This window comes from Schistocerca gregaria, chromosome 1 (genome assembly GCF_023897955.1).
Source record: "Schistocerca gregaria isolate iqSchGreg1 chromosome 1, iqSchGreg1.2, whole genome shotgun sequence".
Classification (NCBI taxonomy): Eukaryota; Metazoa; Arthropoda; class Insecta; order Orthoptera; family Acrididae; genus Schistocerca; species Schistocerca gregaria.
The window spans coordinates 270,747,979-270,880,573 of NC_064920.1; the positions used below are offsets into that span (position 1 = coordinate 270,747,979).

Genomic DNA, 132,595 nt, shown 5'->3' on the forward strand with positions numbered 1-132,595 from the left:
GTACACTAATGACCATTAAAATTGCCACACCAAGAAGAAATGCAGATGATAAACGGGTATTCATTGGACAAATATACTACACTAGAACTGACATGTGATTACATTTTCACGTAATTTGGGTGCATAGATCCTGAAAAATTAGTACCCAGAACAACCACCTCTGGCCGTAATTACCGCCTTGATACGCCTGGGCATTGAGTCAAACAGGGCTTCGATGGCGTGTACAGGTACAGTTGCCCATGCAGCTTTAACACGATACCACAGTTCCTCACCAGTAGTGACTGGTGTATTCTGATAAGCGAGTTGCTCGGCCACCATTGACCAGACGTTTTCAATTGGTGAGAGATCTGGCAAATGTGCTGGCCAGGGCAGCAGTCGATAATTTTCTGTACCCAGAAAGGCCCGAACAGGACCTGCAACATACAGTCGTGAATATCCTGCTGAAATGTAAGGTTTCGCAGGGATCGAATGAAGGGTAGAGCCACGAGTCGTAACACATCTGAAATGTAACGTCCACTGTTCAAAGTGCCGTCAGTGCGAACAAGAGGTAACCGAGAGGTGTAACCTATGGCACCCCATACCATTTCGCCGGGTGATACGGCATTATGGCGGTGACGAATACACGCTTCAAATGTGCGTTCACCGTGATGTCGCCAAACACGGATGCGACCATCATGATGCTGTAAACAGAACCTGGATTCATCCGACAAAATGACGTTTTGCCATTCGTGCACCCAGGTTCGTCGTTGAGTACACCATCGCAGGCGCTCCTGTCTTTGATGCAGCGTCAAGGGTAACCGCAGCCATGGTCTCCGAGCTGATAGTCCATGCTGCTCCAAACGTCGTCGAACTGTTCATGCAGGTGGTTGTTGTCTTGCAAACGTCCCCATCTGTTGACTCAGGGTTCGAGACGTGGCTGCACGATCCGTTACAGCCATGCGGATAAGATGCCTGTCATCTCGACTGCTAGTGATACGAGGCCGTTGGGATCCAGCACCGCGTTCCGTATTACCCTCCTGAACCCACTGATTCCATATTCTGCTAACAGTCATTGGATCTCGACCAACGCGAGCAGCAATGTCGCAATACGATAAACCACAATCGCGATAGGCTACAATCCGACCTTTATCAAAGTCGGAAACGCGATGGTACGCATTTCTCCTCCTTACACGAGGCATCACAACAACGTTTCACCAGGCAACGCCGGTCAACTGCTGTTTGTGTATGAGTAATCGGTTGGAAACTTTCCTCATGTCAGCGCGTTGTAAGTGTTGCCACCGGCGCCAGCCTTGAGTGAATGCTCTGGAAAGTTAATCATTTGCATATCACAGCATCTTCTTCCTGTCGGTTAAATTTCACGTCTGTAGCACGTCATCTTCGTGGTGTAGCAATTTTAATGGTCAGTAGTGTAGTTCTAAGTCTAGGGGACTGATGACCTCAGATGTTAAGTCCCATAGTGCTTAAAGGCATTTGTACCATTTGACAACGACTGCCTTGTTTTCCATGTTTCCCCGATACGCTTTATATACCCTCTGCAGATAGTGCCGTCAGCTGCCGTCTGTGCGTGGTTATTGCAAGCTACCTTCACACTAATGTCACTGGACGGTGTATTACACAATGCTCGTCTTACGTTTCACATGCCTCATCCTTATTGACGCGCATGAATGTTGAATCTGGACAAATTGTAGCATTTCGTCATAGTACGACAAGAAAGTGCTACATACGGAAGCTAGGCGTACCGCAACAGGTTAAATAAAATATCTCAACAAAAAGAGATGTATCAGGCGTTAAAATATATTGCGTTTCAGAAGGTTGCTTGTGTAATAGTACCGTAATTTTGTGGTTAAGTTAACTAATCGCTGAAAAGGAAGATGATTTTTTTTATATTACATCGAACTATGGCGTTCATAGGAAAGGACTATCTCTCTCAAGTATTTCGCATGAATTACACAGTTATTATAATGAGATTAATAGAACATACGAATGATTATACGAAATACAACGAACAGTATTACAGAGAGAGCGATTCGCAATCCAGTGTAAAACCACATATTTCACAGCACGTGTTTTCGGCGACAATATGCGATGGAAGAGTTGAAGACAACTGCGAACGATTGCGCGGATGCAGGTAGGTGTCTCTATTAGACGTCACAGGTCACTAGAACTAATATAACACAAACTGAAAGAGAAGAGGCGGGATGGTTAATGGTGAACATTGTAAAACGTACAGTATTGAACGCCAGCAGCCCCAACAGACTATAGAAAGGAATTATGATCGTGGATGACTGCGAACTTCCCCACCCTCCGCCCACTCTTCCGCTATGGCTAGCAGTATGGATTGGTTACTTTCCAGGAACCGATTAGCATGTCACATTTTGAGCTTGTGTGTGTGTATGTGTGTGTGTGTGGATGTGGGTGTGGGTGTGGGTGTGGGTGTGGGTGGGTAGGTGGGTGGGCGCTGGGTGCGAGCGTGCCTGTGTGTGTTTCTGCTGCTCCATTCACAATGTGAAACAAGCATTTCATATTTCGGCTGATTTAATACAAACACACATTTGTAATACACTGAAGAGGAGACTGTGTCATTGAAGATCCACGTTAATGCAGCGAGATGTGCTGCATGCAATGTGATGTTGCGGTTGGCGTTGCTGGTAGGCATTCTGTGGGTAGCCATTTCAAACACAACCAACTGCAGTTATTTGTTATTTCATATTTATCATTTCTAGAAGGTTCTCGAAATTTCTTACGTTTTTAATGTTTGTATATTGTGGAATATTTTATATTTGTGTAAAGAGCAATGCTCTTCGTCAAGGAGTTTTTGAAATCAAATATACAGGCGTGTAGGTTAAGATCCCGGGTACGGTACCCTGCAACCATTCACTCTGGTGGGCCTTTGTTTGCGAATAATTGAAGAAAAAAATTCAGAATTTTGCATGGTTCTCAATAACATAAAAAGTCGAATTACATAGTCGGGTTGAGTGGTATAATGGATAGGATAGCTTCACGTGGAAGGTGTTGTGCGTTCGAATCTCGTCTGGTACAGCCTTTTTTTTTTAAATCTTTATCAAACTGACTTTGATAATTATTTTTATTCAATTAACTGCTTTAAATGTTCTTTTTTATTCCTCTGTTACATCATTTTAATCACTGTATGAATTTTTGTACTTCTTTCATTTTTCCCTTGATATCATTATTATTCCAATCGGAATTTGAGTGCCACACAAAATACCGAATTTTTTTTTCATCAATTACTCGCAAACAAGGGCCCACCAAGGTGAACGCCTGCAGTGTGTGATATCTGTTTCAAAAATGGCTCTGAGCACTATGGGACTTAACTTCTGAGGTCATCAGTCCCCTAGAACTTAGAACTACTTAAACCTAACTAACCTAAGGACGTCACGCACATCCATGCCCGAGGCAGGATTCGAACCTGCGACCGTAGCGGTCGCGCGGTTTCAGACTGTAGCGCCTAGAACCGCTCGGCCACCCCGGCCGGCTGTGATATCCGGGATCTTAACTTACATAAACGTATAGATTGTTTTAAGAAGTCGATCCCACCGTTGGGAACCTCTCCTTGCAATCAGTGACTACTCTTTTTTCCGATTTTGACTTGTTGACGGACGATATTCCCAGCGGTTTAAATGGACTCACACGAAATATAGCAACATAATTTTTATTTAATTTTATGTCTTTTTCACATATGGAAATCACGTATAAGTCTTTATTATCAAGTAAATGCTCCTGCTGTTCTCTATATACACTGTCCAGTTACATTAATGTTACCACTTGTCAAACGCCTGAAAAACCACCTGTCATGGCGTGGACCGCTGCGAGACGTGTAAGAAGAGAGTGAGTGAGGTTGTGCGAGGTACCGACAGGGGATGTGGAGCCATGCCGACCCCAGTTCCGTGACCAGCTCCACTAGATTGCTCCGTTGAGGACCCGTGGTGCGAACAGCACGATCGAAGTGGTCCAACAGACTGTCGATTGGATTTTAATCTGGAGAGTTTGGTGTCCAGAGGCGTACAGTAAATTCATCCTGACGCTCTTCAAACCACGCACGTACACTGCGAACTGTGTGAAACCTTGGATTCTCTTGCTTGTAGATGCCATTGTGCCCAGGAAACACAAATTGCATGTAGGGTTAGACGCGGTTTCCAAAGATAGCTGCCTACTTGTGTTGATGCCTTCCAGAATGACGAGACTACCGAGGGAAAGCTACGAAAACATTGCCGAGACCACAACGCTCCCTCCTCTGGCCTCGACCGTCTGCTTTCAGGGTTTTATGCTGTACACGCCAAAGACCATCTGTTCAAAAGGTTCAAATGGTGCTGAGCACTATGGGACTTAACTTCTGAGGTCATCAGTCCCACAGAACTACTTAAACCTAACTAACCTAAGGGCATCACACACATCCACGCCCGAGGCAGGATTCGAACCTGCGACCTGAGAGGTCGCGCGGTTCCAGACTGAAGCGCCTAGAACCGCTCGGTCAGTATGGCCGGCACCATCTGTCTGATGGAGAATAAAAGGCGATACATCTCAAAAGGCCACCTGTAGCTCTTCAGTGGATGTCTAGTTCGGTGCTGGAGTGCAAATTGCAGCCTTCGTTGTCAATGACCAGCAGTCAGCATGGGTGCATGAACCAGACGCCTGATGCAAAGGCTCATACACAGCAACGTTCGTGGAACAGTCCTTGACGATACACTGTTGGTAGCCCCTTCGTTGATATGAGTAGTCAGTTGCTACACAGTCACACGTCTATTCGACTGTACACATCTCCACAGCTGTAGATCATCCCTGTCGTCTATGACCCAAGGTGCACTGCTGCTGTCTTGGCGCCTGTTTTGGATATCGCCCTTTTGCCATGCGTAGTATACTTTAACCGGGGCAACCACAAGAAGTTTACAGACTTAGCTGTTACTGACATGCTTCTACCCTTGGGCCGAAAGCCAGTGCTCATGCCCTTTTGGATGTCAGACAAATCGCCCCGTTTCCGCATTACGAAAACGACTGCACTGTTTGTTGCGTCCCCACAGCATGCATTATATACCCTCCACTGCTAGTGCTGCCACCCACCGTATGTGAGTGGTCATCGCACGTTGGTAACGTTACTGTGACTGGATCGTGTATTAAGTTACAGTTATACACTCTAAGACAAAAACAAGAAGCATCATGAAGGAATTATCCGAATGGGTCGGAAATCGGTAGATGTCATGTACATATACAGACAAAAAAAAATTACAGTTTCAGAAAATTTGAATGATTTATTCAAAGGAAAGAGATTCGCATACTGAGCAAGTCAATAACGTATTAGGCCACATCTGGCCTTTATGCCAGCATTTATTTGGCTTGGCATTGATGTGGCTTGGTTCAAATGACTCTGAGCACTATGGGACTTAACTTCTGAGGTCATCAGTCCCCTAGAACTTAGAACTACTTAAACCTAACTAACCTAAGGACATCACAAACATCCATGCCCGAGGCAGGATTCGAAGCTGCGACCGTAGCGGTCGCGTGGTTCTAGACTAAGGCGCCTAGAACCGCCGGCCATCCCGGCTGGCGGCATTGATGTGTTTAAGGTTGCTGATGCCAGTGCCAGTATTTGGCATACAACCCAGTTACGTGAGTCTTGCCATCAGCACATGGTATCAGTGGCGCTCAAGGATGGCCAGAATTGAAACAGTATCCAGATCAGGGGTGATGACAGGAGGCTCTGCGGCGGTGGCAGAAAGTGACTATCATTACTGGGACTCGACCCACTGGCCCCATGGGTTGGTTGATTTGGGTGAAGGAACCAACAGCGAGTTCGTCGGTCCTGTCGGATTAGGGAAGGATGGGAAAGGAAGTCGGCCGTGCTCTTTGAAAGGAACCATCCTGGCATTCGCCTGAAGCGATTTAGGGAAATCACGAAAGACCTAAATCAAGATGGCCGTACGCGGGTTTGAACCGTCGTCCTCCCGAATGAGAGGCCAGTCTGCTAACCACTGCACCACCTCGCTCGGTGGCCCCATGGACAGGAATCAGGCTTGCAGATGGAGTGGGCCTGGGATAGCCCTGTCGCAATGTGACGCCAAATGTGGAAGGTGGACTTAGTGCAGGAGATAGGTACAGTGATGGAGGCTCGAACTCGTGACTGCCACCGGTGGCTCCATGTCAGCCCTTCATCTAGCATAGCCTCAACATCCCAGTAGTACCGATGGGCTCGTAATGGTTCTGCTACAAAATGACAGCAATTTATATAGGATAGCAGCACATCTATTACGTCAACACACCGCTTCCAGTTACATGCTTGACTACTTGCCTGTACTACATGCTTGACTACTTGCCTGTACTACAAGAATGTTGTCTTACCACTCCCTGGGATATTTTGCAAAAGATAAACCACCCTGTTACTGTGACTAGAATGGCAACATCACACACTTGCCAGCTGCCAGTGGTTGCTGCAATACTCTACCACCAAATTTCTATAGATTTTACCACAAAATTGTAGCGACAGAACAGTAGTAACTTGGAAGTAAAACAAACCTCAGTACTTCTTTCAAAATCCAGTCTTCAACAAATTCATTTGATATGGTCTCATCGCTTTGGCCGCCACGGCGGCCGGCCAGTTATGTTTTCGCACAGTTATCTGATTGTAGTCAGCTAATTGCACCATCTGGTTAAATCACTGACAGAGAAGATTTTGTAAAAAGCAAGATACCGCAAGCAGTCTACCAGGTATGGCAATGGATAAACATCTAGTTTTGCACTATATATCCTTCCACTCCACAGGAGAAACGACAAATGTTGCCCTTACAAGAACTTTTACAAGGAGGGGAAAATAAAACTGGCTCGAAAACATTTCACGTGCCTTAAGAAAGGCAACCCAAACCATGTACTTTGTTGGCTGTTCTTACAGCTGGTTCTCAGTACGTTTTGAGCACACAGTGATCCAGTTGTTGATGCATTTGAGCTCTCCCTTTCTATAGCCAAGTGGCGAACTGCGTGTTCTAGCATTGCTTATGTCACTCTTACTGCTCAGACATCATCCTGCAGCCCTATCAGAAACTTATCTAATGCATTTATCCGCCTTTAAACAATTTGAATTGTTTTCACTGAGTTCATACATAAAGCTGTAATTTTTCCAAATACGGTACGAAAAATGTTTTATGGATTCTACATCCAAAATATGTATGCTATGGAGTTAATCCCCTTAAAACTGTGCTGTGATTTGCTCTTATACCTTTGCATAAGTGATTTTTAAAATTCATTGTTATATGACTGCAGGTGGCATCACACATGACGAAGTAGAATGCATCATTTACAACAACACTGCCTAAATGATATTTATCTGAATCACATTGTCCTTTTTCGAAGACATGTGAACAACATCTTAACCGATTGACAATTGCATTGAAGAGAGTTGATACTGATGACCCCGAAAAGCGCAGCTTTGTCGCCCACCTAATGAAAAGCGACAGAATCTATCCCGTTCCAGTGAAAGTGGGAGTAGACACAGCACATTTGTGATTTGAGAAGTTTTCTCGGAATGTGTTCAAACTACTGGCGATTTATAAAGGACTTCTGTACCAAGGCACATCCCTTGCGAGAACTACTACAAGTAGGTGTCAGATTTTCCTCGTATGGGGTGCAAGAAAATCTTTCTTTGTCCTTAAGATGGTGCTAAAACCTTCTCCGCTCCTAGCATCACATAACGATAATGCCGAGATAGAACTTCATACTGATGCTAGCAGTTATGGGATAGGTGAAATACTGATACAATTTCCGGAAAATGTTGAAAAGGTGATTTGCTTATTTATTCTTCCAGACTAATCTCCAAGTCTGAGGTGAGCTACACTACAGCCAAGAAAGAGTGCCTCGCAACAGTTGTGTCTATTAACTGTTATAAATTCCAGTCATGCTGTGTGGCTCTTTAGCGGACACAATAGCTGGGAACAGATGCCGTTCATGAACAGAGAATTCAGATATCAATGTATCTAATATCAAATAGTAAAAACAATACATAATTTTGTTGCTGCAGTTGTATCATCAGTTGCTAACAGTAGATTTGAATGTGGAAATATACACAGATACAAAAGATTTATAAAAGCTGTCATTCTTCAATACAATACCCATTTAGAAGATGGCCACTATGGAAGTATGTAAATGAATTCAATTGGTAAACGCACAAAAAGGGGTCAGTGCATGTACGTTCAAACTGACGTACATCCATCGCTGGAGCTTCGGAGAAAGGATGCTTGTATCTCGTGGGCAGCAGCATAATCGTTAATGGCGGCGACCTCGTGCTGCATTGGCGGCTGTAGAAACCACAACAGTGTAACTGGTGACACGCGTATTTGAAAGCGTGGTCAGCAGGATGGTGTCTGATGCCGCATCAGCAAGCTCTGATTATATTTATTTGGTAAAACATCCACTGTTGTGAAGGATCCATTGATTAGCTGGTGAGATGGGCAAAGGGGGTTCAGAAACACTTGCAATCTGATCGGATTTTCGAATGACGATATTTCACAATGGCTATATTCCTAGGAAATTGTACTTAGTGTGACCAATGAAAAGTGGTCGTCTGCTTCGTATATGCCAAATTGATAGCAGCGGTATCAGAAATCTGGCCTCCCAAGCCTGCTCTTTTTGTGTATCGGCCAAGTAACTGCAGGCATATTATAATAAGCGGAGGCACTGTAACTTTCCCATGAAGTAAGCGAGCCAGCCACTGCCCCAGCACTGAACAGCTATCCTGTGGTGCTCTCACACAATGTTTTCGCTGACACAACCATTGACATGATCCCACTGTTGTTGCTCTGCAATAACTCTCACAAAGTACCATATCATCAATCAAAAGATATGTGACAAATGAGGCGACCTCCTATACATGGAAGGAGTGAGTGACATCTCAAGCCCTACCGAAGGCCGCCCAGTGCCAAAATAGTTACGCCTGCCTGTAATTCAGGCGTCGCAATTTCTGGTGAAACAAACATTGTAACTCTGGTCGTAAATAATGATAGTGCCGTTGTTACAGTCACAGGCTCCATTCAACTTTCTGGTGACGAAACGCAGTCTAAAGAGTGAAGCAGCAAGGACATGTAGAAAGACTCGCTACGTCATTCTCCCGTAAGAATAATATTCACGTCACGCACTCCATAATGACTACATGAAAGGCAACATCAAGAAAGACACATTACATCAGTCAACCGCTAAGAATAACATTCACGACACACAAACTGCAGCACAGAAGGAAGCTGAATAGTGAAACGCTACTCTATTGAGAATGTCACGTCATTTAAGGAGGATACAACTGCTTCGGAATCTACACCCGATGTCTCTACTGCTGCTACAGCAATGAAAGAAGAACCATCCATAATGCCCGAAACATGAACCCTGAGGCCGGATGTTGAGACGGAATATCAGCTCATGATGCAATGCAGCTACAGCCCCCTGATGCAGCGTCAACCTTATAACACCATTGCAATAAATATTAGCCGAATTACTTATGGCCATAACAACCATGCTGTTGGGTTGTATCGGGGAAAAGACAAAACAGCGAGGTCATCGGTCTCATCGGATTAGGGAAGGGTGGGGAAGGAAGTCAGCCGTGTCCTTTCAAAGGAACCATCCTGGAATTTGTCTAGAGTGATTTAGGGAAATCACAGAAAACCTAAATCAGGATAGCCGGACGCGGGATTGAACCGTCGTCCTCCCGAATGCGAGTCCACTGTACTAACCAATACTCCACCTCGCTCGGTACAAGATCCATGCTCTTGCATACTTTCTGTGCAGAACCTTGGTTGATATTGCTCTTCTTCAGAAAGTTACCAATACAGATATTATTGTTGTGTGTCATATTGCCACTTTTGACGTTAGCGAAGCTTCTATTAGCACTGCAGTCATAATGTATGAAGGCATTCCCTTCACTAACGTCCAGCGTCTTCTTAATGATCGAGGCATCTCATGAATGGTCAAGGGGATACAGACAGTAAACATCTACGCTCCATGACATGAGAATTCTGTTTTTTTTTTTTTTTTTTTTCCCAGAAGAGATGCCCAGTTTTATCAGCACCAACAGCAGTTCGATAGTTCGATAATCAATGTTGGAGACTATAACCGCTTCCTCCATCCTAAGGATCAGACGCCATATTTCAAATGTGTCATGAACTGCAATGTCTGATCACTGGTCTTCACTTGGGAACAGCTGCTCTGCCCCATGTCGACTTTACCTGTCTGCCCCAGTGTGCAGCAGGAAGACTGAATAGGAGATGTGTTTCTCCTGCTCTGACATCATATATTGTTAGCAATGCCACAACGCCAGTCAGTTTTTCTGACCACTGTGCCTACTCCTGCTTTAAAAATCTTCAACATCAACTGGTCTCTCGTGGTTTCAGTTATGGGAAGCTGAACATCCTCCAAGCTTAAAAATGAAGAAAAATTCAACTGGGTGCAATTTCTTTTACATAGACACCACCATTCCGATGCTCTGATGTAGTGTATTCGCTGTGCAAAGTCTTGGTTTCAGTCCATAGTGAAATAATATGGCAAGCAGAAACGCTTCTGGCAAAAATCGAGCATATCTGCATCAGGGACCTGTAGCAGAAAACTACTGTCCTAGACGCTGTAACATATACAGAGCTCAAGTAATTTAAAGCTAAAATCACTTACATATGGCGAAAGCGGCTGTCTGGAGTTCCTGTTGAGTCTCCGCCAAAAGACGTAGCTGCTGAAGGAAAAGCACTGCTGTTCCAGGTTTCGCGCCTCACACATCGATGGAAAGCTCAACTAATCACTGAAGTTGTGAGAGACTTCAGCTAGCGAGTGGATACCCAGAGGGGGATTATAGACTGTGCCCACATTTTTCATAGTACCCAGTATGACAAACACGACGTCGACAATCAGGACGCCTCAATAGCTTCAGGGTAAGCATGGCAGATTGATACCTGAAGGGTCTGTGTTCGGTTACTGGCCAGGACAGAGAGCTGCTCTGCTTAGAGACATGGTGTTTTGTTTTCCTTGACTTCGTATCGTTAAAATCGACAGGGACGTCGCTTCAAACACACTGTCATATCATTTTTCACCAACTGAGATGGCTCTATTGGCACAGACCAAAAAGCCAATAAGTTTTAAAAAATCCAACGCTATTGGAACATCCTCAAAGACACCCATCAAGCTGTTGCACATTATGTGCAGCAAGCCGTCACGATACCCAACACTTTGAAGGAAGGGACAGTCGTTCTTCTCCTAAAATCTGCCTGGAGCAGCCACGTCTGCAACTTCCGGCCTATCACACAGCTTAACACTGATTACAAAATGATTACACATATGGCCAAGATTCGCATGGAATCACTCTTGCAGAAAACTTTAGGCAGCTGCCAAAAAAGACACACAAAGTTCCACCACGGTGCCGCACGGTGGTCTCTGAAGCATGTCCAGAGCTTACGGCGACATGGGACTGGTAGCGCTTACCATTCCCCAGCTCAGGAATTTCATATAAGTGATGAAGATAGTGGGATATGGAGATGGTATCACAACAGTCGTCCATGACTTATTATCAAATGCTTCCTCTCCGATTTTAATCAATAGTCACCACACAAATTCACTCCATACTGAACTGTCTGTTCGTCAAGGATGGCCAGTATTGATGCCCTGCATGCCCAAGCCATTAAGATACTACTGCATCTCACTGAAAGCAGAATTAGACAATCAGTGGTCCACAACAAGTAGTTTGCTGCACAGTGTACACAGATGATGTATCTGTTGTTGTGTCTTCCCTAAAATATCTGGCCTCCCTGAAAAACGTAATTAAAATCTACATGAAGGCATCTGATGTTCAGATCAACAGCAGGAAGACGATCATAATTCCTCTGTGGAGACTTTGACCAAACATGTGATGTGACATGGGTCAAGCAACAGGCCTTTCACCATTCTCTGGGCATCTACTGACAGAAAAAAAATCGACCAATTAAAACTACTACCAATTAAAACTACTACAGCGGAGCTAAAAATTTCGGATTTTAGATAAAACATTTAAAAAAACGAATAATGTTTATGTGGATAACTTCGATTGCTTTGAAGTATTGGGTTACTATATAAACAGGGAAAAGAGATCAGTGCCAATTTAATAAAAACCGTTAGAAACTAGCTATAAATATACGACATAAGAATCGGTACAGCATTGCTAAGACAACACTGTAGCTGTTGCCATGTGGCATGGCCTATTAGACCGTATGCGTGAACGTGCAGGGTGTAAGACTTGCCCCCGTCTGGTCTATGCAGTAGTTCTTTGCTGTCATCCTCCAGCATCCGCTGTATCCCAGAATGACACTACCCCTAGTTTGGAAGTATTTTGCGAAGTGCAGCAGCAATGAAGTACAGTGCTTAACAGATTAAAAACGGAAGAAGGCACAATAATCAAATGAGGAGAAAACATCCACCATGGTTCTTGGAAGATAAGATAAATTTGATTGACATGTCTACAAACATGGGATAATAACTGAATCCTTATTTTTGTGGTTGCTTTATGGTGAAAAATTGATACGATCCAAAAACGACGATGCAGGAAAGTCATCGACTTGTGCCCTTTGCTCGCACTGTCACCACAGCTGTCTCCTCCACCTTCGTCATCTTTTCTGCAGACAGTGAGACCTATTTCTGCCACAGCCTCAACCTCATATCTATCAACATCTCCTACTCCTTTCCATAATGCAACACACAATAATGCTATCTTTAAGCAGATCCAGTGTCAGTGCCACACAGCAGTCCTTCGTCATCAGCAGAGGCATTTGTATATCATGATTGCTTCACAGAGAAGGTTGATGCTCTGACTGAACAGATTAGTGAACTGCTGTCTCGTCACAACTCCAGCAGTGACAGGGTCTCCTATCATAGGATATCGTGTGGTTGTACCTCCGTGAACTCCTCGGTAATAAATGATGCAAAGCAGCTGCACTTGTTGGTCTCACAGCGACTTTGGAGACCAGACATGCAAGTGCACTTCACCTTATGCTAACCCAAATGTTAATGGCAGTCAGGTTAGAAGTATCTGACTGCCGACTGCAGTCTCAGATTCTCTTCATCAGCAATCAGAAGACAGTAAAAATATTTCTTGTGAACACTACTTGTGGCACTCAATGTATTGAGTGGGACTTGGGACTGCACTGTGTTTTCACCTGGAATTCCACCATCACTGATGTCGTAAGTCCATAATCAGACCAAACTTCTTGGTGTACTGTCATCTGCTGCTGCATGTGGTGAGTGTAAAATTCATCGACAGCATCAAAGACCTTACAACTGCCAGATACCAAAGCAGCACAGCAATACCTTATGCCAAGCTCACACAGGTGATACGCTGCCAAGGTAACTGAAGTTTCCACCTTTGGTGCAGTCTCTAAGTGGTCAGAGGAAGCTATGTGACAATACCATTCATTAAATTAAGGTGGTTGATGACCCAACAGTTTTGCGGGGAGTTAGATTATTAGCCCCTGACTGTCTCGCTATTGCAAAGGCAGAGTTTGACTCTATGCTCAGAGAAGGTATTATTTGCTCTTCTAGCAATCTGTGGTCATCATCTCTCCACCTAGTACTCAATAAATGTGTCGCATGGTGCCTACTTGGCAGTTCCCATGCCCTTATTGCAATGACAATGCCACACAGATATTCAATACCCCAATTGAGAGATTGAAACTACACTATGTGTGATGCGAGTATGTTTAGTGTGCTAGACTACACAAAGGCCTTCTCACAAATTCACTTGGCAGATGAGGACATCCCAAAAACAAATATCAGCACACCATTCCATTCTCCATGCTGTAAGGACTGTCATTCCATTTTGATTACCTACATAATACCCTCATCTTTACAGTCACTGGAGAACAGCCCTAGCAACACTTAGAAGAAGTTTATAAACCACCTTTGCTCAAATGTTGACATTTCACTTACATTCCAAATGAAATTACTTTGCATTTAACATTTCAGTGAGTTGAATGGTGCGGACAGGTGTCACTTACAACTGTTTCTTGGGCTCCAGGTGTTCACTGTGTTGCCTATTCTACTTGAATGGGCAGCAGGGTTTGGGATGAGGCCAGGAGGTGGGCCACAAGGGCCGTAGAGCAGGGGAGGCGAAGGAGTGCCAAACACATAGAGATTTTTGCATCTTCTGTTGCACTAATATAAAAATATTTTCATGCAAATAGGAGAAACAGTATCTACTGCAAAGGTTAGTACTTTGGTAAAAGTTTTAGTTTCTGCACAAAAATACTGAAAAGAAGAACGTCAGATTCTCAATCTTTATCAAGTGATCTAAATAAATTGGTTCAAAAGTTAGATTCCTTTGCATCTTATAGTATCACATCATAGCTTGCTTTAGTGGTCATAGTTATGGTGTTTTGAAATTAAGAAACCTACAATCACACATTTAAAGAGCTTTCATTGAAAAATGTGCTTGGTACGTTAAGTTTAATGGGCATTGCGACATATGTTACTGTGCAGTGCAGTCATTGTATTGCAATTGGTTTCAAGGGTGTAAGGAAAGTGATAACTCACTACAGTGTGGAGTAAATACAATTTACATATTAGTGGAATGCTGCTGTGTGCCACAGTTGAAGTTGGCCCTGTGCAATATGTTGGACTTATTTAGCCCATGTGTTTTGTGTTTCTGTTTCTTAAGCAGTTTATTAGATCAGTCACAACAGCAATCTAAGTTTGCATTACAGTAACAGTGGATGATAACAAGATTAAATTAAATGAAATTGTCCATGTAACACATTATTGTAAGACTAACACAGTGGACTGGTAATCAAAAGATTTTGAGCTTAAATACAGTACAGAAAAAAACTCTTTTTTAAGCTCATTTGTTATTTTTCGTTAAGAAAACTGTCTTCTAGCAATAATGTGGTCATAAAATTAATGGCTTTCAGTTACTTCTGTATGTTGTGAATTACATGGCAAAAAATATGGCCACAGGGTCCTCAGGCCGCGAACATACAACTGCCACTTCAGGTTTATTGAACTCGTACAGTAAAATAAACATAATATTGAGTGACTCTACAATTCAAAACAATGTGACATGTATAACATGCACAAAGTAAGTTGACATTTGGCACGGTCATTGATGGGAAGTGACTGTAAAAGCATTTCTCATCACTACCGTCAGCCACCGCACAGAATGTCAACTTCATTTGTGTATATAATATAACAGTACACAGGGAGATGAGCTTTTCCAATTAATTGCAAAGTAAAAGAACCCATCAGCAATGAGGTAAGCTCTTTTGTTTCAGTTAACTTGCTGTCAGCTGTGAGGGAGTGCTGAAAAGCAATGCCTACGAATTTCTTGTGAAACCTCTTAAAGCTTTTGAAATAACCCAAACATTATTGAAATCCTATATCTTTATTCTTCATGTGTACATATTTATTTCTCAACATAGTCACCCTAGTGACAAAAATATTCCTCCCAATGAGAAACCAGTTTGTTGATACTCTCAATGTGGAATGACATTTTGTTGACAGAAACACAACCTCACTTCTGCTCTTCTGAAGTCCTCAAAGACATTCTTTAAGTTTGGCAACAAATGAAAATCAGATGGGGCCAAGCTGGAACTGTATGAAGTATGTTTGGTGACAGTGAACACAAAGTGTCAGATTGTCAAAGATGTAACAGTTTTTGTATGATATCTGGCACTGTCATGCTGAAGGAGAGTGTGCTCCATATATGGACAAATTTCTAATTCAAAACTCAATTAGGGCACACTGTTTTTCACCCGCCAACACAGTTATGTTACACTCTGCCTTGTTACACCCTACAAATTGGAGGCCTCTATCTGCAGAGGCATCCAAATATGTAGAAGTGAACAATAAAAATGTAGAATGTTAATAATGTTTGTTTTATTTAAAAAGGTTTTAAGTTTTAACATAAAATTTTTGTATACATTACTTATCAGCTCATCCTTGTATTAATATTATTGGAGTTGTATTACAATTTTATTTACACCACAATTTTACTTCTATGATTCGAAATTACAAACAGCATAGCAGTAAAGACAAATTTTAAAACTGATCGTTTATTTGCTCAGGAACTTTGAGCATTCTCCACTGGGACACTTGTGAAGGAATGCCACAATTTGAAGCAGTTTTTCTGTCTCGTCATACATTCGCATGCCGTATAGAAGACCACAGTGCAGACGCTGAATGACAAGTAATGTAGAGAAGGGAACAATTCATAGCATATTCTTTGTGCCATTATGAAAGTACTGATGTTACTGATACAGCACCATCGGGTACTTTTGTCAAAATAGTGGACATAGTCTGAATATCGGAGAAACAGTTCTGGATTTAATCCCCATGATAGATACATGTACTGGTCAAGAAATATTTTGTGCTGTTGAACATGCTCTTGAGAATACCAATCTGCCCAGATCAAGATGGTTTCTGTCACTACAACTGGAATCCCAAATGTAGCTTGCTGTAATGTGGTATCTGTGGGACATCTAAACACTAAGTTGAATCCTAGACAAAAATTTCACTCAGTGTATTGTGTTTTGTTCTCTATATGCAGTGCAGCGTTCCGTGAATGTTACATAGAACAATAGTTTCTTGCCAGTGATAGACGACGACTGTCAAACTCTTCTCAAGCACTAATGAGTCATAAGTCTTGTTGTTGTAGTTGTGGTCTTCAGTCCTGAGACTGGTTTGATGCAGCTCTCCATGCTACTCTATCCCGTGCAAGCTTCTTCATCTCCCAGTACCTACTGCTACCTACATCCTTCTGAATCTGCTTAGTGTATTCGTCTCTTGGTCTCCATCTACGATTTTTACCCTCCAATGCTTTGTGATCCCTTGATGCCTCAGGACATGTCCTACCAACCGATCCCTTCTTCTAGCCAAGTTGTACCACAAACTTCTCTTCTCCTCAATCCTATTCAATGCCTCCTCATTAGTTATGTGATATACCCACCTAATCTTCAACATTCTTCTGTAGCACCACATTTCAAAAGCTTCTATTCTCTTCTTGTCCAAACTATTTATTGTCCATGCTTCACTTCCATACGTGGCTACACTCCATACAAATACTTTCAGAAAAGACTTCCTGACATTTAAATCTATACTCCATGTTAACAAATTTCTCTTCTTCAGAAACGCTTTCCTTGCCATTGCCAGTCTACATTTTATATCCTCTCTACTTTGACCATCATCAGTTATTTTGCTCCCCAAATAGCAAAACTCCTTTACTACTTTAAGTGTCTCATTTCCTAATCTAATTCCCTCAGCATCACCCGACTTAATTCTAATACATTCCATTATCCTCATTTTGTATTTGTTGATGTTTATCTTATATCCTACTTTCAAGACACTGTCCATTCCATTCAACTGCTCTTCCAAGTCCTTTGCTGTCTCTGACAGAATTACAATGTCATCGGCAAACCTCAAAGTTTTTATTTCTTCTCCATGGATTTTAACACCTACTCCAAATTTTTCTTTTTTTTCCTTTACTGCTTGCTCAATATACAGAATAACATTGGGGAGAGACTAGAGCCCTGTCTCACTCCCTTTCCAACCACTGCTTCCCTTTCATGCCCCTTTACTCTTACAACTGCCATCTGGTTTTTGTACATATTGTAAATAGCTTTTCGCTCCCTGTATTTTACCCCTGCCACCTTTAGAATTTGAAAGAAAGTATTCCAACATTGTCAAAAGCTTTCTCTAAGTCTACAAATGCTAGAAACGTAGGTTTGCCTTTCCTTAATCTTTCTTTTAAGATAAGTCGTAAGGCCAGTATTGCGTCACATGTTCCAACATTTCTACGGAATCCAAACTGATCTTCCCCGAGGTCGGCTTCTAACAGTTTTTCCATTCGTCTGTAAATAATTCGTGTTAGTGTTTTGCAGCTGTGACTTATTAAACTGATAGTTCGGTAATTTTCACTCTTTCAACACCTGCTTTCTTTGGTATTGGAATTATTATATTCTTCTTGAAGTCAGAGGGTATTTCGCCTGTCTTGTACATCTTGCTCACTAGATGGTAGACTGTTGTCACGACTGGCTCTCCCAAGGCCGTCAGAAGTTCTAATGGAATGTTGTCTACTCCCAGGGCCTCGTTTTGACTCAGGTCTTTCAGTGCTCTGAACTCTACACGCAGTATCGTATCTCCCATTTCATCTTCATCTACATCCTCTTCCATTTCAATAATATTGTCCTTAAGTTCATCGTCTTTGTATAGACCCTCTATATACTCCTTCCACCTTTCTGCTTTCCCCTCTTTGTGTAGAACTGGTTTTCCATCTCAGCTCTTGATATTCATACATGGGACTCTCTTTTCTCCAATGGTGTCTTTAATTTTCCTGTAGGCAGTATGTATCTTACCCCTTACATTTGTCCTCTAGCCATGCTTGCTTAGCCATTTTGCACTTCCTGTTGATCTCATTTTTGAGATGTTTGTATTCCTTTATGCCTGTTTCATTTACTACATTTTTATATTTTCTCCTTTCATCAATTAAATTCAATATTTCTTCTGTTACCCAAAGATTTCTACTAGCCCTTTTCTTTTTACTTACTTGATCCTCTGCTGTCTTCAGTACTTCATCCCTCAGAGCAACCCATTCGTCTTCTTTCCCCCATTCCTGTCAATTGTTCCCTTATGCTCTCCCTGAAACTCTGTACAACCTCTGGTTTAGTCAGTTTATCCAGGTCCCATCTCCTTAAAGTCCCACCTTTTTACAATTTCTTCAGTTTTAATCTACAGTTCATAACCAATAGATTGTGGTCAGAGTCCACATCAGCCCCTGGAAATGTCCTATAATTTAAAACCTGGTTCCTAAATCTCTCCCTTACCATTATATAATCTATCTGATACCTTTTAGTATCTCCAGGATTCTTCCATGTATACAACCTTCTTTTATGATTCTTGAACAAAGTGTTAGCTATGATTAAGTTATGTTCTGTGCAAAATTCTAACAGACGGCTTCCTCTTTCATTTCTTAGCCCCAATCCATATTCACCTACTATGTTTCCTTCACTCCCTTTTCCTACTGTCGAATTCCAGTCACCAATGACTATTAAATTTTCGTCTCCCTTCACTACCTGAATAAAATCTTTTATCTCATCATGCATTTCTTCAATTTCTTCATCATCTGCAGAGCTATTTGGCATATAAACTTGTACTACTGTAGCAGGCATGGGTTTCGTGTCTATCTTGGCCACAATAATGCGTTCACTATGCTGTTTGTAGTAGCTACCCGCACTCCTATTTTTTTTATTCATTATTAAACTGACTCCTGAATTACCCCTATTTGATTTTGTATTTATAACCCTGTATTCACCTGACCAGAAGTCTTGTTCCTCCTGTCACCGAACTTCACTAATTCCCACTATATCTAACTTTAACCTATCCATTTCCCTTTTTAAATTTTCTAAGCTACCTGCCCGATTAAGGGATCTGACATTCCACGCTCCGATCCATTGAATGCCAGTTTTCTTTCTCCTGATAACGACGTCCTCTTGAGTAGTCCCCACCCGGAGATCTGAATGGGGGACTACTTTACCTCCAGAATATTTTACCCAAGAGGACGCCATCATCATTTAACCATACAGTAAAGCTGCATGCCATCAGGAAAAATTACGACTGTAGTTTCCCCTTGCTTTCAGCTGTTCGCAGTACCACAACAGCAAGGCCATTTTGGTTAATGTTACAAGGCCAGATCAGTCAATCATCCAGACTGTTGCCCCTGCAACTACTGAAAAGTCTGCTGCCCCTCTTCAGGAACCACACGTTTGTCTGGCCTCTCAACAGATACCCTCCGTTGTGGTTGCACCTACAGTACGGCTATCTGTATCGTTGAGGCACGCAAGCCTTCCCACCAACGGCAAGGTCCATGGTGCATGGGGGGAGGTCATAAGTCTTATCAAGCATCTTTTCTAAGTCTTATCAAGTATCTTTTCTGTGTTTTTTGATTAACAAATGTTTCACAGTTTTTTGTTCACCAGTGTTCATATTCGTATAAGTGGCTGAGTTGCTTGAAATGCACAATTATAGTTGTTTGGATGCCTAACACCTTGTTGTGCGAACAACTGTAAAACTGACATTAGTGACATCCAAGGAAATGTAAGTTATACAGCAACTGCTAAAACCATAGTATTGTCTAACTGCAATCAGCCACAAAATGCTACAACTGACTACATGAAAGGTTTAGTGAACGCATAGGACATCACTTATAAGAAGTGTACGAGAATTCTGTAATTCAAGGGCAAGTGCCCCCTCTTGCCCTTTATGCACACATGAACACAAACTCAAATTGCCTAGAGAAATCCAAGCAACGTTGATGAGGGGGAAAAAATTATATGATCATATCATATGAATGAGTTTTTTAGAGTATCACTGCAGTGGTTTGAGAGAGAAGATGTGGCTACACTCGCTGAAGTGAATGGCTTCAAAAATTCATTTACCAGATGAGTTGCTATGGAAAACCATTGACATTTTGGAACTGATTCTAGCCACACTTGGGTGCTCCTGTGTTTAAATTTCTATTCTTACGTTGTTAATTTATTGTGGCACTTCTTCAAACCACAGTTTTGCATCCAGAAGCAACCAATAGTCATTTAAGCTTTCGCATTTAAAGGAACAGTACAGTGATATTGTTACAAGTATCATCTACCCCTGTTGTTGTCACATGATTGGTGTATCATCACATATTGTGCACAGACAGATTATTTTTATGTATGCAATGTGGCTAATCACCTACACACTACTCATTACTTGGCATACGAGAGTGCTTTTTATATGTATGCCATCAAGTGCAATAGATGGAAGATTAGTAGGGGGCAATCCCCTAAATCGACAGAGAAATGGTGGAAATTTATTATCTTACTATCCATCAGTGGCAGCTGCCTTGTTCGAGCACAAGTGCACGTAAATCCCTAACTTTTGAAACCTTGCAGATTTATTGGTTCTTATTCTTAGAATGCTGTTAAATGTAACACAGCATAACTAGCACACTCCTCAGACATCCCACTTCACTCACTATACAGTAAAATTGGATTGGGCGTCATTACTACGTTACTACAACACTACTACCACTATCATTATTATTATTATTATTATTATTACTAGTACTACTGGCAGTGGCTGCAGTTGTATAAATTTGTTCATAATCATAACTGTTATACAGAAGATGCTATTCCACACTTTCAAGTTTATCAGCATCAAAAAGTTTGTGAACATCCAAAATGTATATTCACGTGCTGCCACTGCTATCCATCAAACATGTAAGTAATGTCTTCGTAGGAGACAGGAGTGTTTGTTGAGGAGTACTTCAGTTTGTGCTCATACATACATTTCTTCCTGTGATACTGTGGTGCAGAGATATGTAGAAATGATATGCTTTGTTCTTATTTGTAGTGCCGTGGATGACTTTTCAGCCTACACTCAGCATTACCATTTTTCTCTGTAGTGATACATTACTGTTTTTCTTTGAAAGTACTTATACACTGGAAAATAAATCTTTCTTTTTCCAAAATGATGTTTTTAGAACCTGGGAGACCTTTCCTATGTAAAAGTTTCATTGTGTGTTTCAAAACAATTAACAATTTGTATGAGTTTTTATTCATTTTAAGAAACTAATATACAAGATGACGTGTACAATAACTTGGAACAATTGTCAGTTGCAGTTACTGACAGAGACAATCAGTCCTTCATTGTTTCTGTTTTCTCACCTTCTTTCTTGATTCAATTACCTAATTGTGTTTGCCATCCATAGGGTAAGGCATTTAAAACTGTCTGTTGAAATATTTGGCAAAATAAATGTAAGATTAAAAAAAGTGGTAATAAGCATTGTTCAACTCAAAGAGGGACATCCATTAACATAATGCTTAACCCCCCTGCACCACCCCTGGAGGCAGGAGGGGGGCTGACTTCGAAATCTTAAATACAAACCCATTTTCTTTATTGCAGATCTGGATTCTCGGTGAAGAAATATGTAACTTTTGTATGAAACATTTCTTTTGTTTCACGATATGTAATTGGCACTCATGAATATGGGGAGACAATTGTTGCAAAACGGTAATGTCTCCCAAAAATACAAATCCAATTATGAAAATCAAAGTACATTATTCGATACTTGAAAAATACTATCATGTGACACCGTCCACCCTCTCGCTATGCATTCTTACTCTACATTTAGCCTTACCCAGAACAACAACGTGGCTGTAGTAGTAATGTGTTCCCTTCAGGGTACTTTCTTTTGGTGACTCCCTTTGCCTCTCTCTATCTCGAGGTGTTTGATTACTGTGAGTTCCCTTGCCACTCACAAGTGTTTCAGCAAATGTTCGAATTGCTGTCAACTATTTCTATTGCACATTGCAACTCTGTGTCTGAATGACAATCCGACATGTATTTGTGTCTCTGTGCCAATTTTTGCACATTCATTGCAAATTCGCTGCCGCATATCTCCAGGGGTTGTTGGTACATTCACGTAAACTGTCTCTTTTTCCCATCCTCACACAAAAAAATTGGCAGAAGTCAAATCAGGTGGAAGTGTGGGCCATGTTTGAGGACCTCTTCATCCAAGCCATCAACCCGGATAGCTTTGATTCAAAACCTCTCGAGCTAGTCATGAATAATGTGCTGGGCACCCATCGTACTGAAACCACATATCCAGTCTCGTTTGAAGTGGAACATTGTCCATTAGTGTGGGTAAAACACTATCCGCAATGTCACTGTACATTTGACCAGTTAGATTACCTTCTATGAAATACAAGCCAACTACCTGCATACCTAAAATACTGCAGCAAACATTGAAACTCCACAGGCATTGATGTTCAACTTGTGTTACCCAATGGGGATTCTCCACTGATCAATAATGCACATTATGTTGATTCACTTGACTACAATTTGTAAAATTTCATTCATCGGAGAAAAGTATCTGCGAAATGAAATTATCCTTGACTGCCAGTTGTTCCTGTATCCAGTTGCAGGATTTCAGGTTATTGTGAAAATCACCACCATGCAGTTCTTGATGCAACAATAAATGAAATGGATACCTCGTGTGGCATGCAGTATGCCTAGAACACTTCTTTGCAAAATTCCTGGACCTTACATAGTTTTCTGAGAACTAGTGTGAGGATTTGCAGCAACCGCAGCTAAAACATTCACTGTGTTATGTATGTTTGTCACAGGCTGCCGTCAGACTCTTTCTCCAGGTTTAACACTTCCCATTTCAGTAAACAGGTGGACAATACTGAAAAACGTCATTGCAGACGGAACATTCCTATTGGGGAACAGAGTAGCATACCTTTGATGAGCTTCGTCAACATTTCTACGAGCCTCAAAGTATATGGCAATGATATCGACTCTCTCTGCACTCATTAACTTCGTGAAACAATTGCAACAAGATGTTTAAGTCCAAATCACTGAAGTAACATGCACAGTTTGACGCAGGCTGAGCACATGATCACGGACTTGCTTCATTCAATTGTGGGAAGTGTCACATGGATAGCATTTTCGAAAATATCAAAAAAGTACTTCGATTGTTTTAATCGGATGTGCATTTGTTTGAGACAGTACCATTTTGCAACAATTGTCACCTCATTTCCATTTTTTCCATTTCCTATAACAGCACCATCTATTATGGAACAAAAGAAATAGGGGTTCCTATTTAAGCCCCCATCCCCCTCCTGCCCTGGGGGTCGAGCGTTATGTTAATGGATGTCCCTCTTCAAGGTAAACAACGTTTATTGCCATTTTTTTTTTAATCGGTGTGTATTTTGCAAATACTCCGACAAACAGTTTTAAATGCCTTACCCTGTATAATCATTCTGCTCTTTTCTCTGTGCTTCTTAATGTAATTATTTATTAGACAGTGTATGGCTTGTGTGTCACCCTTTTTCAATTGTGTCCATATCTCATGCCATCTTTCCTCCATCGATTCTTCTTTGGCTTTTCTACATTTCTGGATTATTTCATTTCCAAGTGACCTACATTTTACCCGTTCATTTTCAATATCATTTTATTAATTCCAGTAGCTTATCTGTTGTACATTGCTGCCTCTTTTCTACCTTCTTTTTCAAACCTGCATCTGGCCACCCAGGTTAAGGTTTTCTGTAATTTCCCTAAACTGCTTCAGGTAAATGGCAGGATGGTTCTTTCATAGGGCACGGCCGACTTGCTTCCCCATCCTTCCTTAATCTGATGGAACTGATGACCTCACTGTTTGGTTGCCTCCCCCCAAATCAACAAACCAACCATACTCTGCGAACCACTACAAAGTGCATGCAGAAGGTACAACCCATTGTACCAGTTATTAGGGTTTCATCACTTTCCAGTTACGTATGGTGCATGGGAAGAATGATCGTATTAATGTTTTTGTGCATATTGTAATTATTATAATCTTGTCTTCATGATCCTTATACGACCAATATGTTGGGATTGTTGCATATTCCCAGAGTTACCATTTAAATCTGGTTCTTGAAACTTTGATAGTAGACTTTCTCAGGATAGTTTATGTCCACGTTCAAAAGTCTGCCAGTTCAGTTTCTTCAGCATCACTGTAACACTCTTCCATTGATCAAACAAAGCTGTCACAATTCGTGGTGCCCTTCTCTGTGTAAGTTTAATATCCCCGGTTATTCGTATTTGGTGTGGGTCCCACACAGTTGAGCAATATTCTAGAACTGGTGGTACAAGTATTTTGTATGCAATCTCCTTTGTAGACTTGATTGCACTACCCAGTATTCTACCAATAAACAGACATCTACCAGCAGCTTTACCCACAACTGGGGTTATCTACCACTCCATTTCATATTCCTACAAAGCGGTTCACTGATAGTATATTCATGGGATACTATGCTTTTTTTTTGTTTGTTTTGTTTTGTGAAGGGCATAGTTTTACATTTTGAATATTGAAAGCATGTTGCCAATCTTTGCATCACTTCGAAATCATATCAAGACAAGAATGAATATTTATGCAGCTTCTTTCAGACAGTACTTCATTATAGATAAGAGCATCATCTGCAATAAGTCTGAGGTTACTATTAATATTGTCTGCAAGATCATTAACATAAAACATGAACAACTAGGGTCCCCTGTGGACACACCCGAAGTTACTTCTACATCTATTTATGACTCCATCAAAGATAACTTTCTGCATCCTTGCTACCAAAAAATCCTCAATTCAGTCACAAATTTTGCTTGATACCCCACACGACTGAACTGTTGACAATAATGTAGGAGTGATACTGAGTCAACTGTTTTTGGAAATCAGGAAAAACTGCATCTACCCGACTGCCTTCACCAAAGGCTTTCAGTATGTCATGTGAAAAAAGTGCGAGTTCCGTTTCACATGACTGATGTTTTCGGAATCCATGCTGGTTGTCATGGAGGAGGCCATTCAGTTCAATACCTTGTTATGTTTAAGCACAGAATACATTCTAGGAATCTACAATAAATCAATGTCAAGGATACTGGACAGCAGTTTTTTGTATCAGTTCTACTTACCCTTCTTGTACAAAGGTGTGACCTGTGCTTTCTTACAACTACTGGGCATGGATTTTTGTTCAAGAGATCTACAATAGATTATAGTTAGAGGAGGGACAACTCAGCCACAAACTCAGTATATAAGCTGACAAGGATTCCATCAAGACCTGGAGTTTTGTTCAGTTTTAACAATTTTAGCTGTTTCTCAACGCTACTGACACTAATACTAATTTCACTTATCTTTTCAGTTGTATGAGAATTAAATTGGGGCAATTCTGCTTGGTTTTGAGTAAAGGGTAGCAGAGCTGTCAATAGAGCAATGTGTGAAGCCTCCAGTGATTACCATAATAGAATACTGACAGATGATCTTTCACAAAACCCAAAGTAATTCTGGTCATACGTAAAGACAGTTAGTGGCACCAAAGTTAGTGTCCAGTCCATAGTGAATGAGGCAGAAAGTGAAATTCTGATGTGGTTGAGAAGAGCGCTATCTGGCACTGACTCAGTGTACCAGTAGCCAAGTTCCTACTTCATCCTTTTACAGAGGAGAGTGTAATCATGTTTCTGGTTATTTGTTTCAGTTGTCAACAGAAGCTGCTTCAATAATACCATGTTGTCCCGATGCTGCTCCAAAACTAGATGCCATTCATTGGGTAGTTGTTCATCCATCACTTCTTGTCAGTAGTGGCAGAAAAATATATGAAGGCTTATTACTCCTGGCCAACCTGGTTTGTATCCAGCCTAAACACCTCTGGTGAACTAAATCAGTGACACAACTTACAGACAACACATCCACCTGTAGTGACTGTGGTGAGGATGGAATGTTACCTCTGAACTTCCTTGTCTTTGGGGATGACAATGTGCAGAACGTGCAGCAAGTGGGTGACCTTTGTCTTCAATTGACTGATTGTTTTACCATTCAACATTTTAGTCAACAACTCTCACTCATACATAGAGATAACACCTTGCACTTAATGTGAGAACGAGTTTTGGTGAGGGATTGTGCACTGTTATTAGACCTGTGTATTCTATTTGACAGTACAACCCGCAGAAAATACTTTTGTGCGACTCATGACGATGTTAGACAGCACAGTGTCACACTGATAGCAATTTCTTTAGTTGTCATGCTTTTTCTACTGAGCTACTTCTCAATTTTCTTTGATATGATACACTTCTCAACATTAATAAAGCATTAAATACAAGCTAGTGCTGCTACCCTTCACTTGTTGGTAGAAGAATGACTCAAAGATTCACTCAATGTATCAAATACAGGAAAAACAAACAAGGAACAATGTTAGAGCTTAATATAAAACCACCTAAATTATTTGGGTTTTGATAGACAATAATGCGACACTCAAATGGGATTCAATAAACAAAATTATTTAGTTATATTAAAAACAAAGATTCCAAGACTTACCAAGCGGGAAAGTGCTGGTAGATAGGCACAATGAATAAAACACACAAACACACACACAGAATTGCGAGCTTTCGCAACCGGCGGCTGCTTAATCAGGAAAGAGGGAAGGAAAAGGAAAGATGAAAGGATGTGGGTTTTAAGGGAGAGGGTAAGGAGTCATTCCAATCCCGGGAGCGGAAAGACTTACCTTAGGGGAAAAAAAGGACAGGTATATACTCGCGCGCGCACACACACACACACATATCCATCCATACATACACAGACACAAGCAGAAATATCAATGTGTGTGTGTGTGTGTGTGTGTGTGTGTGTGTGTGTGTGTGTGTGTGTGTGTGTGTGCGCGAGTACATATCTATCCTTTTTTCCCCCTAAGGTAAGTCCTTCCGCTCCCGAGATTGGAATGACTCCTTACCCTCTCCCTTAAAACCCACATCCTTTCATCTTTCCTTTTCCTTCCCTCTTTCCTGCCGAAGCAGCCGCCGGTTGCGAAAGCTCAAAATTCTGTGTGTGTGTTTGTGTGTTTTATTCATCGTGCCTATCTACCGGCGCTTTCCCACTTGGTAAGTCTTGGAATCTTTGTTTTTAATATATTTTTCCCATGTGAAAGTTTCTATTTTATTTAAATTATTTAGTTAGTATCGATTAACAGAATATTAAAATGTATCAGTAGGTATACATGCCAGCCAGAAATAAATAAATCTGAATAATGACAATTTTTTTTTATCTACAAGAAATTATACACAGTGTAGCATATAAATTAGAATAATCAAAATCCAGGGTCCCAATCTGTTTCTTGAGGTTCCTTGATAACCTCATAACACACTAAATTATCACCTGGCTGAAAGCGAATACTTGGATCAGAAAGACGTAGTCCACATTCTACATCTTTTTTGATACTATCTACCTCATTTTTTACATGTCTCATAGATTCTAGTGAACCTGCAACAAACCACAGAAGAACAATGATCAATTTTTCATTTGTTTCGACAAGTAATGTTGTTGCATCTTTTAACACTAACTTATGTTGGGTTAACTATTATCCTGCCTATAAAATTCACTTTGCAGAAGGAAACTGTTAGTAAAATACTTTAATAAGAGTTTGTCTGAAGATGAGTGATATGCAGGAAGAAATTAAAGCAATGAAAGCAAGCACAAGCTGACAATGATCAAAGATGGAAAAACATCAATTGTGTCTTTTTCATATTTAGTTAAATTATTCCTACACCATCTGCATAATTTCTATTAAACTGATGTGGAACAAGTCAATTTACAGGGTACATATTGCCAAGTACTTGCTGTATCCTTAAAGGGATTGACAACCCTTCAAAACAACGAAGCATCATGGGTTTGGACATGTACAAGGCATCGCCTCCCTGGACTGTGTCAATCACAAGGCCGACAGACAGCAGGACAAGTGGCACCAGAAGTCCTCCATACCAGGGACCTATTTTCTTCGCCATGTCATGTATGTGGAACTAGTTCAGCATAAATTCCTCCACACCCCAGCTACATAGGGTGGCGTTGTCAGTTCACTCCGCTAGAGTTCTGGGCCAATTCATGCACTGGCTTTCAGCAATCCATCAATCACAGCCCAGTCAGAAGCCACAGCAATGGGGCCTATCTTGAGACATACATATCAGCCAACTACACCAGCTGCTTAATCTGGGTTGTAAGGGATTATCAGTGGCCTAATCTTAATGTCCCACTATGTTTATTCCCTGTGTACTCCAGATGTAACACTGTTAGTGTCTGAGAAGTTGTAAATTTTTTTTTTATTGAGATGAATTTTCCTTAGTTATTGAATCTCGCTAACATGTGGTAACATGAAGTTTACTTCATTGACATGTTTTATACCATTTTGTGATGTTCATAAATATATAAACTTGAATTCATCTCTCATGATGAAACTGTTTATGGAGCATTTTCTCTGGTGTTTCAGAAAATATTTGTCATTTCATTTTTGCAGTTTGTAGACAGAGTCAGTCCAAACAAATACTGTTAATCACATGTTACATGACATGCCAACCAATCTCATCAGAAAGCATTTGTTTATTTGCCATTGCAAAGAAAATTATTTTTTTTAGGTGTAGTTTTTCATTCCCACTGGATATGGCAGCCTCAAATTAATGTAGTATGATATTTGGTGTATCAGTACTTATATGAATAGTAAATCTGGAAAAAAAAACTAGTACACAAGAAGTGATTTGGGTGATGCCCTCTCCCATGGTGTCTGCTACTACCATGTCGCAGTATTACTCAGTCACTGCTGGTGAACCAGTTATTTTTCCTGTTTTATTGACAATGTGTGGTTTGTGGAGCACTCCACTGCACGGTCATCAGCACCCATACGAAGTCCCAATTTTGACACAGTCCAATTTTTTGACACAGTCCAATTTTTTCACACAGTCCAATTTTTTCACACAGTCCAATTTTTTCACACAGTCCAATTTTTTCACATAGTCCAATTTTTTCACACAGTCTAACCTAGCCACTGTCAAAAATGCCGATGATGAAATGATGAGGAAAACACAAACACCCAACCCGGTTGGGAATCAAACGCAGGACCTTGTGATGCAGATGCAGCAATGCTAGCCACTAGACCATGAGAGCTTACTCCTGTTTTACTATCCCTGGCAATTCATAATGACGAACCAAATATAACACCAGATTAATTTGGGACCACACTATCAAATGGGAAGATCAGTTTGGATTCCGTACAAATACTTGAACACGTGAGGCAATACTGACCTTATGACTTATCTTAGAAGAAAGATTAAGGACAGGCAAACCTATGTTTCTAGCATTTGTAGACTTAGAAAAAGCTTTTGACAATGTTGGAATACTATCTTTCAAATTCTAAAGGTGGTAGGGGTAAATTACAGGGAGCGAAAGGCTACAGGGTACATTCCGAAAGTAATGCAATTGAATTTCCCGCGCCGCTCCTAGTAGTTGCAGTGGGAGCGGGCCACATGGAGTAGGTGGGGGGGACGCTAAGTTTTGCCGCGAAACCGGTTTCAGTGCTCTCCGAGCTGTGGAAGCGGCAGGACGTCTGTTATTGTAAACCTCAGCGCGCCGACCGTGTCACGGAAAAAATGGGATCGAGCAAAGTTACGCGATTAAGTTTTGTGCTAAACTGAACAAATCTTTTGAGGAGACTAACAAAATGATTCGTGAGGCTTACGGGGACTCTGCTCTGTCCTACTCACAAGTTTCGAGGTGGTTAAAGGCCTTTAAGCCCAAAAAGGCAAGAATGAGCAAATCAAAAGTGAAAACAATGCTCATTGTCTTTTTCGACAGCAAAGGAGTGGTCCATAAGGAGTTTGTTCCTCAAGGACAGACAGTTAACGCTGCCTACTACGTGGATGTGCTGGAAAGACTCTGCAAAAGGGTCGTCAGGACGAGAAAGGACATCTCCGCTACCTGGCAACTCCATCACGACAACGCGCCTTGCCACAACGCGCTACGAGTCCGCGAGTTCCTGGCCAAACACCAGGTGCCAACGCTGCCCCCCCCCCCCCCCCCCTATAGTCCTGACCTCGCCCCAGCTGACTTCTTTTTGTTTCCTAGGATTAAGTCAGCCCTGAAAGGAACCCGTTTTTCGTCCATAGACGAGATCCAATCCGCCGTGATGAAGACCTTGCGAGAGGTCCCAGAAGACGCCTTCCAGGGCGCGTACCGGTCATGGCAGAGTCGCTGGAAAAAATGTGTAGAGGCCCAAGGACAGTACTTTGAAGAATTTTAAGTGTTTGTGCAAATCTGTTCAATAAATTACTTAAAAAAAAAAATAATTGCATTACTTTCGGAACGCACCCTGTATTTACAATTTGTACAGAAACCAGATGGTAGTTATAAGAGTCGAGGGGCATGAAAGGGAAGCAGTGGTTGGAAAGGGAGTGAGACAGGGCTCTAGTCTCTCCCCAATGTTATTCTGTATATTGAGCAAGCAGTAAAGGAAACAAAAGAAAAATTTGGAGTAGGTATTAAAATCCATTGAGAAGAAATAAAAACTTTGAGGTTCGCCGATGACATTGTAATTCTGTCAGAGACAGCAAAGGACTTGGAAGAGCAGTTGAATGGAATGGACAGTGTCTTGAAAGGAGGATATAAGATGAACATCAACAAAAGCAAAACGAGGATAATGGAATGTAGTCGAATTAAGTCGGGTGATGCTGAGGGAATTAGATCAGGAAATGAGACACTTAAAGTAGTAAAGGAGTTTTGCTATTTGGGGAGCAAAATAACTGATGATGGTCAAAGTAGAGAGGATATAAAATGTAGACTGGCAATGGCAAGGAAAGCATTTCTGAAGAAGAGAAATTTGTTAACATGGAGTATAGATTTAAGTGTCAGGAAGTCTTTTCTGAAAGTATTTGTATGGAGTGTAGCCACGTATGGAAGTGAAACATGGACGATAAATCTTTTGTACAAGAAGAGAATAGAAGCTTTCGAAATGTGGTGCTATAGAAGAATGCTGAAGATTAGATGAGTAGATCACATAACTAATGAGGAAGTGTTGAATAGGATTGGGTAGAAGAGAAGTTTGTGGCACAACTTGACCAGAAGAAGGGATCGGTTGGTAGGACATGTTCTGAGGCATCAAGGGCTCACCAGTTTAGTATTGGAGGGCAGTGTGGAGGGTAAAAATCACAGAGGGAGACCAAGAGATGAATACACTAAGCAGATTCAGAAGGATGTGGGTTGCAGTAGGTACTGGGAGATGAAGAAGCTTGCACAGGATAGAGTAGCATGGAGAGCTGCATCAAACCAGTCTCAGGACTGAAACCACAACAACAACAACAACAACAACAACAACTGACAAATGGGCATGTAAAATTACACTTTAAAACCAAAACTTTACTGTTTGGACATATGCAATATTTATTAATCTATCGATTTGTTTGTTTCCAAAGATAGTAATTTTGTGAAGGGCAAAAATTGTTGAGCTACAGATGTTTGAGAAGCTCAATTACATGTTTCTTCCATCTCAAATTTTCATTAACATGTCCACCAAAAATATCTGAGCATACTTCAGAGGGGTCCAGAAAAGTTTAGACACTCTTTGGAAGTAATATCTTTGGAACAAAATGACATATTGTGGCAATTTTGTGCAGTACGGAAGTCCATTGTTTTCTCAAAAGATCTTGGTGCACATTTTCCAGCAGACAACAGTGCATCAATGAATGAAGTAAGATTGTCATTTGCCAAGACCATACTGAAGTGGTACTGGAAGTATGAAAACATGACGAAGGTACAACAGCAATGGTGTAGTGTATACAGAAAAGAGTGACAACATTTACAACAATTTATCATATTAGCGATAAATTTGAAGCTGACAATACTGTTCAGGGTGTGCATAAGGAAAGATCTGGCTGCTGAAAAACATCAACAGGTCCAGCTTCCAGTGCTGCTGTGTTACAACATTTTACAAGGACACCTCATAAATCTGTCAAGCAGACTACAAGCGAAAGTGGGCTAAGCCAACAAAGCGTATGACTAAGACTGCAAAGTGGAAAGTGTATTTCCAATTTCACTGCGCATACGAATGAGTACCGCTAGTAGTCTGAAGGCATGCTTCATGAGGATGAATGGTTTGCAGGGATGTTTATATGGTCTGATGAGGTGCAATTCAAACTGAACAGTATTGTAAACCACCACAACTGTGTGTACTGGGCTCCTGAAAATCCTCACATTCACATGGCCAAAAATGTTAAGCTACCGGATGTTAATGTGTGGTGTCATTTGTCATCGTGATGTTTGATTGACGCATTCTTCTTTGAAGGTTCTGTAACAGGTGAGGTGTATCTTCATATGCTGCAATCATTGATTTCATCTGCTATCCACTGCAAACATCGATTTTACCTGCCATCCAAGACATATTCAAAAATTAAAGACTTTTACCTATAATAAGATGGCACTCCGCCTCACTACCACAGAGGTGTCAGAGCCTACTCGAGTGAAAACTACCTGGACGATGGATACATTGAAGAGGAGCTCTCGTGTACGCACTACTGTCTCCAGACCTTGCACCTCTCAATTTCAACCTGTGGGGGACCTTGAAAAATGGAGTTTATCAACAGAACCCAGCTATACTGAATGAGGTGTCCTGCGCTGCTATCACACCAGCAACACTGACAGCCATAGTTGGGTGAACAGTTCAGCGGCATCAATTTCATTTGGCTGTTAATGGGAGTCACTTGAAACATGTAAAGTAACATTCCCCCTTGCAAGAATTGTAACGGTGTGTCATTCCATTCTGTTAATAGTGGCTCTCAAAGAGTGTCTACACTTTTCTGGACCTCTCTGTAAATAATACTTAGCTCTTACAAATGTTTGCTAATTGCCAGTGGTGTTACATTTCTTATACTGAACTGACTAAACTCTATTTTCCAAAAAATAAGGAAGATTCTACTACATGAGTGGCAAGTGAAAGGTTATTCACTTACTTAAAGTACATAACAAGAACAAAAATTGAAGCCTGAGAGACTTCATTCAAATTTCTTCCCAGAGACTAACTTTTTTCCACTTCAGAAACTACTCACCACCATTTTTAGTATTATTCTTGTTAAATATCATTCTATCCAGTCGATAGGAACACTATTAACTCCACAGAACTTAAGGTTCTCTAAATGAGTGTTATAACCTATGCAAATATGTTAGACAGGTCACAAACAATATCACCTTGTGATATTTTGTTATTTAAGTCTTGTGATAGCTGGTGACTGAATGTGTAAATGGCATTCTCAATTAAGCATTCCTTCTGGAACCCAAACTATGCTTTACTATGTAAATTGTATCTATTTAAGTTTGATAATACCCTTGAATTCATTACTTTCTTGAGTAATTTAGAGAAGGATGTCAAAATAAGGATCAATGATAATTACTTTCATTTTTCTTGTCACCTATTCTAAAAAGAGATTTACAAGGCATAATCTGTGAAAAAATTCCCTGTACGTGTGGTGCATGCATCAGGATGTATACGTGGACGACGAAAAAAAATTTCCGAATTTCCCGGTTAAAAATACACTTTTTCCTGGATGAAAATACATTTTTTCCGTGTTAAGTAACAGTATACTTTTCCTCGAAACAGTAAACTTATCAATCCTTTAAATGATTGTGCTTTTATACGCCAGCATAGAATTTCCCGACACTTTAGAAAATGAAACTCGGGGGAAAAACACATTTTGGAAAGATGCCTGATGTGCAGCAACACGTACACTGCATATTTTCATAGTACAAAAGTATAAATTCGATTTCCACCAAACACCGCATGTTACTTTCCGAAGGATTGAAATCGAGATTGTGATCTGCTTTTGTAAACCAGCTGTAGCTCATGTCAAGCGATCTCGCCGGCCAATGACAGCAGATATTCAGATCATAGGACACTTCATGTAGTCAGCCAATAGCAACATCACTCCAAAGTAGTGCGAACACACAAATATGAAAAAGTAATGGTTTAAATTAATATACGTATATACATAGCGTTGCTACAAGAAAAGAAAAGCTTTTACGTTTAATATTGGTCACTAAGATTAATAAGCTGCAAGAGAAGCTAAGCTTTAACACACACAAGGATCATTTTTGAGCGTGTTACACTTTAAGGATACATCACAAAAATGTGCCAGTAAATTTTTTAACAACAACATAAATGTCTGATCTTCTGGGCTCGAAAATATTCTAATTGGTTGCCCTCAAAGACTTGATTTTTCAATGAGAGTCAAATACTCTGTGATTTAAGAAATTCATCGGACATTCGCGCACACAGAGTTCATCTTGCGTAAAAGGAAATTTACTTTGAAAGTAACGCTTTCCAAACAACCATTCGCAATATTTTCCTGTGACCTGTTAGAAATAGATTCGTTTCAGCAGTTGCCAGAGCGCGCCAAATAACAGGTGTCGCAGCGCTTGCGCAGCTACGATCACGCAGGAAGCCCGTATGTTCGTACGTATAAAACATTAAAAGATCTTACATTTATGTCATAAAATAAACAAGACATTAGAGGACACTCGAAGAGCATGGGAATTTTGCGAACTATACTAAAATGCATCATTCGGCTGAAAGTGCACATTCGTATGTCCAGATTCAGATGTAAATTTTCTTGGAGTACCTGTACTATATTGTCTAATGTTTGGTTCTTTATTAAGGCATAATGCCATACGTGCTAGAAGATGAAAACGTGAACTTGAAATGCAGCGAACAGTTGAAACTAGCCAATAGTGTGGAATTAAACACTTAGTTTCAAATAAATTGACTGCCTCAGCAGAAAATATTAGTAAAAGTAAAATTTCTTTAACAAACAAACAAAATTAACTTCATTGTTCTGCAAGGCAATTAACGCTTGACAGTCAGAAAGGCAGAAACAAAATAAAATCTGAAACTAATTACATATTTTAGCCTTCCGTAATTATGTGAATGCATTTTAATTCACTTGATAGCTCCTGGCCACAGAAATCCGTTTGGTTTCATTTGAAGTGAGAGCAATAAACGAAGAGGAAACAGCAAAATCACTTAAGGTAAACACGGGTCACGTGGAGACTACCACCTCCCACTATAACTCAGACTGCTCTGTGAATCAGGTCCGGACCTAAGATATTTCCGAACCGGGGCGATATTAGATAGTGGCGCTCCCCCCTCCCTTGAGCATTTGAGGTAGGATGCCAAAAATTTAAAAATTGACTTTTCAAAAATATCTTCATTTTGTAGCACACATATTTCTGAAGAGTCTGATACATATATATTCGAGGGAATGTAAGACATGTTATTTGGTCTTAAGTGTGGCAAATCGCAGTGCCACACCTCTCCAAACAGCATTATTCCATCGCAAGTCTCTTGTATTTCGCTGTGTGGAATTCAAAGATGTAATGTTTTGTAATGGAATGGGTGGCATCAAACTATATTCACACCAGTGGAAATTAAAAGTTTGGTGGTGCCTCTCCTGCTCCCAGTTGGCCGGTTTGACATCCTGCTCCTCTTTAAAAAAATCTCGGAATTAATACTGCTTGGAATTATTTGTAACCGGCAGAACAAGAACTCTTCAGAAAATTTGCAGTCTTTACTGGCTATTAGCTTGCTGATTTGTGTGACATAGAATTAAATATAGGATACATAAAACGAGTAAAGACACGAGACAAGTAAGACAGTACACTTTTCTTCAATTGTTAAGTCCCAGCTTCTTTTCTTTCTAATCTTGCCACAGCTTACTTTCCTTTCTGGGAAAGAATCTACTATCTCATCAAAGTTCGTCAACATTTTGCTACATGAAAAAACGAAATGTCGCTGTCTAATACTAGAAAAGCTGTTAACACAAATTGTACCCAAGACTGGAGTGATTTTCTCGATTTGATTACGTGTACTTTGTCACTGCTATATAAAACGAAATAGGCCTGCCCAGTATTGCAGCAGTTGTTACACTAACCAAATAAACGAGACTGTTTTGGCACAAATGGTCATTTTTATAACACGAAGGAACATAATTCATGAAGTACCAATATCAAATGCCTGTTAGGCCTCCTACAAGCAAAGTTTTGTGTTAGGAAGTAGTTTCACATTTCATTCATACACTCTAGCTTCTGAAGCATGAGATCGAAAAGTAGTAGTACTAAATTTTTAAATAAATTTCGAACAGTCATATTCTCCCGTAATTTGTATGAGTCCCCGTTTCTTCTCCTTCCTCGTTCTAACAAACAATCTTATCACTAATTATGTAACTATTCCTACAGTGTCAAAACTTATTCTCCAGTTAATTTCGTCACCGGTTTAGTTATCCAGTTGGGCGTTATTACGTGTTCGTACAACGCGTTTTCCATGCTACTCCCAGAATAGAACTTTAGCGGCTCCTAGGCGGGGACTGTATAACTGGTCCTTAGCAGTGTAGCTGTCTGGCCAAAAAATTTCTGTCAAAATTTCATTTTCTTGGATACACAGAGGAGACAATACGCAATCTTTGTTGCCTGTTATTCCTGTTAGTCGTTTTTTTCCACTCGGGTAGTTTCAATCTATTGAATTCGTTAGTAGTCATATCAACGATGATCATTTGGAAACCCAGTCAACCACATAAACAGCGACTGGTATTCATCCGTTCGGCTTTATTCTGCTCAGCTCGTATAGACCCATCCCCATTTGTCTGCAGGAAAGTTTATTTCTAGATGCGACTGGGATTCCCCTGGCAGAGACATCACGTACACTATGCACACATTCAAAAATCAACTTACGATTCGTTCAGAAATCGACTTAGTATTTGTTCAAAAATGTTCAAAAACCAACAGGGATGCGTTGAAAATCATTTGTAAAATCGATTGACCAACGTGCTGGGTGCTAGGAGCTTTGTGAAACAAGGTCATTTTCCTCAATATGAATTTGCCCCCCCCCCCCCACCCCCACCCACCCCACTAAACTATCGCTCGGAGCAAATAACCCGGTTTGCCCCGGCCCCCTAGTTCTGGGCCTGTTGCACATAGGTGAATCTGGCAGCTTTGGCACCAGTAAAATTTTTCCGGATAGCATCTGCTGCTGCTATTGCTTATACAGCTAACTGCCACACTTCTGTAGCCAGAAGCAGGAGAAAGTACTACTCATACGAGACTCAACTGCACATGCAAATAAACTCGCTCACAACTGCTCAAACGAATCTAACGTAAAGCTGTGACGTCACACCCATTGGAGACAATTTGTTATTATGTCCTGAGACTGGTTTGATGCAGCTCTCCATGCTACTCTATCCCGTGCAAGCTTCTTCATCTCCCAGTACCTACTGCAACCTACATCCTTCTGAATCTGCTTAGTGTATTCATCTCTTGGTCTCCCTCTTCGATTTTTACCCTCCAATGCTAAATTTGTGATCCCTTGATGCCTCAGGACATGTCCTACCAACCGATCCCTTCTTCTAGTCAAGTTGTGCCACAAACTTCTCTTCTTCCCAATCCTATTCAAACCTTCCTCATTAGTTATGTGATCTACCCACCTAATCTTCAGCATTCTTCTGTAGCACCACATTTCAAAAGCTTCTATTCTCTTCTTGTCCAAACTATTTATCATCCACATTTCACTTCCATACATGGCTACACTCCATACAAATACTTTCAGAAACGACTTCCTGACATTTAAATCTATACTCGATGTAAACAAATTTTTCTTCTTCGGAAATGCTTTCCTTGCCATTGTCAGTCTACGTTTTATATCCTCTCTACTTCGACCATCATCAGTTATTTTGCTCCCCAAATAGCAAAACTCCTTTACTACTTTAAGTGTCTCATTTCCTAATCTAATTCCCTCAGCATCACCCGACTTAATTCTACTACATTCCATTATCCTCATTTTGTGTTTGTTGATGTTCATCTTATGCCCTCCTTTCAAGACACTGTCCATTCTGTTCAACTGCTCTTCCAAGTCCTTTGCTGTCTCTGACAGAATTACAATGTCATCGGCGAACCTCAAAGTTTTTATTTCTTCTCCATGGATTTTAATACCTACTCCGAATTTTATTTTGTTTCCTTCACTGCTTGCTCAATATAGAGATTGAATAACATCTAGGAGAGGCTACAACCCTGTCTCACTCCCTTCCCAACCACTTCTTCCCTTTCATACCCCTCGACTCTTATAACTGCCATCTGCTATCTGTACAAATTGTAAATAGCCTTTCGCTCCCTGTATTTTACCCCTGCCACCATTAGAATTTGAAAGAGAGTATTGCAGTCAACATTGTCAAAAGCTTTCTCTATGTCTACAAATGCTAGAAACATAGGTTTGCCTTTCCTTAATCTATCTTCTAAGGTAAGTCGTAGGGTCAGTATTGCCTCACGTGTTCCAGCATTTCTACGGAATCCAAACTGATCGTGTATGCATGGCATACATAATTTAAAATATGATTTCTTAATACAGAACAAGTTCTCAAAATTCTGTCCAAAATTGCACCTACATTCTGTAAGCTTTTGTTTTTGAGAACTTTATAATAATATTAATTTTAGTGACGTGCATTGCATTAACTTAATATTTGATTTTAGTTAATCAGCTATAATTAGAAAAATATTTCAAATGGTTTAAATTACATTGCCAGCTTCATTTGTTTTTGTCATTATGTTCAAACTTCAGGACATTTTCATAACTCTCTTTCATAATTGCAGCAAGTTTTACAGAACAAGAAGTTCTTTATTGTTTCTAAAAAACTATATAAAATTTCCTTCACTTTTACAGGATATTTTAATACTTCTAGTTACCCAATGATTTTATGGCTCTTAGTTCTTTTTCTTTCTTTCTTTCTTTTTGGAAACGTAGTTTCAAATCTGGACACAAATTTATAATGATATACAGTGAATTTTTTAATTTCACATTAGCATATTTTCCATTTATACATTAACCAATTCCACCTCTTTTGAACTTATTCTTAAAACACTGTATCCTGGAATCATTAATTAGCCTCCCTTTTATGTACAGATGTGCCTCACTATTGTATGATGTTAAATTGTTAATCTTAATAAGAACTGTCCCAGTATTAACCTTAAGCGATTCAGGTAAATCATGAGAAACCTGAACAGCACTTCCTTACACACGAGTCTAGTATCCTAACACCGTACCAACTCCCGATTATCATGTAGGACATAGGAAACACATGTGCTCAATGCATTTCTTGTTCTCACCTTCATATAAAATTTCTTCTCCTCTGACAAGCCTATATAATGCATTCTTCTTCAAAATTCCTTTTGTGCATCTGCATCCTGCTACTGGGATCTTCTTCCGGCCCTCGTTAATGATAAATTCCTGAAGGACATTTGCTTCACCTAGAACACACATTGTTATTGTGACTTAACACAAACCTGAAAATGGGTAATAAATTTCATTGCTGTACCATCATATAAAATCTAAGTGAACATATATCTGGAAGCCAGCAACAACCCACATTATATTAAGACTTCCTTACTAATTTTATTATACTTACCGAGTGTTTGTTCAACCTCTTTTTCTGGTAGTTTTGTACTAATTTCTTTCTTTAAATCATCAATAAGTTTATAAATGACATTATGATGACGGATTGAGATCTTCTTGCTGTTAGCCATTTCTTGTGCCTTCTTTAATGTACTCACATTAAAGCCATATATAATTGCTGTAATTTATTAGAAATACAGTTATTTGTGTTCATGATAAGTGTGAATTAAAATGACAAAACAATCATTTATCTTCAATCTGCAGCTTTTAAAACAAGTAATATGAAATTTCACAAATACTTTCCAAAATTTGGTTGATTTTAAGTTTTAAGATCTAGTAAAAATACCTACAATATCATAGAAAGGACTGCTTACTTACATGAAGTAAAAATATTATATGGTTTTCAAAACAAATGTATCAAGCATATTCACATAATGATCCCACTAATACACTTGTAAACAGGCGTATGTATGTTTTGTGTTAAATAAATAATAAAGAGAAGTCTGGCAAGTGACAAAAACCACAGTCTAATATACACAATCATGATACTCAAGGCTGAAAAGTTATCATCATCTCACAGTTGGAACAACACTAGCACCCCTAGTGGCAAGAAAGCCACCTGTGAAATTAATGTTTTTGTAATTATTCTTCTACTTGTTCCAAGCTTTAGTAAATTATTAAGAGACATGAATGTCTATGAAATAATGTGAAAACAGCTGAATCTCAATGATTCAGTAACATGAGCTACAACTTTTCCTGAAGAAAAACTTTCGAATATATGTATAATAGCAACTTACTCTGCTGAAAGCCAAGAAAATGTAGAACCATATTTCATTTATGAGAATCATGTATTTCTGTTGTGTTTTCTTATTATGACAAGCACTTTCCTTGATACCCAATAATTTTGTACAGTGTCTAATGATTTACACTTCAGTCTACTCCCTAATGCATGAATATTTTTTTGTAACTGTAATTATTTTTCTTTCTGTGTTTATGGCTCAAATGTAGTGACAGTTGTGGAATTGGTCTCTTCTGTTCTGGGAAACAGTTTTATTACTTTTGACATTTGATCAATCATAATGTCTGTGTGGTTTTCCATTCGTCTACAGTTGTGGTGGCTTATTTGGTTCATTAAATAACATAGGTACTGCATTCCATACAAGTTTCCTACATTCTTAATTCACTAATTTAACTGTAAATGCAGTTAAGAAAACTCCAAAATGTTGAATAGATACACGTCGCCTTTCTGCAGAAGGTGAGGCTTCTCTTTGTGAACCATTTCTTTGTGTCTTAAATGAAATGATATTCTTCAGCCAGTTTCTGTAGCTTACAAAAGAATCATAAATAAACTGTCTTGTAATACCTCCTTTCGTGCATCACAGGATCCTTAGGGACCTTTAAAGACAAATGTTGTGTCATTTTTAGTTAGTGGCAATTTTTAATGGCACTATTTATGCTCCCTGTTGTAGTAACTACATTACAAATCAATATAAACGATACTATTCACACTCATTTGATATCATACTCAGATGTCCACTTGGAGCACTGCAGTCACGGTGTATAGCAAAATTCAGCAGGAGTTTCTTCACTGTGAGTATTATATTAAGCAAAAACTCCATAAAACTGTGGGAATTACACTTCTTTACTCTTATTTTATAGCTAATATAATAAATTTAGGCTTATGTTAGTGGTTAACGCTCTGTGCTGGCAATTTCTGCATCACTGTGCACACATAATTTGGTAAAGTATTAAGGAATGTACAATTATATACAGATAAGTGGTGTCTCTTTCAAACCAGCTGCTTTGATAAACTGGGGGCTATATGCATTTTCCTTTTTAGAAGAGTTCGATCTGCAAATAGAACCACATCAAATTTAGGTGATATGACATTTTGCTGGCCACAATGAAGAACTGTCAATTTCATACAGATAAAAGTTACATGAGAACTGAGCAACAAGAAAAAAAAATGTCATTTTGAATATCCCATTTCATAAAAGTATTTTTAAGACTATTTGCAAGGTCCAAAAACACAGATTTAACAAATGAACATTCACATTACAAATGCTTGTACTGATTTAAGTTATTTATGACATACAATATGGTACCCGGCAGGTTAGCTGAGAGCGCTAATGCGCTGCTTCCTGGACTCGGGTAGGCGTGCTGGCTCCGGATTGAATCTGCCCAGCGGATTACTGATGAGGGCCGGTATGCCACCCAGTCTTGATGTGGTTTTTAGGCGGTTTTCCACATCCCGCTAGGTGAATACTGGGCTGGTCCCAATGTCCCAGCTCAGTTACAGGACTTGCAGACATCTCAACATGTTCACACTATTACATGGATTAGACCAGCCACAGACAGCTGGGGTACATTAATTCCATACCGGGGGGTCAGGGTGGCGACAGGAAGGGCATCCAGCCACCCTCTGACACTAGCAACACCAAATCAATAGTAACGAGGCCAATCCTGTGTTGAAGTGGGACACAGGCACAAGGAAATGACGACGACTTACAATATGGTGAACATAACGTTAATGCCAGTTTTGTGCCCAATCATTACACAAAAAATAAGATTTTTGTTTGTGCTTAGACCAAGTTAGTTTAATAAATAAAATGAATTTTAACAGGACATTAAGAGCTGTGATCTCTCAGGTCTCCTAGGTGTGTCCAATTACTGGTGTACTACCTGCTGTTCAGCTCATATCAGAGTTGCTATTGCAACCATGCAATCTGGTGGTGGCTCCATAATGGTATGGGCTTTGTTTACATGGAATGGTGGTAGTGACACATACATACACAAGGCAAAAAATGACAGTGCATTGGTGGAGCTGTCAACTGTACTCATGTGATTCATGTGAAAAAGTTCCTCAGTGATTATGGTTGCACAAACGGAATTAACAGACTTTAAAAGCAGAAAATGGCAATTGAAGCATCACATGCAGGACATTCCATTTCAAAAATCATTAGAGAATTCAATTTTTCTGAGACCATAGACCAATGGTGTCAAGTGTGTGCCAGAAACATAATATTTCAGGTATTCCCTCTCACCATGGACAATAAAGTAGTTGCTGGCCTTCACTTCATGACTGAGAGGTGTGCACGACATCACCTACAGTACCTATTCTGGGCTCATGATCATATCAGTTGTACCCTATATGACTGGAAATATGAGTCCAGTTTTTAGGTATTAAAAGCTGATGGTATGGTTAGAGTGTGGCACCGACCCCACGAAGCAATCTGGTGGTGGCTCCATAATGGAATGGGCTTTGTTTACATGTAATGGACTGAGATCTCTGTTCCAACTACACCGATCATTGGCCAGAAAGGTTATGTTCGGCTACTTGGAGACCATCTGCAGCTACTCATGGATTTCATATTCCTAAGCATGTCTCTGGGCCATAATTGTTCACAATTTGTTTGAAAAACATTCTGGGCAGTTTAAACGAATGATTTGGCAATCCAGATCACCCAATATGAATCCCATCATACATTTATGGGACATAATCGAGATGTCAATTCGTACAAAAAATCCTTCACCAGCAACACTTTTGCAGTTATGGGTGTCTGTTGAGGCAGCATGATTCAGTATTTCTCCAGGGACTTCCAACGACTTGCTGAGTCCATATTACGTCATGTTACTGCACTACGCTGGCCAAAAGGAGGTCTGATATGGTATTAGGAGGTATCCGATGAGTTTTGTCACCTCAGTGTACATTGTCCTAACAATAAGTAGGTTAGTGATATTTATCACAACTCACCACCAAAAACTTCAGCCAGTTCTATGTCAGTCTCTGTGACACCACCTACACCATAGTGTACTAAATCAAGTTTGCATTGTGAATTTGAGTGATATGTTTCCAGAACATCAAGGATTGCTTCAACTGACCCATCAACGTCTCCTGAAACACAGATTACTGTAATTAAATTGAAACATTTAAACTATACTACTGAGACTAAAGTAATACACATCAACTTTTACCTTTAATAATGATGCTAACTCTAGGTCCTTCATCCTCACTCTGTATTTCTTTTGGTCTTGGGCCAGACGGTTTTAATCTGAACCTACCCATTAACCTTTTCTTCTCTAGTTGTTCTCTGTAGGCCTGTTCAGAAGAAAGCAATTAAAATAAAATGCCACAAACAAGAAGGTATTCTGTTTTAATTTTTATTTTTCACAATAAGTTTGAAATTATGTTCCTTTTCTTAAGGAATGGGATTAAATTCACAAATATGGGATAAAACTGTACATGCGTTACAACAGAAGCTGCAGTATTGTAGAAAACTATAAAGACTTTTTTAAATTTAATAGTACACATGGTCATGAATTTATAACAGAATGTCACTCTACTGTAATCTTAACCTCCTGTATTTGGCCAGAATTAGAACTAATCAGCATGATAAAATTTGACTCATAACAAAACATTGCTGGATGTAATAACAGTATTGCAAAACATTGTAGGTGATCTGACAAGTGATGAAGATCACTGAACTCTAAATGTGCATTTAGACTTCTCTTGGCGTCAATCAGAGATAGCTTTTCTCGTAATTTTTATGGACAACTCCTGAATTTGGTATAAAGATTGGAAATATTTCAACATATCCACTGATCCTTTATTTGTTATGTGAAGTTTGTAAATTCATATTTTTTGCAATGTTTACTTTGTAGAATTGGAGAGGAAAGACATATATGGAATACACTGACAAGACGAAGGTACAAGATGATAGGACATGTATTAAGGTATATAAGGCATGTGTTCACAATGTAGAAAAAGACAGACTGCTACTTACCGTAAATATTACATGTCAAATTACAGATAGGCACAATTAAAAGGCACTTACATAAAGCTTTCAGCCACAGCTTTCCTCAGTAAAAGAGAGGCACACATCATTCACACACACAAGCAAGCACACCTCTAGCACATGTGACCACAACCCCAGCTGGCTGGAGCTGGTGGTTGTGTGTGTGAGGAGTGTGCTTGCTTGTGTGTCTCTCTCTTTTACTGATGAAGTCTATAGCTGAAAGTGCAACCTGACTTGTCTTCTTTACAGTATGTAGCAATCTGTCTTTACTTGCATTTTTGATATTCCTACCAGGAGTTTCCATTGTTAGACATATATTAAGATATATAAGATAACTTGAGCAGTTGGAAATTCCCTGACTGCTGTCAAACGATTGGCAGCTACTGTGAACTGGTGTGCTGGAAGATCTCCCGAGAGTCGAGTACTTGTGATACCGATACCGGGAGTACCTCAAGCACTGTCCTCTCCTGTGGATCCTGTCTCTTCTGCGGAAAGTACAGAATCTGTCGTTACTTGTCCACTTGCCTGTGAGAGGCACATCAATGGTAGATCTAGTTGTCCTGTACAGGGTGGATGGGGACCAGGGAGGGCTCAGGATGTTATACTGATCCTTCTAATCAATAAGTTCGAGGTGCTGTCCAGCTTGTTTCTGATAAACCTGTTTTGTCCAGCACTAAGAGGAGGCAAACACAAAAGGATGGGGGTCTATTAATCATTTGCAGTTCAAACATACGGTGAATGATGGTACACCTTCAGGAAAGGATGCTAAGTGCACTCAGTGTGTATGCCTGGGCGCCTCATTCAACATGCTGAAGAGGCTATTCCAGCAGCCACTGGGAGAACAGGGTGCAACCAACTGCAGATTGTGGCACACGTTGGGACAAATGGAGCCTGTCGTCTGGGCTCCAAGGTTGTACTTGGACCATTCCAGTGACCGGCAGCCAAGGTTGAGAAGACCAGCTTTGCACATGGAATTCCAATGAAGCTCACTATTTGCAGCATTCCCCAGAACTGATTGTGGACTTCTGGTTCTGAGTCAAGTGGAAGGACTAAACCTGAGACTTCGAAGGTTCTGTGACAAGCTAGGCTGTGACTTCCTGGACTTGTGCCATAGGGTTGAGTACAACAAGGTCCCCTTAAATGGGTCAGGTGTGCACTACACATCATAGGCTGCTATTCAGGTAGCTGACTCTGTGTGAAATGTACACAAGGTTTTTTTAGATTAAGCAACTCTTCATCCAATCTAGATAATGATAACTGTAGAGAAGACAGAAGTATCAGTGTAAGATTGAAAGAAATGCCTCCCACGGGTTAGAGTACTAAAATCTTAATGGTTAACTGCTGAAGTATTCAGAAAAAGTGTCAGACTTTGAAGCACTCCTGAAAAGCAGTGAGCCTCTCATAATACCAGGTACAGAAAGGTGGTTGAAACCTGAAATTAATAGCAATGAGATTTTTGGGGAAAATTTAAGTCTATATAAAAGGATAGGCAAACAGGAAATGGAAGTGGTTTATTTGTCACAGTAGACAAGAAACTCAAATCCAATGAGATAGAAACTGAAGCTGCACTGAGACTGTTTGGTCAAAACATAGTACAGGGGTGAGTATAACATGATAACTGGATCCTTCTATTGCCCATCACAATCATCTCTTGATGTATCCGAAAGCTTTAGAGGAAACCTCAGTTCACTTGAAAGTTCCCCAATCATACTGTAATCATTGATGGAGACTCTAATCAACCAACAATAAATTGGAAACACTGCAGTTTTGTTAGTAGTGGGCACAATAAGACAGTCTGTGAAGCATTATTAAAAGCCTTCTCCGAAAACTACATAGAACAGATAGTTCGGAACCCGACTCATGATGGAAATATATTGGATCTAATGGCAACAAATACACTGATAAGCCAAAACATTACAACCATTGCCCACTGTTATGTTGGGTGCCGCCTGGTAACATTGCCAACATGTGACACAGTAACAAAAACACGTATGTAGAGCAGACACAGACTGGGAATTATCTTAGCAAAGATGTGGGCTGCAAATGGAGAAATCCATTGAGATAAGTGACTTTGACAAAAGGGCAGATTATTATTATTATGCACAGCCTGCGAATGAGTATCTTGAAAATGGTGAAGCTAGTCAGATGTTCACACGCTACTGTCGTGAGCATCTACAGACAGAGGTAGAAGGACGTGACACTACCACTAGGTGCTAAATGGTTGGACGCCAACAACTCTTCAAAGATCACGGGATTTGGAAGCTTATCTGCTCTGTAAAGTAGGGTGAGGGTGATCTGTTGCATCCCTGCCGAAAGAGCAAAACATTGGTGTACGCACACGTGTTTTGGAGCACACTGTTCATCATACATTGTTGAACATGCAGCTCCAAAGCAGACCATCCCTATGTGTTAACACACAGTTACGACAGCAGTGGGCATGAGAAAATCAGGATTTGACAGTTGATCAATGGAAACATGTTGGCTCTTTGGGTGAACCACATTCTTGCTATAACAGCTCGATGGTCATCTCCACAAATGCAATCACTGAGGTGAACGGCAACTCGAAACGTGCAGCGAACCACAGATGCAGGCTGGTGGCAACAGTATCATGCTATGGGAGGCATTCTTCTGTGCTTGCATGGGACCTGTGGCAGTCTATATGGAACTGTGTTCCCTGTACTTGGTTCAATATAGATCAGAGAAGCAATCACTATGGTACAATTTGTTTTGGACCCATCCACTATATTGGAATCTGGCAGTTTGTAATGCATGGCATACCATCTTTTAGCAGTGTTTTGTTTTGACAGACAACAAATGTTGGGGAAAAAGATTCTGAGCTTTTCTTCTCTAATGTTTAATCACATGTTTACCTGAAGATACGGCTTTTAGTGCGTCAAAACTGGTAACAATTCAGTCTTAAAGGACCAAATACAGCCGAAGTGGTTACTAAAACCCAAGATGATTACTCACAGCTGTGATCGCCACACCTACAATGTTGCCTGCAAGATCACAATTACAGAGGCAATCAAACTATCATTCTTCCCACACTCCATACATGAAGGGGATAGGAAGAAACACTAATAACTGGTACAATGTGGCATATCCTCTGCCATGCAATTCATGATGGTTTGCGGAGTATAAGCATAGATATTGATAGCAGGGAATAAGTGGCTTGGTACCTGTTAGAAGGAGCCTGGAATACACACAACAAATAACTGACAATGTTGGTTGCTACTCTGTGATGAAGACGTCAGCAAAAAAATGAAAGTTACACTGGTCTATCAAAACAATAACATGAACAATGGACATACTATGTGTTATATAGAACAGCAAAAGTAATGAGACAGTCACTTTTTTCATTCTATAGTGACATCCTCTATAGTGTTTGACAGGCTGTTTGTGACAACTGTACAATCATGATACATCTGAAAAATATGATTTCTAGACTACATGTTGGTTTGCTGAACAGTATTTTAAGTTTTGCTAACACTGTTAATTTTCACAATCTCACTTAATATGTTGAATATTTGAATGCATCTGTTGCGACACTCTTCTTGTGAAAATATGAGGGTCATCCAAAAAGTAAGTTCCGTTTCTATTTCTATCCGTGGCAGCGCTACGATCGCAGTTCCGAGCACGATCGGCAGTTGCTCTGACTCAAGGAGAAGACATGTATGCCATTTTCAGATCGCTGCTGCCGAAGTGTGCTCTGTAGTGCTTCTTTATAATGTGAGCTGTAATAGAAAATGCCGCCGCGTGCGAAATCACATCTGTGATTTGTTTTCTAAATCCAAATCAAAGGGAATTCATCGACAAATCTGTGACGTTTATGGACAAAATGCTATGAGTGATTCAATGTTTAGAAGATGGGTCAGACTGTTCAATGAAGGACATAATCCAGTGTACGATGAAGAACGAAGTGGATGCCTGTCTGTGGTTACTGATGAACTGGTTCACACAACTGATGAGAAGATTAAGCACCACCATAAGTTTACACTTAGTGCCCTTGCTATGGAAGTTCCACAAATCTCACGATCACTAATTCATAAAATTGTTACTGAAAAACTGAAATTTCAAAAACTTTGCTCACATTGAGTACCCAAAATTCTTACTGAACAACACAAAAAACAACGGATGGGCAGTACACTTCAGTTTTTGACATGCTACAATGAAGGTGGCGATGGTTTTCTATCTCGGATAAACACAGGAGATGAAACTTGGGTATCGTACCACACCCCTGAAACAAAATGGCAATCAATGGAATGGAGGCCACTTCATCCCCAGTGAAGGTTAAGCCTAAGCAAATCTTGACTCCTTGAAAAGTCATGTGCACCATTTTTTGGGACAGAAAAGGCCTTTTGCTGACTGAGTTCCTACCATGAGGCCAAACGTCAATGCACATGGTTACTGTGAGACCATTAAGAAATTGCGCCACGCAATACAGAACAAGCGCCGAGGATTACTGTCAAAAGGTGTTGTTTTTTCTACAATAATGCCCAACCTTATGTGACCAAACAACTCTTAAAGGAATTTCACTGTGACACATTTGATCATCCTCTGTACAGCCAAGACCTCGCTCTTAGTGACTGTCATCTATTCCTACACCTAAAATCTGGACAACGCTTCAACAATGATGACGAGCTGAAAGAACATGTTACCACATGGTTGAATACACAGGCGGCAACTTTCTATGAAGAAGGCATACAAAAGCTTGTGCTACACTATGACAAGTGACTACAAAATTTCGGTAGCTATGTAGAAAAGTAGTTTAACAGCTGTAGATTTTTGTACAACACATATTTTTTTCTGTATCTGAACACATTTGTTTTATATAACCAAGCAGAACTTACTTTGTGGACATACCTCATAATTTAAAGCTAGAAGTGACGTGAACAGTTGTTTTCGAAACAGAAGTGCAATTGTTACAGTTATCAATTCCGTTTATTATTTTTGTTTATATTATTATTTTTTTACTTGCCATCCAGTTACACAAAAGAAGAAGAAAAAACTAATTTAATAGTGTTGCATAATCTTTACAATTCACAGTGATTGGAAAGGATTTCCTTCATATAATAAATGATTCATCACAGTATTTTCAACCTCTCCCCTGTTGTCAGTCACTTAGCACTACAACTGTGACCTATTAAGAGTAACCAAATTTCATGAATACTGTACGAAAAAGCAATGGCACATTTATTTGTAGTCCCTTGGACTTTCATTCTATCATCCGTCTGAGTCCATTGTGACACAGCATGAACATAAGATGAATTTCTCTACTCTTAAGAATTCAAATAAACACAATAATGTTACTTGTAAAGTAAATAAAATTATTGTTGTGTATTTGTTCTAAAAGTTAATAAAAAAGAAATACAAATCAGATGATTAGTATTACCATCGTTTTCACAGCAGCAGACTTAAATTCATCGTGGTTCAGCAAATTGCCATGAAATATTTATAAATTAAATACAAAAACTTTCCTCGTGAATCAGTCTACCCATTAGTCAAAATTGGATCAAAATCCTTACATTAGTTTCTCCGATTAGTCTACCCCCCCCCCCCCTCCCACACACACACCCCTTTCTGGATTTGTGATGGTACACACCATTACCCCACACCAGTCAGAATCATAGTTTTGAAATGTGGTATATACAACACAACTTTTGCTGCAGTTGAAGTGATGGAAAACTATGCACACATGGCTCGAAACTAGACTATAACTGATCTAAACCATATGCAGTGGCAAGCAGTGGGAGATGGCTGTCCCCAGCTGTATGATAATCCCTTTTCCTGCCTGGTCCACAGCTCTGCAGGTGCTCCCCTACTGCGAACTGCTATATATCCCTTCAGTCAGTTCAGAGACAAGAAGCATACAGTGAAAACCTTTCAAAGCTATGTACTGTTTTATAAACCATTAATTAAAACATTTAAATTTCTTCACTTTTTCAACAGCTTATAGTACAAACTTGTATGTGTTCTGCATTATTGTAATTCCTTTTTTGTAACAAATTGTAAACTGAAATATAAACACCATCAATACATAGTGCAATAAAAAGTTGTAGGTGCACGAAGGAGTTTTATTTTTTACCCATATAAATGCTATCATCACACTTTCAAAATGCTCATAAAAGTGTTAAAATAATGTTCTAAGATATCTAAATTTCAGAACCACCCCAAGGAAGGTCATAATATTGGAACCTCTGTTTTTTATTCATCTCCTTAGACTCACCAGGCACATTTTCTCTGGTGTTTTGGCAGATATTTGAAATTTGTCTATTGCATGGTGCAGCTGGAATCAATCCAAACAAATAGAGCTCATCATGAATTTCATGACACCTAATGTCGATGGAAAGATTGGTTTGCTTCCCATTACAACAAAATGGTTTTTAAAGTGGAATTTTATGTGCCCATTTGACAGAGCAGGCCCAGATTAGTCTGTTGCGATATCTGTTTCATTGATATGTATTATTAGGGACAGTGACACCCAAAGAATAACCATCACTACTGCAGCAGTTGCAGCACAATCATGGTCTGCACTGACAGCTACTGCCAAACATGCAGCACTAAATAAGCCACTGCTGGACTGCTGTTTATTGCCTGCATTTTACTGCCCCTGTTAATACATATTGATAAAACAAATATCGGACTAGATTAATTTGAGAGCACTCTGTTGAATGGGCACATAAGAGCAGTAATTATTTAGCCTGACTCCACCTACACAATGCAAAAAAGGAACTGCAAATATCAGCTGAAACAGCAGAGTAAATGCCCCTGACAAGAGACATGACTACAACTAGCAGAGTGGCAGAGAGAGAGAAAGAGAGAGAGAGAGAGAGAGAGAGAGAGAGAGAGAGAGAGAGAGAGAATGAAGCCAGGAACAATTATAAGACACCTATTTTCTATTTTAGTGATGCCTTTGAATGGGAATAAAACTTGTTTTCTTTAGAAAGCAGAAAAATGTGAAATCAATGCCGCATTTCACTAATTTATGTTTCCTAAGATGGTCTGATGCAATAAAACATGATGAAGTTCTTTGTACAATATATGAGTCAGTCCCTGTGTATCTAACAAATCATTGGCTCCTTTGTTCTTCGGGTGCAGAGCATTAACAAAAAAATAAAAATAAAAAATAAAAAAAAGACTTTAGATTCTAACTATGAGAAATAAGTATATATTTTCATGTAACAAACAATAACCATTGAAGCTGAAACGAAGGCCTATGGCCAAAAGCTTTAATAGTGAGAGTCTATTTGTTATGCCTATCTACAAATTTGTTTAATTTTGCAAAAGTTTATTGTAAGTCTATTTTTTTATACTGTTGACACTGACCGTATAGCAGAGATGCTGAGTCATAGATAGGCATAATAAAAAGACTCACTATTAAAGCTTTTGGCCATAGGCCTTCGTCAACAATACACACACATTCTCATGCGCGTACGTGCGCCACACACACACACACACACACACACACACACACACACACACACACACACACACACACACACACACAACGTCTCACACGACTGCAGTCTCAGGCAATCTCAGGCAACTGAAACATTCCATCCTGGATCTTCCATTGTTTGATTTTATGCTGTTGAGATAAAAAAAAATAATGTTTTGTATTGGACTATAATGATTTTCAACAAGATATGTCACTAACAATTACACAATATTTTTAATTCTACAACTTTCACATTTTGTGTTTTGTGTGCCATGCAGTCAGGCCCAAGTTATCAGAATATGTATCTGAGGAGTACAGAACAACATGCTATATATGAGTATGACACCATTAAAGGCTTCAAGACTGTTTATGGCTTCTGATTTATGGCCTTAGTGAGCACACAGACACTAACAAAGAAGTGTAGGACTATTTGTGATATGAGAAATTTTATTAAGAGGTACCGATAAGCCTGATGGTTTCATATCTCACCTGCTATAAAACTAATAATATTTTTGGCATGAAAGGTTTATTGTTCAGTATATCTGTCAGCTAAATTTTATGACCAGAGCACCATTAATTTTTCTTAATGATCAGCACAACCTCCCTGCATGGCCTTTCCATTCTTTCTTTTTACATCCGGGTTTGATGTTTTACTCCTGTTCTTTCTCCTTTGAATTTGTGTACACTGGCATGAACTTTCTTATGATCAGTCATTCTAATACAGAGCAATTTTCTACCTATTTTCTATTTAACAATGCTTTGTTTGTTGTCAATTATAGACCTTAATCCAGCTTACTATTCATTTCCATTTCTTCTGTCTATTTTATATTCTATTACATCTTTTTGTATTGTCTGAATCTCATATCTGACTCTATGCCATGCTCAACAATTTTTATTCCTATGAAAGCATGTCTTCATCCTCACTGAGTTTCAGATACTAACCCTCAGCATTCATTTTTTGATGCAATCTTGAGAGTCATACCAATTTTGTCTGCATTCATTGTTTGATGCAACCTTGAGAATCATACCATCTGTGTCTGGATCTGTTCTCTCTGTAATAGTCCAGTCTAACATACTGTTACTACTGCACTACGTGTAGTGTTTGTTTTACTCCCTTTTCTCATCAATCTTCCGTTCTGTGATTCTTTGATTTTTAACTGTCACACCTCTATTTCATGGCATGATAAACAGAGGCAATGTTGCCATTAGTAGCAGACTGCAGAACTGAAGCTATGAGAAACAGCCGTCTTCCTTCCCACAACTATCTCCATCTATTCTGCCTTGACACACTGTTACTTCTGAATCAAAGCAGCACTCTTTTATTTACTCAGTTTTCAGAAACTAGAGTCATGTTTGCTTCTACATCAATGTAAATGCTCATAAATGTCCTCTATTGATACAGTTGTTTTATAATTCCAGCTATACTATTAACTGATAAAATTGCATGGTACTCAGTGGCGGCCAGTGATCATGTTCTGATGCGCTACAGCACACTGTAATTATCCCATTTCTCTTCAAATGCGAGCTAGAAATCACATTGTAAGCACATCTTCCTCTTCGAATGTGTGCTAGTGTGCAAATAAAAACGACAAAAACATGTTATGTAGTGTTACAGGGGGAATTTAATGCCCTACCTGGATGGCTAATCAGATTCAAACAATTTCGGGTATACAAAAACTTACTGTTAAAGGAGAGCTGCCTAGTTCAAATGTTGCGGCAGCTCATTCTTTCCAGGAAGAGTTAAAGAAATTTGTGGAAGCAGAGAATTTCACACCAGACCAAATTTATAATGCAGACAAAAGTGGTCTGCAATTAAAATGTATACCAAACAGAATTCTTGCTTTCAAGTGTGGAGTTCATGCTATTGGATTCAAGTAATCAAAAGAATGCATTACAATTTTGTGACTGCTAATGCTTCTGGGAACCACAAAATGAAACTACTAGCGACTAGACGGGGAGGGGGGGAGTCCTCAATACTCATAAATATCACAGCTAAGGCTCTCCCTGTGCATTATTGTAGACAAAAAGGAGTATTGGGGGGTTGGGGGGGGGGGGGGATGCAAGTGACACCAACATTTTGTACCACAAGTTCAGCAATTTCTGGAAGAGAAAGGATTGGCACATAAGACTGTTCTACTGTTTGGTCTCTTGTATATGACGATGGTCTTATTGCGACTAAGTTTTCACCTTCTAACATGACTCATTATACAGCCAACGGTCCAAGGCATAACTGCATAGCTAAAACAGCACTTCTGGGCTTGTCTATTGAGAATGCTAGCTGATGAGGATTATTTGGTGGCATTTTGGAAAAAGTTGACAATTCTATATGGTATACACATGATTTCTGATGTCTGACAGGAAGTCAAGCCACATACACGCATTTCATCATGGAGGAAAATTCTTCCACATATAGAAGTGATTTTCAAGGTTTAAGTGATGAAGAAATAACAACTGCACAAATAATGAATCTGGCAATGAGTTTAAAAGGTTTTGAAGATGTCAACGAAGAAAACTTACAATAAGTGGCTAGAGACTGATGCATATAAACCCAGCTTCCACTATGCAAGTGACACCAACATTGTGCCTGCTGCTTCACGAAACAACAAGGGAGAGGATAGTAAATACAAATGTGAATGGTGTGTTCAGAGCGGTGACTTTGTGCTGCACTGCAATGTGTTAATACTCTTCTAGAATATATAGGCCATGGGGGTTTCTGTACAATGATATTATTGTCACAAAACAGTTTGAAATGCAGTGCGAAAAAATTTTAAGGAATAAACAGGACTACAATAATGATGCACAGAACTTGAATAAAAATTTGAACAACGAATGTGTGTTTAAAAAATCTTAATTATTTGTGTTTTTAGATTATTTGTGCATCTTCCCCAGCACATTACCCTGAATAATTGGGAGTACACTGTATTCAATTTAGTTATGATAACTACCCTCGTAATTCAAAAGACTATAGGTGGTTAAAAAAGCAAGCATACGAGGAAATTTAGCTTGAAAGCACATTGACAAGAGTTGGCTCTGCAGATGTGATGTTCAAAATGCAGTTTTTGTTTTTCATGTTTGTTATTTGGTAAAAGTGATGCATGGGGAACAGGGGGAGATCTAAAACATCTTAATGCAATAATAATAATAATAATAATAATAATAATAATAATAATAATAAATCATGGTGGAAATCATAAACACACAATGTATTTGATCTTAGTGTATTAGGTAAAGCTAATATTACAACAATATTAAATTGCACCTATCATGATGACATAATAGAACACAATCTGTTTATTTTTCTAATACTGTAGCACATTGGTAAAATTTTTCACGAGTTGCCTCTGATGGTACAACTAGAACATACTGATGGAAGAAGGTTATTACTTTATGTTTTTGTCTCTTTCAGTTTCTGAAAATGAATGTGTAAAGCAAACATAACTGAAACCAAAGAAACAATACAAGGAAAAGAACATTAAATATAATATTCTGTGTTTTCATATGTTATTTGTGTTACAAAGCAAAAAGTGTAGAACGAATTGAAGATATATTCTTAGTTACCTTACGATATTGTTCTGTCTTTTCTTCAACTACTTCTTTATCGGCCTCCATCTTCTGCTGCATCTGCTGCAGTTCTCTCCATTTCACAACTTCATGTGCACGTTTCTGGCCAGGAAATATAAAAGTGGTTAACCATATAAGACTGAGACATAAGTAAACAGTAAAAATGTCCCTTTAAATGTGAATGCATGTTTATTATGCAAAAAGGAGATGCATAGATTGATGCTAAGAAGAGATATGGATGTGTTTAAATGATAAGTATGGTTGTATGAGGATGAAGAGGTGAGCGACTGTGCTGGCACAATGTAGCCACACAGGTGTCTTTCTCTGTGTCTCTAGTATGAAACACCGAAGTAATGAAAGCTACAAGCAGTTTTTCTATTGGCTGTATTTGCAATTTTGCCTCCTGAGGACCTGAAAGCAAGTACTGGCTTCAGCACATACCATCATCTTTGTCATGGTTCTCATCTTATTTGTTAGCCCACTTCATCTAAGTTTTTCTTTTGTTTCTGTATTTCCTGGTTTTCATTCTAGTGATACTGCTGATTTTAAGGACACAGACAACTGTTTTGCTTATATAGTTACTTCCTTGCTCCACTAAGTTACTAATATTTATTATCATTAATAAGATTGATGAAGATTACAAAAACTATGGAAATGTAGTAAATAATAGTATAAAACAATGAGAAATGCCAGTGTTTCAGAATTTCCTCATCAGGAGATACAGGAAAAGGTGTATCAAAGATGTAAAGAAAGAAAACTTCCTCTTGGGACACAGAGACGATTACCACATCATCAGGGTAGAAACTCAAGTCACAGCCACAAAACCTGGATGGCTCAGAAGTTAAGAACTTGTATACTAAGGTAACAACATGTAAAAAAAAAAAAAAAAGTGATAGAGTAAAGATTACTAAAAAATTAGGCTGTGCTGTTTTAAAGAGTAGATGTCAGGAGGAAATGCCAAAATGGTTCACAGGATGAGGCAGTTTGTGACAGGAAAGCATATGATTAAGTTGGCAACAATAGGATGTAACCAGTAAGGCATATGTGTAGCAGTTGTGATCACAACAAATGAGCGTCTTGTATTGCAATGATGTCTTTTCTGTTTTCTCTTCTCATAACAGAAGTTGACCCATAACTTTGTTTTTGATTTGCACTCAAAAAATGGATCCAACAACAGAATAACACTTCAGCTTTATCAGAGATGAAATACTCATGAGAAAATGAGAGATTGTGTAAGAAAAATGCTAATCTTCAAGACTCCAGTTGTAATACACAATGTAACACAGAATTCTGGAATGTACTTCAATTAGTGGCTTATAAGCATAAACAGTAACTTTTACAATATTATCGTAATTCAACCTGTTCCCTGTTCATAAATGTGGTGACAAAAATTGTCAGAATAATGATCCGGTTGGTGTCATTGCAGATACCTGTTACAAATTCTAGTACTCTAAAATATTTCATGTTATAAACTTTTATGAGCAGGAATCAATAACACACCAATTCATTAATGTCACTATCAAATTTACTCAATTTTGTGAGCATGTGTGATTAAGATTTTTAAAACTTTTTATTCTCAGTTTATTGTTGCAGTTGAAAATCATTGTGTGAGCAATATTTCTATTGTGCCACATGGCGACAACCTGCCAACAGATTTAGTTATTAGGAAGTTTGGTTTTCAGTTCACTTTCCTGTCCATCTTCGCATTTTTATTTTCGAGCAACAGCTTTGTGAAAGCAAGAGCTTCTCCACTATGTATCAGCAGCAATTGTAACACTTCAAAGAACAGTCTGACAACTTCACACCCGGTGGTGTGTGTGTGTGTGTGTGTGTGTGTGTGTGTGTGTGTGTGTGTGTGTAGAATATTACCAAAATTAAATCACTGGGGTGCCACAACAGACATCTGAAGACAATCCCTGATGAGGAGCGCATTAATGTGGAAAAATATGACACATCTCAAAGCAGATCAATTTTCAGTGGATAAATGAGAAAAAAATTGAATGGAAGATTCAGAATCATCATCCAACTACACATTAAAGGTGTCATCACCACGGAACTGTACCAAGCTGTGGTCTGGTGGCCTTAAGATACAAGTACAGTTGTTTGTAAATAAAACATGAAAATAGTAGCATAATATAAACTCAAATCCTTCTATAGCAACTGGTTTACTGCAAGGTGGATATTATGAAAATAATGTTTCTTCACAGACAAACCAAGTACACAAAGAATATTAGAGCACAGTTGGAGAAATAAGGACAAGTCCTGTCTGTGGTGAGACCATCAGAGATAGTACAGCTTGGAAGCAAGATGAGAAATAATCTATGGTCTTGTCAAAAAGTATCATTTCAGTCTTTGTCATAAGTGACTTTGGAAAACTATGAGAAACCAAAATCTGGGAGGCAGCGTGGAACTCCAGTCCTTTACCTCACTACGTATGACCTGGTTTGCCTCTTTAACATGTGATTAAGTTTTGACAATAGGTCTCTGTTGTTTATTGATGAGGGTTGGGGTTCACTGGTGACTGAGTAAGGCAACTGTGCACATAAATGGTTATGGTGGATCACTTGCAGCAGGAGAGACAAAGCACACCTACCGTATTTACTCGAATACAAGCCGCACTTTTTTTCCAGTTTTTCTAATCCAAAAAACCACCTGCGGCTTAGAATCGAGTGCAAACTAAGTGGAAGTTTTGAAAAATGTTGGTAGGTGCCGCCACAGCTAACTTCTACCGTTGAATATATGTAGCGCTACACAGGCAGCATTTCAATGCACTACGAAAATCTGACTGGCAAGACTGTTTGGGATTTTTGTCAATATGGCCAACTCTACATTCTGAATATTTTCCTACCTGTGAGAAGAGATGGTTGCTAACAACAACTTCTATGAATTGTGAATCACATGCAGTATTCTCTTCACCATAAGAATAATACGAATATAAACATTTCACCATGTATTCTTTCGTGTTTGCTGCTATCTCATTTAAATCCTGTCTGTCTAATAAACTACAAAACTAGAGTGAGACAACAGCAAACGCAGAAGAATATACATATCATGTCATGTTTATATTCGTATTATTCTTATGTCGAATAGTGATACAGTCAGAAATGAAGCACGACAATTGACTAGATTTTTAAATCAAAGATGACTAATTTCTGTCCAGAATGTAATAAAAAGGCGTCTGCAAAGATTTTCAAATGGAGAAAAATTTTCACTGCACTCTTGATCAGAACATCTTCTATCATACACAGTCTGTTATTTGGTTCTTGTTGATCATTATGAAAGAAAGCATCAGTGTAAGTAACAACAAACAGTAGTCTCTTGCCATTGTTTCACAAATGAAACGATTCCCCTCTCTCTCTCTCTCTCTCTCTCTCTCTCTCTCTCTTATTGTAAGCGGCGGTAGTGTGCACAAAAGCAAGCTGTTCCGCGAGCGGTGACAGGCCGTAAACACTCGTAATCAGAATGCGACAAACAAAGCATGACGCAGTACATTAATGCATCTTCAGCTTAGAGTGACGTAAACGCCTATATCAAAGAGAATGGCAGTTATCAGATCAAAGAAAAATAAGCAATCAATTCAAGCCAGACAAAGCACATGAAAAAGGAAGGGTACCCGTATAAAATACGGATGGAGTGCCTGGCGCTTGGCAATGGCTAACTGGTAAAACTTAACTGCGAAGCTTACGACTCGAACCAAACTACTGTAGCTGTATCATCATTCATTCGACCTAAATTGTGTCTCATATTACAATGGACCAACTTTGTTTCGATTTGCAGGTGTGGCCTAAAACTTTTCTCTCTCCTTGAATTTCGAGTCTCAAATTTCAGGTGTGGCTTAGATTCGGGAAAACTTTTTTCCCTTGATTTCGAGTCTCATTTTTCAGGTGAGGCTTAGATTCGAGTGCGGCTTAGATTTGAGTAAATACAGTAAGTATCGTGGTACAAAGTTCCAAAAAAATTGTTGTACAAAGTTAAAAAAAAACAATACCCATTCCTTGGGTCCTTACGTAAATCTGTATACGATATGAGGATCTAGTATTTGTGCAGACAAACTGAATGTGGTAACAAGCTTCTTGCGTAGTTGGTACAATATATTCAACAAGCTAATGGATATCATGAGTATAGGTTGAGGAAAAATAAGTAACGACTGACAACAAGTCAACTGTAGAAGTTTTCTTCCTTTCAGTCTAGTCTCTTAAGAAAACACCTTTCACACATTCCCTTTCCGAAGTCTCATCTGGTACATGGTATCCCACGTTACTGCCTTACCATTAAAATTGGCACCTAAGACTGTCACCCGTCCTACCACAACTTGAAGGTTCGTTCAGTCCCTCATCCTCATCAACCTGGTCCTTTATCACACAATCCGAGATCAAATCTTACTTGACAGCCTCTACTACTTTTGAAAAGTCCTTTTACTATGTGACCACAACTTCCTGAATGCCACCACTGCAATAGAAACTCCTGTCCTTCAACAGCTGGAACAGCATTCCCAAAATCAGCTGAGCAAGCTGTCACAGCTATTTGTGTCTTACGCCTGTTTGCCAAGAAAGAGACTGCCATTCTCATCTGAACCCTCCTCCCTTCTCTTCAACCCCTCATAACTTCCTGACAATGCCTTGGTGCTCTACTCTGCCTTCCACATCACCCAAAACTTCCTCCACCCTCCATGAAACACATGCTCCTGAACACCCACACCGTAACAGTGCTGTCAACCTTTCTGCCAAAACTCAGACCCCTGTACAGGTCTCAGTCCTTTCTAAAGACTAGATCTTTGACCCGAAACTTAGTTCAACAATGCCAGACTTTTAAAGAACCTTCTTTCCTTTATTACTTCTCTGGTGTGGAAACATTATTTTGCCACGTATCCCACTGACAACAGGCAATCAAACTCCCACATAGGAACATGTTTAAAACAGTTCCGATCTCCTTCTCTTCCAACCACTCATCTACCCTGGTAATCATTCAGGAATTCCTCACTTCTGACATGGGACTGCCTTCCTTTCCTAAATCCTTCCCCAGTGAGACCAACATCACTCCTATTGAAAAAACAGTTATCAATATTCTGAAAATCAATCCACCCCACAGTCAAATGCTCCACCACCGTAGTCATGAATCACAGTGACTATTTGCCCGAGGGTCTTGCCAACTTTCCGACATCTCTGTATATACCGCATTTACTCGAATCTAAGCTGCACTTTTTTTCCGGTTTTTGTAATCCAAAAAACCACCTGCGGTTTAGAATCGAGTGCAAAGCGGAAGTTCTGAAAAATGTTGGTAGGTGCTGCCACAGCTAACTTCTGTCGTTGAATATATGTAGCGCTTCACAGGCACAAAGATAAATACTGGCACCAAAACCTCTGCATCAGTAAATAAATTAAAGAAAAGGTGGAAGACGAGCTTTTTCTCTCAGCCCCGAGTTTTGACTACCACATTTTCATGCATTATCCAACGAAGTAAATACAAATTCCGTATTGTCCGTCTTCGAATGTAGCAGCATTTCAATGCACTACGAAAATCTGACTGGCAAGACTGTTTGGGATGTTTGTCAATATGGCCAACTCTGCGTTCTGAATTTTTTCCTACCTGTGAGAAGAGATGGTTGCTAACAACAACTTCTATGAATTGTGAATCACATGCAGTATTCTCTTCACCATAAGAATAATACGAATATAAACATTTTGCCATGTATTCTTTTGTGTTTTCTGCTATCTCACTTAAATACTGTCTGCCTAATAAACTACAAATCTAGAGTGAGACAACAGCAAATGCGGAAGAATATACATATTATGTTTATATTCATATTATTCTTATGCCGAATAGTGATACAGTCAGAAATGAAGCACGGCAATTGATTAGCTTTTTAAATCTAAGATGACTCTAATTTCTGTACAGAATGTAATGTACTAAACAGGCATCTGCAAAGATTTTCAAACGGAGAAAGATTTTCGCTAAACTCTCGTTCTGAGCATCTTCTATCATACGCATTCTATTATATGGTTCTTGCTGATCGTTATCAAAGAAAGCAGCAGTGTAAGTAACAAGAAATAGCAGTCTCTTGCCATTGTTTCGCTAATGAAACAATTCCTCTCTTTTTTAAATTGTAAGCGGTGGTAGCACGCACAAAAGCAAGCCATGCCGAGAGTGGCAACAGGTCGTAAACACTCATAATCAGAATGCGACAAACAATGCATGACACAGTACAGTAACGCATTTTCAGCTTTGAGTGACGTAAACACCTATAACAAAGAGAACGGCACTTATCAGATCAAAGAAAAATAAGCAATCAATTTAAACCAGACGAAGCACGTGAAAAAGGAAGGGTACCTGTATAAATACGGACGGAGCGCCTGATGCATAGCAACGACTACCTGGTGAAGCTTAATTGATAAGCTTACGACTCGAACTAAACTACTATAGCTGTATCATCATTCATTCAAACCAAATTATGTGTCATATTACAATGGACCAACTTTGTTTCGATTTGGAGGTGTGGCCCAAAATTTTTTTCTCCCCTTGAATTTAGTGTCCCAGAACCTCTCCCTTCATTGTCGAACACCTTAATATTATTGACCGTAAGCTACCATCCTACACTGCAGCCAAAGCTCACTTCTGTCACTGCCACTTCACAGTTCCTATCTCATTACCACCAGGTTCCTTGTTAGTCAATGTCAAGGTGTATACGTGGACAAGGGAAAAAAATCCCAGATTTTTCCTGGATTTCTCGGTTAAAAATGCACTTTTTCGCAGGTGACAGTATATTTTCCCTTATCAATCCTTTGAATCGTTATGGTTTTATACATGGGCGTACAATTTCCCGGCACTTTAGAAAATGAAACTCAGGGAAAAAGACACGTTTTGGAAATATCTTTGATGTGCAGCAACATGTACACTGCGTATTTTCGTATTACGAAAGCATACATTGGAATTCCACCAAATGCTGCATGTTACTTTTGTAAGCCGTTTGTAGCTCATGTCATGTGATCTCACCAGCCGATGACAGCGGATATTCAGAGCATAGGACACGTGAGGCAGTCAGCCAACAGCAACATCACTGTTAAGTAGCAAGAACACACAAACAGGGAAGGTTAATAGTTTAAATTAATATACATAGTGTTGCATATGTTTCACATATAATTTTGTTCTAAAGCTGAAGAGAAGCTAAGCTTTTGCATATACTGTTGATCTTCTTTTCGCATGTAACACTTTAAGATATATCACACAAATGTGCTAGTAAAATTTTTAATGACATTAATGTCTGATCTTCAGGGTTCAAAATTCTTCTAAATGGCTCATCATCAAAGAGTTGATTTTTAAATGAGAGTCAAACGCTCTGTGATTTAATAAATTCATGGTATATTCTTGCACATAGTTCAACTTACGTAAAATGGTATTTACATTGAAAGTAACGCTTTTCAAACCACTATTTGCAGTATTTTCCCGCGACCTGTTAGAAATAGGTTCGTTTCAGCAGTTGCCAGAGAGCGTAGATAACAGGTGACACCACACTTGGGTAGCTATCATGATGTAGGAAGCCCGTATGTACGTACATATAAAACATTGAAAGATCATACATTATGTCATAAAAGAAACAAGACATCAGAGGATACTGCAAGAGCATCAGAATTTCTTGAACCATATTAAAATGAGCACATTTAAAGTGCATACTTAAAGGGCACATTCGTATGCCCAGATTCCCAATGAAGTAGACCTCGACCTGATACTAAGCTTTTCGGAGTGGTTTTCGGGATGTAATTTTCTTGGAGCACAAGTACTGCATTATATCATGTTTGGTTCTTTATTATGGCATAATATTATATGTGATAGAAAATGAAAACGTGAACTTGAAATGCAGCGAACAGTAGAAAATACCCAGTACTGTGGAATTAAACATTTCGTTTCAAATACACTGACTGCTTCTGCGGAAAAGGGTCAACAATTTCTTTAGCAAACAGACAAAAGGTGATTAAGGTAATTAATGCTGACTGTCAGAAACTAATGACATATTTCAGCCTTCCATAATTATGTGAATGTGTTTTAATCCACTTGATAGCTCCTGGCAACAGATATCCATTTTGTTTTTATTTGATATGAGAATAAACGGAGGGGAAACAGCAAAATCACTAAATGTAAACACAGGTCACGTGGAGACTAGCCACTATAATTCTGTGCATCAGCCCCGGATCTACGACATTTGCGAACCAGGTCAATACTAAAAATAAATCGAATTTTCAAAATATGTTCATCTTGTAGTGAACATCTTTATGAAAAGTCTGGAACATAAAACATAAGTATTCGAGGGAACGTAAGACATATTATTTGGTCTTAAGTATGCCAAAGTGCAGTGCCACACCTCTTCATAAAGCATTTTTCTACCACACGTCCAAACTATATTCAGGAGAGTGGAAACTGATATGTCCTGTGGTGCGTCTCCTGCTCCCTGTCGGCCGGTTGGACAGCCTGCCCCTCTTTAAAAAAAATCTCCCAATCAATAGCGGATGGGATTATTTGTAATCGAGAGAACAAGAACTCTTCAGAAAATCTGAACCCTTTATTGCCTAATAGTTAATAACTTGCTGTTTTGTGTGACATAAAATTAAATATAGGATATATAAAACCAATACTGACAAGTGATAAACAAGAAATTACACATTTCTTCAAACCTTAGCTCCAAGCATTATTATCTCTCTAATCTTGCTACAGCTTCACAAGGTGTGCTTTCCTTTCTGCGAAAGAATCTATTACCTCATCAAAGTTCGTCAAACATTTAGCTACATGAAAAATCGAAGTGTTGTTATCTAATACTGAAAAAGCTGTTAATACAAATAATACCCAAGCTGTTAATACAAATAATACCCAAGATTGGTGTGGTTTCTCGATCTGATTACGTCTATTTTGTCACTGTCTGCTAGATAAAACAAAATAGGCCTTTTAATATGGCAGCAGTTTTGTAACACACCAAATAAACGAGACTGTTTTGGCACAAATGGCCATTTTTATAGCACGACAGAATATAATCCAATAAGTACCAATACCAAATGCCTATTAGGCCTATTACAAGCAAAAAGCTTTACGTTAGGAAATAGTTTCACATTTCATTCATACGCACCAGATTCTCAAGCATGAGATCCAAAAGTAGTTTTACAAAATTTTTATATAAATTTGGAATTGTCTTATTCTTCCATATTTGTGTGACGTCCCCGTTTCTTCTCCTTCTGTTCTAACAATCTTGTCATCACCAATTCTGTAGCTATTGCTTCCACTGTCAAAATTTGTTCGCCGATTAACTTCACCGACTCTGCCAGAATCACAGGTTTAGTTATCATGCGATTCACGTGATTATTTTCCGGTTAGGCATTATTACGTGTTCGAACAACATGTTTTCCGCATTACTTCCAGAATAGAACTTACGTGGCTGCTAGCTGGGGACTGTACTACTGGTCCTTATTAGTGTAGTGATCTGGCCAAAAATTTTCTGTCAAAATTTCATTTTCTTAGATACACTGATAAGATAATATGTAATCTTTCTCACCTGCTATTCCTGTGACTTGTTTATTTCCATTCTGGTAGTCTGAATCTATGGATTTCACTAGTTGTTATAACAATGCTGATCATTCACAAATCCAGTCAACCACATAATCAGACAGCGATTGGTATTCATCTGCTCGGCTTTACTCTCTCAGCTCGTATAGCCTCGTTCCCTTTTGTCTGCGGAAAGTTTATTTCTAGAAGCGACGAGGATTCTCCTGGCAGAGACATCATGTACACTATGCATGCATTCAAAAGTCCAATTATGATTTATTCAGAAATCAACTTAAAACGTGTTCAAAAAAGTTCAAAAACCAACAGGGAAGCGTCTCAAAATCATATGAATAATCTATAGACAAACATGCACTGGATGCAAAGTTCTTTGTGAAACAAGTTTTTTTCCTCAAGAATGTGAATTTGGCGCCCCCTTTTCCCCGGCAGCATCTAGCTGCTTGCTGCGACTGCTTGCACAGCCAACAGCCACATTCCTGTTGCCAGAAGCATGAGAATCTACTACTCAAACGTGACTCAACTGCGCATGCGCACAAGTCCGCGCGTAACTGCTAAAACAAATCGAATGTAAATAGTTGTGACTTCATGCTCATTGGAGGCATTTTGTTGTTATGAAGGACTGCAGTCTTCCTAAAGCCTTAGACACATTTTCAATTGACAGACGCTCACTTGAGCACTGTGTGTCGTCGTTGTATATTGTCCTTTTTTTTCTCTTTTTTTCCCCCTCTCATTTATGTTTTATTGTTGAAGTATTATTCTGCAGTAGCGGGATACAGTAACATCCTTTGTTAGGGCATCAGTTCTTACCAGTCAAAATTACAAAAAATTAACTGAAAACTAAAACAATGAAAAATTCTCGGAATTCTAAAAATATCCCGGGTTTTTCCCAGTTTTCTCCCGGATGAAATAATTACCGGATTTTTCCTGCATCTCCCGGTTGTCTCGGGTCATATACACCCTGACTGTGGAGGCAACGTCATTGTACACCAATATCCTCCCATGCTCACAGCCCTGCGTCCATGGAACACTACCTTCTCCAGTGTCCTGATACCAAACCCACCATCTCTTTCCTAATTTTCCTAGCCAACCGCATCCAGCCCATAGGCATTTCACTTCCAAAGGTTAAATCTTCATCAGTCCAGTCAATTTCTTTCTGTAATTGATAACCAATAATCAGTCACACCATAGCCGTGGGAGTGTACATTTGTGTGTGTGTGTGTGTGTGTGTGTGTGTGTGTGTGTGTGTGTGTGTGTGTGTTTACTAGAAAAAAGGCAGAGCTCAAATGCTACTGTGAATATAGTGGTCTTTTCTTTTCCTCTCTCTCTGCATTCTAGTTAGCTATAGGAGAATGGTTGCCTTTCCCTTAATTTACGTAATTCAAGTTTTTTCCCCTATTTTTAGGGGTGATAGAAGGAAGGAAAGGAGGAGGAGGAGGAGGAGGAGGAGGAAAGAGAAGAATATACAATAAAATCTTTGACTACCTGCTTCAATTCAGTAACAAAAGATTAAAGTGATGATAATATCCAGATGAACTGTGCAGAAATCATTACCACAATTGGGAACTCAAATTAGATAATGGACTGAATTTTAGACACCTGGGAATCTGGTTACACAGCCACAAAAATTTGAAGTTGGAAACACTGGATTATAAATGAATTGTGAGCTCCCTTGAGTAAGACAATTATGCCCTTACACTCTTCAGCAAAAACAAATCAAGATGTCGAATGTACTAATAATTCCAGTGATTTTACATTAAACTGAGATCTCGATCCACCGAAAGATGAATAACAAGACTTAATACTTTGAAAACTTGCCAAAGGATAAGGACAAGACGATTTATGTGTTCAGGGCACGCCCTAATGTCTTCAGGGCAAAGGTGTGCTGATGGAAGAATTTGAGGAAAGGTGTTTGTGTAGCAGATGACAGATGCATGATGTAACAGTTGGATGAAATTTTGAAAGACACAATGTAATTCGGAGGGGGAGAGTAGGCTGAAGATAACTGGATTTATTTTAAGTTACAGAACAAAGATTATGAGAGCAACATATAATTACAACTCCTCAATAAATGGTCAATAATATTAATGAAAGAGTACATATTAATCATATACATTTTAAGAAGATTCTTAGCACAGTGGTTGACAGCGGAGCAGTATAAATTGAAACCAAATGGCCTCAGTTGTTACTGAACACTATTTCACACATCAACTTCAGCTAGTGGATGACACTGTGTTCAGTGTGTCTGCAAGTTCCTAAATCAAATTAGTTGCAAATACTGGTAAGTGGTTGTCCTCTGTATATCGTCATAGTCACAGGGTGACGTTAGCACGAACATAATATGTCAGTGTATCAGCACAAGGTGAAATTAAGATTGGCAGCGATTGAAAACACCTAAATATTGGTCTGAAGTAATACATCAGGTTCAGAATTCTATCAGAACGCCTACAGTTGTCAACTTTAATGCCAAGAGTCTTTCTAGACTGAATGTTAATAGTAACTCACAACAAAAAAGAGAATCTATTATCTTTCATTCTGGTCTCACATGAAACAGTTATCTGTCTCACTCCTCAGCAAATGATCTTACAGTCCTGTTCTAGATTTAATAATGACACTTTCACAGAGCTGAATGCTTTTTGTTTCCAGAAACTACAATGGTCCTAAGAAATACAAATAAAAATGGACATATATAATAAAGATGAATTTTTAGAAACAGAATACTACTTTACCACTTAATACTCAAACTTAGTGTAAATCCTGTCTTGTTATCTCTGGTTGAATAATTAATTCTTAATAATATTTCACTGACTTATACTCTGTCACAGACATTTTCTTTAAATATCTGTTCCCTAGTGATTATCTTTTAAAGAAAGGTGAGAGTTAACTGAAATCTCATGTTTTACTAGTATAAAGAGTTGTCAAATTACAGTTACGATGAGTTGCATCTCTGATAAATATTATCCATGTGATGTGAAGCAACTGATACTCTATATCTTCTGTGCCTTCATATTTGTAGAAGGCTTTAAGCAATTAGATATACTGACTAGAGCTTTTGGTACAAATATTCAATGACACCATGAATAAAATATTTACCTCAGACTCAACTTCAAGAATTTCATCCCCAGCTGATGGAAGTTCCCTCCAGCCCAAGACTTCTACTGGTGCTGATGGTGGTGCTTCATGCACTGGCTTTCCCTGGTCATCAAACATAGCTCTTACTTTAGCCCATGCTGTACCAGCCACTAAAACTGTTCCCTTCCTCAAAGTTCCTCTCTTCACAATTGCTGTTGAAAGTTTTCTGTTGAATGCAAAGCAGATTAGAAACTAGCTTTCACAAATATAATACCTACAGCACAACAACAAAAATGAAAACCTTTATCTTAAACTTGTTTATGATACAAAGTTCAAGCCGCAAGACGCAGTCAATACCTTCGCTGCGCAGTGCCGATGGTACTGTTATCGACGACTGTGCCGCTAAAGGGGAGTTATTGAACGCAGTTTTCCGAAATTCTTTCACCAGGGAAGACGAATGGAATATTCCAGAATTTGAAACACGAACATCTGCTAGCATGAGTTTCTTAGAAGTAGATACCTTAGGGGTTGCGAAGCAACTCAAATCGCTTGATACGGGCAAGTCTTCAGGTACAGATTGTATACCGATTAGGTTCCTTTCAGATTACGCTGATACTATAGCTCCCTACTTAGCACTCATATACAACCGCTCGCTCACCGATAGATCTGTACCTACAGATTGGAAAGTTGCGCAGGTCGCACCAGTGTTCAAGAAGGGTAGTAGGAGTGATCCATTTAACTACAGACCTATATCATTGACGTCGGTTTGCAGTAGGGTTTTGGAGCATATACTGTATTCAAACATTATGAATCACCTCGAAGGGAACGATCTATTGACACGTAATCAGCATGGCTTCAGAAAACATCGCTCTTGTGCAACGCAGCTAGCTCTTTATTCGCACGAAGTAATGGCCGCTATCGACAGGGGATCTCAAGTTCATTCCGTATTTCTAGATTTCCGGAAAGCTTTTGACACCGTTCCTCACAAGCGACTTTTAATCAAGCTGCGGAGCTATGGGGTATCGTCTCAGTTGTGCGACTGGATTCGTGATTTCCTGTCAGGAAGGTCTTAGTTCGTAGTGATAGACGGCAAATCATCGAGTAAAACTGAAGTGATATCAGGTGTTCCCCAGGAAGCGTCCTGGGACCTCTACTGTTCCTGATCTATATAAATGACCTGGGTGACAATCTGAGCAGTTCTCTTAGACTGTTCGCAGATGATGCTGTAATTTACCGTCTAGTAAGGTCATCCGAAGACCAGTATCAGCTGCAAAGCGATTTAGAAAAGATTGCTGTATGGTGTGTCAGGTGGCAGTTGACGCTAAATAACGAAAAGTGTGAGATGATCCACATGAGTTCCAAAAGAAATCCGTTGGAATTCGATTACTCGATAAATAGTACAATTCTCAAGGCTGTCAATTCAACTAAGTACCTGGGTGTTAAAATTACGAACAACTTCAGTTGGAAGGACCACATAGATAATATTGTCGGGAAGGCGAGTCAAAGGTTGCATTTCATTGGCAGGACACTTAGAAGATGCAACAAGTCCACTAAAGAGACAGCTTACACTACACTCGTTCGTCCTCTTTTAGAATATTGCTGCGCGGTGTGGGATCCTTACCAGGTGGGATTGACGGATGACATCGAAAGGGTGCAAAAAAGGGCAGCTCGTTTTGTATTATCGCGTTATAGGGGGGAGAGTGTGGCAGATATGATACATGAGTTGGGATGGAAGTCATTACAGCATAGACGTTTTTCGTCGCGGCGAGACCTTTTTACGAAATTTCAGTCACCAACTCTCTCTTCCGAATGCGAAAATATTTTGTTGAGCCCAACCTACATAGGTAGGAATGATCATCAAAATAAAATAAGAGAAATCAGAGCTCGAACAGAAAGGTTTAGGTGTTCGTTTTTCCCGCTCGCTGTTCGGGAGTGGAATAGTAGAGAGATAGTATGATTGTGGTTCGATGAACCCTCTGCCAAGCACTTAAATGTGAATTGCAGAGTAGTCATGTAGATGTAGATGTAGATCTTTTTGCACATAGTATATTTCAGATAAAATTCTGAGCTATGTACTGAAGTCCCTCCTGAGAGTTGTCAAGAGTCATTTTTATATGGAATCAAACATCAACAGTAAATGTAATTTTGGTTCTCTTTATACAAAAAATTCTGTACACATTGTAATTTTACATGACCAATGGATAGAGCAGCTCAAATTAGCTTGGTGGAATAGTCGAAGCAATTGATGGTGAAGGCCAAAATATATAACACACACACACACACACACACACACACACACACACACACACAATGTCCCCCTAAGAGTCATCACACACATTTTATCTAGTGCTTTGGCAGATGGCTGCAATTTTGTTTTTGCAACGTGTACCTGGATTCACCCCAAATAAATACTGCAACTGTTCATTATGTCTTTCATGTGACACCCAGTGTCGAAAGAAAGTGTTGGTCTGTATTGCATTATGAACAAAATTATTTTTAAACCAGAATTTTACATGCCCATTTCACAGAGCGGTCCCAAATTAGACTAGCGAATTATTCATTTTACCAATATGTATTAACAGGGATTTTAAAATAAAAATCAAAAACAATACTCCAGCAGTGATTGGGCAATGTTGCTGCATGGCAGTAGCAGTCAGCATGGGCCAGCATACTGCTCAGTCGCTGCTGGATTACTGTTTATTCTTAGTGTTTTAGAATTGCTGTTAATAGATGCTGATAAAATGAACATCATACTAGACTAACCTGGGACTGGTCTACTGATTGGGTATGCGAAATTCTGCTTTAAAAAATCTTTTTTTTCATAAATAGAAAGAAATCAATGTTTTCCATCAACAATGGGCTTGTGATGAGCAATATTTGGTTGGGCTGACTCCAGCTAGACTTTGCAAAAAATATATCACAAATATCTGCCCAAACACCAGAAGAAAAGAATCTCATTACCCTTAGGTGGGCATCATAATGGGAAATACCATGGGCATACTGGCCTGATTTCCTGTGAACATGTTTTCCAATTGAAAATACATTTGGAAATAAGAGAACAATTGCATGTGATAACTCTATGGAGAGCTCACCATACAGAAAGCAGAACTTGCCAAATGTCATGATTAAAAGTATAGAAAAATTTAACTAAAACTATACATAATAAAATGTCATCTAATTTACATAATACACTATTTAAAACTGTTTTGCGTGATTTCACACACATACTTGTACATCTCTCCATGTGCGCTTGCTCACATTCAATGTAAATAGTATTTATCACCATAACTGCTAAGTACTGGCAAAGTTGTTTGTGCACTGTTATACAATTATTAAATTTTATAATTTTCATCAGTGTTTTGTGCTGTTTGTGATGAAATAACGATTTAATAAACTTTTAAAAATGTCGGCTCACTGTGTTTTTTTAGAGTTTTCTGTGTGTTGAAGTCGTTTAGAAAATTCATTCTCTAGTTTTCAGCTGATGTTTCTTATTGTTTCTGGTGAAATATTTCGGTAAAATCTTCATTCACTGTTTTAACTTTGTTGAGTGTTCCAGTGGCAGTTTGAATTTTTGGTTTTAGCTAATACATTTTGTGAAGTTTTGCTTGTGTTGGTATTAATTGTGGTGCAGTAGCTTAATAGAAGTTGTTGCTGTCTTACTAGAGAGATAATTTAGAGATTGCTATTGTCAGTTCTATAAATAGTTCTACTGGTGTAACTGAACTTAGGCAACATAGGCATTTAGTTTTTTTCAGTAACTGTAAAATTTTACCATGGGTAAGAAGTATGGATGCTGTCATAGGTTTGTGAGTAGTGGGTTATGGTGTGGGATTTGTTCAAAGTATTTTGAGGGGAATGCAGTGGGGAAGCCAGTGGGCACTCTAGCGAGATCCTTTCCTGGGAATACAGAATCTGTAGTAGAAATAAGTTGATAGAGGAGCAGGAGCATAAGATCTGTGTCCTTCAGGTACAGTTTCAATACACAATGGAGGAACTAGGTAAGTCGAGGTGGGTGAAGGGTGCTGGGGAATGGGAACTGGCAGTTGGCAAGAAGTCAGCTAGGAGGAAGAGGTATTCAGATAGTTGTACTTTGTGTATATGCAATAGGTTTGACCAACTGTTGGAGTTTAGTGGACAGGAGCCTCTTGTAGGTGTTGGTGTAGGTGTAGGTGTAGGTCTAGGAAACATGCAGCAGTTCTCAGCAGTTAGGAGGCCTAAGTCAGCTGCAAAGTCGAACAGAAAGAAGAAGGTTCCTGCTGATAGGTAGTTCACACAGTAGAGGTGTGGGCCAGCAGTTGCAGGAAGTGTTGGGGAGTGAATACCACGTCACCAGCATTGTGAAGCCTAGTGCAGGGTTGGCTCAGGTGACTGGCAGCATAGGGGAGTTATGTAGGAATTTTACAAAAGAAGATCAGGTAGTGATAGTGGGTGGAGCAGGAAATAGCCTTGATAGGGATGGGGAATATGATGTAGGTGATGACCTGGTAAAGATAGCTACTCAAACTGGTGGCACTGATGTTCATTTCATGCAACTGTTTCAGCGTCATGATAGACTTCATCTTAATGAGGCTGTTACATGCGTTAACATGGGGCTGGAGAAGGCACTGATGGCAGAGGGCATGGGTCACATTGCAGTTGTGCCAGTTGAGTCTATCAGTAGATAGGGTTTCACTGGGCACGGTCGGCATTTCAATAGCTATGTGAAGGGGAGGCTGGCAAAGCTTATAGGTGACAATGTAGTGTGTGTGTGTGTGTGTGGGGGGGGGGGGGGGGGGGTCATGGAAAAATTCCTGTAGCAGTTGGTGTTAGAGCTGCACCTTTTATTAGGCTGAAGTCAGTTGATATGTATACCTGCTTAAAGGAAGTCCTTATAACTAAGGAATCACCTTCAGAGGACATCATGTTTCCAAGTAGAGAAGGAATTAGCATATTTCATAAAAATATAAGGGGTATTAGATATAAAGAAAGTGAACCGCTTATGGATGTTGGCTCTGAAATTATTGGTATATAGAAGCACCACTTAAATAATTTGACAATTCAGAGGCTTCCTTTACCAGGATACAGATTAGATGGCTGTTTTTCAAGGAGTTCCTTTTGGGGTGGCAGAGTAGCCATGTACGTAAAAAATAAGCACAGACATATCATAGCACTGCACCAAACAGATACCTGAATGTTGTGCAGAAGCAGTTGAATGTAAAGAAACTAAACTTCTAATTGTTGTTGTTTGCACTAACTAACACTAAAAGCCTTTTTTACTGAAACAAATGTCACATGTAATTACAAACTTGTAGGAAAGTTAATCCAATGGCAATAAAGGATTTTTTTTAAAACTCATCAAGGAACAAGAGAAGCAGGATGTTTATAATGCCAATAACATAGATGACAAATATAATGCTTTCCTTAACATATTTCTCATACTCTTTCAGAGTTGCTTTCTATTAGAATATTCTAAACAGGGTACCAGCAGTAAAAGGCAGCCTGGGTGGCTGACTTGTGGGATAAAGATATCATGTAGAACAAAGTGAGAATTATATCAAAATGTTAGAATTAGTCACAATCAAGCTACAGTTGTCCATTACAAACAGTATTATAAGGTGCTTAAAATGTTATTAGGAAGACAGAGTGTATGTGGTGTGCAAATAGAAAATCTAATTCAGAGGATAAAATTAAAACCATATAGTCAGTTGTGAAGGAAGTGTCTGGTCAGCAGCACAAGGTCGATGATATAAAGTCAGTTTGCAGTAAAAATATTTCTGTTACTGATAAATCAAATATATGTACAGTATTTAACAATTATTTTCTGTGCATTGCTGGTGAATTAAATAAAAATTCAATTTTTACAGGGAATCATATAACTCTCTTGGAAAATACCTTTTCGAGACTGATGTTTGAAATACTCCTCTTTGATACTGACAAGGGGGAGATTGAGTCAATAATTAAATCACTGAAGACTAAGGACTTGCATGGATATGATGGAGTGACTAGTGGAATATTAAAGTACTGTGCTCCATATGTTAGGCCTGTACTTAGTCATATCTTTAATGGTCAGTTTCCTGAACGATTAAAGCACTCAGTAGAAAGGCCGCTTTATAAAATGGGAGAAAGAGATAATGTACACAATTTTAGACCTATTTCTATGCCATCAGTGTTTGCTAAAGTTATTGAAAAGGCTGTGTACATAAGCATAGTTAATCATTTTATATCACATAATTTGCTAATGAATGTACAGTCTGGATTTTGATGTCGTTTAATGACTGAAACTGCTATATTCTCTTCTCTCTATGAGGTACTGGATGGTTTAAAGGAAAGGTTTCAAACACTAGGCAATTTTTTTTTTAATTTAACTAACGTGTTTGATTGTGTTGATCACAAAATATTGCTCCAGAAGCTGGACCATTACAGAATATGGGGGGAGTAGCTCACAATTGGTTCCCCTCTTACTTTAATAACAGGCAGTGTTGTGAATGGCTGTGATGTGGGATCTGAGTGGAGTACGGTCAAATGGGGTGTGTCCCAGGGATCAGTGTTGGGGCCACTCCTGTTCCTCATTTATATAAATGACATGCCCTCTAGTATTATGGGTAATTCTAAAATATTTCTGTTTGCTGATGATGCTAGCTTGGTAGTAAAGGATGTTATGTGCAACACTGGCTTGGTTTCATGGCTTGTAAAAAATAAACTAATGCTAAACCACAGTAAGACTCAGTTTTTACAGTTTCTAACACATAATTCAACAAAACCCAATATTTTAATTTCACAGAATGGGCATATGATTAGTGAAACTGAAAAGTTCAAATTTCTAGGTGTTCAGATAGATAGTAAACTGTCGTGGAACACCCTTGTTTGAAGACTAAATGCTGCCATTTTTACTATTCAAATGGTATCTGAAGTAAGTGACCGTTTGACATTAATATTAGTCTAATTTGCCTTTTTTTTGCTTGTATTGTATAGCATTATATTGTGGGGTAACTCTTGCGATTCTAAAAGAATAGTTCTGGCTCAGAAACAGGCAGTTCGGGCAATAAGTGGTGTTAAGATCACGAACCTCTTGTCGACCCCGTTCACTACCCTGGGTATTTTGACACTGGTCTCTCAATATATATATATTCTTCACTGTCGTTTCTTGTTAACAATATCAGCTCATTCCCAAGAATAAGCAGTGTTCACTCAGTTAATGCTTGGCATAAATCCAACATGGATTTGGATCAGACTTCCTTCACTATTGTGCAGAAAGGTGTGCAGTTCACTGCTGCAACCATTTTCAATAAGCTACCACAATAATTCAAACATCTTAGCAGTAATCCACGTTTCAAACATCTTAGCAGTAATCCACGTGCTTTCAAATAGAAATTGAAGAGCTTTCTCATGGGTCACTCCTTCCATTCTGTTGAGGAGTTTCTTGAAAAATTAAGCTGATTCTTACGTTATATTGTTGACTGTGTTTACTGAAACTTATGGCTTGAAATTTTTGGGTTCACAAACATTTTATTTTTATCTGTTATTGCTTTTATGTTGAAATTTCACATACTGACAAGTTCCATGGCCTTGGAGATTTGCTCCTCGTCCTACGGAATGTGGAGTGTAAATAAATACACTGATGGTGACCTCACCAACTGTGACAGAGGAAAGTACAGTTTGTTTCTAAATGGACTTAATAACCTTGAGCATTAATACAAACTTATTCTTACATCTTACAGACTTAGTCAAGGAGTAATTTTATTGGAAAATGGAAAAACATTGACTGATGTAATCCATTAGTACCAAATCACATCACTGCAAGCAGTAATGACAGTCTTAGTAGAGATAACTACCTTGTATGTTCACTGTATGTTTCGGTTTAAAGAATCAGTCTGCGAAAACTGTCCAAAGTAATTTTCATACTACGTACAGTAAAGATCACCCCAATAGCACTAACATGGCATAAGTGTTTTCTTACTACTGGAGTGGAGATCAGCAGCAGCAACAGCAGCAGGAGGAGCAGCTTATGTTGTATACACTGTTTAGTGTAGTGGAATTCTAACTTATTTTTGAGAGGACTAGTGTTTACTAACTGATTAAGTGTTTTGCATAAATTTTAATGGATATCTTTGTGAGGCAACTTTCTCGGGTAGCTCTCTGCTGTCTGAAGTGCCACATATGTGACTCCATTTAAATCTCATGCTAAAAACAGTGTATAGTTTGGATCAGTGTGAAAGAGTTTGCATATTTATTTCTTGCAGCAGCTTTTGTGTTACGTAAAGTTTCTAGCAAAATGTAACTGTTGATACATCCATTTCAGTAGATAAATTTATTTCTGTTTTACGTGCTTGCAGAGAGAACTCTGCAGAGCAAATTTTAGTGTTTCTTTATTCTGCTTGTTTATATTTTGCATAGATAAGAACCTTTCATATTTTGCATAAATAACAACCTCTGTAGAGCCACAGTCGCTTTTCTTTTGTGGGAGTCTACACTTTCTTGGTTACTCCTGATTGCTTTGTATTTCTTGAGATTTTATTCCGTTTATTGTTATTTTTATGCAGTCCAATATGGATAGGGGACTGTGCTAGATGTGAGCAGACACAAGGAGAATTGGCTGCTGTCCATAAACAGTTGAAAAGTGCACTGGTCGATGGGCTTCCTGTTATTGCTCAAAGCTGTGGTGACGCTGGGATGCAAGTGACAAGAACTGTAACATCTTGGTGCCACTGGAACCCCTTGGTGATCTGATTGTCACTGCATCTTCTGATGCACAACATCTGATCAGTCCATCTTCACTTGAATGTGAATGGCAGAAAATGGTGGGTTCATGCATCACATCCAGTGTTGGTAATATTTCTGAGCCAGCATGGGATGCCTTCCTGTTGTGCTGGCAGCCAATTTTCCTGCCCAGTCTAGACAAGTTCAGTGGGTGGGTATGATAGTACTTGAGAGCTCCAACAGTAGGCAGATAATGCAATCAGTATATTTGCTAGGCATCTTGTCCAAGATGTGGAGGAAGCCCTGCAGGCGGCTAGTGAGTGCAATGGGTGCAACTGGCTGTAAAATAGTCACATATGTAGGCATTAATGATGCCTGGGGTTCTATTTAGGTTCTGAGGCCATTCTCAGTTCATTTTAGCACATGGCTGCATTAATGAAAGCAACTAGCATCACACACAGGGTTCAGGCTAAGCTGACTATTTGTAGCACCCTACCTCAACCCAAGGTTGACATCGGTCCTCTGGTTTGGGGTTCAGTGGTAGATCTAAGCAAGAGGCTCAGATGATCCTCTGATGGTACAGGGTGTGAATTTCTCAACCTCCGTTACCGAGTGGAGAACTGTAAAGTTCCCCTTGTTAGGTCAGTTGTGTACTACATCCAACAAGCGGCTACTACAGTTGAGGAGTAAGTGCCTGCCAAAATCAAAGATACATAAGCCACAAATTCTCAGAGGATGCTTGGAAGTTAAGGATCAAAGGAAGGTAATTGGATGCCTTTATAGCCCACATGGGTCAGGAGCTGTAGCGGTAGAGTGCTTCAGAGAGAACTTGCAAAATATTGTTAATACCTTTCCTGATCATGCCCTTGTAATAAGGGATGACTTGAACCTGCCAGGTATAGATTGGAAGAGGCAGACTTTCAAAAATGGTGCCAGAAACATTATTTTGAATGTCTTGTCCAAAAATTACCTCAAGCACATAATTAGAGAACCAACTTGAGAAGGTGAGGTCTTGGAGTGTCTGGCAACAAATGGACATCAACTTATTGGATCAGTTAATAAAGCGGAAGGTGTCAATAATCATAAGGCTGTGGTAGCAAGTATGACTACTGGTATTACAAGGAATGTAAAGAAAGGAAGAAAAATATTTTTGCTTAGCAAGAGTGACAGGGTGTAAAGTGAGGAGTATCTGGGTAGTCAACATCAAATACTCAATGCCGAAGATGTGTACAAAATTCAAAAGTATAATTCAATATGCCTTAGGCAATTATGTTCTGAGCAAGGTCTCAAGGGACCTACTGCAGTTAATAGCAGTGTTAGAAAATTGCTACAAAAACAAAGAGAGCTTCGTCACAGATTCAAGAGGAGTCAAAATTAGCAGAGAAACAAAAGCTGAAAGAAGCACAAATGACTGTAGGAGAGCAATGAGAGTAGTGTTCAATTACTTTGAATGTAAAACTTTCTCAACCGATCTGACACAATCCTGAAAGGTTTGATCTTTCTTAGAATCAGTACAGGGTTCAAAATACTCTATTCAGTCACACATTGACTATACAGGCATTGAAATGGAAAATAACCATAAAAGATCAAAATACTGAATTCAGTCTCCTGAAACAGTTTCACCATGGAAGACAATAATACAGTCCCTCCTTTCAACCATCATATGAATCAAATATTGAGACAGCTGACTGAGGAATAGGAAAGCAACTACAGTCCATAAGTAACGGAAAGGCATCAGGACCAGATGAGATATCTGAACGATTATACAAAGACTATGAGAAAGAACTTTGTCCCCTTCTAGCAGCAGTTTATCATAATTTGCTGGAGCAACAAAGGATACCCAGAGACTGGAAAAAGCGCACATCATACTCGTTTCCAAGAAGAGACACAGGACAGATGCACAATATTATATGCCTATATTGTTGACGTCGATCTGTCATATAATAATGTAACATGTTTTATGCTAAAAAATTATGATGTTTTAGCAGAATAGAATTCTCCTCTATAAAAAATGGATTCCGCAAATAAAGATCATGTGAAACTCAGATCGATCTGTTCCTCCATGAGATCCACAGCACTGTACACAATGGTGCCCAGGTCGATGCCAGGTTCCTCGACTTTCGGCAAGTATCTGACACTGTTCCACACTGCTGTTTAGTGAAAAAGATATGAGCTTACCGAGTATCTGACTACATTTATCACTGGATACAAGATTTCCTTGCAGACAGCACTCAACATATCACTCTTAATGGAACAAAATTGACAGATGTAAAGGTAATATCTGGAACACACCAAGGATGTGTGATAGGACCTTCACTGTTTACAATGTATATAAATGATCTAGTAGAAAGCATCGGAAGCTCTTTAGGACTGTTAGTAGATGATGCAGTTATCTGTAAGAAAGTAGCAGTGTCAGAAGACAGTACTGCTTTGCAAAATAACCTACAGAGGATTGACAAACGATGCAGGTTCTCACAGTTGACTCTGAAAGTAAATAAATGCAACATATTGCGCATATACAGGGAAAAAAAATCCACTACTGTCCAACTAAACTATTGATGACAAACTGCTGGAAACAGTGTCTACCATAAAATATCTAGGAGTAATTATAAACAGCCACCTCAAATAGAAATACCATGTAAAACAAGTATTAAGGAAAGCAGAGGCCAGACTGAGATTCATAGGAAGAACCTTATGGAAATGTAACTCATCCATAAAGCAAGTGGTTTACAAGGCATTTGTTTGACCGATTGTTGAGTATCAAACATTGGAAAATCCAGGATGGAATGTAACAATATTATGAAAACGAAAGTTACTACTCACCGTAGAGCAAAGATACTGAGTCGCAGATATGCACAACAAAAAGGCTGTCACAAATAAAGTTTTTGACCAGTAAGACCTTCATCAAAAATAGATAAAACACACACACAGACACACACACACACACACACACAGACAGACACACAGACACACACACACACACACACACACACACACACACACACACACACACAAACTGCAGTCTCTGGCAACTGAAGGTACACTGCAAGCAGCAGCACCAGTGCTTGATGGGAGGGTATATTTTGAGAGGATGGCTAGGCTGTATGGAAGGGACTTCTTCATATGGAATGGGCAGCAGTTGTTGAAGTGGACGTATTGGAGATGGTTAGGAGATTTGATGTGGATGGAGATACTTATGTAACCATCTTTGAGGTGGAGGTCACCATCTTGGAAGGTGGCTTGTTGGGTTGAGTAGGACCAGGTGAAGCAAAAGGGGGAAAAGTTGTTGAGGTTCTGGATGTCCTCACATCGATCCAGATTGCAAAGATGTCATCAACGAATCTGAATCAGGTGAGGGGTTTAGCATTCTAGGTGTTTGGGAAGGATTCCTCTAGATGGCTCATGAAGAGGTTGGCATAGTATGGTGCCATGCTGGTGCCCATAACCGTACCCTGGATTTGTTTTTAGTTAATGTATTCAAAGGAAAAATAATTGTGGGTGAAGATATAGTTGGTCGTGTAACTAGGAAGGAAGTTGTTGGTTTGGTATTCGTCAGGCACTGGTAACGGTACTGTGCAATAATGGTAAGGCCATGGGCATTAAGGATGTTAGTGTAAAGGGAGATGCCACCAATAGTGATGAAGGGTACCATGTGAAAAAGGGACAGTAAAGAAAGGACAACAGCCTCAACGGGTGCGGGGCAAAGTCAGAACATGCGGGGACCAAGCTGCAATCGGTATTGTAATTGTAAACTGTCGAAGCTGCATTGGTAAAGTACCGGAACTTCAAGTGCTGATATAAAGCACCGAAGCTCAAATCGTTATAGGTACAGAAAGCTGGCTGAAGCCAGAGATAAATTCTGCCGAAATTTTTACAAAGGTACAGACGGTGTTTAGAAAGGATAAATTGCATGCAACCGGTGGTGGAGTGTTCGTCGCTGTTAGTAGTAGTTTATCCTGTAGTGAAGTAGAAGTGGGTAGTTCCTGTGAATTATTATGGGTGGAGGTTGCACTCAACAACCGAGCTAGGTTAATAATTGGCTCTTTTTACCGACCTCCCGACTCAGCAGCATTACTGGCAGAACGACTGAGAGAAAATTTGTAATACATTTCACATAAATTTTCTCAGCATGTTATAGTCTTAGGTGGAGATTTCAATTTACCAGATATAGACTGGGACACTCAGATGTTTAGGACGGGTGGTAGGGACAGAGCATCGAGTGACATTATAATGAGTGCACGATCCGAAAATTACTTTGAGCAATTAAACGGAGAACCGATTCCTGGAGATAACATCTTGGACCTGCTGATAACAAACAGACCCGAAATTTTCGTCTCTGAATGTGCAGAACAGGGAAACAGTGATCATAAGGCCGTTGCAGCATCCCTGAATATGGAAGTTAATAGGAATATAAAAAAAGGGAGGAAGGTTTATCTGTTTAGCAAGAGTAATAGAAGGCAGATTTCAGACTACCTAACACATCAAAACGAAAATTTCTGTTCTGACACTGACAATGTTGAGTGTTTATGGAAAAAGTTCAAGGCAATTGTAAAATGCGTTTTAGACAGGTACGTGCCGAGTAAAACTGTGAGGGATGGGAAAAACCCACCGCGGTACAACAACAAAGTTAGGAAACTACTGCGAAAGCAAAGAGAGCTTCACTCCAAGTTTAAACGCAGCCAAAACCTCTCAGACAAACAGAAGCTAAACAATGTCAAAGTTAGCGTAAGGAGGGCTATGCGTGAAGCTTTCAGTGAATTCAAAAGTAAAATTCTATGTACCGACTTGGCAGAAAATCCTAGGAAGTTCTGGTATTACGTTAAATCAGTAAGTGGCTCGAAACAGCATTTCCAGACACTCCGGGATAATGATGGCATTGAAACGGAGGATGACATGTGTAAATCTGAAATACTAATCACCTTTTTCCAAAGCTGTTTCACAGAGGAAGACCGCACTGCAATTCCTTCTCTAAATCCTCGCACGGACGAAAAAATGGCTGGCATTGAAATAAGTGTCCAAGGAATAGAAAAGCAACTGGAATCAGTCAACAGAGGAAAGTCCACTGGACCTGACAGGATACCAATTCGATTCTACACAGAGTACGCGAAAGAACTTGCCCTCCTTCTAACAGCCGTATACCGCAAGTCTCTAGAGGAACGGAAGGTTCCTAATGATAGGAAAAGAGCACAGGTAGTCCCAGTCTTCAAGAAGAGTCGTCGAGCAGATGCGCAAAACTATAGACCTATATCTCTGACGTCGATCTGTTGTAGAATTTTAGAATATGTTTTTTGCTCGAGTATCATGTCGTTTTTGGAAACACAGAATCTACTCTGTAGCAATCAACATGGATTCCGGAAACAGCGATCGTGTGAGACCCAACTCGCTATATGAGATGCAGGCTCCCAGGTAGATGATATTTTTCTTGACTCCCGGAAGGCATTTGATACAGTTCCGTACTGTCGCCTGATAAACAAAGTAAGAGCCTATGGAATATCAGAGCAGCTGTGTGGCTGGATTGAAGAGTTTTTAGCAAACAGAACGCAGCATGTTGTTATCAATGAAGAGACGTCTACAGACGTTAAAGTAACCTCTGGCGTGCCACAGGGGAAGGTTATGGGACCATTGCTTTTCACAATATATATAAATGACCTAGTAGATAGTGTCGGAAGTTCCATGTGGCTTTTCGCGGATGATGCTGTAGTATACAGAGAAGTTGCAGCATTGGAAAATTGTAGTGAAATGCAGGAAGATCTGCAGCGGATAGGCACTTGGTGCAGGGAGTGGCAACTGACCCATAACATAGACAAATGTAATGTATTGCGAATACATAGAAAGAAGGATCCTTTATGGTATAATTATATGATAACAGAACAAACACTGGTAGCAGTTACTTCTGTAAAATATCTGGGAGTATGCGTGCGGAACGATTTGAAGTGGAAAGATCATATAAAATTAATTGTTGGTAAGGCGGGTACCAGGTTGAGATTCATTGGGAGAGTCCTTAGAAAATGTAGTCCATCAACAAAGGAGGTGGCTTACAAAACACTCGTTCGACCTATACTTGAGTATTGCTCATCAGTGTGGGATCCGTACCAGATTGGGTTGACGGAGGAGATAGAGAAGATCCAAAGAAGAGCGGCGCGTTTTGTCACAGGGTTATTTGGAAACTGTGATAACGTTACAGATTAGTTTAACAAACTCAAGTGGCAGACTCTGCAAGAAAGGCGCTCTGTATCGCGGTGTAGCTTGCTCGCCAGGTTTCGAGAAGGAGCGTTTCTGGATGAAGTATCGAATATATTGCTTTCCCCTACTTATACCTCCCGAGGAGATGACGAGTGTAAAATTAGAGAGATTCGAGCACGCACGTAGGCTTTCAGACAGTCGTTCTTCCCGCGCACCATACGCGACTGGAACAGGAAAGGGAGGTAATGACAGTGGCATGTGAAGTGCCCTCCGCCACACACCATTGGGTGGCTTGCGGACTATAAATGTAGATGTAGATGTAGATCCTTACCAGGTGGGATTGACGGAGAACATCGAAAGGGTGCATAAAAGGGCAGCTTGTTTTGTATTATCACGTAATAGGGGAGAGAGTGTGGCAGATATGATACGCAAGATGGGATGGAAGTCATGAAAACAAAGACGTTTTTCGTCGCGGGGAGATCTATTTCTGAAATTTCAGTCACCAACTTTCTCTTCCGAATGCAAAAATATTTTGTAGAGCCCAACCTACATATGTAGGAATGATCATCCAAATAAAATAACAGAAATCAGAGCTCGAGCAAAAGTTTTAGGTGTTCGTTTTTCCTGCGCCCTGTTCGGGAGTGTAATGGTAGAAAGGTAGTATGATTGTGGTTCGATGAACCCTCTGCCAAGCACTTAAATGAGAATTGCAGAGTAATCATGTAGATGTAAAAGTGGAGAGTCAGTGGAGGAAAAGGTTGGTATTTTTTATATCGGAGGGTAGGTTCCAGGTAACAGGGTGAAGGTGTTAAGTCTACGAGAGCCACAATGGGGTGTCCTGGATGGTTCGGTTTATGGACTTAAGGAAGCACGTAGAAGGTAGGAATGCTGGGAGTGATAGGGGTGAGTACAGAGATGGGCTCCAGGGAGTCTTTTTACTTCTTTTCCCTATTCCCTCCCCCTCTCCACCTCTCTCCTGCCCAACATCTAAATTCTGACTGCACATAGTTGCCCTCTCTTCTCTCTAACTCATCCCTGTGCACTCCCCAACTGCACTTCACTGTCCACCACCCCTACCCTACTGTCCCTCCCCCCCTAGCCTCCTCCTTACCCCCACCCAGTCACCACTCCTAACATGCATTGGTGCTGCTGCTCGACATATGGCTTTAGTGGCCTGAGACTACAGCCTTGTGTGTGTGAGTTGTGTTTGCATATGAGTGTATGGGCGTGTGTTGTTTATTTTTGATTAAGGCCTTACCAGCCAAAAGATTTATTTGTGACAGTCTTTTTGTTGTGCCTATCTGCGACTCAGCATCTCCGCTATGCAATTCTGGAGTACTGTTCATCAATCTGGAACCCTTACCAGGTAGAACTGATAAAAGAGAGAGAGAGAGAGAGAGAGAGAGAGAGAGAGAGAGAGAGAGAGAGAGAGAACCCATGAAGATGGTGCATTTTGTTATAGGATCATTTAGTCAGTGCAAGAGCATTACACAGATGCTCAACAAACTCCAGTGGCAGACAATATGAGAGGTGTTGTGCATCACAGAGAAGTTTTCTTTCGAAATTTCGAGAGAGTACTTTCTGGGAAGAGTTGGACAACATATAACATCCCTTCCCCACATACAATGAGAAGATTCGAGAAATTAGAGCTGGTACAGAGATTAATGATCACTCTTACCCTGTGCCATTTGTGGGTGGAACATGGAAGGGGGGAACAGTTAATGGCACCAAAAGTACCCTCCATCCCACACTGTCAAGTGGCTTGCAGTATACTGATGTAGATGTAGACACTCAGTAACCCACAAAAAGTCTTCAGGTCAATTGTTTGTGGTTAAATATGTTGTAGAGTAAAAGAGGCAAAGCTGTAACAGTCCTACAAAAGTGATCTGGATGCATCTCATGAGCTGAGTGTTGTGTGTACAGTTGTCTGGTGTGTATTAAGAAAATATTTGCATCTCAATGTGCTCAAAGTAAGAATTTTGTTTTCCACCAATGTTGAGCCTCAATCGACATTATTTTTCTTAGTTCTCTCATGTTCCATTCTCAAATCTGACTGTACTAGGCATCTATGATGAATATTATTATCATCTAGCGAAACCTGTGTTAACTTTGTGTCAAGCTGTAGCAGTTGTGCACAGAGAAAGGTTGTAATCATCATGTTCCAGTTAGTAGGCCTGAAATGGCTAGTTCTTCATGAACTTTCTGAGGAAGAGAATGCACAGCTCTTAGAGCAACCTCAAAGTGAAAATGAGAGCAAACACAATTGTGAAGATAACAGTGATTCATTTGGAAACAATTCAAATGGAAATGACTATGAAAACAGCTCTCTATCCTATTTAAAAAAAAAAAAAAAAAAAAAAAAAAAAAAAAAAAAAAAATATTACAGGATCAAAAGTGTTGGATTGTAATGCAAATGTAAGTATATTTGAATGAAAGTGCACATTTTGTTTTAATGTATACCCTAATTGTTGATCAATTACCTCACTGTTTCCACAGAGACTTGTACTATTCTCTGTTGCTCGCCATTCAGGCCGTGGCTATTTAAATAAGAATGCACAGAGATGGCTGTGTCTGCATAACTGAGTGGAAAAGTTTAAGCAATAAAGTTAATCAACACAATCATGGGAAACATTTTAAAAAAATTCTTGATAAAAAAATTTAACAGTGTAGATCACAGGTAAAAAACATTAAGTGATGACTACTTCAGCTGATTATAGAGTCATCTTCAGATCTGAAATAATAACAGAAAATTGCTGTAACATAAGGTACAAGAAGGGATTACAGAATCATTAATAATACAGGGAAGAAGTTAAATACCTACCAATTATAAAAACATGCATAACATCTGCTGGTAAAATGAGCCTAAGACACAACTACAGTACAGTGGTTGCTCTTGCAAGAGCCAGATCGCACAAAATAATGACATATACCACTGAGATAAAACATTAGGTCTACAAGACCTAAGAAGTAAATAGGTGACATCAATACACAATAGAACATACGACCGCATACACCAAGCCAAAAATCAACCAAAACATTATGCACAGAAATGCTAGCGTGTCCAGTAGTATGTGGTCCCTTTTAGACCAAGCGTCTAAGCATTCTTTTGCAGGCCCACAAGCAAGAAAGAATTTCTGTCAAATATTAGGTCACTTGTCTCCATCCACAACGGATACTGCCTTGCTGATGGCACCTTATGTGCCGGATAGGCAGGCTGATGAGCTCTGAAGAAGCTGGGGGCTATGCTAACTGTAACATAGCTACTGCAAGGCCACACAAGCCGGAATGGTACCATCGGAGGGTCCCAGCAGGTGTCAGACAAAGCCCATCCCACACTATAGAATAGGTGGGGCTCTATAAACTAGGCTGTCAAGCCTCCTAGTGGAGCTCACTCCAAAATAGATGCTTCCATACATTTAGGAAACTGTTGGCCTCTAGGTTATTAATTAGACAGCTGAAACTGCAAATTTGTAAGGTCATGATCAGGCCAGTAGTAAACTAGGGATGTGAAACGTGGACACTAACCAGTACTGAAGAGTTCTGTGCAAGATCTGCAAGTAGCTCAGGATAACTACGGTTTCTAGAGATCTAGAATTAACATTGGCCTGGATCACCTCACACAAGGAGCTGACATTCTAAGAATAATAAAACATAAGAGGATAGGCTGGCTTGGACATTTCCTTAGGATGGATACTGGAAGGACAACTAAAAACATTTTTGAATGGACGAAAACAGAGAGAAAGGCCACGAAAGCGGTGGATAGACAATGTGGAAGATGATACAAAATCTCTAAGAGTCAGAGGATGGCAGAAAACTGTACAGAAGAGGGCAGAAGGGAAGAAACTTGTTGAAGAGGCTAAGACCCATGCAAAGTTGTTATGCCACGAGAAGAAGAAAAGAAGAAGATCACTTGTCTCCATGCTGCCTATGTCAGGAAAGAACAACAACTCTAGGACTTTAAGCAGTGAAAATATGCAAAGAATTTTGGAACACTGTTGTGACAAACCAAAAGTTAATACCTTTTGAGCACTGAGCAAGAGCAAAGTTTGTGGTCTCTTCTTTTTCCAAGACAAAACAATCCATGGTATAGTGTACTTAGAAATTCTGAAAAACTTGTAATCTAGCTGAGTGACAAGGCTGACCAAGAAGGCAGTTTAAATTTCATGGTAGATGGCAAACTGTAGCGCTACTTCACTGATCTCCACGATTTCATCACAACCGACCACTTTCCAGGCAAATGGTCTGGATGATGTGTACCAGTTGCATCACCCCAACATTCACCTAACACTAGAATCCATGTGGATCACTACTATCTGTGCAATATAGCACCATTTGCTTTCAGTGTGCACGCACATCCCTAATGTGACCAAACAGGTGTGTGCCCCATTAGATGCGGCTAAGGAAAAATGGTGGTTAGCTATATCGCAATGCAGCATGAACCTTTGCACACTGCAACTTTGCAGCCTATGAGCATCTGGGCGGCTTGCAAGCTGCTCAAATGGCTGTGTCATCAGGCAAGGTACTGTCAGTCATCTTCTGCAACATCCACCACAATGTGCAAAGCGTAAGTGTCCTCTCTCAGACATACCATAGCCAAGTGGACTCCATGCAATTGGGCACATCTTTGCAGTGCTCTATCTGACACCTCCAGAGGTTTTCTTCTGGGGATTCACCAATGATTTCATGTGTGTCACCCTTACTGGCATCTCTAGCACAGCTCAGAGCAAGAATCTATGATGCAACTGAATAAGTCACAACTGACATGCAACATCAAATTTGGCAAGATATCGACTTCGGATGGGATGTGTGCCACATATCCAAGCGAAATCACATTCAATGTTTTTAACTATAAAGTGAACACTTTATACACTTTATTAAACAATGACACCAAAACTAGTTTTCAAGTAGTATGAATATGTTTACATGAATTTCCTATGTTGTAAAGCCCTTCTACAAACACCCAGTATTTGACAGTACACTGTTGTGGTTTAGTGAGAGGCAAACATTTTGTGTCTGCTGTTTACATGTTTGCAAGCCATGGTCTGTATCACTCCTTACTTATTTTTCCATAACAATAACGAAAACATTTCCAAGATACCTTGTCACACATTAAAGGCCGAGCTTTGCCGCCAAAGTAATGACTTTCAGCAGAGTTTATTTCATTAGGAAATTATGAGGGTTACAATTCACATTACAAGTGATCAAAAATGACAATTTATCCATGACTGCGACTCAGTGTTAGGGAGTTTTTTAGGAAAATAAAGTGGGAATTATATTCACAGTGTAATGAATGCTAAATAGTCAGGGATGGGTATGGTAGTAGAACTTAGTGTGTTTGTTAATTGTATATTTTTAAAATGGTGGTGGTGGTGGAGAGAGAGAGAGAGAGAGAGAGAGAGAGAGAGAGAGAGAGAGAGAGAGAGAAGAGAGAGAGAGAGAGGGGGGGGGGGGGGGAGAGAGAGGGGGAGGGAGGGAGGGAGGGAGGGAGAGGGGGGGGTTGTTTCCAGTTTGTTGCATCCCAACCATACTGAGATGAAGAACAAAGTAATTATGATTGTTCTCAAGTATGTAGATCGACTAGGAGGATAGGGGCTCAGGAGGATGATAATGATTAGTTTTCTGTATATGAATACAATCTTAATTTCTAGTCACAGCTGCCTACATTTTCTCTCTTAAGACTCCAGATGATACTGCTATTTCCTGCATCACATTTCTGTTCACATGTATTGTGTAAGTGCATCCAGAAAAACAGATAAAATTGACTTCATTGCTTTCCGTCATAATTCAGCTAAGTAGTGCTCTCAAAGTAGCCTTAAAGGAAAGTTCAGAAGATACTATTCACAAAGACAACATGAGAGGTATTTCCGCTATTCGATTTGCACAGGTTTCCTTACTTCATATACAGTGGTACCCTTTGAACAAAATATGAGCATGAGTTTAACATGTAATTGGATTGTTCAGTTGTCTACGATACCTATTTGTCAATTGTACAACTTTCTAAATTACGGAGATTGGAGAGGGAACAGAACGCCAGCACAAAGAACCTAATATCTTGAATAGCTACAAGGATCTGACCAAATGTAATAATCCCATCCAATGGACAGATTACACTTATGCCCTTTGTTTCATAGGGCAATCACAAAAAGGTTTGCTATTTAGTCCATGCCTGGCAGCTCCCCTCTGTCATCAAAATCCTGGGAGTAAAAACTCCCTTTATCATATACTAGTACCAGCTACACAGTGGTTCCATCTCATTGAATTTCCATGTGTTAATAAACTGTGACTTGAGAGAGATGGGAAAATAATGAAGCCAGATGATGCACACAGCGGGTATCGTAATAGGAAATGTTATTTGAAGCAAAGGATTTCATAGGTTTATGCTACATTGTGTGTTGTGTTCAAGATAAAAATATTTCATCCATTGTTTATTGCAATTATGTGATAGCGAGCTACTGTGGCATTATCACGTAACAGTTCCATAGTACAAGGGGTCTTGCAACACGTCATGTTTACAGTAAATTGAATATTGCTCATCAGCCTGGGATCCGTTATCAGATTAGATTGATAGAGGAAATATGGAAAATCCAAAGAAGAGTAGGACATTTCTACAGGTTCATTTACTAAGCATGAGAGCATCGCAGAGATGCTCAGCAAACCTTAGTGATAGACACTACAAGAGACATGTTCTGCAGCACAGTGTGGTTAACCGAAGTCCCTAGGGCATATGTTTCTAGAAGCGTCCACCAATATACTGCTCCCTCCTTTATATATAGGGTGTATCAAAAAGGTCATAACTATTATGTGATTTGAGATATATGTGTGAACAACATACTGTAGGAAAGAGCAAACCCTCGAACTTTACACGGTTCCCGCTCAGTAGTAGCAGTGCACACCCATTTCAATTCTAAGAAAAATGGCGTCAGGACAACAGGAAGCATTCTGTGTTCTACATTTTGTGTAGTGCAGGTCAGCAATAACTGTTCATCATGACTTTTGTATTAGGTATGGTGTGGATCCTCCTACAGCACAGAGCATTAGACAATGGCATGAACAATTCCAAGAAACTGGTTGTTTGTGTACAGGCAAATCGCCAGGCCGTCCCCGAGTGTCTCACATAGATGTCAAACGCAACCACCATAGTTTAGCAAGGAGTCCCCAGAAAACCATTCACCGTGCAGCTCGACAGTTCAACATGCCCCTGATGTCCGTCTGGTGTGTGTTGTGTCAACGTTAACACATACCATACGAAATTGAGCTACTGCAAGCTCCTCGTGAAGATGACAAACGACAACATGTGGAGTTTTGTAATTTAGTTCTTCGCAAGATGGAGGAAGACACTTTACTTCCACACTTAAGTGTTTAGTGATGAGGCAACATTCCACTTAAATGAAAAGATGAATGGTTATAATGTGAGAATGTGGGGTACGGAACAACCACATGAAGTTGTACAACATGAGAGGGACTCTCCAAAATTTAATGTGTTTAGTGCAGTTTCACATGAAAAGATGTATGGTCAGTTTTTCTTTGCCAAGAACTCTATTACAGGAAGCACATATTTCAGTATGCTTCAGAACTTTCTTTTCCCACAGTTAGAGACTGATTTGAATAATTTCATCAACCAACAGAATGGGGCACCGCCACACTGGCATCTGGAACAGCAGGAATTTTTAAATCAAAGGATCGGTCACATAGGACCAAATGATTCAGCCTTACATTACTGGCCTCCAAGGTCACCGGACCTGGCTGTCTGATTATCTCTTGTGGAGATTTATTAGAGACTCTGTTTATGTGTTTCCATAAGCAACAACAATGAATGAACTGAGATATCGCATAACAGCAGCTGTGGAAGCTGTAACTCAAGACATGCTCATTGCAGTATGAGAACAATTTGAATACCGCATTGACATATGATGCGCCTCTGAAGGGAGCATATTGAACGCCTATGAAAAGGTATGAAAAAAATTTTTTGAGTTTCCCATTCATCAAAACACAAAACTCACTGTACATGTTTATTAGTTTCAGAAATACAGATACGCCAAATCAGATGATTCTTTTTTATACACCCTGTATATCGCAAAACAACAATGAAGGTAAAATTACAGAGATTCGTGCCACATGGGGGCTTACCAGGAATCATTCTTCCTGCGAACCATTTGCTACTCAAGCAGAGAAGGGGGAAGCGACAGTGCTACACAAAGCAGCCCCCGCCACATACTGCAAAGTGGCTCGTGGAGTACTGATGTAAATGTAGACATGATGAATATTTATAGAATGTGTAATGGTATTGCCCCTGCTGCCACTGAAAAATACCATCAGCACTTTGTAAAACACTTAAATTGTTGGTTATTATTTGTTTTTTTCTTTAATATGCATTTTAACACACTGAATGAAAAAAAAGAAACTGCAAGAAGCGAACTACACGCTTCTTACGAGAAAATTTCAACAAAATGAACAGGAACAGCAACACACTGCCACATGGCCAACCATTAGCACATGACTGCTTTTTGTACATCCTGATGTTCGATAAATGGGTCTATGGTGGACATTGTTAACAGAAATCTTGTAATGATTTCAGTACACTGTGTGCAACATCTGTACAATGGAATGAGTACTGGGGGACTTGAATTTGCCACTGGCCAAAGACTGACCATAGTGTGCTTCCCTTTACTGATGAAGACACATTTACAGGGCATACAATAAAAGTAATACACATAAAATACATCATATAAGAACCTAAATGGTACAATTGAAGCATTTTAACCGAGTACACTTTTTTATCAATAACACGTCCATAACTCCTCTTATCTTGAATATTTAATAACAGCTCTCCCCCAGTCATTGTTAGGTGTAGAAAATATATTGAAAGAGAGAGTAATCTTTTGTAACAATACCAGAGAAGGAAAATTGCTACTCACCATATAGCGGAAATGCTGAGTCGTGATAGGTACAATAAAAAGAGTCACACAATCATAGCTTTCGGCCATCAAGGCCTTTCTCAGCAGTAGACACATACAAATACGTGTGCAGTCTCAGAGAGCTCAAACTACACTGCGAGCAGCATGATGGTGGGAGTGGTGGTTGGGTTGGGGTTAGGAGGAGGCTGCGATGGGGAGAGGGATCGATAGTGTGGTGGGAGTGGCGGACAGTGAAGTGTTTCAGTTTAGACGCAGGGCAGGAGAGAAGGTGTGGAGGGGGGAAGGGGTAAGTAGCGGAAAGGAGAGAAATAAAAAGAATGGTGAGTAGCAACTTTCCTTCTCTGGTATGATTACATTACATCCTGGATTTTCCATAGAATAATCTTCTGGCCATACAAACGCGATGTATTTACACAATGATGGGAACCCCTTCACAGTTTACCACATGTGTCATGCAACATCTCAAACCACTTAACAAGGAGTATTATTTAGACAATAAGATCTTCAGACCTAAGACCAGTAAGACTATTGTTTATGAGATTCATGGATTTGGATAAAGCTGGAAGAATACAGAAAAAGGTGAAATATGGACATCAATGAGGATGCAGTAGAAGCAATGGATACACATGAGGTATGCAGCTCATGATTGGGCAATATTGCAGTACATTAGCAGAACTAATTGCGTGGCCAGGGATATAACATGAGTCACACTCATCATTCATCTCTTGTGTTTCTATCTGAAATGCACATTTATCACTTACTGAACTGAACAATATTACTTTTGTTGCTGTTGTTGTTATTGCTATCTATTGCCACAGTCTTCTGTCAAAGGACTATCCCTTCTTTTAGCCAAACTGTGTCATAAATTTTTTCCCATTGCTCAATTCAATACTTTTTTCCATTAGGTATCCAATTTATCTACCTACTCTTCAGCAATTTTCTGTAGCACAACATAACATATTGCTGTTTTTTTTAAAAAAAGAGCTTTTCATGCCACTGCCCATCTGAATTTTATAGTTCATCTGTTGTGTTGGAAATCAGTTACTTTTCGAAATGTTCTCGTGTATTCAGCCAGGCAGGATCATCCAAATGGTACAGTATTTTGGCAAGTTTGCTTATTCCATCTTCAAGTGATCCTGATGACTGATCACCTTGCACACTGGGTGTCATCTTCTGTACCTTCTCTCTCCTGCCCCAAGACTGCAGTACTTGTCTGTGGCTCTCCTCATGAAATGGAGAACAAAGTGCATCGTCATGAGATGAGTCACTGTTCTTAGTCTCTATACTGTCACAGCAAGGTTGTTTGTAATGCAAAGGAAGTCCCCAGTAGAAATATTGAGCCATCTTGCCTGTTCACCCGTTCATAATTGCAAAAGTATTGCCAGGGCAGGATTTTATGTAAGAATTGACTTCTTGATTATGTCCCATAAATGTTCGATGGGATTCATGTCAGGTGATAGCAGTGGCCAAATAATTTGCTCGAACTGTCCAGAATGTTCTCCAAAGCAACTATGAAAAATTATGGCCTGCTGACAAGGCACCATGTCAACCATAAAAAGTCTATCAATGTTTGGGAACATGATGTCCATGAATGGCTGCAAATGGTCTCCAAGTAGCCAAACATGCAGATAACCTAGTCCATTCCATATAAACATAGCCCACATCATTACGGAGCCACCACCAGCTTGCATAGTTCCTTGCTGACAACTTGGGCTTCATGGGGTCTGCACCGCATTCGAACCCCACTATCAGCTCTTATCAATTGAAATTGGGGCTCATCTGACCAGCCCACAATTATACAGTTATCTAAATGGCAAATTATACTGCACTATCCCAGTGGAAATGTTCACTGTACATTTCATATTGATTTCTGCAGTTGTTTCTCATGGTGTTGCTTGCCTGTTAGCACTGATAACTCTATGCAATTGTTACTGCTCTCAGTCCTTAAGAGAAGGCTACAGGCCACTGTGTTGTCCTTAGTGAGAAATAATGTCTGAAATTTGGTATTCTTGGCACACTCTTGACTTTTTGGATCACAGAATACTGAATTCCCTACTGATTTCTGAAATGGAATGTCTTGCGCATCTAGCTCCAACTACCATTCTGCATTCAAAAGTCTGTTATCTCCCATCATGAGGCCGTAATTGTGTCAGAAACCTGAGTACAAATGACAGCTCTGCCAATGCAGTGGCCTTTCATACCATGTTTACACAGTACTACCACTATCTGTGTGTGCATATCGCTGCCTCATTATTTTTGTCACCTCAGTGTATATACAAGGGTAATTCAGTAAGGAATGCAACACATTTTTTTCACAAAGCAGGAAGCTTTGATTCACAATTAAAATTCACCATACAGTTCACTAAATCTTTGGTTATAAAACACAATCTTTCACCTTAATGTCTTTTTAACTCTTAATGTGACACTCTTTGAGTGCAGACATGATGCCACTCTTCTGATATGCACCTCAGCCACATTCCTGCTGCCTAAAGACGTATCCACAATCGCTGTAGTTCTTCCCATGATATCATGGAGAAGATGTGCCTTAGCATTTTGGTGGCCACAAAAACAGTGAACCCCTTTCTTCAATTTTCTAAGGGTCTCACAACAGACTTTGGAGTTGGTTGATTGAGGATGAGGGATAACATCAAACTTAAAATCCCCTTCATAATCCAACAAGACTGTAGCCATGGCTTTATCTGCTGAGGGTAAGCTTTGAACTACTTCTTTAAAGGAGACACTGTGTTCTAACGCTCCATGGATTGTTGCTGCTTTGTTTCAGGCTCCAAGTAATGAATCCTGTTTCATTGCCTGTGACAATTTTGAACAAAAAATTGTCACCAACAGTCTGATAATCAGCAAGCAATTTGGCATAAATTGTCCTTTCTTCCCATTAATGCTCTTCAGTTAGGTGTTGCCAAACCCAGTGGGCGCAACCCTTTGAATACACTAACAGTGTGAGCACTACCAACAAAGATGTCCCACTGAGCACTAAGTTATTTGATTTTTATTTGTTGATCACCTTGAATGAGTGTGTCTGCATCTTTCAATGCAGACATCACACCTGCGTGCAGCTAGCTCGCCTGTGGAAGGCCACACAGATTTCCATCTCATTAATCTGCTGATTATAGACATTTTGCCAGAGCCTTACTACATTTTTATCTACTGCCCAATGACCATAGACATTCCTTAAATGCTTGTGAATATTTGTTTCCTACAAAAAGATATTGAAGATCTGCTCTTTGCTTGGAATGCACCTTAGTTGCAGACTATATTGTGACCTCTGGTTACAGCGTTGTCATCTACTGGGAGTTACTGAAAATATAAGACATGATACAGGAATGACTAAGGATGTTGCAAACAAAATACAACTTTTTTTGACTGCAACTGGCTGAGACAAAAATGTGTTGCATTTATTGAACACCTCTTGTACTTGCATGCTTTCAGCTGCCACACTTCTTCACAGTGAGAAGGCTCCCTAAGCATCCTCACATCAATAATAAATCTGAGGAAACTGGAAAAATTCTCCAAACCCACAACCCCTGCATCCCAAGGCAAAAGCCTAATTGAGGTCTATTAAGGATGACCTAAGACTCCGGAAACTAGGGAGTCTACCGCATCCCATGCAACTGTGGGGAAAATGTACGTAGGTCTGACCATCCAGATGGGACATGAAACATACATGAAGAACAAGCATCCAACAGAACAACCAACAAAGGCAACTGTCACAGAGCACTGAAACTTCACATGAATTATAATGGCACCAAGTTGTTAAAACAGCTAAACACATTCTGAGATTGCATTTTTTAAAAAAATATGTAGAGATCTGGCCACAAGATTAGCTGATAAATAAAGATGGCAGTTTCCAAACTAAATAATGCTTGGGGCAGAGTCTTGAGCATACTCAAAGCACTAGTACAGTCTGCGGGGATGTCCACTTATGCCACACTAACTGAGATCTGAGATCACACCATGTAGACGTGCCACATAGACAGACCTCAACCAAATCAGCAGCAAACGTCATTGCTCAATATAGCAGAGCTGCATTTCCCAAGGAAACACAAAGGCTGTAGTTTCCCCTTGCTTTCAGCTGTTCACAGTAGCAATTTATATTCCTGTAATGTAGTTGCACACATGGTAAATTCATCTGTATCGCTGAGGCACATAGTTATCCCATCATGACAAGAATCATGGTTCATGAGGGGAGGGGGGAGATTATTATTATTATTATTATTCTTTCATGAGGGGAGAGGGGAGATTATTATTATTATTCTTTCTTTCTTTTCTCAAACGTTATGTCTGGTCTAAAATGGAAAGTGACGCGGACCTTAATCAAGAGTGACTTCCTTTTAACTGTACGGTATATGTTATATTGCATTTAGGAACTTTCGGGTAATTGAACATGTATCAATAATTACGGATTTCTGTAGTTGTATATATAAGTTTGGATATTGCTGTATTGCATTGATGTACTGGTGGATATTGTGTGGTATGACTCCTGTAGTTGATAGTATAATTGATATATAGTGTCAACTTTATCCTGATGCCACATGTCCTTGACTTCCTCAGCCAGTTGGATGTATTTTTCAATTTTTTCTCCTGTTTTCTTTTGTGTATTTGTTGTATTGGGTATGGATATTTCGATTAGTTGTGTTAATTTCTTCTTTTTATTGGTGAGTATGATGTCAGGTTTCTTATGTGGTGTTGTTTTATCTGTTATAATGGTTCTGTTCCAGTATAATTTGTATTCATCATTCTCCAGTACATTTTGTGGTGCATACTTGTATGTGGGAACGTGTTGTTTTATAAGTTTATGTTGTAAGGCAATCTAAGCTGTTGATGTATTATTTTTGCTACATTGTCATATATTCTGGGGTATTCTGTATTCGCTAGTATTGTACATCCGCTTGTGATGTGATCTACTGTTTCTATTTGTTGTTTGCAAAGTCTGCATTTATCTGCTGTAGTATTGGGATCTTTAATAATATGCTTGCTGTAATATCTGGTGTTTATTGTTTGATCCTGTACTGCAATCATGAATCCTTCCGTCTCACTGTATATATTGCCTTTTCTTAGCCATGTGTTGAATGCGTCTTGATCGATGTGTGGCTGTGTTAGATGATACGGGTGCTTGCCATGTAGTGTTTTCTTTTTCCAATTTACTTTCTTCGTATCTGTTGATGTTATGTGATCTAAAGGGTTGTAGAAGTGGTTATGAAATTGCAGTGGTGTAGCCAATGTATTTATATGAGTGATTGCTTTGTGTATTTTGCTAGTTTCTGCTCGTTCTAGAAAGAGTTTTCTTAAATTGTCTACCTGTCCATAATGTAGGTTTTTTATGTCGATAAATCCCCTTCCTTTCTGCTTAATGTGAGTCTTTCTGTTGCTGAATGTATGTGATGTATTCTATATTTGTGGCATTGTGATTGTGTAAGTGTATTGAGTGCTTCTAGGTCTGTGTTACTCCATTTCACTACTCCAAATGAGTAGGTCAATATTGGTATAGCATAAGTATTTATAGCTTTTGTCTTGTTTCTTGCTGTCAATTCCGTTTTCAGTATTTTTTTTAGTCTTTGTCTATATTTTTCTTTTAGTTCTTCTTTAATATTGGTATTATCTATTCCTATTTTTTGTCTGTATCCTAGATATTTATAGGCATCTGTTTTCTCCATCGTTTCTATGCAGTCGCTGTGGTTATCCAATATGTAATCTTCTTGTTTAGTGTGTTTTCCCATGATTATGTTATTTTTCTTATATTTGTCTGTTCCAAAACCCATATTTATATCATGGCTGAATACTTCTGTTATCTTTAGTAATTGGTTGAGTTGTTGATTTGTTGCTGTCAGTAGTTTTAGATCATCCATGTATAGCAAACGAGTGATTTTGTGTGGGTATGTTCCAGTAATATAGTATTCATAATTTCTATTATTTAGCATGTTGAATAGTGGGTTCAGAGCAAGGTAGAACCAGAAAGGACTTAATGAGTCTCCATGGTATATTCCACACTTAATCTGTATTGGCTGTGATGTGATATTATTTGAATCTGTTTGGATATTAAGTGTGGTTTTCCAATTTTTCATTACTATGTTTAGGAACTGTATCAATTTAGGATCTACTTTGTATATTTCCAATATTTGTAGTAACCATGAGTGGGGTACACTATCAAAAGCTTTTTGGTAATCAATGTATGCTTAGTGTAGCAACCTTTGTTTAGTTTTAGCTTGATATGTCACCTCTGCATCTATCATCAGTTGCTCTTTACATCCTCGTGCTCCTTTGCAACAGCCTTTTTGTTCTTCATTTATAATTTTGTTCTGTGTTGTATGTGTCACTAATTTCTGTGTAATGACTGAAGTTAATATTTTGTATATTGTTGGTAGGCATGTTATGGGGCGATATTTAGCTGGGTTTGCTGTGTCTGCTTGATCTTTAGATTTCAGATAAGTTATTCCACGTGGAAGTGTATCAGGGAATGTGTATGGGTCTGCAATGTAACTGTTAAATAATTTAGATAGATGTGAATGTGTTGAGGAGAACTTCTTTAGCCAGAAATTTGCTATTTTATCTTTTCCAGGGGCTTTCCAATTGTGAGTAGAATTAATTGCTTGGGTGACTTCATGTTGCAAAATTATCACTTCAGGCATCTGTAGGATCATATTGTATGTGTCTGTTTCTGCTTGTATCTGCCGTGCATGCCTGTTATGTTGTACCGGGTTTGACCATATGTTGCTCCAGAAGTGTTCCATGTCTGTTATGTTTGGTGGATTGTCTATTTTAATGTGTGTGTTATCTATTGTCTGGTAAGATTTCTTTTGGTTTGTATTGAATGTTTGGTTTTGTTTCCTTCTATTTTAACTTTTTTTGGTATCTTCTAAGTCGTTTGGCCAATGCTTGTAATTTCTGCTTCTTTTCATCTAATTGCTCTATCGCTTCTTGTTGTGAGATTTTACCTAACCTTTTTTGTTTTTTTTTTCTGACATTTCATTTCTTATAAATTGTGTTAGCTGTCCAATGTCTTTTCTCAGTTTTTCTATTCTGATCTGTAGCCTGTGTTACCATGCTGGTTTTGTGGGTTTCTTCTGTGTGTTGGTTGGTTCTGATCCCTGCCTAGTGTGTATATTTAGTGTAGTGAGTGTTCCTACATAAACCAGTAGTTGTAACTCTTCCATAGTTGTGTTTTCATTTATTTTGTTGTGTATGATTGTGTTGATAGTTTTTATTGTTGTTTCGACTTGTGGGTTATTTGGCGGTCTATGCAAGAATGGTCTAATGTCTGCATTTGTGTCTTTGTATTCTATATATGTCAGCTGAAATTTTTCTTCTATATCTAACATGTGCGTCACTTTGTGTTCTATGTGTGCTTGTTCTGGTGGCTGTCTTAAGATTTCATTTTCCTCTGATTGTTTAATTGATGCGTGTTGTTCTTTGTTTGTTTGCTCTGGGATGTTTGAGTCCATTACTGTATTTTCTTCTTCTTCTGATTGCACATTATTTTGTTCCAGTATTTGTTGTATTTGTTTGATGTTTTCTAATTCTGACTGGGGTATCCTGTTATTTTTGATTATTACACGGATCTGATCAGCTAGTCGTTGTTCTGTTAAAAATTTTAATTCTGGGTATCTGGTAATAAATGTTGTGTATACTTGTGATCTGTATCCAGTTGTGTTCGTTCCTAGGTTTGTTGCTTGGTAATAACAGGACATGATGTATCGATTAACTTCATCTGACCATCTCATCCTCTGTCTTTGTTTTCTTTCTAGGGTGGTTGCAAGAAGCATATCCTGCAAGACACCTCTATTTGGTTTAAATCATTTTCCAGTTGGCTAGCAGTGTCATTACTATTACTATTATTATTATTAATAGAGGGGGATATTATTATTATCATTATTTACAAATTAGAAAGGAATTGGACAATTTGTTTTAACAGAATGGTAGCATTACATAATTGAATCAGTATTCATGCCCAACACTATTTTCTTGGCATTAACTGTGGAGCTTATGTAGTGATGTAATCTATGGGGTTCTAATATCTGAAAATTACTTGGGAACATTTAGATTTGGGTAAATCAAACATTGCATCTGTTCTGATATGAATTGACAGACACTGGAAGGACATTTGGTATGGAAAGGCATTTGGCATATGTGGCCTGCCTTGTGCCCACTCTTCTATGTTTTGTTGAGATTATTCTTTGAGAATTAGAACTGAGTGCTGCTGTTGTAGCAGTGAATAATAGGTCTACATAAATGTTTACAATAATGCTAAAGCAGTTTCATAGCAAATCAGCATTTAAGCTCAGATAATTTTCTTCATGAACTAAAAATGGAACACAGAAAGTTTAAAACAACTTGTAATAAGAACTTAGAAATATACAAACCCTCTTAGCATATCAGTTTTAGACTCAATAACAACACCTTCTATCATCCCTTTAGGATCTCCTTTTAAATCCATCAACTCAGCCTGTAGAACTATTGCTTCTGCTAGGACATCCAAGTTTGTACCATGGAGGGCTGATATTGGAACCACTTGAACATCTCCACCTTCATCTTCTACTTGTATTCCGTGTTGCAGCAACATTCTTTTTGAGCGTTCCTAAATCGAATAAATCATTTTAACACTCCTTTAGTTAAAACAGCTGAAGGCCAATAATGCCAAAAATAAATGATTCATTATTTTCTGTTTCTCCAGATTAATGTTTCTGACAACATTTTTAGAATAGGATAGCAGAAACAAACTTTTTTGCAGTATGAACAAATAGAAAGGGAGTTCAAATACTGCCTTTAGACCACAAATATCAATAAAACAGCAGTTTATCAGTAGACTCTCTGAATAGCTGTGCACAAAACAAACTTCATAACACATTTTTTCTATAAAGCATTACAAATTAGAGAACTACAGGCTTGCTTGCTATACAATATAAGCTTATGTGCTGGTCACAGGATAAACAAATTCTGTAATTATAAATCATGGTAAAATCCTTATTTCAGTGTTAATGCTGCACAATTAGAGCTGCTACTTTGTGTTCAACCATGTAGGTAAGAATGACAAATCACATCTGCCATGAACAATGTCATGTAAATGCTTGTGACAGCACTGCAAAATATCAAGAAGAGTAACTGCTACTAGCATAAGTCAATTGAATGTGTCAAATTACTACAATAAGAATAGATTTTACCACTCAAATAAACCAGAGAAAGTTAATGTTTACCTACTATGTCAGCTTCAGGTTTGTCAATCTTGTTAATGGCAACAATTATGGGTACTGTGAGAAAGAAAAACAAAATGATAAGTTATGAGACACAGACATTTATCCACCATCATTATAATAATCTTTTAAATTTTCTTCCAAGACATTTACCGTTAGCCTCCTTTGCCATACGAATAGATTCAACAGTCTGCTCCATCACACCATCGTCGGCTGCCACAACCAGTACCACTATATCAGTAACTTCCGCTCCTCTTGCCCGCATTGCAGAAAAAGCAGCATGTCCTGGTGTGTCAAGGAATGTAATGGTGTCTCCACTTGGCAGTGTCACTACATTGGAAAAGTAAGGGTGCAAATTGAGCAACAATGCCATAACACCTAGGAAACAAATTTACTACTCATCTTAAGGAACTAATAATTCTGAAAGCTAGAATAGCTCCACACCCTTTTAAATGCATCTATCAGCAGCACTGCAGTACTAAACATGTCACCTCCTGAAGGCAAGAACTGGCTAGAAATTTTGTCTCCGTTTTATAATGCAATCGAAATTCTGTCATGATTCAACCCTCATGCAAAACATTAGATTTTGATATTTGGATAGATATCCTAAACAGTGGCTGTAAGAAAGGAGAGATGGACTACCATAATCAGGGTAATGTCTACTAACACAGCGTGGTTTTGAAATTCCAAGTTGTGATCTGTTTCACCTTCTCATCATTAAAGAACATTTTATTTATGGCCCCCCACTCCCACTTTGTTTACTGTACTAATTATCAGTCTATAATTATAGCTATTAAGTAATATTTTACAATATTTCACTGTAACAGACAACTAGACAAATTTAAGTAATATTCAGAATGTACTGGAATGATCACTTACTGATTCCAAATATGCTAGCAGTATCAATGAGGAACAAAAATGACCAAACATTGTAAACAATAATGGTACTACAAACAATGTATTTGTTTAAAAACATATATAAAAGAAAATAATACAAATGATTAGTAAGCGATCAGTATTAAAAATTGTTTCTTCATATATTATGTTCTTCTTTCACCTCCTGAATCTCACGAAATTTTTGTATCACTTATTTTTAATCCTTAATAATAATAATAATAATAATAATAATAATAATAATAATTCCATTACCTTAGATTTTACATGTTAACTAAAGTGATATATATACTGTCGTTTAATCTTAGAATGTATCTAACGAACTTTTTCCATTTTACGCAAGACAGCAGTGTCATATACAGCCCAATATTTTTAATTATGCCCTAATCTATGTAATTTAATTTATCATCTTGTAAGTTGAAATCTGAAGATGCTAATGCTGTTTGTATGGAACACACAGAAACACAAAAAAAGTTATGTGCAACTTGCAGCTGCTCTACAACTTAACAATTTTAATTTCAACTAAATTCTTGATTTATTCTATGTTACTCTCCTAAACACTTTTTGAAGACAGATATGTATTTGCATGTTCCCCAGTTTTTATTCTGTTTCATTCTTTTTAACTGCATGCCTCTCAATTCAAAGCTCTATCAAAATTTTAAATTTTCTCTTAGTTCCCTGCATCCATACACAATCCTAGCTCTCTGTCTCTCTCTCTCTCTCTCTCTATCCCTCCCTCCTGTGGTCAAAACGAAATTTCAGTAAAACCACACACACACACACACACACACACACACACACACACAAAGTGATAGAGAAGAAAGTTTCTAGCACTCATGTTATCAGTTTAGGGAAACACAAAATGCAAAATATGGATGGATGGGGGAGGATTAGAAACCCCACTTCTTCTTTGAAACAGAAGTCCAGTGATATACAATGATATGTTTTCAGAAAATAGCATTCAAGTAATGATACTTGGTCTTCCGATCTTCTGAAATTGCACCAAATTCATGTCAGAAAGGGTTAAAATATTGCCAAATGTGCAATAATGAATGCAGATGCATAAAGCAGTTACAGAAATACTGCAGATAATATAAAACAAAAATTAAAATAACAAAAAGCGGTTACAAATGTAAACAGCTATTAAGGATACACAGTACCTGAAAAGGCTCCAATATGTTGTGTGATGCCTCCGAATTCAGACTCAACTACTGACGTATGACGCAATGCATCCAGCAATGTTGTTTTACCATGGTCAACATGACCCATTACAGTCACTACAGGTGGTCGTTTCACTAAAACTGATGGGTCTGGTGGAGGACTGTGAAATTAACAGACACATCAGATTACAGAGTCTCCTGAAAGATAAATACATATTTACATACTTGTACATTTCCATTAAAGCAAAACAAACACACACAAAACAAATGTTAAACATACACCACAATACCAACAGAAGATGAAGAATAAACATGTGCTAACAGTTGGTAACACTACATACCGTAAACACACACATTCAATACACAGTAAAAGTTGGAATTGAAATGTTAAAGTAAATGTGGTCCAAAAAACATTGAAAATCGCCCATCTCGGGCATGGGAACTGAGAAATATGTCTCCATGATGACACACATGGATTAACAACTTTGGAAATGGCAAGTAACACCAAATAATAATTTAACCTCAAGAAACTTTCATTGCAGAAGTTGTTCCCAACCCGAAAAACAAGAGAAAAAGAAAAGAAGATGTAGTAATAGTAACATACTTGTAACTAATATATAACATATTTTTATATACATAAAACAAATATACAACAGGTTGCTGAAGATGCTTCACAAATAAAAGAAGTGAGACACATACAGCAAAAAAGAAATGCCTTTCATTTAGTTGCAAATACAGACTATAACACTATGAAAACAGATTAGTTAGACTCCCTAGTAAATATCTTCAATGAGATTCCTTATTACAGAAATAAAGTCTAGGACCAACACACTCAGAAATGGTGTGTGACATCTCTCCATCTACAACAGTAATAAAAACGGAATTTTTTGTAGATGCATGGTGTTGATTACTTCTGTTACACAAGTTTCGAGACAGAATTTTTTATATCACATTAATGAGAACAGTAAACAGACAAGACGGAGTGTATACACTGGCAATGGCTTTATGAGAATCCAATAACAGCACATGTAACAACTGCTTCCAGAATTTGCACATATTTTGTCTTGAGAAGGCCTACTGCATTACTTGCAGCCATAATGTCGTCAGATATCCTCATCAATGAGGCTTATGAGGACATCAACTAATGTTTTTATAGTTTTTCCTGCTTCGCATCAGCGTTATTTCAGATATTTACTTGTAAGTCCTGTCAGACGGGGTTAAGTAAAAAAAACGTTTTCCACACAAGTGTCAAGTATCACCTTTTTCTCTGTCATCATTAACAGTATTATGTCGACAGAAGAGTCCCCAGTATAGTGCTCTTTATTTGTGGACAAGTCCACAACATTTGGCTCATCCACCAACACCGCATTATTCACAACCTCTACTTAGTCCATCTTCTTTGAAAATGAGTGACAGTGTTCCAAGTATGGGAGAATGGGCGAGGTATCTGATGGCTCTTAAGTAGGGTTGCCATATGTCCCAGAAAACCCTGATTGTCCGGATTTGAGTGGTGTAAATAATATCCCAACTGACTGAGCAGAAGTCCCAAGTTTTAAAAAATAATCCCTTTACAAAGATGGCAAGGAAATACAGTTTAAACACCTGCCCAATCTCTTCAAACTACAATCAATTTTAATTGTCGAGACTAATATATTATCAATTGCATTATTGATGCTTCCTATATGCTTCTGGTGCTACCTATTTCCATTCCATTGGAATATTGGAAAGAATCTCGTTCAATGTTCTATATTTTAAGAAGAGCATGTAGGAATCCATCACATTCAGTCTGATATTCTGGAAAATGATTATTCTTATCAAGTGTAAAATATATAACATTTTTAAGGCCATGTCAACAAAATGGGAAACAGCATTTATAGATGAACACACCAGAGAATTTCCTTCAATGAAACGGATCAAAGTGAAAACGACACAGAATTCCTTTTCGATACATTCATCCCCCACGACAAACTGTTGAAATACCTCGACTCTGTACATTCATCACAAAGGTACAATTGGTATAATGAAATTTAAATTGTAATTTATCGCAAAGTGTTTCACATTAAAACTATGCCAAATATATTTGTAGTACTTATTTCATCAAAAGCGTATTATATTTAATTGCTAATATCCTTCTGTCCCAGTTTAGTGGAAGAGAATTAGAGCAACCCTATTCTTATTTGATTTCAAGCTGTTATGTTTAGCACACGTAAGGGACAGACATTCTACAGTAAGTCACCACTGTAATGTTATCTTTCGCGTGTGGTCAGTTTCCTGACAGACAAATTCTCATTAATGAAACCACTTTATAAAATGGGCGAAAGGGATAATGCAGATAATTACCAGCCAATTTCTTCCCTACCAGTGTTTTTGAATGTGTCAAGAAAATTGGCAAAAGCATTTGATTGTGTGGACCATGCAACAGTTCTGCATACATTGCAACATTATGGCATTAGGAAAATACTCAACAATGACTCACTTCATAGCTGGAAAGTAGGAGGCAGAAGACAGACAGCCAGTCAACAAATAGAGAAACGATTTGGTGCTGACTTGGATTATGTAAGGCGGGAGGTGTTACAGAGTTTGTTATTTTTATATACCAGGTGTAGAAGTATCAAACCAGAATTTCCCTATAGATGGTGCAAGCCATCAGTGTACGGCTCATGAGACCGCATCTGCAGTGCCATCTGCTTCCTGTAACAGCTGATGGTCAATACACAGTAACCCAAGTTCCATATATCGGTATCTGTTACAAATCCATAAACATGTTGAGTTTAGTGCCTACATACTATGATTTATGGGCAGCATAGGTTTTCTGTTATCATTTGAGGAAAAGTGCAAAATAATCGTTCCGAATGCTTGTCGAAGTTTTTAGTGAACATTCTCTTGGGAAAACACAGCGTTTTGAGTGGTTCAAAAAATTCAAAAGTGGTGATTCTGATGTGGGAAACAATGAGTGTGGGAAACGAACAAAGAAGTTTGAAGAGAACAAATTGCAGGCTTTACTGAATGAAGATGATACTCAAACTCAACAGGAACTCGTGGAACAATTGATTGTGATATAGAAAGCCACTTCTCTTTTGTTGAAAGCTACGAGCAAGCTGTAGAAAGTAGGAAAATGGGTTCTGTATGAACTGAATGAAAGATAGCAAAGCAAATCAAAAGACCACTTGTGAAATGCTGCTTGCCAGATGCAAAAGAAAGTTGTTTCTCCATTGAATAGTGGCATGTGCTGAAAAATGGATATATTTTGAGAATCCTAAGCAAAGTAAATCATGGGCACCCACTGCAAGACCAAATCGCTTTGGTAGACAAAGCTCTGTGTTTGGGGGGGGGGGGGGGGGTTACAGAAGAGTGTCGTCATCTATTATGAGCTGCTAAAAACTGGTGAAACCATTAACACTGATCACTACCAACAGCAAATGATCGGTTTAAGTCAAGCATTATGTGAAAAACTACCAGAATATGGACAAAGGCAACACAAAGCCATATTGCTCCATGATAACACCACACCAAAAAGTCAAAATGGGTCAGGGAAACGATCGAGGTGATCAGTTAGGAAACACTAGGGCATGTGGCTCATTCTCCAGACTTGGCTCCATCCGATTATTATCTATTTGCATCACTGTGATACGCTCTCGCTGGACAACCCTTCTATTCATATGAAAAAGTACAAAAATGTTTCAGTGACTGGTTCACTTCAAAAGAAGAATTTTTTGATGTGGCGTTCATAGCCTGCTGCAGAGACGGAATAAATGTATAAATATCAATGAAGATTATTTTGAATAAAATATTGTTTATCAGTTTCAAACAAAAGATGTCTAATTATTGTAACCAAATTCCAGTTTCATACTTCTACGCCTGGTATTTTTCTCCTTGCAGCTGTCACTAGTGTTACTGTGAAAGATGTAGAACATAATATAAATGATGCAACTAATGTGGTAGTCTGTAGAATCAGCACATGGCTTTCAGAGAACAGATGAACAGTTAACTGAAACAGAATGCAATTCATACTGTATCCAACACGGGACTCTTGTAAAAGCAGAATTTTGGTATCCCGAGGTAGTCTGCCAGTGAAGTTGAACATTTTAAATTCTCACAGTTCAGGATAGATGAAAGACTTCCTTAGATGTGTGCAAATAATTTAGGAATAAAGAAGACCACTCACTGAATAGCAGAAGCAGTGAGAACTTAACAGGCACAAACAAAAGCGAATGAAAACTTGCCATATTTTCGAATAAATCCTTTGTTGAGCTTGGGAACAAATACACACACCTGCAATGTGGCGAGTGGCCTCCTTTACTCCTAAATTATTTACATTCTGCCAGAACTTTTCTACTATATTTCTTGGAAGTATCACATTTACCGAAAGTGAATGCTGCCATCTTCATAACAATGCTCTCCACATTTCCACCACTGAAGTGTGAAGGAATGTTTACTTCACTTATGTTAACTCTTGTATGGGGTGCTGTATTTTGCACTAACTCTGGGCTCTCACTAAAAACATTCTTAGCCCAGAAATGGGTGGTAAGACTCAACTGTGGTGTCAGTTTGCAAATTTTGTGTAGACTGTGGTTCAGGTGTCTCAGAATTCTGTCATGGTGTACACATGTTCTATCATAAGATTTGATATTGACAATGTTATACATTTAAAAGAAACTGCAACACTGCTCAGCGAATACTATGAAGAAAAACAACCTCAACACTTTCTGAAGCACAATACAGAAATGTTTGCAGTATGTAACAGGGTTCCTTTTCAACAGGGTTCCATCAGAACTGGAAATACAGGGTGATAAACCCCAAGTATTCACATTCAAGTTTAAACATTCTCTTGTGGCACTAACTACATTGTACAGGAGTTCCTTCCAGTAAATGACAACTTTTCTGTGTAATATGTTATTTTTTGTGTTTTCTTAGTTCATTTGTTTACAAATTTTCTAATCACCTTTCTGTAAAGGGACTTTTTTAATGATCATAAAGTGGTGGATTGCACGGTCCCACATATCTGACAGACAGATAGATACATAGATAGATACATACATACATACATAAATACGCAAATAAGAGTAGCTTAGCTTCATGTACTTGCGAAGCACAATATTTCTCTTTCAGTTTTATAAGGTTGTTGTGTATTCTCTATTGGATTATGGGTGGCAAGGGATGGATCAAAAAGACCAACATTTCTGATGAACATAACGTTATCCATAACCAGGAAATAAGGCTTGCCTCAGGTGCCTAATGGACCAGCCCCACAGTTAGTCTCTGTGCTGAGATCGTTGAGCTGCCACTATTCACCAGATGGTCCATTAGGCATGTAGGCCTTGGTTCATCCGTTTACCAGCATGTGCACACAGTTGCCACAAGAAATCAATGTGTATTAGCTAAATATTCACCACATCCTATCAACATCACAGAATTCATCTCTTAATTTTTTTCTAAAGGCAAAAGATGTTTACAGTTCCAAGTACCATTTACAAGTTAATTACAGGTACAGAAAACTAGTATAAATAGAGAAGGTCAAAGGCCTGCAGAAGAAAATAATGGCTGTAGTTAATTGCCTGTGTGCGTGTGTCATTACGTTCTCAACACCACTTTCAAAAGATCTTAATCATAACAAACACAAATGTTTAGCAAGTTCCAATAAAAAAATAGTCTGACAAATAAATGCTAAATGTTGATATCTAAATTACACACACAGAAACATTTGTACCTTTTCACTGCATCCTTATTTTTTTCAACAGTTTCCTTGACTTGGCCCGGTGGTGCTATGACTCTGTATTTCATACCACTTTTCCTGACAACTTCTTGAATGACTTGCCAGTTGTCAATAACAGAATGTGGATGTGTATAGTCAACCGAATTGTCCACAAACATCATCACCTCAAAAATGTGATCTTTCAGAACAGAACAACAATGAAAATTAAACCACCCATCAATACAAATATTATATACAAAGGAAATTTCTACATTGTGGACATAATATGTTGCTTCATTAAAGAGTAAGTACTCATCTCTATGTAAATTTAGATTCTAAATGACATTTTAAGGTTATTATATCTTAAATGACCAGTAAGTAAAATCTTTTTTAAACCATTCATTATTTCATGTAAAGGAAGGAAACATATTCCTTCTATTAACTATTATAAAATTGTTGTTTTTCTGCTGTATTGAGATATATGTAGCCCGTAGTTTTCTGTAATTACAAAGATTCAAATAAATTTACAAAATAAATTGTGACACATTTTCTTTTATATTTCAGAACAATAAATTTATACATATGTAAAGTAATTCAATACTATGTGAGTGCACAACAGTGAAAAAAAAAAAGTGAGTCCCCAACAAAGGTCTTATTGCATACTGTGCTAGAATCTGACTATGGACGACATCTTCAGATGAAAGACAACTTCCTTCCTAATATTAGTTGTTACCAGTGATGTAATGGTATTGTGGCCTTGTGATGTCATAAATGGGCAAGTGAATGTGAAAGATGGTGTATGGGAAGAGGTCATTTTGGAGCAGTTGTGTTGCTTGAGATATTCTCTTCTAATAAATTTCAATACTACTGGTCTGTTGTTATTTTCAAAAGTTCATTATGTATGTTGCTTGTGACGAATGTCGGTGGAGGTGTGTGATGTGCTGAACACCATAACTTTCCTCCAGAAGTATGGTGTACTGGCAGAATACGTCGAAAGCATGAAATTCCTATGAAAATGATTGAAGAGGTCCATCTCATGACAGTGACAGTTTTCTGTGGATAATTTGTGACATTCGAGTTGGCGAAAAACCTGTCCAAAGTATCTTGACAGGTGACATTTTTTTATTTGTGTCACTATTCATTCAGTTACTGATTTGTTGGAAATAGAGAGAGTGAGAAGTTTATTTTAAAGGTGTATTACTTTTACTCTTTTATAAACTTAATTTGTCTAGTATCAGTTGTTGAAAATGGTTAAGGTTAATGGAAGGGAAGTTTGTTTTTTAGCAGGAGGGGAGAGAGATAAGGTGGAGAGATTGTTTAATACAAGTAGAGAGGAACGGGTATTTTATTCCTCTATAGCCTACTGATTTTTGCGTTCTTTGAATGGCGTTCAGTGATATGTGTTTGATTTTCACTAATTACATTTTTTAAAGGGGAGTATGTTTTTAACATTCACTTATTGAATTTTTGGATTTGATTATGAACATGTGCAATGGCTGGTATCAGTTATTTCATAGCAGCTATATTGGTAAACTGAAGTTACTGATACCACATAAACATTCACACCAGAGTGTTACTTGGTTTATTTGTAAACATGGTTTCTTTGAGGTTAATAGGTATTATGGAATTCACTTGAGCTACAAATGTAAAGTGTAGATGATGATATTGGTCTTGTAATAAACAGTTTGTTATGTTTTAGATTTAATTTTGGTGGTTATTGTGGAGTTCATCTTAGCTATATGAATGAAATGAATTTATCAACACCAGTTTGTACTTTTCTTCTATGCAGATGTCAATGTTTTGTCATTATAAGCTTTACAGGTTATGCAAACTTATCAGTACCAGCATCAGTTCTTTCTTGCAGTTCAGTATAACAATATAGATGTGTTAATTAAAGAAAGTTATACCAATGTTATTGTGTTTTCTGAAGCATTTATGTAATGTGATGGTCATATCTGGAGGGGGGCTTTTTTATCTGGCTTGTCCCATACAAAGAAAACCCCAAATTTCTGTAGCTGTCCTACTAGTCTCCATTGTAGACTGATTGCACTTCCTCAGTATTCTATCAAAAAACTGGAGTCTACCGCCTTCTTTACCCACGACAAACCCTATGTGACCATTCCATTTCCTATCCTTCACCCAGGTACTTCTATGAGTTGGTCAATTCCAACAGTGACTCATTCATATTATAGTCATAGAACGATACATTTTTTCATTCAGTGAAATGCAAAATTTTACATTTCTGAACGCATAGAGCACATTGCCAATTCTGAAGCATAATGAAATCTTCTCAAGATCTGTCTGAATATTTATGCAGCTTCTTTCAGACAGTACTTCATTATAGATAGTTGCAGCATTTACAGTAAGTCTGAGCTTAGATTAATATTCCCTGCAAGGTCATTAATGTACCAAATGATCAACAAGGGTTCCAACACATTTCCCTGGGAGAGACACGAAGTTCACTTGATACCCCATATGACTGAACTTTTGACAATAAGTGAAGGTGTGGTGCTGAGTCAAACGCATTTTGGATACCAAGAAAAACTGCATCTACATGGTTGCCTTGATCCAAATCTTTCAGTATGTCATTTGAGAAAAGTGTGCGTTGGGTTTCACATTTTTGATGTTTTCAAAATCCATGTCGGTTGCCACTGAAGAGGTCATTCTGTTCAAAATAAATCATTATGTTTGAGTTCAGAATATGTTCTACACAGCTACGACAACACTGAGATGTTACTGTAGAGATGTTTACAAAACTGCAACATGTGACTGGGTAAGGTAAATAGGTGAAGCTGTCATACCCAGCTCACTGTAACTGTCAGAGATCTTACGCCAATTAAAATATAGGTACATTTTACACTGGTGAATAATATTTTAATGCTTTACAAAAATCACTGATGGCTTTACAAGATTTGTCATATATAGTATCTTTCCCAATATCTCCTTTAACTTTAAAAGGAATATGAAACTTACCAACGCCTTTTCCTATGGCATTGCCTAATTCTTCAACTGTCATGTTTTTCCATATTTCTATAGTTGGAGTATTACTTTTTGGGGTGTATTGAATAATCCTTGGCGCTTTCTGTTAAAAATAAATATATATCAGACAACAGGTCTATTATATAAGGGAATTTTAATTTGTGTGACAGGAAAACTTACTTTCTCTTCCGCTGATCTTCTCTTTTTTCGAAGCCAGCTTGTAGCATATAATGATCTACATTGATGACACAAGTGTAGATCTGTCACTTTTGTTTGAAAACGGACAATCGTGGGCATACTACTTACATTTTTCCACATGGGCTTGTGAAGAAGTGATCCTCTTATGCTATAAAATAAGTACATAAAATTTTGAGTCTAACATTCTTGGAGATTTACCATTAATCTTTATATTACGTTCACAAATGTTGACAGTATATCATTCCACATACATAAAAAATTTAACCAATGTCAGGGAATGCTTTATCTTAACACGTCTCAAGCAAAGGCACTTTGCTACTATGGAAATATACTGTGGGTCGGAATTAATTTCTTCATACTAAATAAAATTCTGTTTTTACCTGTAATGTTATAGTGTACTGAACATACAAGGGGAAATGAAAAATTTTATACAAAAAAAAGTTAATCTAAATGCCACTCGATATCAAGGTGGAATACGGTCACAGTAGATAATTAACAATAAATAAATCAAAAACAAGATGTTCTCACAATGACATAACGGTGTTGGTTCTAGTCTCCTAATATGTCATTCCAAATTAAGGGACTGGAAAAAGAGAAACAAATCCAGTGTTTTGAATTATACGTGACACAAAAAAAAATCTCAGTAACTAGGTGGTTCATACAATGAAAACGAAAGTGGTTCTATGTATCTCAACTGCTACTTCAGAATATCCGAACAGAAATATATAAAAGTTTGTTAACGATCCTTTCTAGTGACTCAAATAACGAAATACAATATAACCACAAATATATTACATGTTGAGGATGACTAATACAACAAGCTATACTACCAACGTATATGAACTATTATTTTTCACTATATATTTATATAGCTCTCAACATGAGATTCTCAAACTATCTAACTAGCCTTAAAATAAAAATTAAAAAGCCTATAGCTTCAGTTTGCAAAATAATTCACCTGGTTAAGAAAAATGATTTAACAAATACTGTAGCCATAGCGCGATTGTTGTATACACAAAACCATAAACATGTCAAACATCTTATGAAAGACACTACAACCTACCAAAGCCAGTCGTGCCTATAGAGATCACTTGTGATACCGCTTGCTGTAAACATCTTAGTACTACCTTGTAAATCGCTGATCTGTGAAATTGATACAACACATCTACACTCTCTTACTTTAGGACAATTATAAATACATAGAGTAGTACAGGGATAGTCTTGTCCATTTTGTTGGGCATAGAACAGACTACACTCTCCGCAGTATTCACCTTTTCTGAAACGTATTCTCAGTGTGTTCATACGATCAATGTACATAAAGTAGTGACAACGTGGTCCAGACCACAGTTAGACTGTAGTCCAGACGCTCGCAAGATAACGGGAATGCGCAAATAGGGTATGGAAGCGATCAGGTGGCGCTGTTATCGATTTGTGTGGTGCATTTCACGGGCATGCGGTTGGGAGTGTTGTTAGTGTGTGGCGCTGAAGGGAAGAGTGTCGGTTTCACCACTCTAAACCATATTTTCAAAAGATGATCAACGTTCGTGGATTAAAATCCAGGCTGCCCCTGAGAAAAATGCATCAGAATGTTATCAAGGATTACGTGGAGCTTGTTACGAGAACGCATTACCATACAGGACGGTCATACGACGAGTCAGACTGAGGCTGAGGATTTTTACTGCACAGATCGGCTTTACATTTCTCAAGACCAAATTCGTATCGCGAGTGGTCCCGTTTTCATCGATGGACTGTCCGTAATTAGCTGTAAAGGTTGGTCTCAGTCATCAAATGCTGTGGAGCATGCTGAAGAAACGTCTTAACATGAGAAAAATACTGTCCTATTGGATTCCACAGTGACTCGCCAACGGATATGGCACCGGTATGTTTTAGCTGGCATCCTCCTGAACAGATACTGCAACGAAGGAGACATATTTCTGGAGCCTATGGGCCTGAATTAATGCATCAACAGAATGAGTGGCGTCACCCAGGTTAGTCACATCCACAGAAATTTCGAGAGGCACCCAGTCAGGTGAAGTTATAGTTGACTGTGTCATGTGGCTAAGAGGGTGTTACGCATACTATGTTTGAGAGAATAAATTTCAACACTGATTAGTATTCCCGATTTCTTAAGTACATCAGTTTCCAGCTATGTGGTGCAAACGTCTACGTTTATTGTGAGACAAGTGCATGACAACAAACATTGTCATGTTGCAAGCCATGTGGTTTGAGGTGCCGTGTCACAGATTGCACGGCCCCTCCCACTGAAGGCTTGTGTCCTCCTTCGGCCATGGGTGTGTGTGTGTTGTTCTCAGCATAGGTCAGTTTAAGTTAGTTTAAGTAGTGTGTAAGTGGTGGTGGTGGTTCTATGGATGTTTAAGTGGGACTAAACAGCTGAGGTCATCAGTCCCCCATTGTGTAAGTCTAGGGACCGATGATCTAAGCAGTTTGGTCCCTTAGAAAATCACACATTTGAACACAGTGTAAAACTCTTACTGCAGTTGTGGGACTGGGAGTTCTTGGAACAATATAGGCTGAATCGGTTGACGTTCTCAAGTAGCTGGGAATCACCTTGCCTACTGTCAAACGATTGGCAACTGCTGAGAATTGGTATGTGGGAAGAGGTCCTGAGAGCTGTGTGCCTGTTATATCTGTACCAGAGGTACCTCAAGTGCTATCCTCTCCTGTGGATCCGGACTCCTCTATAGAAAGTATAGTATCTTTCATTACCTGTCCACTTGACTCTGAGTGGTGTTTCAATGGTAAATCTAGGTTTCCTGTACAGGGTGGACAGGGACTAGGGAGAACTCAGAGTGTTGCACTGATCCCCATAATCAATAAGTTTGAGATATTGTCTTTCATTGCTTTCACTGAAACTGGTAGTGAGCCCGTGGAACTCATGTCTGGTATGTTTTGTATGAATAAAGGCAAACGCAAAATGGTAGGGATCTATTAATCGTTGGCAGAACAAACATACGGCAAATGATGGTATCCCTTAGGGAAATGGCAGCAAGGACAGGAAAGGACACCGTGTTCTCCTAATGTGCATGCCTGGTAAGCTCATTCAACATTTGAAGAGGTTATTCCAGCAGCCATTGAGGGAATGGGGTGCAACCAACTCCAGATTGTGGCACAGATTGGAGCAAATGACGACCATCGTCTGGGCTCTGAGGCCATTTTTTGTCCGTTTCAGCAACTGGCGGAGAACGTTGAGAAAACCAGCCTTGTGCATGGAGTTTCAACGAATCTCTCGATTTGCAGCATTGTCCCCAGAACTGACCATGGCTCTTTGGTTCTGATTTGAGTGGAACGACTGAACCAGAAACTTTGAAGGTTCTGTGATAATTTAGTCTGTGACCTTCTGGACTTGCGACATATGGTTGAAAACTGTAGTGCCCCCCTTAATAGGTCAGGTGTGGACTACACATCAGAGGCAGATGGTAGCTCAGGTAGCTGACTGTGTGTAGGGTGCACACAAGGGTTTTTCAGATCAGATGGCTTTCCATCCAAACCAGATAACGACAGCTGTAGAAAACCCAGAAGTATCAGTGTAAGATCGAAAGAAATGCCTCCCACAGGTGAGAGTACTAAAATCCTAATGGTAAACTGCCAAAGCATTTGCAACAAAGTGCCAGAGTTTGAAATGTTCATGAAAGCAGTGTATGTCGCAAAATACCAGACACAGATACCTGGTTGAAACCTGAAATTGATAGTAATGACATTTTTGGAGAATATTTAAGAGTATATCGCAAGGCTAGCCAAATGGGACATGGAGGTGGTGTCTTCTTGCAGTAGACAAGAAACTCAAATTCACTGAGATAGAAATTGAAGCAGCATGTGAGATTGCTTGGGCAAGACTCAATATCAGCGGTGGGCATATGATGATAATTTCATTCTTTTATCGCCCACCAATCTTCTGATGTAATGGAAAACTTTAGAGAAAACCACAGTTGACTTGTGTGTAATTTCCTCAATCTTACTATAAACATTGGTGGAGACCTTAATCATCCAATAATCAAGAGCGAAAATTACAATAAATGGCACTGAGCCCTATGGGACTTAACTACTGTGGTCATCAGTCCTATAGAACTTAGAACTACTTAAACCTAACTAACCTAAGGACATCACAAACATCCATTCCCCCTGGCAGGATTCGAACCTGCGACCATAGCGGTCGTGCGGCTCCAGACTGTAGCGCCCAGAACCGCTTGGCCACTCCGGCCGGCGCGAAAATTACAGTTTCATTAGTGGTGGTCATGATACGGCAGCCTGTGAAACTTTACTGAATGCCTCCTCTGAAACCTACCTAACACAGATAGTTAGGAACCCCACTCATGGTGGATATATATAGGATCTAATGACAACAAATAGACCAGACCTCTCTGAGGATGTCCACATCGAAACTGGTATCAGTATCCATGATATGTTTGTGGCAACAATTATTACTGAAGTACAAAAGACAACTGAAACAAGCAGAAAGATATAAATGTTCAGTAAACTAGATAAAAAAATCAGTAGTGTCATATCTCCATGAGGAACTTGAAACTTTCACCTCAGGGCAGGAGCATGTAGGGGAGTTCCAGCTCAAGCTTAAAAGATTAGTTGACCATAGATAGACATGTACGCTGTAAATTTGTTCATAATTTGAGGGAACAACCATGGTACACAAATATCGTGACGAAAATTATAAACAAACAGAGTTTACTACATAATAGGTGTAAAACGAAGTATAGTGCTATGGACGCAGAGGTGCTTAAATGAAACACGTTTGGCTGTCAAGAGAGCAATGCGGGATGCCTACAATGGCTACAATAGCAAAATATTATCTAGTGATCTTTCATAGAATCCAAAAAGATTCTGGTGATATGTAAAGCCTGTCAGTGACACCAAAGTTAGTGTGCAGTCGCTAGCAAATGAGACAAGAACTGAAATTGAGGGAGACATAACAAAAACTGAAATTCTTAACTCCGTTTTCAAATGTTCCTTTACAAAGGAAAGCCGACGAGAATCATCCCTATTTTATCCTCGTAACACTGAAAAGATGAATGAAATATTAGTGTCAGTGGTGTTGAGGGACAGCTGAAATCGTTAAAATTGAACAAAACTCCATGAAAGATTCTACACTGAATTTGTGATGGAGTTAGTCCCTTTTCTTATTTTAATCTATCATAGATCCTTTGAACAGCTTTTCCAAAAAAGCACAGGTTACACCCATCTACAAGAAGGGTAGTATAAGTGCTCCACAAAACTGCCATTCAGTATCCTTGACATCAATGCGTTGTAGAATCCTATAACATATTCTGAGCTCAAACATAAAGAGTTATCTTGAACAGAGTGCCCTCATCAATACAAACCAGCATAGATTTCGAAAACATCGATTATGCGAAACTAAGGTCGCACTTCTTTCAAATGTCATTCTGAAAGCTTCGGATGAAGGCAACCAGATATATGCAATATTTCTCAATTTCAGAAAAGCACTTAACTCTGTACCATACCTACATTTATTGTTAAAAGTACAATCATATGGGGTATTAAGTGAAATTCTTGAGTGGATTGAGGTCTTTTTGGTAGGGAGGACACAGCATCCAGGAGAATCTTCATCAGACATAGAAGTAACTACCAGTGTGCAGAGGTATAAGATGGAATCTATGCTGTTCATGTTGTATATTAATGACCTCACACACAACATTAATAGTAAAATCATGCTTTTGGAGACAATGCAGTTATCTATAATGATAGTACTATCTGCAAGATGTTGCATACATATTCAATTAGATCTTGATAAGATTTCGACATGGTGCAGAGACTGGCTGCTCTAAGTGTTCAGAGAATTAAAACTGTGCAGTAGAAAAACGAGAAAACATAGTATCCTCCGACTATAATATGAATGAGTCATTGTCACTCACACAAATATCTGGGTGTAACACTTTGTAGGGATATGAAATGGAATGAGCTCATAGGTTCAGTCATGGGTAAAGCAGGTGGTAGACTTTGATTCGTTGGTAGATAGTGGGGAAGTGCAGTTAGTTTACAAAGGGGATTGCTTAAAAATCACTTATCTGAACGGCTCTAGAATATTGCTTTAGTGTGTGGGACCCATAGCAGATAGGAGTAATAGGGGACATTGAACATTTACAGAGAGGCACAGCACAAACGGTCTCTGGTTTGTTTAATCTTTGGGAGTGCATCACAGGGATACTGAAGGAACTGAACTGGAAGACTATTGAAGGTAGACGTAAACTGTCCTGAGAAAGTCTATTAACAAATTGGGAATATGAGGGTGTGTTGGAAAAGTATGAGGCTGATAACACTGAACATGAACCAACAATGCCATTATCTCCCCCTTTGTGTGGCTGTCAGGTTGAATTGCGTCCTTTACACAGAACAAGTTGAGTTCATTACTGTTGTAACACGAGTGTTGAGATCATTTGAAGTGAAGTCGTATTTGTCAAGTGCGTTATGCTGTGCCACTACTATTATGATTTACTGAACGTTACAAAGGGCTTATGAAGGGCCTTTTATATCTAGACCACATGTCTTCAGATGGCGCCAGTCGTTTTAAGCAGAGCGATATATTGTATAAGAAGAATATCATGCTGCAAAGCATTCAGCTGCAAGAATTGATTACAACGTGGAAAAAGTTGTTTATCTTGTGAGAGCACACTATTGACTGACTGTGGGAATGATAAATCGCGAATTAAACTGGAACATGTTTAGCATCCACCAAATTTCAACATAGGATTTGGACACGTCAGAAGTGTGATTAAAATAACTTTGTAATATGATCCAGAGATAAAACACCAATGCCCAGAGTGGCACACAACAAACTCTCCCCCCACCCACAAGTGAGACTGGGAAAACTCAAATAAAATCTACGCTTAGTTTTTTTGATCAGTCAGGGTATCGCCCCCCAACTATTTCTACTTTCAGGACAAATTGTCAATCAATGTTGTTATTTGGAAGTCCTTGAAAGGCCCAGAAAAAGGCACAGCGGACCCCCTGCAATGATTTTTTAGCTGTAAATAACATTCCCCTGGATTTTCAGCCTCACTATTTGCCAGATATGAGTCTCTGTGACTTCTTGCCGGATATGAGTCTCTGTGACTTCTTCCTGTATCTTAAAACTACTTGAAAGAGAGTAATTTTATTCTTGGAATAGTATTTAGAAGAGTGTATCAGATGTAAATGTAAATGTCGTATGACTAGGGTCTCCTGTCGGGTAGACCGTTCGCGGGGTGCAAGTCTTTCAATTTGATGCCACTTCGGCGACGTGCGAGTCTGTGGGGATGAATTGATGATGATTAGGGCAACACAACACCCAGTCCCTGAGCGCAGAAAACCTCCAACCCAGCTGGGAATCGAACCCGGGCACTTAGGATTAACAGTCTGTCGCGCTGACCACTCAGCTACCAGGGGCAGACAGTGTATCAGATAAAGTGAAGGGTATTACAGCAGAAGCCTTCCAGAACTGTGACGAAAATTGGAAACGCCACTGTTACTGTGTAGTCACTGAAAGGACATATTTGGAAGGGGATTACATTAATGTCTAAGATGAATACAGTCCAGTTACAGAGATATCATTAATTCTGTAACACACTTTGTACATTGGACCAAAACTCGAAGATATCTCCAGTATCTTTGACTTGGTGTGGCACAATGGTCTCATCTACAAACTCTTCATAGAGGTGTAGGACCAAACATACAGCTTTCCTCTGTCTCAACAGTTGCACTTCCATATGTATTTGTGGGACGGTTTTGTCACATCCAAATGAAATCTTCCTTTATTATGCATTGGTAATATATCCTTTCACTAAGTACTTGATTGGTTGTTGGTATGAACACAATTAAAATCTGTATTATCAGATTCTATCATTGCACAAATGGGATTGAGTGATCAAATGTTCCATATTCAAAAACATGTTTTTAAATATGGTAAGGTGGTAGAGAGGAGCAATTCGGATTTAGATGGAATACAAACATGAGGGATGTAATGGGGCTCTTGCTAATTTTGGCAGAGAGGTTTATTGAAAAAGATGTGGTGCAGGATAGACTGGGAGTGGAAATATGAATAGGTGTTGTGAGAGCACAAATACTTAACAACTTATAAACACATTTAGTAACTACAGAATTTAATAAATGAGAGTGCATGAGGAAGGTAAAACAGAAGGAAAATGACCAGCACTTAACCCACAAATGTGCATGAACTCAGTATTTAGCATATATGGCAAATTGTGAAATTCCTTCCCTTCAAAATAATTATAGCGTTACCACAACAAGGAAGGCACAAAATGATAGTTAGCCAAACCGCTAGTAATTATACAACTGGAAGAAATGACAAGAAACATAAAACAACAAGATTCTAACTCAGTTGACAGACTGGAGCCCCAAAACTAACACACTTACAGTTAAACAACAAGAAATAATAGTGATTAGATCATTAAAGCCGACAGAATCAAGCGAGACAATGCTGGTGAAAGGACAAAATAAAACAGATCAAAAATTAAAACAGTGCCACCGTATTGGAAGAGAGAAAGGTAAATCATTTAAGCAAATAGAAAATAAAAAAAGGGTGCACCTCTAGGATCAAATTCACATGAATCTTCCCCTACGAAAATTTATTTCAGAAAACAACAGTAGGATATGTGGCAGCCCCACAATTCTGGCAATATAATATCTAACACACTTTAAGAGGAAATAGAGCCAGACACAGCCCTCTCCACCAGGCACAACTGGCCCTACACTTTTCCCGTGCACTGCTGTCCAACACCACAAATCACAGCTAATATCTGCTTGGGTCACATGAGAATTACCTTCTCTGGAGTCAAAAGCGCCAGTTACCATCCACTCGTTCAGAACAGGAACTGATGCCTGCAGTTGACAACAAGTCAGTGCCAGCTTAAGGCCAGACTTCATCGAGCTTGATGAAAATCTTAAGTAGCATTGGAAAACTTCTCTGGTGCTCGAGTAACGGACATGGCTGCCGCATTCCTCATTTTCTTTGCTGCCTCTGGATCATGGGGTCCCGGGCTAGATTCTTGGCTGGGTTTGGGATTTTCAATGCCCAGGGACTGGGTGCTTATGTTGTCCTCGTCATTTCATCATCATCATCATCATCATCATCATTTGTGACAGTGGTTAGATTGGCCTGTGTAAAAAACTGGACTGTGTAAAAATTTGTATGGGCACTGATGACTGTGCAGTTGAGCACCCCACAAACCAGACATGACCTAAATATGAAACAAAATTCTTATGTTCTATTTGAGTAGTATAACTATGGAGTTTCTGTCCCACTTTGTCAACGTTTATGACGTCGCTTGTGCAGCTTCCTACCATATACACTGATGAACCAAAACATTATGACCATTTCCCACTGTTAGGCGGAATACCCCCTGATGCTGTTGCGTGCACATGATGCAGGAAGGAATGAATGTAAGTGGAATGGAGACGAATGGATAGTCATTATAGCGGTGATAGGGGCTGCAAGTACGGAATCCACTGATTAAGTGGTTTTCCCAAAGGACACATCGCTGTGGTGCTACTACTGGAAACGAGAATCTCTGAATCAGCGAAGCTGGTCGGCAGTTGGAGATCTACTGTGGAGAGTACCTGTGGAAAGTGGTCGAAGTATGCTAAAATAACGAGTAGACTGTATGGCACTGGATGTCCACATCTTATCACAAAACTGAGAGGTTGGAGAATTCCCTACTGTGTAATCCAGGATAGGCAGTGATCTGTGACAGATATGACAACGGAGTACAGTGCTGGTGGATGCACAAGTGTTTTGCAGCACACTGATCAAAAGCCAATGTTAAACCTGGGGCTCCCTATCAATCAACAACTATGCGTTCCTGTGTTGACCCAGTGACATCATCAGTGTGATTGCAGTGGGCACAGATTCACCAACTTTTCACTGTGTATCTATAGAAATATCACCTGTCCAATGAATTGAACTTCTTGTGACACCAGGTAGATGGCTGGGCCCTTACATGTCGTCATCCAGGTAAAAAGTTGCACGAAACATGCACCATGCCACAGTTGCAAGCTGGTGAGGGCAGAATTATGCTGTGGGGTACAGTAAGCTGAGTTTCCATGGGATCTGTGGTGGTAATCGAAGTCATCATGACAGCAGTGAACTATATAAACGTTATAGCTGACTGTCTGCATCGCTTCATGCTTGAAGTCTCCCCTCCAGCCATGACGTCTTCCAGTAGGCTAACTGTTCATGTTGCACAGTTGGATTAGTGCTACAATGGTTTGAGGGGCATTGTAGTGAACATACACTGATGTCCGGGGCAGCAAATGTGCCTGTCTTTACCCACTGGAACGCATATCAGTCGACAGCTGCATGCCCATAAAGTACCATCCCATAATTTGCAGGAATTTCTTGACCCGTCTGTAGACATCTGGTGCCACATACTTCTGGAATCCTGTCAATGATTTGTAAAACCCATGCCCAGCAGAACCTGTTCCGTACCGTGATTGAAAAATGGAACAATACAACATTAAACAAGGTTTATAGCATTTTGGCTCATCGGTATACACGCTTATGTTGCATAATCCACAAGAGGAGAAAGGTGTAAGAGTCAGAGAGGGTTCAATCCATGAGGATATGGTGGCCTTATACTGGGCATTAAAGCGAAACATCGAATTACAGCCCAGTATTTTACTAGCTATAAAAATGAAATAGGCCATCAGTATGTAGTGACTATCTTGGTCCTGCACAAATGAATCTGAACAATCTGTATTATTTTATAAATTGGTGACATGTTCTAAAGTACTCCATCATTTACAGTAAGTAGAGAAAGATGTTGACAACAGTGACATAGCCTGGGAGTAGTGATTTAACTTACAGGTGAAACTGCACTTGTCAAGAAGCATAATTCGATCGTTGTGCCACACTTTGTGTAAGGCATCATGCTAACCCAAATTAAAAATTTCTAAATATAAATTCACTGTATAACTGTTTGGTAACCCTACAAAATACATGTTAGCTAAATTAATATGCCTGTTAAATGTAATGAAGTTATTACTACATCTAAAATATCTGTCAAAAATACATGACAATTTTGACAGTTCTGTGATAAATTACAGTATTCTTACATTTGTATTATTTACCAACAATACGAAAGCACAAACAATGTTATTTCCCCATTTGAAACATATACAGATATTAACAGCAGGATGTTGGGATTATTTATCAAAAATATGTAGATGTAGGTACAGTGGTATGTCAATTTAATTAGCACATCTAAATTGTTTATATTATTGTTCTATAAAACACATGTTAGCTAAAATAATTTGTCAGCTAATCCAAGAGAGAATTAATGTGTAACTTATACTTGATACCTAAACCCAATTGTGGATAACAAATTAACTACTACATGACATTTCCACATTTAAATCGGTTTTTTGCTCTATAAAACACATGTTAGCTACAATAATTTGTCAGATACTGGCAGAGTGCACTTATTGTGCAAATTACAGTTTGTGCCTAAAAAGACTGTGGAAAAATTGGAAATTTGTGGTAAGGTCTTATGGGACCAAACTGCTGTGTTCATCGTCCCTTGGCTTATACACTATTTAATCTAATTTAAACTAACTTATGCTATGGAAAACACACCCATGCCCGAGGGAGGACTCAGACCCCTAGCAGGGGGAGCCGTGTGGACCATGGCATGGCCTCAGACCACTCAGCTACCCCACACGGAAATGACTGTGGACTCTCAAATTAAGTGCTACAATACTATTACCATCTATAAATTGTTGCTTAACACTACAAAGCATATGTGGCTAATTATTTTTCTGCTTTAATAATCGACACATTATCTTTTAAGCCTAAATTAGGCTTTGTTACAAAAATGAACTGACAAAGCATCATTCAAGCTGAGGAGTAAAGGACAATGTATCAAGAAAGATGGAATTAATATTATTGACTGACTAATATACTTTTTATTTCTTTTGATCTTGAAATTACCTGTGGTGGAATGTTTAGCTACGGAGATCACATTTTCAGATACTTTAGCATAACAAACTGTGTCAAAAACGGTGAGTTTTGATAAGATATTTAATGTGTTGTCTCACTTAAACAGAAAAATACGATATGTAGACACAATATGTTCAAAGACCATGATGGACAAGAGGAAGGTTCGATCTCTCGAAAAACCAGTTTTTGCAAGAAAAGATGTGTCTATCTCATATATCAAAATACTTCAAGGTTACTCCTACAATAGTAAAAAACTCATGTGCGTTACTGATGTTGTTTAACTGTTCTACAACAGTTTATTTAGCGCATAGTATTTAAGTACATTTCAGTAATAGGTCACATTATCCTACATTACATAACATTACATATATTCACAGACAAATGTCTAGTCCTTGGGGTCAATGTTGCTACATGTCCATGGGTGTAAACCTGAAATTTGCCCCACACATGTCCTCTGGGTGGTGCTAGGAAGGCAACAAAATTGGCAGCAAGACAATCTTTCTAGATCTCTTGCCTATTCGAGGAATAGGTAACCGAGAGGAAATGACACTACAACTGTAAAAAAGAAATAAACATTCTTGTTTATTTCTACTACTGATCTGATATACAGATTTCAGTGCATTTGTCAGCGACTGACTTCTGCTGACAGACACTGGGGACTGTATGAAACATAGATAAAATAGCATACTGAAGAGTGGTAATATATGTTAGGTAAGAAATGAGGCTTTCTGTGCTTGCATCTAAGCTATTTAGACTACTTTTCGAAGTCACCCAAATGCCAAATAGTCACTCTACACTAGGATATTAACTTTATCTTGCAGTACAAAATGTTTGTCTTCTACTGCTGATAATGCTAGGTTGCAGTAAAACACAGAGGTTACCACGTGATACTTCCCCCATCTATTGATATTTCACTACAAAACTGTAAAAAATGCCCCATACATCACAATGTTGCAGCAAAATTGTTGCAAATGTACCCATTTTATATTTGGTTACACATAAGCATCAAACAAAATTGTAACAAACTGCTCCATACATCATAATGTTACAGCAAAATCATAAAAAATAGCCCGGCACATAGCCAGCTACAGACAATTATCAAATAAAATTGTAACAAATTATCCTGTTCCTTGTCATTTTGTATTAAAATTGCCTTTTTCTGCAGTTAAAAAGCGATTTCTCTTAACTTAGTTGCTGCGATATAACAGAAAATCTTCAATGATAAAAAATTGCTACTTCGGGAACAGTGATGATCAGTTGACATGGTGACTGCTATTATCTTGATCGCAATGAATATTGTCATCCTTAATGCATGATTTTGCACAATAATTAAAGAATTAGTTGCTGACAGTTGGTGTCAGCACCAGGAGTCCACATAATGTTGTAACATCAGAAGCTGACAGTGTTCATGCCCTAACCTGACAGTAGGTGTCAACTACTGGAACTGTATTTTATCACCAGAAGCTGGCAAGTGTATAGGCAGATATAAAGAAACCAATAACTGTCTCCATTATTTTTCAAAATCTTCCACAACCGAGTTGTATCACTTTGAATGTACATGTGCTTATGTCAAGAAGTCTCAGCTTGTTTGAGATGGTGCACATGCATTTATGTCAGCTTAAGAAAATATGGCCAGCTTGGAGATGCAGTAAGGAAGGATGAGGGAGGTGTAGAAGGGGAGCTGTGTGTGCATGATGAATCATGCACTTAGGGTAATATGATTCACTATAAGAGGAGATAATGGCAATAGCCACATCAGCTGGCCATCATCACCAAAATACAATCCATTTTTAAATTATCAAACATTTTTATACCGTCACAATAACAAAGCTAAGAAAAATTGAAGTTGAAGATGCAGAAAAATAACTATTCGAATATAAAATAGTGAGATACAGGGCAATTTCTTACAATTCTGTGAGATGATTATCTGTAACTGTTATCGTATAGGGCAAATTATTATAATTTTGCTGTAACATGGTGACATACAGGACAATTTGTTACGATTTTTCTGTAACATGCTATTGTATGGAGCAGTTTGCTACAATCGCATTTGATGCTTAACTGAATATAAAATGGGACTAAGTGTTAAAATTTTGCTGTAGAATGTACGAGGCAAGTGTCATGTAGTCTGCACTGTGTGATGGTGTAAGTTAGCCTTACTGATAGAAGGTGAACGTTTTGTACTTATTTATTACTGCTATTCAGTTCAATATTCAAGTGAAGTATCATGTGGTTTCCACTGTATGTCAGCAGAAGTTAGTAAGCAAGAAATGTTCTTGAACCTGTACGTTATATCAGTAGTATCAATAAGGAATCCACATGTGTTTGATAAGTAATACAGACAATTTTTGAATCCGTTAAAGGTGGTACAGAGATCAAATTATTCTCATTGACAAGGGTACTACAAACTGTAAGTTAGATTACCAATAGTTTCTTGTGTTTTTGTGGTGTTATAAAACAAATTTTAAGGATTCTCATAAATAATACAGAAAATTTTTGTTCCCTTTAAGGTGTGATACAAAGATTGATCTATTCTTGCTGACAAGTGTGGCTTACCCTATAAATTAGAGCAGCACTGCCAATATGCAACTCATGTGTATTTCTTTTCACTGATACACAATAATTAAGCTACAAGACTAGCTCCATGTGTCTTTTGTACAGTCATAGTAGAAATGTTTACATATTTTGATAAAAAATACAGACAGTTTTGTTTAGCTGCGAAGATTCTATTTTCATTTGTGATCTGAGATATGTTGTTGTCATGTATATTATGATAAGGATCCTAAGGTATTTTGTACTTGAAGTCTTTATGTATTTTGAAAATCATTTTATTTTGGTACAAGAATCGATATTTCGAGGGATCGAATATTGTTCTGGTGGAAGCTGGTTCAACATTGTCTTTGACTACATTTTGTTTACAAATCATATTTAGTGTATTCCAGCATTATGATGGCATATTTAAAAAATTGCAGTCTAAGTGATACAGAACATTATAGATCTGGTCAAAAGATAAAAATTTTAATGTTGTTTGTTGTGGTAGCATGTCTGAAAATGTGACATCGGTTGCCAAACATGCTACCACAAGAAAGTTCAAGATTAAAAGTAATAAAAGTATACCTTTGTCACATATGGCATGGTTATGAGTGGACTTCAAATGGTTAATTCAATGGCTGGTCAGTAGTTCTTCCTGTTACCACCTTGTTACCCTCCAGGACCGAATATGTGTTCCCCAGCTGCATGTGTGTGTGTGTGTGTGTGTGTGTGTGTGTGTGTGTGTACTGTTATTCATGTTGTAAGGAGTGTGTCAGAACTCACCATTGCATTGAAAACAATATATCCAACTTGCTATTCTTTGCATTGTGTAAGCACTGAGATGTGGATAATGACAATCTGAGGGCGAAACATGGGAGCGCGATTCTAAGCATTGTTGTGAGACGAGGTCTGGCTCTCCCCTCATATCGGTGATGGCTGGTCTTACCACACTCAAGAACTGATTTCATTTATATAGCCAAGAGAAATTTACATGGCTTAACTACGCTTGAATATGGAAGTCAAGGTAAAATTCGTAAGCATAGCGCAAAAACAATTGCAGAGTTACGCTTGTGACCGTTAGACCGAGTTTGCACTAATCCTATGTTTTACTTGTCAGTTGAAGAAGTCTCTTTATCCTCCAAATAATAATACGTTATCTCCACATCCATTAATAAGTAAATGCTGTAGTTATTGAATGTTAATGTAACTTTGAAAGTGAAATAATTTGTTAATCTGGCAGTCAACCATTGTTGACACCTATGTCATTTTAATTGTCATTGTCTATTATTGGTTATGGGTTATGATGAATCTTAAGTTTTAAACAGGCTTAATAGATGAATTCCCTTCTCACAGATTATTTAGTAGTTTACAGGACCCTGGAGAACTGGTTTTTATTAAATTCATTGTTAGTAACAGTAAGCTTCACCAGCTGCTGCTGCTGCTGGGAATTGCTGTAAAGGACATAGAAAGAGGTGAGCGCAAAACGTAGGGCCAGAACAGAGGCACTGACAACCCCAACATATGATGTACTCTAATCCAGTAAATTCTGTTGCACAAGTCAGATTCTGTATCACTTGTAAACTCTTATTCAAAAACGCAGTCATATAGTTTAGGTATTCATTGTTACAAGTTAATTTGTTGCTGTAGTTTTTCATATTCAAATACGCAGTCATGCTGGTTTTAAGTTTTTATGTAACGGTCAGTTGAGGGCTTAAATGACAGTGAAACTTACACTCATACAACATCCACACAGTGTTACGCAGGTTAGATTCAGTTTGCTGATAGCTCAGGTTGCTTATCGAGTCCATTTTCAAAGATAAACATAGGCATTATTGGCTATAGAACATAGGCAATATTGGCTGTAGCTACGTTACATATTGGTTGCATATATGTTACAATGTGAAAGTGAGCAGAAGTTTTCTAAATGCTTGTTACTTACGTAGCTGAAGTGCAAGGGCCCAGCACTTATCTTGTGGTATGTGGAGAATTACCACAATGATACTTCTCATAAATCTACCAGGCAAATTCGATCCTGGGCCAGCTGATCTCTACATCCTGGAAGCAACACTTTAACATGCATGGCTACGCATGTGCATTACTACTGCAGTATGTTATTTTATCGAAATGTGTTTTTTGCTGTTACAGGACAGTTTAGGCATGGAAACAGCATTGTGGCACTCAATTTGAGAGTCTACAGTCATGTTTTAGGCATCACGTAAGGTACACAGTAACTTAACTCTTCCAGTGGCTGACAAATTATTTTAGATAACATGTTTTATAAAGAACAGTAATAGAAGTAATTCAGGTATTGTAATGATACTGACACAATCATTGTGTGTGATTATGTGTATTTGATAAGTTCAAATGATTCAAATGGCTCTGAGCACTATGGGACTTAACTGCTATGGTCATCAGTCCCCTAGAACTTAACATCTGCGGCCAAGTCTCCTAGACTTAGAACTCCTTAAACCTAACTAATCTAAGGACATCACACACATCCATGCCTGAGGCAGGATTTGAACCTGCGACTGTAGCGGTCGCGTTGTTCCAGACTGTAGCGCCTAGAACTGCTCGGCCACTTCGGCCAGCTATTTGATAAATAATACAGGCGCATTAGAAAAAAAATACTATAGTTACAGCACTATTGCCAATACTTTTACATATTTCAGACGTGGAAATAACTTTCTCATAAAACTTTCATGTGTTTTCGTATTTATGATAGGCATTTTAGAAGTGGAAATACTGTAAGTTGTATTCAGCTGCAGAATGCAGACAATTTAATTTAGAAATATTTAATTTGGATTTCCATTGTGCATTACACCAAGTGTGGTACAATGATCGAAATATATTTGTTGACAGGTAGCAATGGGTGAGCTAAGTGTATTTTGATAAATAACACATTCGTTTTAAATAATCATTGTGCCATGTACAAAGTGTGGTTCAGTGATCAAACTATGCTTACTGACAATGGAGATGTGGGGTGACTAATTCGTTTCAATGGCTAGTGCAATGTTGGACTGTGATTGGCTGTTTCATTATAATGTCTGCTAAAATGCTGGGCTGTGACTGGGAGAGCAAAATATACATATGTGTGTGTGAGAAAGAGATGAAATTTATTGATGAGCATAAATTTTTGCTGATGATACTGTGATCAAGTTGCTGTTGACATACCATCTTTCCCCTTGAATGCGTGATGACGTCACAGAAAGAGAAATAAGAAGAAATATTAGGGTTTAACATCTTGTAGATATCAGAGTCATTAGAATTTGAGTACAAGCTCAGAATGTTCAAGAATGGGAAAGGAAATTGGTTGTGCACCTTCCGAGTTATCGTCCCAGTAATCTGCCTGGACCTTATTTAGGGGCATTACAGAAAACCTAAATCTGATGATCGGACATAGATTTGAACTTCAGGCAACTATAGCTTATCTCCATCTGTTAGAGAGATACAACCAAGAAGTCAGGCAATAACTTTTTATTTACTCAAGCTCGATAACCAAACAACTGAAAAATGTAAGCCAATAAAAAGAACGCTTACAAAGATCAAAGAGTAATGCAAATTGTCCGAGGGATCGTCGCCACAGAATAATGCTGCGTTCCACTGTGCATTCACAGATGTTCTTCTGGCTACTCCAACAGGACCATTGTCCTCCTGAATGCGTATTCAGTGTAATAACCATTCCGCCATCTCAGTCGATCGTAGGAAGGGGGCCTAGATTATGACATCATGGAAACGGTACTAACTTGCGCAAGAGAGGTCACAAATAAACAAAGTACTTCGGAGTCACTATAGCTATGCTACTCATCTCATTGCCCAGATGAATTCACAAAACTCTATATATTGTTATTTTTTACCATTATGCAGAGCTTGTAAGTGAATCTTGTATGGTTTGAAGCACAAACATCGCCTCAAACACGCCAATAGCGCCACGAGGAATGGCTAACTCACAGCTGGCGTGACGAGTAGATTTCTGCAGACAACATGCAAAAGTCCGTTGAAAGCGATCTAAGTTTTGAAAGAGTATACGGAGGAGACCTACCGTTTCCACTCAGGATGGAGATTTCGCTGCACAGTTGTTACTGAACTCTGCCTGTTGTTGATGAGTAGCTCCCTATCGATGCAACACCCTATGGATAATAAATGAGACAGGTAACTGCACCACAGAGACCCCTAACGGCAACCACATGAATTGCCTGCTTACAACTGGGGCCATGGCAAATTTTCAGTTTCCATGATTAAGTAAAAATGTATCACACATTTCTAACTTCGTTCTTGTAGAAGATACATTCTTATGAAATCGGATGGAGCTTTTGGAACACCTTTTCTAAGGACATGTCTTAAAATAGGCACACCAACTTTTGATGAATTTTAACAAGTTATTTGTTTTAATTATAGCTATGGGAAGCTTCACGCAATCATGACCGGTTTCAACTGTTACAGGTATTTTCTGTTTTCGTGCTTCCCCAGTTGTCACTCCCACCTTTAATGAAATTTTATTCTGGAGCGAATTGCACATTGTTGTGAAAATGTATGAGATTTTGAAACTGTATCATGGACTGCGAATTGAACTGGCACCTGGTCTTCCATGTGAAACGCTCTTAGCGACGCAAACATCCAGAAAATACTCACTACCCCCCTCATAGTTTCTTTCTAGTCCAGGAAGATATGTAGTAATGCCTTTCTGAAATTTTGATGCAGAAGAGAGGTCTGTCAGGACCGAAGCTATGAGGACGGGTCTTGCAGTGTGGCTGGGTAGCCATGTCAGTAAGAGTACTATCATGAAATGCAAAATTCCAGCTGTGAGTAACGAGCTCGCATACAGTTTAATTTGGTAAAGAAATTTCACTCTCATCTTTTAGAACAGGCATAGCCATTTTAGCTAAACTTAGAAATGTCGCTGTCATGACACACACGTGACACTGATATGTAACTTCTGGATACAGAAGTATCATAATGTAGCTACCGGACATCAACTGAAGAGTGGCGAACAGAAATGAGACAACAAAGGCACGAACCTCAGCCACCTGACAGTTCATCAGTGGCTTGACTTAAATCTAGGAAACGTTTTCTATGTACCACACAGAGCCTTATTTATACATCACAGCACACAAGATTGCACCCACGGTTATAATAAATCGTACACCTCAGTGATTGGCTAACATTCACAGAAGAGCTCCTTCTGGAGGAGTGGACGACCTGGAAGCCCCTCAACCGACAGTGCTTCCGAAGTTGCAAAGTCGGAAGAATACATGTGGAGATGGGTCCTCTTGGAAAAACAGACTTTGTATGACTGTGGACATCTGCGGACTCCACTCACCTCTTGCAGGTGAGTTCTGTCAAAACACCTACACTATGGTGGATCTGCACAAAGCTAACCCAAACGCACTGGACATGGATGCCAAGAGTTTATAAAAACATATGTCAGAAACCTTAGTGATTAATGCTTGACATCGAAACGTTGCTAAATGTTCATAGCAGCATATATCAGAAAATCCTTGATTAGGGAGGTATGAAAGGATTTATTATTCTTGGCACAAAGATGACACATTTACCAAACACGTTTATGTGTATGAAACGGTTTATTATCACGGTAAAAAATAATACATTTACCAAAACAAGTTTTCATCTACAAAAATTTTCGAAGTGACCTCCTCCTGCTTCCATGCATCCTCTGAGCTTCCTTCTAAATTTTGGTGCATGCTTGCGTTCTATACTTTGCTGTATGCTGTTGACAACTCCTGTTGAGTTCTGTATTTCGTCAGTCCTCTTTGTATATGCACCCTTAGACCGACAACATTAGCTTCAAATGGTTCAAATGGCTCTGAGCACTATGGGACTCAACTGCTGTGGTCATTAGTCCCCTAGAACTTAGAACTACTTAAACCTAACTAACCTAGGGACATCACAAACATCCATGCCTGAGGCAGGATTCGAACCTGCGACCGTAGCAGTCGCACCGTTCCGGACTGCGCGCCTAGAATCGCGAGACCACCGCGGCCGGCGCAA

General features: G+C 39.0%; 1 protein-coding gene across 1 annotated transcript; it reads right to left on the reverse strand.

Annotated features, from left to right (window-relative positions):
* Positions 1–27,438: 27,438 nt before the first annotated feature.
* LOC126340484 (translation initiation factor IF-2, mitochondrial) lies at positions 27,439–113,172 on the reverse strand. The gene is made up of 15 exons (XM_050001694.1): positions 113,036–113,172; positions 112,060–112,225; positions 111,874–111,982; positions 108,916–109,099; positions 103,209–103,369; positions 101,308–101,484; positions 101,162–101,211; positions 100,327–100,541; positions 68,199–68,403; positions 55,566–55,670; positions 43,749–43,872; positions 43,528–43,668; positions 39,787–39,951; positions 39,488–39,628; positions 27,439–27,796 (listed from the first exon to the last, which is right to left on the reverse strand). Exons 1-15 carry the CDS (start codon positions 113,071–113,073, stop codon positions 27,624–27,626), a joined length of 2,154 nt encoding a protein of 717 aa, XP_049857651.1. The 5' UTR covers positions 113,074–113,172; the 3' UTR covers positions 27,439–27,623.
* Between the last annotated feature and the right edge of the window lie 19,423 nt (positions 113,173–132,595).

Bases quoted from the DNA above. Each gene is read 5' to 3' on its own strand.
- LOC126340484 (XM_050001694.1), bottom strand. From the start codon at position 113,073: ATGGCTACAGTATTTGTTAAATCATTTTTCTTAACCAG. The intron at 103,370-108,915 runs GTACAAATGTTT...TTAATTTCACAG, and splicing joins AATAAGGATGCAGTGAAAAG to TCCTCCACCAGACCCATCAG. The intron at 39,952-43,527 runs GTGAGTTGTGAT...AATAAATTACAG, and splicing joins ACTGGCTGAAGTTTTTGGTG to CAATTATATATGGCTTTAAT.